The following is a 144,179-nucleotide window of genomic DNA, read 5'->3' on the forward strand; positions in this document are numbered from 1 at the left end:
GCCTCCTGGTGGTTGTCCATCAACAGTGGAGTTAGACAAGGCTGCGTCGCCGCACCCAATCTCTTTAACTGTGTCATCAACCACCTGATGACTTAGGTGTGTGAACATGTCCCAAGGGAGTCTTTTGGCAATTACACCCTCCCCGACCTGGAATACGCAGACGACACAACATTGTTCAGTGACCTTCGTAGAACAACCGAGGACTGCTCTGACCATTCACCAAGAGGAGGTGATCATAAGCTAAGCCTCATGGTTTGCTGGGTGAAGACCAAGCTCATGCAAATAGGTGACGGACCCGACCTACCTCCGCTGCTGATTGATGAGAAGCCAGTTGAATTTGTTGACTCCTTTTGCTATCTGGGATCAACCATCACAAACACTGGCAAGGTCAATAAGAGACACCGCCTGGCAGCTGGAGTGATGTTGGCCCTCTGGAGGGCCCCTATGGCGACACAGCTTCATCTCACAGAAGAGAAAGCTATGCACTATAATGCTGCAGTGTGACCTGCCGTATGGTGCAGAGTGGTGGCCCCTTACCAAGACCCTAGCAAGCAGGATTGATGGCTTTGACAGCAGAGCACTGAGGAAAAATGGGAACTGGTGTTGAACATGATGAACATATCCCCAACATGGCAGTTCGAGAGTGGACCCATCAACCACCGACCTCCAGCATGGCTTGGCCATGTCCTCCACTTGCCACTGCAACATCCCACCCATGCACTCCTGTATTTTGACCATAGAACTGCCGGTTGGAGGCGACCCTGCAGACCCCCCCCCCCCCACACTCGGCGGCTGGATGCTCTTTACCGCGATCTGCAGCCGATCGACTCCTCCCTGGTGGAGTCTGGTACAACTAATTGGCTCTACGCACCACACCAGTAGTGGTGCACTGCAAGAGACATACTGACAAAAATATACAGAGATGCCACAGGGTCTGCTTGAAAAAAAACCCGGAACTTTTGTGTGTGTGAAAAAGCCACTCCGAGTCCGACACAAAGTCCCTATTGTCATCTTTATCTTGTACCCAAGCCCACTTCCGTTAATTTTTTAATTTTGCTTCTATGGCTTTTAAGCTCTCGGTTTGTTCAATCACTTTGACTTTTTCATTATTCCTAATATTTATTCTGCCTACCCGAATTTCCAACGTAATATTCGACACGAAACATGCACGATTATGTCGGTGAATTCTGAAAGTGCTGTTTGAAAATTGACCACTCTACTCCTAGCATGCAACACTTATACTCCCACAGCAGAGAGCGCATCTTTCTGTGGAATCATCAACTGCAAGCGGGAAAGCGAAAGGACGCCCAAGCTGGAGTTATGCACAGAGCCCTGGCATGGTAGGCAAGATCTACTGGGGCCAATGAGAACGGTTGGAAGAGAGGGATTCCGTACTTTGCCGCAAATAGGAATCGCACGACGGGCGAGATGTGAAGTATCCAGTTGTTGTTGTTGTCGTATGCGTTCAGCACGCTCTCTCCGCCAGCCACTCCAGGGCAGCTTCCTCGCAGTTGTGTAGGGCTTTGATTCCTCCGTCTAGTCTTGTAATGGGACAGTCATTCACTATGTGATTCATTGTTTGAATCCAGTGATCTTACCGGAGGAGTATCGAGAGACTGTATTAGGCGAGCTGCATGGTGGAACCACTGGAGACCACTTTGGTGTTGTACGTACACTAGCCAAAGTGAGGACCCGGTACTACTGAGCAGGGGTAATAATGATGTAGCGCCTTGAGCACCAGTCCTGGTGGATACGTGCGCTTTATAAATATCCATTACTATTGTTATCATTATTATTTTCTTGAGGAGCTTGCACGTCTCAGAAAAGATGTCTGCCTCAAAGTTCCTACGAAAACTTTTGCTACAGTCTCTGCAGTGCTGTCTGGGAGGGCATACGCCCCCTGCAGACCACGAATCAGTGCCCTTAGCCACGAGGCCACAGATCAAGAAGACCCGCACAGTGGCATACAACCTGAAGTCAGATGGACTAGAAGAGCGATTCAACCGTACGCTCCTAGACACCGTATCCGTCATGATAGATAGAACAACCAGAAGGATGGGTTCAGCAACTTGCATTTGCCATATTTGCAAACAGATCCGTCCCACAGGGTTCAACTGGCGAGACACCAAACATGCTTATGCTTGGTCGGGAGGGGCGGTTGCCAGTTGATTTGGCTACCCAAGTGCTAGGCACAGAGGCCAAGAGTTACAGCACAGACTATGCTGAGGACCTCCGTCATCGGATGCAGTTCGTCCTTACTAGGGCAAGGGAGAGGCTTGAACACAGACTAGACATCAGAAGAAGACATATGACAGACGGACGGAGGGGAAGAGCTTCGTGGTAGGCCAATTTGTGTGGCTGTTCGTGCACGCCAAAAAGAGGGCAGTATCACCGAAGCTAACAGCCCGTTGGGAAGGCCCCTTCCTTATTCTCACGCGGCCATCCGACGTGACGTACAGGATCCAACAAAAACCACGAGGGAGGATGCAGGTTGTGCACCTCGACAGGTTGAAACCCTATCAAGGCCCTTCACCCAAAACATGGCAGCTATGCCCACGCAAGGATGCAAAGAACAACGAAGTGGATCTTAGCCAAACGAACACCCCAATGACCAACCAACCAGGTGAAACACAGGAAACTCAGAGACAGGGCCCAGATGATACAGGAGGCTTAGAAGGAAGCTTCCATGAAGCTTCCAACAATTCGGACTCTGAGCTATAGGAAGAGGGTGGCAGTAAGACAAAAGGCCACAAACTGTCACTGAGGCGCAACTCGGCACAGGCAAGATGACTACCGTCCCGTTACCGTTAGACTAATGGAAAGGATGCATAGGCACAATGTAAATAGCCAAGTTTACTAACAATCTGATGTTTATTTTGTTTATTGCAGTTCAACAATGGGAGGCAATAAATGGAGAAAGAAAAGGTCCTTCGGGTGTGACGAGTGCCGGGGAAATTTCAACCAGAGGCAGAGCCTCAGTAGGCACATGCAGACCGAGCACGGTCCGAGGTTGTACAGTTGGTGCTTGCAGTGCAGCCTTCAGTTCAACCGCAAGGACAACCTACGGCGTCACTATCAACAGGAGCACCCAGCACACTTGAATCAAGTAGATGAGATACCTCTGGAGACAGAGCAGGAGAGAGAGAGATTCGCACCAAAGAGGATGCGAGGAGCAGCGGTGCGACACTAGAGAGGGTAAACCGTGTGGAAACCGGGAAGGAGCTAGCGGATGCAGCTGACTGGAGAAATCCTAGCTGGCTGCAGAAATCCTGAGCCAGGAGAAGAAGGTGAGAGCCTCTGCAACTTGCAGCAGGTGCCCAGACGAGGGATACCCCGGAGATGTGAAGCGTAGATGAGGACCCATGTCCCGGCTGCAGCTCCTGCCATAGCGGAGGGAAAGAGGTGTGATGAGAAAGGACCCTTAAACCTGTCACATGACTACAAAGCAGAGACAGCCATTGATATCTCCTTGTCCCCAGCTTCTACGTCACTACTGAACGAGGATGTTGCTGCACCTCGGGCGCCAGATAAGTTTTGAGGTAAACCTTTTGCCATGCTAAAACAGATGCGCCAAGTGGAAGAGTCGACATCAAGCAGCGCTCCAGAGACTTCAGGAGCAAAATCGAGGATGGGTGATGACTCAGACCTGTCAAGCCCATGGATCTGCAGAAGGTGATCCAAGGCAATGTGACCCGAGTGACCGAGATAAGCACTGAGACCACCTTCCAGAATGGAGCGAAAGTCACCGAGACCCGAGTTGAGAGGATCTACGAGGTTGATTTCCACCACCAGTTTAAGAAGTAGATAAACCAACCCACCATGATCCCAATGAGAACTGAAATGATTCTAATCAAGATGGTTTTTTGTGTTCAAGAACTTTTCACTTGTTAAAAATGTTGCGGCCCTGAAGTTTTTATTTAAGGTCAAAGCCTCATTATGAAGTTTAAACAAATTATGAAGGAACAGTGTCCCAATTATGACACTGTCTAGGGCACTCAATGTTAGCCCACCTTAACTTCAATTCAATGGCGAGTTAGGCCATTTTGAGTAAGCTTTGTATTGAGCAATTTGCTAAGGTTTTGCTAGTTTTGATGTTTAATAAAGACTGTAATTTGCATGTAACGTTTGTGGTTTTATTAAGATGATTCTGGGCGTGGACTATAGGGACGGTGAGCAGCGCCGAACATAGTGGGAGACGCTTAGCTTAGCGGGAGGCACTTGGCTTAGCGTGACGTGCTTACAGCAGGAGGCGCTTAGCACATGCACAGCGTTAGGCGCTTAGCATTGTGGGAGGCGCTAGGCACAGTGGGAGGCGATAGGAGGCGGCATTAAGACATAGCACAAACACATTAAATTACATAGGAGACACACCAAAGTTCCATTTTCCATTTACATGAAACAGTATCATTGTCCTTTGCTCCATTCACTAAACCTGAGTCCATAAGTTGACTATCTGGAGTGACCTAGAGCGTGAGTACCCAGCCCAGGTTCTGCGTACACGGCAGTATATTTCTGTCAAATGGGCCTGCACTTGAACGCTAGGGAGGATCGCCTTACAAGCGAACAATTATTGCTAGGGAATTGTAAATAAGGGAGAGCAACCATAGTCTTCTCCTGATCCGCCACATGTAACACAATGTTACACATCACATTGTCACAACCTACTTCCGCACCTCCATACCGTCTTGCACCAGACCGTCTCAAGGTAGCAAAAGTCGACCTCTAACACGTGATGGACATAGGCATCATTCGTCTGTCGGACAGTAACTGGTTGCTCCACTTCACATGGTCCCCAATAAACAACCTGGCGACTGGGAATCATGAGGAGATTATCAGGGACTTAAATGGTCACAGTAAACACAGTCATCATCCAAAGAATTGTGTATCGACTTATCCATTCCCAACACATTCACACATCACTCCCATCCTCAAGCAGCTTCACAAGTGGTTTGTTAACAAGATCTGTCTCTTGGTCTTGAAGGCGTTAAGTAGTGCATCCCCCTCCTGCTTGTCTAACCTTGTGCAACCTTACAGCCCAGACTTGATATCTCTGCTCTTCTGACAAGTCCCTTCTTGTGGAACAAATGGAAAAAAACATCCTTAAACATCGATCCTTCCGAGCTGCATCTTCCAAAATCTGGAATGCTCTCCCTCCTGATCTGTGACAGCTTTCATCTGTAAGTGAATTTGAATTGGAGCTAAAACTCACTTGTTTCAAATGCATTTTGTGTAGACTGTAGACTGTTGCAACATTATGACACTGTGTGCATTTTGTCTTTTGAAACAGCAAGTTACGTTTTGAGCAACTGGCAATTGTGCTTTTGAGTGGTTATTGGTGATTTATATTTAAGACCCCATTATTATCATTACTATTATTGCAGTGTTGTAGTACTTTTTTGAGAGTACTTGTACTCGTACTCAAAATGACAGTACTCGTACTAGGGCAGCAAAGTACTCGTACTTGACATATCAAAATTGTACTTGACCATCAAGGTATTGTACTCAAATAGCAGAACTCGAAAAATAATGGTATTGCTTGACTTACTCCTGCCTTATTTTATCGATACTTTTAGTTTGAACAGACTGGCTTGCGGAGAAATCGAAGTTATCTTACATCTTAGCGCACGTCCAGACTAACACATTCAACAGCTAGCCGTGATTTGGTCTATATATCAGTCTGACTGGGCCTAGGTCAATTACACACAATGACCCATTTGCCATATGTGGGCACAATGGCCAATCATGAACGTGAAAGGCTGAGGTGTTCCTCAAATATCTTGTTCAATTAAATTGGTGATTGAAGCAGAGTCATTTTCCGAACCCAGGTTTTGGCTCCCTATACGGGTCCAGCCCCATTGCCAACGTGCAATGAATGGAGAAAGAGACGGAGTAAAAGTCGGGGTTTGGAAAATGGCCCCTAGTCTGGTTCCGGCATCAAGCCCACTGACATAAACTCAGGCCTAAGATCGAAATTGTCATGTCAGGGAAGTAGACTATATGCGTAGTACACATACATTACCACTAATTAACAATTAATTTCAAATAATTGAAAAATGCTTAAAAAGACAATACCTAGTTTGTATTACACATGATGACAGTACATGTACACATAATTGTTGGCTTCTTGCAGAATGTAGTGGTAGGCCTACTCGTGCTCATACTCTTGTACTCAGAATACAAGTACTCGTACCGACACTCCTACCGTACTCCGAAGTACTCATACTCATACTCGGAGGTACTCGTAGACCTATATCTGAAAGCGGCAGTACAATTACTCGTGCTCAACAACCTAAGTACTCCGCAGTACTCGGTACTCAGAAAAAAGTACTTGACTTCAACACTGTATTTAGGTGTTTGGCCTGAGCCCAACACCTATTGTTATTGTAAGAATTTAATATTATTATTTATTTTCTCCAAGACACATTCTTCTCCAGAACTGTTTGTCAACATCAAAAATTATATGAACTTCACTTGTTAATACATGAATGCACAACCCACTGAAGATGAATTTTGTTGTAATTACGTCATCATGACGTCATCATGGGTCATGTGACGTCACTTCAAAAAATAATAAATTTAATCTTTGAAATTCAATATAAAATCAACCGTCAGAGACCGCAACTTAAATTTTGCAAGAATCGACATGATTAGACATGACCTTCAATTTATCTTGTGCGCGTCAAATCACGTGACCCTTAATAATTTGAAAGTGAAAAAAGATATGAACTTGCTTTCAACGATTTTAATCTGTGGGTGGGTTGACTTTTCCAAGAAAATGATCGGTGACGCCCTGAAGTGTTTGAACGCCCTCTAGTGGCAGGTTACAAAATGTCCAAAACGCATTTTCAGTTGATGTCTGTGGTGAAATTTGCGGTAATCGCTTCAAAATTAATATAAATGATGAGAATGATGACCTTAATGCAGACAAGACCTGTGCGCGAAAAAAAATTGATTACGTCATCAGACCGGAAGTTACAATGAAAATACCTCTTTTCCTTTGAAAATTGCTAAAAAATCAACCGTCAGAGAAATAATCAAGTTTTGTGCTTTAAATGGCACTTTAATAATAGGTCTAAAAACTTCCTAAAGTTTCGTTTCAATAACTAAACTTGGAGATGCCCTGCAGCCCCCTTAAAATTTGAAGTTGAACACGCCTACGCCCTGAAACGCTCATTTAATGCAATGTACATTGTGTGTACAGCAAATGGGGATGATTGCGTACAAAGGGGAATTCCCGAAACAGTGTGCTATGATTGCGTACAAAAGGGAATTCCCTGTGCTGGCTTCTTGAGTGTCTGGTTTTATGACTGTTGTATGTTAACTATTGAGCTACATGTAACGGCTGTTTGATGGACCAATTTATTTTAAGTGTTTACCAGTGTTTTGTACACGTTTATATGGCAACTTCTTAACGCAAGCACATTTTTGACTTCTGATGACTCATTTGATACTCAAAATTGGGCTGGCAAAAGCGCCCCATTGGGCGTTTTTTTTTTTAATTGGATGCTTTTGTCTAAAAACTTGTGCATTGGGGTAAAGAGGGTATGGTGAGCAATATTTTGTATTGCGCCAATGGTGTGCGACCTTTACTTTAAGAGATATGAGTTATTTAATGGGTTTTTGTAACGATTGTTCTTGATATGTTTACACTACAGTAGCATACGCATGAAGATCCTCACCTGACTCTTTTTAACCATTCTCTGTATAATTTCTACACACGCTATTTTTCAGCCCTCAACCCTCAACATTGACATCAACATCAACAATCAACATCAACAATCAATTTTCAACAATCAACATCAACATCAACAATCAACAATCAACTATCAACAATCAACATCAACAATCAACATCAACAATCAACATCAACAATCAATTTTCAACAATCAACATCAACATCAACAATCAACAATCAACTATCAACAATCAACATCAACAAACATGACAATCAACATCCATAACCAACATCAATAATCAACATCAACAATCAACATCAACAATAAACATCAACAATCAACAACAAAAATCAACATCAACAATCAACATCAACAATCATCAACAATCAACATCAATAATTGTTAATCAACAACAATCGACTATCAATAATCGACATCAACATGAACAACCACCGTCAAATTAAATCAACAATCAACATCAACATCAACATCAACAACAATAATCAACAATGCGAAAAAGCCAAACCTCTAGCCCAACACCGTGTTTGTCCCTTCAAACTCTAGTTATTGTTGTTATTATTAAACACAAGAAGTTCATTGGGACTTTTGGGAAAGGAAAGGTCATGTGACTTGTATTCCAGTCAGCAAATATCAATTCTGAGTCCAAGTCGCCTCTCCCGAGTCCGAGTCATGCAGGTTGAGTCCGAGTCACAAGGTCAATCCGACTCCGAGTAACCTTAAAGGTCCTTTATAGTGGTGCTCCCTAACGTGGCGTAAGTAGACGTTTACCCCAACTTCCTCATGTAGTGTTGCCAAACTTCTTTGTTGACAAACTTCAGATTCAAGCAGTGAAATACTTTTACCTTATTCACCCTCCTACTATAAACCCTTAAAGGTACAGGCTATTTTGATTAGCTCTCAGCCGGGGGGGGGGGGGGCAAAATAAAGAAAAACATAAGCTTTCGCCGACGATTGAACCAAGGCTCTCGATCGGGTCCCACTGCGTGGCAGAATGAGGTCGCTGTTCGCGCTGTATTTTTTACATGCACTGCATAGCGCGCAAGGATATATGCCGCCGATTGATTACCACGTATGGACGAATAACGACGAGAGCCTTGATCAAGGCTAATTCCCTAACTGTTTTGTCCTAGGTCCACGATTGTCGGTGTTTACATACTCAGTTGTACATATTGGGTTAACAGGATAACCACTATTGTCCACCTTTACTTGCCTACTATTGTTCTCCGTTGCTTATATTGAAATCCCTAAGCTATGGCTTTTCTGCTGTGGGGTACCAAGATTTCTAAAGACAAATTTGCAGGGTACCATTGACCCTACTGTTGCTCTTTCTTCTCAGGGCCCTGCAAGTACCCGGACACACAGACACACAGAAGGAATACACTATCGCAACATCCCCCTTTCATGGCTTAAAAGCCAGGGGGATACAAAATATGTGATTTGTGGTTATTTTTTCAAGTCCAAGTCCAAGTCCGAATCATCTGTCATTATGACTTGAGTCTGAGTCCAAGTCACGGAAAATTGGACTTGATTTGTTTTATTTTGAGGGCAGGCATAAGAATGAATGTCAATGTAAAAAAAAACCCAGGAAACGCTGTTTACAGGAAGATGCTCATGCCTGTAATGAGTTTAGGGACTCCGCTCGCCCAGGTTGGACTCAGACGTTGTCCATCCCAGGGTTAGGGACTACGCCATTTTGAACCAATGGATAAAACATAGTTTGCGCACCAGTGTTATATGTCAAATTCCTGAGGATAATGCGCGGGAGTTACTCTTTAAGCTAGATTTCTACCTAAAGTTACATATTCGTTTTGTATGACTGAAACAGTGGATTTTGTTCTCAATATACTCGAAGCAAGGCAGCAACTATGCATAATTATTGCGGCATCTGCTACACAGTTTTGGCATGAAGAAAGAGTAAATACATTGGCGTACGGGTACGTTATAGAGCAGTTTGATACATTACTTTCTTTTAGATATCAACACCAGTCCAAGCGCACACCCCTGTAGTTACGCCACTGTCGTCATACAGAATTTAGGACTGGTTAGTGATTCCCAAAACTTTGTTAAGGCGAAACAACAATGAAATCAGATAACAAGATCTATTACAAATTGGCTTTCTTTTAATTCTGATAAACACTGATACAAATTGATATTTACATTACATTTTCAGTTTTTGATCTTATACATATTTACAGAATAATGTAGAACAAAACAAATCACAACTTACTGAAAGCAAAGTACCACACACACACAAAAATGACAAAATGAAATACAATCACACGACAGGTTGAAACAGAAATTGAAATAAAAAAGTCACCATAAACAGACATTCGCGTTTGTTGAGTTACAAACCCAGGGTGATTGGACTGGCGACTATATTCATGTCATATGTTTCAGTTAAGTTGTGAATATTTTAATATCAGAACAGAAAATAAGAATCACGAAATTTAGCCTTTCCCGTTGAACCATTTCTTTAAATTTGAAAATATAATGCAACTTATTTACGTTTGATAACATCATCAGTTACGACGTGCAAAGTAAATATTGATTTAGTTCAGAGCGGATATATGTAAATCATAAAGTCCTTCCAGTAGCCCCGGAACAAAAGGTCAGACGACTTTCAATTTGACTGAAGGTTTGGTATGTATGTAAGTATGAACATAATCGTTCATTTTGTTAATGAGTTATAAGTGACAGAAAATTGTCACATTTTAAAACAAAAATCGCTTGTACTTTAACACCTGACGACATCATCATGACGTCAGAGTAATTTGCACCACTCTGAATCAAGGTCGATACATGTCGATACAAGGTTGGATACAAGTTCCAAGTTAATACCACATATCATTGAGGAGAAAACCTGCAGAAAATTATAGGAAAAAAAACCAAACAACCAAAAAACACAGAAAGAAACTACAGGTTCCCCGTTTGTTGCGTTACAAACTCAGAGTGGTCGGGCAGACAGCTATTCATTAGACACTGCTCAGTTAAGTTATGAATATGTCAGAACAATGGATCACAAACTTTACCCTTTCCAGTACAACCAATTATTTTGTTTAAAAAATGCATCTTTTAAGGGTATGATAAATTTCAGTATACATTTTAGGAAAAGGTTGACATTAAGTGTAATAGATGTCATATTTTTGGCTAGGAACAAGGTCCTGAGACAGGGATCAAATGATGGATTAAATTAACAAAATGATCATTGTTAAATTCTCCCTATGTCTGATGACATCATGATTATGAAACTTTGCAAATTCATTAGTTGTTGCTCACAGAATATATAGGGGCGTTTGGTAAAATTTTGATGGAGGATTTTAACATTTGGAAAGGTTAAACACTTTTTGATGTGCCGCTTAAGGGTACCCTTGAGGGGATGACGTCAACATTTGTTTGTGTGTTTGGTATAATAATGTATTGTCTGTAGTAAAATGCTTCCTTTTTCGAGTTAGGTTGAATTTCTATTGTATTTCTGCTAACACCGGGAGTGAAGGTCATGCAGTTTTGTACCCAGGAATAAGAAATGTTGCTCAAGGCACCATCTACAACCTCGTCAAAAAGAAATGAACACGATACTCTGTTTAGTTCAAGAGACACAGCTCAAACTATTTGGTCAAATTGTGCCCTAAAATTGCTTGTTCTAGTACTTTGATACCTGATTATGTCATGATGACGTAACAAAAATGTATAGACATCTTTGTAACATACAGTCAGTGGCTGTGTCATCCACACAGCCCTGTTTGACCTCAGTTTCTTGTCCCGAGGTCAAGCAAAGCGAACGCGAGATTTTACGAGATTTATTTGAGACTACAGAAAAACACGAAAAGTGCCTGGATACATGCACTGTTTGGCCAAGATGGCTAAATGAATCAGTGAAAAGTTGAAATCTTGCGCTTTATTTTGATACCAAAAATATCTGCTTTTGACAAATATAAAGTGTTGTTACGGCCTGTCAAACAAAATCATATTTTTTATCAACAAAAGCGAGGGCCAATAGTTTTTAGGTGTACATTCGATTCTTAAAAAAGGTCGAAAGAAACGGCAAGACTCAATAGATAGAGGAAAGTATATGCTTCATTTTCATGTGAAACACGTGCACGAGACTTCTAATGTTTGGTCCAAATAGCCGGTTGAAAAATGAAGACTTTTGCGAGATTTCATAATTTGCTATCACATGTACGCTTGTAAACGAACGTAAGTACGCCGATGTTGGCCTGAAAACGTTTGTGAATAGCACGTGCTAACGTGCAATGAATGATTTATGAATATTAAGCAGGCCATACTCGAGCTGCTCGACCAATCAGTGCGCGTATGGGTCACAAGGTCACACCGTGTTTGGTTCCTCGCTCTATGCTTTACAATGGCGACAATCTTTTCGCGTTGTGAAAAATGGAAGTTGTTGAAATTCTTAAAATATTAACATGACATCACGTTCACGCAATTTTTTGTAGATGAAGGTTCACTCTTTCCTTTGATTACCTCCACATTTGGGAGACTTTCGGCGTTCGCAAAAAAAACTGGAAATTTCATGACCTAATTTTTAGTCGATTTGTCTGTGAAATAATATCGTCAAAATGCATCAAAATCCTTTTTTTGAGAAAAAAATACATTGATGGATGTATGAAGTAGGTCTTTAACTACCTAAAACAACTTTGCTTGTTTGGATCAGTTGTGGTTTGCCAAGAAAATTGTGAATTTTCTGAAGCCCTTTTTGTGGCCATCGTTCGCTGGCCTCGCGTTGCTGTCATTTGTGTGGACGAGAAAATAGAGCAGCTACGCGTGACACGGCAACTGACTGCATAGTACAAGTTCACACTAGGTTTTGTGATCATCCAGTAAACCGTTTGAAGAAATATTGCTTTGTTTTGATTTCAGGCTTCATTTTGAATTCACCTACATGTAACTTTGACCTTTTCGGTAGACTCGGAAGTAATGGTCCAGGGAGTTCACGTATGCGACAAAAAATGTTAATCAGTTAATGGTCTGTCTGATTACAAAGTTGGAACATACTGATCATTTTGTTCAAGAGTTCTAGGTGAAAGAAGATTGTCATTTATTTCAATGAAAATCGCTTGTTATTTGACACCTGATGACGTCATCATGACGTCAGAGTAATATGCACCACTAGTGATGAGGTCGATATATGTTAAAAGTTACAAGTTCATACCATATTGTTTAGGAGAAAACATGCGGATAATTATTGTAGGAAACAAAAACAGAAAGAAAGAAGATTGATCAGAACAATTCTAAACAGTGGTAAGGTTGTGCCTGACCACTCAACTAGAGGTTCGTGTTTGTTGAGTTGCAAACGCAGAGTGGTTGGACTGGCATCTATTTCATATGTCATAAACTTTGCCACAATGATCAACTGAAAATCATTTTAAACATTCAACATGCTGCTACAGGGCAAATCAATATTTAATGACATAGCTAGGACTAACATCATTGAAAGCAAGTTAACATCGATTTCCAATTTCAAATTACAAGGCACTTCTGCTTTAGCCTGGAAAGAAGGGTCACATGATAGATCGTAGTATTACTGTACATACATGTGTATATATAGACACAGTTGCTGGTTTTTAACTGAACAGTACTGACAAACTTGATATGAAATTCACATATAGATGAGGCTCTTGTTGAGTGGTCGGGCACAACCCGACCACTGTCTGGAATTGTTCCGATTAATCTTTGTTTTTTTTGTTTTTTATTTCTAGACAATAATTCTCCGAGGGTTTTCTCCTAAATGGTATATGGTAACTTTCAACATATATCGACCCTCATCCTGAGTGGTGCATATTACGTTGTCAGTTATCACATTACAAGCGATTTTTGGTCAAAATATGACAATTTTCTGTCAATATATAACTCATGAACAAAATCAACGATCACGCTCATACTTTGTGATCTGATGGACCGTACCTTGATGAACATTTTTGATTGGGAAGTCAAAGTCGTTTGACCTTTCCTTCTGGGGTTACTAGAAGGTTAAAGTTAGATGAATTCAAAATATAGAAATTAGCTTCAAATAAAAAGAAAACAGGATTTCTTTCAAGCGGTTGATGTGGTGACAATAAAACCTAGTGTAAACTTGGTACCCAGTATGAAGATGTTGTAAATTTTGTGACGTCATCTTGACATCAAATTACAAGTGATTTAAGGGCAAATCTTGACAAAATAGTTTGTGCTATATCTTTTGAACTAAATAGAGTATCGTGTTTGTTTTTTGGTGAGGTTGTAGACTATGCCGCGAGAAACTTTTCTTGTCCCCGGACACAAAACCGCTTGACCTTCACTTCTGGTGTTACCGGAAGTGCAATAAAAACCTGAATATAACTCAAAAGCGGAGGCATTTGGCTACTCGCATATAAATTATGAAAGTGTTAAGTGACGAATACCGGACACACACACACACACACACAAAACAGTGTGATGACGTCATCATCCGAAAGGGCACCCCCTAGCAGCACATAAAATAGAGTTTGTTTTCTTTAATTTTGAAACCATCCATCCAAAGTTTACCAAATCGCCCCTTGATATTCTCTGATTAACCACAGATCACTTGGCAAGGTTTCAAATTCATGACGTCATCTGACCGGAAGTTATTTTAAGGAGAATTTGAAAGGGATCGTATTTTTAATTTAATTCTATCATTTGATACCTGCTATTTCTTTGCAGTCCAAATAGTGATATCCATTACAATGTTCACCTTTGGATCTCTAATTGTTAAGTCTGAATTTTCCCGTTTTCTAAAAAAACAAACACCACGCACACAGTCACACACAACACACTTGAAGTTTCGCTCCAGATGTCACCACACGCAGTAAGCACGCACGAGTGGCATACAGAAAGTCGCGCAAAAATACATACACGTACATACATTATCAATGGCATACAACGGAATGCCATTCTGTGATGCATAATTCATGATGGACGGCTTGCCTGTGCACCAATCCAGGACCACTGTGCACGCGGTGAGAGCCGAGTAGGTCGTTTAGCAGTTGTGATATAATGCGAGCGATATGACATGAACTCAGCGGGTTCCCAAATACGAATCCCCGCAGTACTGCCGTGTTACCAGTGATGCTGATGTCGCAGTACGTTGTACATAATGTAACTACCCGGCCGTGCGTGCATTTGGCCTTGTGATTGCTTCAGTATTGCTATGATGTGCATATTTGGTAAGAAAGAATTGAAGACGACAATACGAAAACTGTTTATTAGGTTCCTTTTCAAGTTTTCATGTATCTTTTTGGCAGTTAATATAGAATTCCGTGAATTCCGTTTTGTCCTTGGTTTCCGTGAAATTCTGTCCATTTTCCGTATCACGGAGGACTTCGGACTTCACTCTAATGCTGTAACATCATTAAACCGGAAGTTAGGTGTTATTTATACGTCATCAAACTGGAAGTTAGGTGTTATTAATACAAACAATTATATTGCACATATTATGTATACGTTATTTTAACTTTTGTGATCCTTTGTTCTACATAAACATATATTCCTAACTTAACTGAGCAGTGTATAATGAAAAGGCTGTCCGCCCGACCACTCTGCATTTGTAACTCAACAAACGCAAACCTTTAGTTAGTTATTTGAAATCTTGTTCAGATGGAATCATCAGAAAGAGAGGCGAAACTAGTGATCGATTGCTTGTAAGTTTGCAGGGGACATATTAAATCATGTACCCCAAACCTGACGGGTGGCGTCAACCAATGTGATCTCCGGCCCTTAACTTGCAAAAGGAATCTAGGATAAATATTGAGATGCTTCGTGAGGTTTACAAAAGCAGAACGCTTTCTACTCACAGTGTTCAAGATGAAAATTAATTTTGTTAAAAGTTTTGTAACCAACATTTGAACAGCGGATATTATATCATTTCAAATATCTTTTTGTTAACAACCAAACATTCTGATAAACAATTCATATGACATTTATTGGTATTTTATGCACTGAAATCATGTTTATTCAAGTGCTTATGCATGTAAATTCATGAAAATTGTTGATGTACTCATCAGGCAAACATGTGAAGCAGACGGACGACTATGTGTTTGATAAACACGTGTCCTGAAACAGTTGAGACATGGTTGCGAGAAATAGAAAAAGCTGTGCTGATGTGTAATGACAGAGGGCATTAAAGTTGAGCTTCACCAAAATTAACTTTAACCCCGAGGTCTTATGGAAAATTCATGAGGACATCCGTAATTTTGGCAATCAATTAATTTTTGCCTGCTATGATCGGGGTACAGGTCTGTGTGTTTATTTCGAGTACCAAAATGACGACGCAGAGTGCACTAGTGCAGCCTGTCAATTCCATTGTAAATCTTGCACTACACTTTCACACTGTGCGTACCAATTCAGAATCTCAGGTTCTCGGCATGTAACAAGCTGTCAGATTTTAAAAAGCAGAAGATATAAAATGTGTCTTGCAGGTGACCAATGAGAAAGAATCTGCGTATGGAGCATCCATGTAGGAAGGAATAGACAACACATATTATCTTATTATTTCAATGACTTAACAGCTCTCCTCGAAAAGCGCAAGGTACACATAGTGCTACTAGTCCGGTCAATTTAGAACAAAACAGGGCCTGACCTAGAACAAATTGCAATAGAACTGATTTTAATGCTATCATGCAAACATATACATGTATACTGAAAATCCAATTTCATCAAAGGAGTGGAAAAGTGCTTTTATTCACTTTTTCGCTACTACTTTATCATCTGTAACCAGTCGTATGGAGGGCGTCATTTTTTATTTTGCATCTGTTCACCGTCAAAAAATGTGTTCACATCACGTATGAGACTTCGTGAGACACGACTGATTACAGCAGACGACTTTGTTATGTCCACAATTATTACAATTTACGGTAATTTAAACTGTCGCCAAATACTAAATGATATTTTCTTAATTTTTTTTAAAGAAATTTGAGATGTTTTCTGCCCGAATTATTTATTGCTTAAAATAAATCACTTTGTGAACAATAAACCATTTGTTTAACGGAAAATCTTTGCATAAACAGGTCTACTTGAAACAAGGCCGGGCCATGATGTACACAAAGAGATCCATTTAAAGTTAACATTTAAGTGTCTACGCCAGAGTCCAATTTTAAATATTAGGGAAAATATCCAAAATCCAAGATTCGTGTGTTCATTTTGTGATGAATTAAGGTCATTGGCATAACTTACAAGTAACCTAAATTGTCAAAAAAATTAATGTACATGTATACATGTATTAGAAAAAACCTTAATGAAGACAAATTAACTGGATTAAAATCTTGCAGTGAAAATTTAGCTGAATTCTGGGCTTTAGAGACAAGAAATTAGGCAGTGTGACAAGTGTATTACCTCTAAAATAATATACGTGGCCCCAGATTGAAGCCTCGTGGGTAGGTCATGGGGGGGGGGGGGGGGGGGTCGTGGACCATATGCCATTGAGATCATTATTTTTTTTTTAAAGTAATAGCGGAAGGTCTGTTCCATCCAAAGAATCGTTTCGTCGGGACTCCAGTATGCTTTTCTGGAGTAAGCCTAGTGCATTTCACTCTTGAAAGTACAAGCAGATGTCTCAATCAATACCTCGATCAAGATCTTCACCATTTAGCTGTTTAAATTACAAAATTTTATGAAAAATGCGTGACGTACATGCAAAGCTCATGTACAGAGCTACCGGTACATCTGTTTCTCATCAACCTCATAGACATATTTGTTTTAATGGTGATCAAAGTGTTTTAAGATGTTTTGTTTCATATACTGAAAAAATGTACTGTAAGCATCACAACCCCAGCCCAATACTTCCTAAATGTTCTTAACCAAATCCAATAAATCATTTTCATGTGCTCAATCAATAATCTTTAAATTAAGATTTTTCGCTTCACTTTCAAAATGGTTCATTCAATGGGCACTGACCAACTGTTTTCCATCTGTGTATGATCAAACATGATTTTTAGACATCCATTTTTGCAAATTATCATATATCGTCTGTGGACTTTAGGCGGAAAATCGTCCACTCTATCCGTAGTGCCCTGTATACAATTGTGACTTGAAACAGACATATCCCTGTCAAAAGTAGAATGTTGAGCTAATAACAAACGTGTACTGCCCTTAATATAAAACTCACTCAAAAAAAATTATGTTAAAAGCAAAACGAAATTGTATGTTACACGTAAAACCTTTTTAAAAAGTTTCCGTCGCAATGTCGTCTGCTAGCACTTGCATGTGGTCCTGAATCCTAAACATTAACCTAAATCGAAGCAAGTTACCAGACGAATTGTTGGAGGACGAAATGTCCCAAATTTTAATCTAAAAAAATGCTTGAAACCCCCCCCCCCCCCAAAAAACCCCCCCACCTTTCCACTCAATAGAAACAATTGGATTTTTCACATGTTGATTGTGTATTTATTTGAAGTCGTTTGACACTTTGAATGGTTTCTTTTGCAATTTGTTCTAGGTCTTAACTTAAATTGACTATACTATACCCAATATACCGGACTATACCCAATACCGCGGTATCTTTGTCACTGTATACCCTGGAATTAGTGCAGCAACTTAAAAAACAAAATATTAGGCACAGCCCTACCACCACTGATTGAACTTTCATTGTTGGTCAATCCAAATCACAGTACTGCATAAAGTAGGCACCATACTTTAACCCTAACTCCCTAGGCCTTTTTACTAGGATGTAGCCTCAATCCTGCAAAATCCTCCAATTGGCCTCATGGAAAAATATAGCCTCAATCCTGCAAATTCCTCCATTATTTCTTGAATATGGTCCATGGAGGGGTGATCACAGCCTGAATCCTGCAAAATCCTGCGGCAGTGACTGTCAATATGTTGAGGCTTGGCCAGTGACATTCTGGAGCAGTACGGAGGATTTCAAGCATAATCCAGGCTTATATTTATGCATGGCTGAGCAAAAACAACACAAGGTCCGGCCCCAAGACCTTGACAAAGTGCATCCTACAAAATCAGTAACGCACTTTTGCCATGTAACCTCAATCCTCCAAATTCCTCCACTTTGGCAAAGAGGATTTTGAAGGATTCAGGGCAGTTAGGGTTAAATAAAAATAGAACAACATTAAAGGGGCATTAATGACATCTAATCTATTTGACACAAAACTTAATTTGGTACAACAAAGAAATAAAAGTAAAGATGAACTTGAAAAAACTGTCGTGCAGCAGTAAATATTGATTTTGCATTTTAGTTTCACAGGCCCATTGTGAGTGTGTGTTCATTTAGAGGGCACAAAAGCACACACATTAGAGATATGAAGCACAATATGAAAGATCCACTTGGGTGAAGAAGAGCTGATGAGGCTACCGCTATTCTGTGACATTGCGATGAATAGGTCTCCCTAACGATAGCCATACAATGGTCATGTGATGAACATGTGATGCGCTTTGTGCACTTTTCATTTGTTTGGCTGCCAGGTGTATAGCTTGACTTGCTTTTCGGTCAAAGCAGCGAGGAAGCTCTGCCTATTAAACTGGAAAGGGCAGACATCAAGAATTGTTGCATTCACTGTCAGCTTCTGAATCTGGTTTCCGTTGGTTGTATCCCAGATTAAGGCCTTTAAGAGAAATGAATCAAAACAAAACACTCAAAAGTTAAAGGTACAGTACATGTATATCATTTGCAGCTATCCATAAAGCAACTGACAAAATTATTATTGAAAAGCATGCTTGATTTAAAGATGGTAATGGCACTGAACTCCCTTTGAAATTATTCTTTCGAACTTGCTGTCATTTTGAAGAAAACAATAAAAGGTCCTCTGAAGCATGTTTTCTGTTAGTAGTTCATTTTTAATTTTGGGTGACCGCTATTTTTGGACTTGAGACTTGACTTGACTTGACTTGAGAAAAAATTACTTGAGACTTGACTTGACTTGAAAAAATATGACTTGTGACTTGACTTGACTCAAATAAATTTGACTTGCTGACATTAACACGTTTCTTAAAGTTACAAAAAACACAAACCTTTGGGCGTTCGTGTGCAATAGCATAATCGGTTAAAAAGAATGTACAAAGCGAATTAGCAAACAGCACGCAATAGCTGGGCATGCTGAGCTGCCATCGCCACACGTCATGTACATGACTAGCACTATGTGCAGGCGTGTGTTTTGAACAACGTATAATACTCAACCTCCTGAATGGGAGGTGAAGTTTGTGCCGTGCATAGAGTACCAACTGAGTACTATCCGTTGTTGTAGAGCGGTCATTCCATTGACCATTGACCATAGGCTGCATGTACATATTGAGTAGTTTACCGTAAAACGGCTGCTACCCCCCAATCCGCCATTAAGCAAAAAGAATTCACATCATGAAAACAATTGGAAGGACTTTCTGTCAGACATCCTTCAACCATTCAACATGATGGAACAAGTTTGAAAATATATCAAATGCATTTTTAGCCTCTTTAGATACAAATGTGGTGTTTGAGAGAGGATGTTTGAAAAGAATACTATTTTTGATCTCCTTACATGATGCACGCTTTGATAAACCCCATTTCCATCTCTACTCCGGCTCCATCTTCAAACACATAATAAACTGGTTCTTGTACGTAGAATGACTCGAGACTTGACTTGACTTGAAAAAAAAATTGACTTGGCACTTGACTTGTGAAAAATTGACTTGAGACTTGACTTGCTAACATTTGACTTGGGACTTGACTTGACTTGAAAAAAAAAAAATGACTTGGTTACAACCCTGGTGACCACAAGCATTGACACGACGCACACGCTCGTGTGGGTGCTATAATTTGCTGTTATCGTATAATCGGTGAAATAACAATGTGTCCCAGATGCTGATTTTGGGTGCACTTCAAAACATGTCTTGGCAACATGTGAATTGAGATAGAGATCCTAGAAGCATTGTTTTCTCAAAATATACAGCATTCACTGAGCTAAAAACTTCATCAGGTCAGTTGTTAAGCACCTGTCTTTAGATTTTGAGCACTTTTGTTGCTTCAAACGAAAAAATGCACAATGACAAATAATGTAATCTACTTTTAATAAATGAGCTTGTTTCACTCATATAGTCAGGTTTGTTTTGCGACAAGGGAATGATAGGAATTTTTGTTCTAGAAACTATAAATAAATTAAATTAGGTTTTGCCCTTCACCGACGTTTAAACACTGCATACCCAGTGTGTTACCTCCCGAGTGAAAGCTGGAAAAAATCCCTCGGGTGGGACTCGAACCCACGACCTCCTGCTTTCTAGTGCAGATGTCTTACCACTCGACTACCGAGCTAACGGGATCGGTTGGCTGGTTCGAATCTGATGTACATAGCAGCGGGTACCGCATAAACTATTATAAGATGGAATTTTGCGTCGGGTGATATAAATCACACCCGAGGGATTTTTTCCAGCTTTCACTCGGGAGGTAACACACTGAGTATACAGTGTTTAAACGTCAGTGAAGGGCAAAACCTACTTTGATTTATATCACCCGACGCAAAATTCCATCTTATATAAATAAATTATACGCAAATTGGTGCTGGACACCATCTGACATGATAAAAACTTGTACTGGCATGTGGGAAAAAATGTTGCAACCTGACGCCACTTTTTCTTCATACACGTATATCGTCTTAATGAAAGTCATTCATTGCAAAAATGATGATGATGATGATAAGACATGAATCTGGGACTGAGAAACATTTCCAATTTTGTTAAAAAATACTTCAAAACAATTTCTTGACTCTCCATAGACTTTGTACATAGTCGCGGAAGTGGCATCAGGTTGTAACATTTTTTCCGGTATGTGTATTGATAAAGAATTGTTAAAGGTAGAGTACATGTAGATCATTTGTCATTTGTCATGTTTGTGTATTTTTTCGTTCGTTTGAAGCAACAAAAGTGCTCAAAATCTAAATATGGGTGCTGCATAGGTGCCACAAAGCAAGCTATGCATGGCATTTTTACTGAAGCTGAATCACAGTTCTTCAGAAACTCATTTGTCAACTCTTATCCAAAACAGGCTTTCCAGTTTATTAATGAGTTGATGGCAACACCCCGACAAAACCCAGCATTATTGTACACATCCTTTAAACTTGCTAACGATTTTAGCAACTTTCTCACTGAAAAGTCAAGAATAGTCGTGCCCTCATAGATAACCTTCATGTACGTACAGTCCACTGCAACTGAAGATGCATCTCTGCAGTCAAACTGCACCTTATCAGATTTTAAAAGTTATAAGTCAGGCAGCCACAAAGTCCTGCCAGTTACATGTAGATCCCATCCCAACCTGGCTCCTAAAACAAACACATCCACATCCTACTTCCAACACTGATTGAAATTATGAACGCATCACTGTCGTCCTGGGTTTGTCTTGAGGCACTTTTAGTTGGTATGATTACACCAATCTTAAGTTAAATTCTTGCACTCTTTTCAGTAGTATTCTAAATGTTTGGGTATTTCATATACCATCTGAAAGCTTGTACGCTAGGCAATAAAACGTGGAAATAAAAAATCCAAATATGACCCCCGTCTCAACGGAAGCAATTTGTTGGTTGTTTTAATCTTTTTTTGGGTTGATATTTGGCTTAAAAATGTATGAAAACAAACCACTAGGAGACTTTTGAATGCATTACTACAAAATACAACTCTCAGAACATGAGAAAAAACCTGAGAAAGCAATTGAATGCATATATGGTTGTCATATTAACCGACCAAAAATGACACATAGCACAGGTTTTGTGCAAGATTTAAGAAAATGAGGAACTTACTTGATATTTCATTTTCAAGCAATCCATGCAATCAGCTATTTACTATTCCAAGAGACCGAAAACAATTTTTTATAGAAATATAATATGCCTTCCACTGAGTCATTGCTAAATGTTCCTTGCACAAATGGTGACATAGCATTTGGAATATTATTCAAGTATCATTATGATCATTATGGCTTTTATGCCAACGAAAAATACTGGGAAAATATAACGTACATGGGTCATTCCACCGGGTTGGGAAACAGTGCATGTTACATCCATATATTGGGTTATATTATTAAAAGTATCAATGCATTCTAAACAATTGCTCAACATAATATTTGTCTCTTAAGGTGTTTCAATACCTGAGAAAGTTTGAAATCATTTGAAAGTACATTGACAAAAATATGAGCAAAAATGTATTAATTCGGATGTTACATTGACACCGTGTCATTGTTACATCCAAATATTCTTTTTTTGCCTTTTTTTTACACGTATGTAAAATATTACCCAAACTGACATTGCATATTTACAACTGGACACCTAACCACCAAGAAAAGCTTTTGTTTTGGTATAGTCAGGGTTCAAATATAGCAGAAACAATACCTCAAGTGTGGATGTAACTGTGTAAAAATCACTCAATGGAAGTGTGACATTGGGTTTTACACCGTGTCAATGTTACAACAAATGTACATCCACACAACCAAGCTATCATTTCTGCTCCATTTGACGCCTGACTACCGTAACAAAAGCTTTTCTTATTGTGTTGCATCTATAGTAAGAAGTACGCAAAGTGAATTTGGGCGATGTTTCGCAGAAATTTAAAAAAAAGGTACAAATGTCACATTTGGACGTAACACTGACACGGTCTCAATGTTACATCCAAAATGACATTTTTTGCTCATATATTTGGCAAAATACATTGAAATCATTTCAAACTTTCTGCAGTCGTGAAACACCCAACAACAAATATTATCTGGATCAACTGCTAGCATGGCATTCATCATCATCATCATTAGCCTAATTCAATCCACTGCTGGATGAAGGCCTCTCCACTAACTTTCCATGCTTTTCGATCCCTTGCCAGTTGTTTCCATTTCTTCCCTATGAAATCAGAGATTTCATCTCGCCATCTCTTAGGCTGTCTTCCTCTTCGCCTCTTCAATGATAATGGCGTCCAATCCGTTACTTTCAGGGTCCATCTGTGGTTGTCTCTTCTCATGACATGTCCTGCCCAACTCCACTTTTTCTTTTTGATCTCAACTATTATGTCTTGCACCCCTGTCTTTCTTCTAAGATCTTCGTTCCTTATTCTGTCTCTCTTTGTGACCCCAACCATTATTCTTTCCATTGCCCGTACGGTGACTCGCAATTTTGCTCTGATTTCTTTGAAGGTGCCCAAGTCTCAGCGCCATATGTTAAAACTGGAATGATGCACTGGTCGAAGAGTTGACGCTTCATCTTTTGCAGTATTTTTCTGTCCTTGAATATGTAACTCAACTTGCCAAATTTTGCCCATGCAAGTTGTATTCTCCTCTGAATCTCCTCTGAATTCCCAACCTTAAATGTGATCTTCTGTCCCAAATATATGTACTCATCTACTGTGTCCAGTGTTTCATTCCCCACTTTAAATTGTGTTATGCCTGTGTTGGAATTGGACATCACTTTCGTCTTCTTCATATTCATCTTAAGGCCAACTTTTCTACTTGCCGCATCGAGCTCTTGCATCATACCATTCAGTTCCTCTGGGTCGTGACTCAATAAAAGGATGTCGTCCGCAAACCTCAGATGGGTAAGTTGTTCTCCATCAACACGGACACCCTTGTTCTCCCAGTCCAAGCTTCTGAAGGCTTCCTCTAGTGTTGAAGTGAAAAGTCTAGGTGAGATCGGATCTCCCTGACGAACTCCTCGCTTAACTGGCAACACATTGGTGATGGAGGAGCCGATGTAGACTTTTGCCAAAGGATCTCTGTAGATCAACTTCACTATGTTTAAGTACTTGGCCTCGACGCTGAATTTCTTCAGTGTTTGTAGCATAGATTCCTGATCCAGACTGTCAAACGCTTTTTCGTAATCGATGAATCCAAGGTGCAGGCTGAATTGGTATTCTCTTGCTTTCTCTATTAGTTGATTTAATGTGTGAAGATGGTCCGCAGTTCCGTAACGCATGGCATTCATGCTTTTCTTAATATATGGTCATATGTCGCACATTGTTCCCCAACCCGGTGGAATGACCCACATATCAGTGTACAATGTTATGTTTGTGCATGTTCACGTCATTCAGAAGATCAGCATCGCTGTCTCGCTATCTCCTCTCTGGTCACTTTTGTCACCCAACTCGAGGAGATTTAAAACATCTTTGTCAACAAAGTTCCTCTTGAGTTGCTCTTTGTTATCTGTAGTTTTTAGTAGGAGTTTCCCCGGGACAGATTTCGGCAGGAATTAGGGCAAAAGAGGTGACAAAAAGTGTACCTGCACTCACAAACGGTCACAACACAAATCGCAAAGCACGCGTGGTAAACAACAGAGGTTTGGCGTCTTTCTCACTTTACTTATGAAAACATAACGTTCCGATAAATAATCAAACTACATCAATGGGTAGCCAGTCTATAAAGCTAAAAAATGGTATCAAACATGATTCAAAAGACGGCGGCAAACACAAGATACAATATTCTGAAAATTTCGATCACCGGCGATTGATTTTACTCAGGGCTGAGTTGAAAGGGTTAAAGAAGCCTTCTCTTGATAAAAATGAACTTTGGAATTACCGGTACCATCCAGTGTCTAACCTTCTCTACTTCTCTGTCCGACTACTCAATCTATGTTCCGACGCCCCTATGTTCCAACAACCTGCACATAAGATATGTAAGATTGTGTTTCTCCCGCTGAGGGTTAGGTTTAGGTTGAGGGTTAGGATTAGGATTAGGGATGTGCAGTCAGAACAAAGGGGTGTCGGAACTATGGATGTGACGTTTACACGTTTAAACGGAAAAAAATCAAATCCATTTAGGAATTTTCCCAAACGTTTAAACGAAACTCAAGTTTCAAAAATAGGACCTTGTATTTTGCGCAATCTACCCTCCAGTTTTATTTACAAACAATCTACGATGTTTGTTAGTTTATTTCATTTATAAAGAATTAGAACCGCCTTTTATAGTAGTTGATCACATTCCAAGAAGTTTTATTGATACATTGTTCAATGATCCACAACTGTTTTCAGGGCTCGAAATATCCACTGGACTGTGGACCGTGTCTAGTAACTTTAGCCTCGGTCTAGTGCTGTGTGTGACTGCACTAGTCCGGCTGTCTAGTGTTTTTTCTCTTGCACTATTTAAGCAAAATGACGCCCAAGTATACTAGCAGTTGAGGTCTGATTAGCGTGCTCTGAGTTCATTACTTGATTGATTAAAATTACCGACCTAAAAACTCCCTGTGCCGTGCCGAAACGCAACGAAGCTGCTTGGCCAACGCGGCAGTCATGCCAGTTGCAGACATGCGTATGTGTACACAGAGCTGCATCGATGTACAGTACATGTATATAAACATGTGGGCCCGTACGTGCTAGTGAAGCAGTGACTGGTTCCCGCTGCGCCGCGCACTAAGGGCCAAAAAAGGCATGATGGAAATGCGGTAACCAGTCAATGCAAAAGTCGCGCGCGGTGCATGCACACTGCAGTATAGTACAGTGTTTTGCATGCAGGCTGGACGGAATAGACATAGTAAAAATGCCAAGAAAACATCGATGACAAAGACGATCTTTGCAAGCTTATATTCACAGAACTTGATCTCTCTTGTCTGTGTATGTATTTCCCTTGTTCATGAATTTATTTCGAGGAAATACTACTGGTATTTGAAGTGAAACGATGCAGCGTGTTTCACCGAAATCTCCTACCGTAAAATGAAGCTATTGCCGGCCCATTGCCGGTCAACACAACAACACACAATGCATCATCGCACGCTCGTACCAAGCAAAGTTCAGACATTGCCAGTTTCTCATCGTGACTGGCATTGTGCACAAGGTATATTTGACCTGCATTTTAAGGAGAGCAAATCACTCTCCACAAAGATTTGAGGGGAGCGATTTATAGCTCTGCTGGATTTTCTTCAAATAAAGGACTGCTGTGCTCGCTGGCAAGAGAATAAGACTAATTTTCCATTGGAACTAGCCAAGTGTACACACGAAACGGGTGGCTCATAAATACCATTTTGTTGTATTCCTGTCGCATACATATAGTGCAAAATGTTGGTTTTTTTTCGTATTTATGACACAGGTCTTGTAAAAATAGTTCAGGTCCAGTAAGATTCTTCAGTTACTAGACCTGCTGTCTAGTGTTTTTTTTCATGAAATTCGAGCCCTGGTTTTGTGTCAAATTGATACACAGTGTATACAGTTGTTTGTGTTTGATGTTTTCAATACGCCGCTGGCCAAGATCGATGCCCGGCGCCTCTCCTAGGGTTATTCTGATTAAAATACCGAGTTTTAAAATAATTCCGAGTCTCGAGCATGAAAGTTCGTTTCCTGTCCCATTATTATATCAATTAAATAAAAGATACCTTTTTGAGACCACCCCATAGCTCCTGCCATGATACATAAAAAAATTCTGAGTCTATCTTTTTTCTGTATTTTTCTCTGAATGTGCTTGTATTTGCTGAAATCATCACTTGGTGTGTGCAGTAATCAAACCAATGGCTAGCACTTTCATAATGATTTTAAAACCGGCGAGGGAAAAAAAGTTTACCCTGCTCCCCGTTAGCTACTCAAGTGAAGGCGTTATTTAAAACGATGTATTTTGCAAGTGTTGTTAAGTCCACCGCTCCCTTAAAAAAGTCACTGCCGCTTCCGTAACAAGGAAATTGACGAACCAGAATTTGTTTGGTGTTGGCGGGGGAAAAATAAAAAAAAAAATTCTTTGGATCTCAGAGCGGAGCTGAGGGGCGGTGACATAATATAACGGGATCTATTGATTTCAAGTATTTAATTCCCACAGCCGAACTGCGACCATAATTGTTAAATTGTTCTGTAGGGGAAAGTGCACCCCTCCCCCTTGAAAAATATTGTGATACGTAAAAAAAATCTACCTCTTTAGGAACATTATTAAATGTTGCTGTCATTGGCAGAAAAGCCTTCCTGGATAGGAAAATTACATCGACATGTAAAATTGTGGGATAATTAATATTTTCTTGTTAACACTTAAATTTGGTTGCCTGACGCGTGATGACCATAGGATGCATGCATGTAGGACGTAAAATACAGGCCCATGAGTAAAGACACCCTTTTTAAAATTCTTGTCAGTTAACATTTTCCCAACGGCAATTAATGGTAACGTACCGGTAGTCGTCAAAAAAGGGGCCCCTGTCAAGTTGGTTTAGAATAAAATCTGGACTAGCAATACTGGTTAAAAAAAGACAAACACGTACATTCAATAAATTATTTGGAATTATCAAACTCCCCCCCCCCCCCAAGAAAACCCTAATCATTTATTCATGATGTACATGTAGACGATACAGGCCTTTTACAGGGGTGAAATTCAATGTTTATTTCAGTTTCCCTCACTTTTCGTTATAAACTTTTCCCCGGTCTTTGAATAAAAAAAAAATGCCAGAATTAAATCCAGCTCCGAAAAAGCCTTTCCAGAGAATGATTGACAGCTGCATTGTTCAAATTGATACAATGCCACTCTTGTTCGTTACAAAGTATATCATTTGGGTTCAGCTGTAGGCCACCTTTGATGAGGACCTGCCGCCAGTAATTGGAAAATTCTTAGATGATAAACAGTGATGATAGTATCTCAGCCAAATAAATATGCCATTGGTTGCATTACGGACCGTCTGCTTTCATGACATTCTTCCACACCCAACTGGAAAGATTGCCAATAATGTTGGAATTCCTAGCTATCTGAGCCACAGGTGCATGCTGCGTGTCCATTATCACATTCCAACCTGGTTGCCTAGAAATACTGTTGCTAGGAGGCTCCCCTGAGATGCCTGGATGGGAGCTGCCGGTTGCATAGCCAGAAATCTTGTATGTGATTATTTTTCTCGCAGCATGCAGAAAACTGGTAGCTCAAGAATGCTGCCGCTTTCGGGAAATTTGTGCAAGCAAAGTTTTTCACATTTTGGAATTTGGATGCAGTTTGCATTTTCGTTAAATAAAAGGTGTTTTTTAAAAAAGAAACTCGGAGCTAATAAAAAAATACAAATAAACGATCTTCCTCAGGCCTTGACATTTTTTTAAGTTTCTTCTTAATTTCAGGGGTGTGATTGGACAAAAATGAAAAATCCACAGTACAATAGTACATGTACATGTACTTGTATAGATGTACATATAAACATATACATGCACGTATGTCCATATATAGGCCTAGGGCATGTACATTTTATGTACTGTAATTTCTGTAATGTTTGCAAATTTTGTCGCTTCAGTAAAGAAAACAAATGAGGGAAAAATTAGGAAAAAATGTGTGGTCATTAAATAATATAATCCATACGTGATTGATTCAATAATGTCTTTTACTGTGTGTGATGTTATTACTTTTGCATGTTTGCAGAGAGAAAGAAACGATTCACACAAAAAAATATAAACGATGCTTAAAAAGTTTATAGTAATCTTACTTTAAACTCCAGTCCCAGGCTTCCAAAACATTTTTGAAATTTTGTGTTGGTGGTGGCTATTTTTCAAAGCACTACTGCAGCTCAAACTGATTTCTTTCCACAGTGACAGTATATGTTCTTCCAACCATACTCTTAAATTCCTTGACAAAATCGCGGCAATATTGACACCAATGTGTTTGCAAATTGCTAGCTCACGATCGTCACATACATGCACAATACACACACATCCACACGCGATATACAAACACGAGGAGCAAACCCATTGAAAATTATTTTTAGTCTGGTCCTCAAGTACTCCACTGCGCACACTGCATTGATGTCTATCAGGTTCTTGACCGCACTGCTTATTAGACTTGTGTCACCAGTCCATCCATTATCGTAAATTAGGGCCTATATTTCGCCAGAAGTTTTTGGGCGATATTACGGAAACAGAAAACGTTGGAAATCCGGAATCCGCATAAAATTCCGCAGACGTTAGACTTAAAATCCGGAAATCCCCTGTAATTTATTTAGCCTGCAGACTTAAAAAGAACATGGAAAAATGGTGGTTAAAATGTATACAAGTGTATACTAAGTAGGTATGTGACCGCAGTTACCGCACATTATACTGGGACACAGGCGGCATTCTTTTTGAAGTGTTGACTAAACGTTTAAATTTTGCTACACGTTTATCAAATTAAATGTAGATTCACATCCTTAGTCGGAACAGACTTTAATAGTGCTGTCATTTGGTTGTTCTCAATGTAGGGTACCAATTCCAAATCACTTGTTGACTGCATGTTTGGCAGTTTAGGTGATCGTTATGAACTTGCAAATGTTTTTCGCCTTATTGCGGCATATAGTATTGAAACACACAAAATATCCGGGCTTTCGGATTTTAATTTACACCAGACTATGTTCCTTTCTACATTTATTACAAGAATCTATCAATATTTTGTACAGGAATGCAACTGGGAAGTCACAAAAAAGAAGGAAATTCAAATCTTTCTGAGACTTTGTACAGTGTTTTTCCATTTTTTAAAGGCACACATGGGAAGTAAAAAAAACAGAGGAATAATTCTCGAGTCTTACTTAGTGCATGCATCATGAACATCACTTGGGAGGACCACATAACATACAATGAGATGCTCTCTCACGCCCAGTTACTCTACCAAGCACTGAAGTCACATTGCTGACGAAACAACTAAAGTGGGTGGGACACATGGATGATGTTTGCCGCCTTCCAAAAACTGTCTTTTAGGCGAACTGAAAGATTGGCCTGATTTCAAACATGAAATCTCACCTTCGACATGACAACCTGGTATCTGGAAATTACAGTCAACATCGAGGGACAGCCACATGTATTCCAAAGCTGGGTAAGAAACATCCAGACAATGATTGAGAGCCAGTGCAGCCACTGACAAAAGTAGTATGATCTCGTAGTTAAAGAGGGAACTCGCGGAAATTCTTTGAATAGGCCTATTACTTTGCAATTTAAAAAAGGCTGCAGAGGATTTCTTCATGACAAAAATTTAACAACAAAAGAAAATACGAAATTAGTTGTCGGAAGTTTATGATTGAGCTGCTTTTTTGGGGGGCGGGGGGGAGGAGAAGAAGGGGATGCCACTTGACCGTCTCATTGGAATACAGCCTTGGTCAAGGCGTTTGTCATTATCCGTCCGTACGTGGTAAATGATCGGCGGCATTTCCTCGCTTACGCTTTGCAATGCATTAAAAATCAGCTCAGTGCATTTCGTACTAGAGCTCAGAACAGTCGTTTACCCTTATGTGTAGAATCCATGCATATACACACGTTTGTGTCGATGTCTCACGTTACACATAGCCTTGATCAAGGCATTCGTCATTATGCGTCCGTATGCGTCAAACAATCAGTGCATAATCTCACTGTGCAGTGCATTGAAAATACAGCACAAACAGCGACCTCATGCGGCCACTACTTTATGCCAATCATTTGGATCCTGACGAACGCCTTGGTCCAATCGACCGTGGGAGGTTTTGGGGGTGGTGCTCATTATGCTGATAGCCTAAGCTGACCTTAAAAGTCATTTTCTTATTGGTTGATCGTTGCGTGGAAACTTGCATAAAGTTAGCGAGTGGTACCAGCGAGACATGTACTGTACATAATACATACACACACGTTGTGTGTCTATGTCGCAGCTTATATTATTCACACCACCATTGCACAAAAAATGTGGCTTCTGACACCTTCGCAAAGGGCGAATAGCTGCAAATGATTTGATGACGTTGAGATTTACCAACGTGTGATTGGACACTCAACATATTAGCCCTACCTACACTTATCTGTATTCACATGAGGTCGTGCACTGGAAATGTAGCACAAAATAAAGAAAACCATTTGCTTTCGTGGACGATTGGACCAGGGCGTTCGTTGGGATCCAAATGATTTGCATAAAATAGTGGCCGTATGAGGTCCCTGTTCGCACTGTATTTCTAATGCACTGCAAGGCCAGGATATGCTGCCGATCGTTTACTGCGTACGGATAAATAACGATGAACGCCTTGACCAAGGCTAATTGGAATATTAATCCCACGGAACTGCAGGTTTGGGAACTGGGTTAAGTCATAAATATCTGGGCGGGAACTATTGATCATTGGGGCAGTGCCCTCCACAATGATTGGGTAGTTTAGGTATTCAATACAGCTGGGACTTCACAAAATACTGTAACTTCACAGTGACAAAGGAGTCATCATGTTCCAAGCTGAAATGTATGGGAACTCTTCGCAAACGCAAGACCAATGTTGAGGTGTTGTGGGGGTGAGTGCTGTTGCATTCAGCGACCACACAGCAAATTGGGGGAGATACCAGTTTAATGAGTTGTCTCACAAGCAATATGTGCATTTTCCAAAAATAGGATTGGATGGCCACCAATATGCTAAAACTAAACAGTGACAAAACTGAGGCTTTGCAGCAGTCTCTCCATGAAGGAGGATCTGCAGCAAGAACATGTACATGTGCCTTAGTAAATACAGATTATATATCCCTTTTGCCGAAAGAAAAAAAGGACCTCAGATCATAACATTTACGGAACGCCCAAATACACGACGAACAAAAAAAGAAAGAGGTACCGATATGGGAATTGATTTATAGGAGTAAATGAGACAAAAATCATATCTTGTAATCGATTAGAGTATATTGGACAGTTGTCCAACTCCATAAGTTCCTAGCAGGGAAAATGAATATGAGCCCTATACTGGTACTAGTGTGAATTTACAATTTACAATGTAGAAAAACATATTGAGCATTAAGGTTACTGATTCCCTTTTTCCCATGGCGGTGTAGCGTGAATTTAGGTTTCTATGAAAATCGGACTCATTGGTAATACTGCGCATGCGTAAGTATGATAATTAGGAAAGTGACCGCCCACGTGAGAGGGATTAACCAATCAAAGGGAAAAGGGGTCTGATTTTCATAGGAGTCGGATTTTCATGTGACAGCGGCATCTAAACACACTGTGGGGCTGCTCTTGCTATGTTGGTGGTTGGCTGTTGGTGGGTTGGTGGACAGTTTACTACTCGGCCCTCTATCTGGGTGTATTATATTGTTTCCATGCCACTTGTCTATCACAGCTTTGCAAGTGACTTTCTTTGAAATAGCTACAAAGTGCCATGGATCTCACCACAGCTGACAGCAATTGGAATGGTCACAGCTGCCACTCAAGCTACAACGTGTCACCCAAACGTTCCTGGCCTTGGCCTTTTTGTTTTCATACATGTACTTTTTCCCCCTCTTCCTTTCTTAATATGTTCATGGTTATTTTATGGGCAAACAACAAACAACAATTGTCAAAGTGAAGAGCCTTTCCTGGTGTCCAGTGTAATTGATTAAAGGTACCGGTACAATCCATCATTTGCAGCTATCCAAAAAGTAACTGATGTAATTATAGTTGAAAAACATACTCGGATTAAAGATAGTAATGGGACTAAACTCACTGTGTAATTATTCCTTCTGGCATGCTGTCATTTTGAAGAAATCAATGAAAGAAGGCCTTTCCAACAATGCGTCTAAAGATGCATCTAAGATGCATCGTTGAAAATGTCCATTAGTACTTCGTTTTTTTAATCGGCGAAGCGCTTGCAAGCGTTGACACATCGCACACGCAGGCTCGGTTGCTACCATTCGTCGGTTCAGTGCGTGACACCGCGTAGCTGCAATCGGCTCAGTGAGAACGTGTCTCGGGCACTGAATTCAGCCCAATTCAAAACATGACTCGGCAACTTTTGATTTGAAATCGAGATCCTCAGGGTACCTGGTTGCCACTGCGACAGGATATAGTGGTGTTGACCGTACAATGCAGCAAAGTCTCAGGGACTTCAATTTTACAACTAATGCATCTGGCAGGGTTAGGGTAAATGCAATGTAATGGGTGTACTCACGGATGATGTGGCCTCATCACCTGAGCAGGCATAGAGCTGATCAGGCCGTTCTGGGCTTTGGTAGAGAGTAGACCGGGTCAGTACCTTCATAGTTGGCCCACCATAGAAAGTCTGAAGCGGGTAGCAGACAACTTCATTGGTCATTGTTGCAGCATTCTTCTCATTCTTCAGCTCACACATCTGTTTGGAGAACAATTGGCAAAGAACAAAAAGATTAATTCTTGCTTTCAGATAAGAAATTTACATTGATGTTTCGGTAACTCGTTTACATGGCTCTTTGAGGCCAGGAGTCACCCCGAATTGAAGTTGTTGAGATCATTAAACATACATGTCTTTCAGGCCTTCAAGATGCCTTCATAAATACCTAAGACAGTTTGCCCATTCCTATTGGTGGAGAGCCTGTCACGTGGCTGGTTTTAAATGGTTGATAAAGACATGGCTGGCTGGTCTTAAACACTTTTCCAGTGTTACAAGAAATTTTGACGACTATGAAATCCAGGGCCAGCACCATTTTATTGGTTGAACGTTCACAATCCTCACGTACTGGGCACAGTGTTCGATTTCCTTAAAATGTTTGTAGAGCAAACACTGCTATGCAATATTTTTTTTGTTTAGCAATTCACATAATTTGTGTAGCAGTTTTTTACACAATACAATTTGCATGAAATCCCTGAGTATTCATTAAGTTTAACATGAGTACATTTCCCTCCTGAATGCAAGGATGTGATTGGACCAGCAAGCATGTAGCTTGAAGCCGTTTACGGCATGGGTTCAGGGTCGCTAAGGGTATGGGAAAATTTTGGATTCTAGATGCTCGTGCTGCAATCTGAGGCAATTCCTGGCCACTTCCCTTTGACATTTTTGAGCAGAACTTTTTTGCAAATTTAATTATAATAAGTTTTATTTGATTTGTTTCAATTACTCTTGCTCTTATAAAGTTTCTTCTGTACTCAAAGTTGAGAACCATGCATTTTCATCTGCATTTTTTGTTTTGTACAATTTGTACATTGTTGCTAGGATGCTTTCTGGTGCTACTTATTAGTTACCTGTTTTGTCAAAAGCTAAGCTTTTTAGTTATCAAAATTCAAATGCCAGAACAAATCCCTTTGGCATTTCAACTTGTTTAACTATACATTGAATTCAAATTTGAACTCACTGTAACACTGTTATCAAAATCAAACTAAAACAGAGGAGTAATAAGACATATTTTTGAGTACATTGCACCCTAACACAAATTTGCTAGTAAGCCATCTCACGAGTCATGACTATGAAATTTAAATTATATGCTGTCCTCCTTATTATTGTGTTTTTTCCCTTTTCTTGCATGTAATTTGCAGTTTTTTGGCCCTTACATATTTTTCCAGAATTGTTCTTGGTTTTAATTCAGTCCAGTTTCAATTTCAAGAATAGGTAGTTCAGATTTTAAGTTTGTAAAACATCAGCAGTACAGATAGCTGGCAAGGCAAATGTAAAATAATCATAAGATTCATATCGTACATGGTTGCACAGATCTCTTACAGAAAAAAAACTCATCGGCGATTGCAATTTCCCGCATGCTACAACACGATTTGAAGAAGGAAGTTTTGTTAACAATATTTGTAAACAAGTCAGGTGTGTTTACAAACACAAATGCCCCGCAACCGTGACTGTTCCCATGACATAACACCACTCTTTTAACATCAACTTACACGTACCGTACCTTGGTCACATGGAACGTTCATTGACAACATTAGTGTCTTCTGCAGGTTTTATATGAATTAATCCCTAATCCCTATGATTTAAGAATAAATACAAGATTTGTATTGTTTTAGCCACTGTGACCTTGACCCTTGACCTTCCGACCCCCAATGCGATAGGCCTATTTGGATTACCAAGAACGATCCACAAACCAAATTTGAAGTTCACATGTGAAGAATTTCTCAAGTTATCGCGCTGACAAAATTTCTTTTGTTTTAGCCACTGTGACCTTGACCCTTGACCTTTTGGCCCCAAATGCAATAGGCTTCTTAGGATTGCCAAGGACAATCCACAAACCAAATTTGAAGTTCATATGTAAAGTGTTTCTCAAGTTATCGTGCTGACAAAATTTCTATTTTTTCAGCCACTGTGACCTTGACTCTTGACCTTTCGGCCCCAAATGCAATAGGCTTCTTAGGATTACCAAAAACAATACACAAACCAAATTTGAAGTTCATATGTAAAGTATTTCTCAAGTTATCGCGCTGACAAAATTTCTTTTGTTTTAGTCAATGTGACCTTGACCCTTGACCTTTCAGCCCCAAATGCAAAAGGGTTGTTAGGATTACCAAGAACAATACACAAACCAAATTTGAAGTTCATATGTTAAGTATTTCTCAAGTTATCGCGCTGACAAAATTTCTTTTGTTTTAGTCACTGTGACCTTGACCCTTGACCTTTCGGCCCCAAATGCAAAAGGGTTGTTAGGATTACCAAGAACAATACACAAACCAATTTGAAGTTCATATGTTAAGTATTTCTCAAGTTATCGCACTGACAAGATTTGTCCGGACACACACACACCCACCCACCCACGGAAGGGCAAGGCGGAAACAGTATGCCCCTTCGGCTTCGCCGCGGGGCATAAAAATACACCGTAAAAAATTGTACATGCTGGCCTAGATGATGACATTAATGATGAGAAATAAACATCGAGAATTGCTATCCATCCCTTCCTATCACTGGCGCGACGCGCGCCTGACCAGCCTGGCCCAGCACTCGGCCATCCCACGCTGCGCTTCTGGGCTGTGGCGGCCCGGCGAACTACCATCAAATTTTCCAGTATGCATTGTCGGAGCCACCTTAAAAAAAAACAGGAGCACGTTTTGGCGGCCCTTGAACTGGAACAAGTTTCTGACATCACAGCCGTGACCTGAAACATGTTTCCTGTGCACCGCGAAAACGACTGACCGGAAAATTGTTCATGACGTCATGTTACTGCCTACGTGACTGCACACAACCCCAAAAAATCACACAGCGACCGAACATGATTAAAAATAACATTCAAAGTAAAAGTGGGAGGTTTTTTTTATAGCGTTTCCCAAAAGTTCTGAAAAGAGTAGGGCTGATATTCTGTATCAACTTTCGTACCAATTGAAGGTAAAAACCCACTATTTAAACCCCATTTATGATAAAAAGTAACGACGTCTGCTAGGCTTGTTTACCTTTCCGCCATCTTGAAACATAAGTGAACCGACCGGAAACTTCGGTTCAACTTTGGTCGAAACAATGACGTCATTTCAGTGTAACCGAAGCGCCAAAACGGCCGCGTACCAGAAACATGTTTACGGTCACAGCGCCAAAACGTGCCCCTGGTCTCTTTTAAACTTGTAAAAAGATTAACTACCAAACTTATCAAATTGTCATTTACAGCAATGACCTTGTAATGTCAAAAATCCAACTTTCGATCGCAACTTTCTTCGGAAACATTTGACAACTTCTCCATGATATTTCGGATCATCCATTGATACCGTGAGGGGTGTTTTACCCCCTTTTTTGAGTTTTACACCGGTTCTCGAATAGACTCTTTAAAAAAAAATATATTGTGATGATGAAGAACTTAGTTTCGGACAAGGAAATGTTTTGGACCTTATAAAGAGTATTATCTTTAATTTTGAAACGTGGAAAATGCTGGTAAATTGTTCTTAAAAAAGAACATGGTACACCCCTAGACGGTAAATGGTGTGATTCACTTTCGTGACATTCTATCCCGTACGTACGTTGCATGTGTTGTGCTTGGACTACACACTGTACACAGCAGCTCAACACGTGCGTCAGGTGCTTGTTTTCATCAAAGAATATTTACGGGCGTTGGGACAGCAAAAAGTTGTCTGTTTTTGGAGGATAAAAGGTGGTGAGATTTTTTAGGCGAAGTGTACGCGAATTTGGGAGACTTTCAGTCACGCAACAGCCGGCCTTATTTTAGGTGGCGTAAGTTGTGGCGTAGCGACTGAAAATGACATATTTTACCAGCAAATTGGCACTGTGGTAGAGCCTGCTATTGCACAACTTAACAAGGTTGATACAAGACACTCACAACTTGATGTTTGAAGTAAATGAATTTCTATTTTACTCGTAACATAATTTTTAGAGTTGCCGAACGATTCCGAAGAGGGTCGGACAAAATAATTTTCAAAATGGTGGGCTGAGGTGATCCAACGCCTGTTTCGCTGAAGAACACATTCACACACAAACAGCCGTTGTAAATGCTGGTTTTTAACCTCGTCCAAGATGTTTAAATTATTTAAAACGTTGCACAGCTACGCCAAGTTTCATGAAATCGATCATAACTTTATTGCGCAGCTGCGCAACAAATTTGTTGCGTAAGTTTTGCGCATGGCGCAAGCTACGCACATCTTCGTGAAATCGGCTGCAGGATTTGTTATAGATAAAAATTAAAAAGCCGTCATGGCTATGTCGTCACATGTGACGGCACATTAAAGGGGCTTTTTCTGAGGCCTAAATCTTGTGAACTAAAGGTCTGATTCAGTTGTTACTTAGTGTTATAGTGTTATGTGTTATACATGTACATGAAAGTTAATGACATCAGGTTGATGTCATCTCAAGTCACAGAGTCATTTCAAACAGCTGAAACAGCTGTGTTTGTCCACATGACAAACACATTTCTAGTTGGCTTTTTTGCAAATTTGCGAAAAAGCCTTCGTTTTTGTTCTGATTTAAAAAAAAAAAAAAAAATACTTTCTTCTTTTCTGTTCCATGCAAAATCCCATAGACTTTGTACATGATTTTAGTACACGCCACTTTTGGCATTGATCTTTGTTGTACATCTTTCAAATTAAGCATATGCATTGTCGTTATAGCAAAGTTGTGTCCTGAAGGGTGACGTCATGATTACGTCATTATGGATCACGTGACGTCATCACAAACGTGCATATTTTGAAGTCCCATATCTACAGAACTGTAAGTCCGATTCGGTTAAAACTGGGTATGTGGGTAGACCGGGATGTGTTATAGGTAAAAAATGAGGTGACGTGATGATGATGTCATCATGGGATTTTATATGAATATTTGAATTTTTGGACATTTTAGCCATATCTCAGGAATGCAACAATGCAAAATTCAAAATTCTTTTTGTATTATGTTCGTTAGGTAATAGGTATTGCACAAAATTTTGAAAAGTGTGTGATGTCATCATGACGACATCAAAAATGCGATTTTTCAAAACACATATAAGAAAAGGTCCGATCGTCATGAAACGTAGTGGGTAGGTAGATAATGGTACTTGTATGCAAAGTCCCAAGTGACGTCACGATGACATCATCGGTCGATTTTTTAATGATTTCTTTAATATTTATAATTTTATTCTGCTTCCGAAATTGCACACTTTCTTTCATCGGATTGACTGCAAACTTGGTTCAAATCAAGACCACAATGACAAAATGTGCATTGAGAAGGGTTTTCAAGATGACGTCATCGCAGGGCATGTGACGTCATGTGATAAAGCTTTATTTTTGGAATTATTCTAAGCATTGTGAACAACCTTTAACTGTATTAAACACTCAACAAAGTGACTGCAAAGGACAAACATAGCATAAACATTTATAAAATGTGAAAAAGCCCTGTGTTCTGTTTTCAAACAGACATACAGCTCTAGTTTTTTAAATTTATTTTGCTTTTCTGCTTAAAAGGGGAAAAGTTTTGTTTTTGTTCTGATTTTTGTTCTTTTTTTCTCTTTTTGTATCCCAAATTCCATAGACTTTGTACATGTCTTATTCAGCGCGGCATTGTTCTTTTTAACCTAAAACAAACTCGTATTCTCTTAAAAGCGTCTGCAACAACAGATTGTTGAAATTTGGAATATACTTGCATGTAGCAGTCTTTCATTTAAAGAAAATCCAGGAGAGCTATAAATCACTCTCCTCAAATCTTTGAGGAGAGGAAATCACTCTCCTTAAAATCCACGGATAAACAGCGGTGAAACAACCGGTTAACATTGTTTTTTTTTTTTTTAATATCAGGATTTGTTCAAGAGGCTGAATTATTTTTAGATTTTGCATAATATGTTCAAGTGGCGTTACTTCGTTCGTTTTTGTAAGACAAGGTAAAATTTATCTAAAAAAAAACTAACTAAATGGAGATTAATAAAAGGTTTGACTTCTGCTTACGCTTTAATTTTTTAATACAATTGTCAGTAGGTTTATCACCTAATTATACTTGCAAAATGGAGTTAATAAACGGCACATAAAACAACAGAATATTTGTTTTCAGATTCGTTAAAATTATAATAATAATCTTATGTATATGAACATTTTCAGCCTGAACTATTTCCATTGCACTACGAAAGCTATACAAAAAAGGGCCACAAAAAGTGACAAAAACTTGCCTTAAGTATTATCGAAAATATTTGCCGTCGATAATGTTAAAAATAATGGAAAATGCAAGTCAAGTATACCATATGCATAACGCTATTCACGACGAGAAACTGTCTAACAATGTCCGAACTTCACTTGGTATGAGTGTGCATGATGCACTGTGTGTGTAGGGCGAAAGAACCTCGTTTACGGTAGGAGATTCGGGGAAACACGCGGTATCGTTTCACTTCATATACCAGTAGTACTTCCTCGAAATAAATTCATGAACACGGGAAATACATACACAGACAAGAGACATCAAGTTCTGTGAATTAGCTTGCAAAGATCGTCTTTCTCCATCGATGTTTTCTTGGCATTTTTACGATGTCTATTTCGTCCGGCCTGCATGCAAAGCACTGTACTGCAGTGCATTGCACTGCACGTGACCATTGCATTGACTGGTTACCGCATTTTCTTCATGCCTTCTCTGGCCCTTAGTGCGCGGCGGGAACCAGTCACTGCTGCACTAGCACGTACGGGCCTACGTGTTTTCATACATGATGCAGCTCTATGCGATATGCAGATATTGCACGTACAGTATACAGCCGGCCATCTGTACACGCATACGATCTTTGACGGTACGTAAGAGCTTGGTGTTCGTTCATATATAGCAAAATCCGGCGGAATAAACGTGAGTTTGGGCATTAATACAAACGTATAATACATGCAGCTAAAGACTTAAAATCTTGGGGTTTGTATCACTTCTTATTCTTAAACTGCCGTGTTTAATGAGCCCTTTTTTGGATTATTGAGGAGTGCTATTTTTGGCGCTCCTTCGAGACAGTCGGGGAGCCCAGTAGGAGCGTCTGCGCGATCGCGCTTCTTTAAAATTCCTAAAATCCAAAGGGATTTTCCATTCTAGTAAGAAAACACTCACCTCTGTTTACCTACCTGAAAAGAATAGCGCCCAAGCCTCACCCTCCGCGCCCACTACATGTCCCTTAAATAGCCCTGTTACACAAAGACTCTTCCTATTTTTCTTTTTTTTTTAATTGGGAGGGATGGTAAACAGAGGTGAGGGTTTCCTTACTAGAATGAACAAGTCAGGTGTGTTTACAAACACAAATGCCCCGCAACCGTGACTGTTTCCATGACATAACACCACTCTAACATCAAATTACATGTACCTTGGTCAAATGGAACGTTCATTGACAGCATTAGTGTCTTCTGTAGGTTTTATATGAATTAATCCCTAATCCCTATGATCTCAGAATAAATACAAGATTTCTAATGTTTTATCCACTGTGACCTTGACCCTTGACCTTTCGACCCCCAATGCGATAGGCTCCTTAGGATTGCCAAGGACAATCCACAAACCAAATTTGAAGTTCATATGTAAAGTATATCTCAAGTTATCGCGCTGACAAAATTTCTTTTGTTTTTGCCACTGTGACCTTGACCCTTGACCTTTTGGCCCCAAATGCAAAAGGCTTCTTAGGATTGCCAAGGACAATCCACAAACCAAATTTGAAGTTCATATGTAAAGTATATCTCAAGTTATCGCGCTGACAAAATTTCTATTGTTTCAGCCACTGTGACCTTGACCCTTGACCTTTCGGCCCCAAATGCAATAGGCTTCTTAGGATTACCAAGAACAATACACAAACCAAATTTGAAGTTCATATGTAAAGTATTTCTCAAGTTATCGCGCTGACAAAATTTCTTTTGTTTTAGTCACTGTGACCTTGACCCTTGACATTTTGGCCCGTAATGTAAAAGGCTTCTTAGAATTGCCAAGGACAATCCACAAGCCAAATTTGAAGTTCATATGTAAAGTATTTCTCAAGTTATCGCGCTGACAAAATTTCTATTGTTTCAGCCACTGTGACCTTGACCCTTGACCTTTCGGCCCCAAATGCAAAAGGCTTCTAAGGATTACCAAGGACAATCCACAAACCAAATTTGAAGTTCATATGTTAAGTATTTCTCAAGTTATCGCGCTGACAAAATTTCTATTGTTTCAGCCACTGTGACCTTGACCCTTGACCTTTCGGCCCCAAATGCAAAAGGGTTGTTAGGATTACCAAGGACAATCCACAAACCAAATTTGAAGTTCATATGTTAAGTATTTCTCAAGTTATCGCGCTGACAAGATTTGTCCGGACACACACACCCACACACACACCCACCCACCCACACACCCACCCACCCACGGAAGGACAAGGCGGAAACAGTATGCCCCTTCGGCTTCGCCGCGGGGCATAAAAATCCCTTTTGATTTTAGGAATTCCATTACAGAAAACATCTCACCTCTGTTTACCTACATTTGCAGAGTAGCACCGAAAGACTCTTGGGGGGGAGGGACATGTAGCAGCAACGGCAAAGTCTAAGCTAGGCCTACATGCAATTCTAAATGGCATGAAAAGGTTGCTTAGACATACCCGGGTGCTGCCTATCTATTCTAAAGGAGCTTTGCGGGCTTTGTGGGCTGCTGATTGTGCAGTTTCCTGGAAGATTTCTGCTAATGCAACCCTCTACTTGCATAACAGCTAAAGCAAGATGTGACAGTGTAAGGGTTCTTCCAGCAGTCCACTTTTCTGATATTTGAAAAAAGAGAGTCAAATTCCCTGTATCTGAAAAGGAAGCTCCAAGCAGTTGAGTTCAGGAAGTTGTCACGCTGAGTGTTTCCTGAGCTTGAGATTTTGATCCTCGATTTTGGGAGGGCACTCTATGGTGGCACCGACAATCGAGCGATCATGGTCACAGAGGCTTGAAGATGATGCTAGATGACTGTACGAGCATTTGCTTGATGATGAAGCCTCTTGAAGGCTCAGTGCGAGCATTGTAGTTCTGCAGAGCTCGCATGGGGCACCACCATATCCTCTGCTACTAATGAAGAGGATGTCAACTTGGCCGGAAATATCTGGTCTGGAAATAAGTTGATTTATTCCATGTGTTGAACTTCACCTATGGAATAAAGTAAATGCGGTCATGTGCCAATGGCTATGACCTGGTAAATTAGTGAAATTCCCTTCTTAAGGCAAGCTACTGAAGCAGCCAGTAAGAATATGGGTTTTGCAACCTGACAGAAAGGAGAGTTTCAATGTACCTGTTGGTTCAAAATGGGGCTTAGGCGAGTGACCCAAGGACGGTACTTGGATCGAAAGATGGTAGGCCTACAATGTATCTACCGGTACTTCACAGTAGGAGGTCAACTGATAAACCTGCCGTGCATCAGAGTGATTTTGAGGAAACTGTAGATCTATCATTGGAACCCTGATAGAGGACTACAATTATGGCTCATCGGTAACCCTGGACAGTAGTTATCTGAAACTGGAGTGAAAGCCTGTCAGCGAAATCCCAAATGAAGATGTACTATGCAGATCGGGGATTGGCAGCTACTATCATACCCCATGGGGAATCAACTTGCTTCTGACTGTAAAGACTGTAACTTTCAGATAATGATAGTATCCAGGCACAAAGATGGAGAGTACATGTAGCCGTGTCTGCGTGTAGAATTATTGTTGTGAGCCCAAGGTGGTCCAGGAGTAAAGGGATTATGGCTGCTGTGGCCAAAAAGGAGCTACATGTATGAGTGCTACAATTATTTACATAACTCTGTCTATCAAATGCATGAATTCCTGTTGCGTTGAAGCTGAAGGATTCTTCTAGACCAGAGGACCATAGGATGAGTATAAACTTGGCGAAAGGCTGGAATTGGAAGCTGGTAGCCTGGAAGGGATGCAAATACATGTAGATAGGTGCAAGTACCGGTAGAATTCTGAGAATGTTGAGGACCTTTATCTGAATACTGATGGGAGAAGTAATCGTTCTGTTGAAGTAAATTCAATACCTTCTTTCTGGCCAAGTGGAACGTTAGAAGGAACAGCCAACTGGGTGGCTCTAAAGTGGACAGGCAGGAAGAAAGAGTGAGTTCCCCGGACAAAGCATGTAGTACACTACATGTACATCTGAACTGTGGAATTGTCCGTCTGGACCAAGACAAGCTTGATTAGGACTTTGGATATGAGCAAATGCAAGGCCTTGAGCACTGTCAATAGCTCTGGTTGAAGGAATGCAACTGGCTCTCTTTAATTGGCCAAGTGCTTGGTACTAAATGACCATCCAGATGGAATCTCAAACCCTGTCCGAGGTACCCATTGCGATGGTAGAAGATGTAGTTAACCCGTACATTGTCCTGAAAAGTGCAGTAGGCCATAGCTAAGATGGGTAACTGGAATCCCTTTGGAGATGACTCTTAGCGTAGATGGAAGACAAAGAAAAGGCTGCACAGAGTGCCTGTGTGTCATGCACCAGGGAACTAGGTCTATCATCAAGATGACAGAAGGTTCTGATGCCATCACGTTGTGTCTAACGTTCCCCAGTAAGTTGGAAAATGTTTCAAGGTAGGTCAGCTGTCGTGAAGGAGCTTGATACTGAAGATGAAAAACAACATCAAGTGCGAGTTAGGCAGACTGTTAAAGGCTATACTGGAGATACATGTAAGGTCTGTTATAGCCTATCATCTAAGTACAAGAGCAAATTGATCTGTTTTGCTGTAAAAAGGAATGTTGCCACAACAACGGTGATTCTTATAAAGACCCAAAGGAGCTGTGAAAATCCAAAAGGTCTGTAGCAAAACCCTGTAGGTATGCAGAACTCCAACTTCTGATGATCCACGTATGGGTACTGTACAAGGGGTACTGTACAAGGACATTAGTAGGCCTATCCCAATGATTGATGGAAGCAGCAAACCAACCTGTCTCCAGAGACTGAGGGGAAGTAGAAGGCATTTCCATCTGAATTCCTTTGCTGCATGTCAAAGTTTGACATGTGTCAGACTGCCACTGACTGAGAAAAAGGGTGAAGTAAGCCGACACCCGATCCAGTTGGAAGTATCCTGATCTAGTTCATTCCCTAATGAAAGATATCCTTCTCAAAAGCAACAAACAAGTGTATGTTGAGGCAGAAGCTCGTGGTCAGGGAGAACCGAGGTAGATAAGAATTCCAGACAATGTTTCGAAGAAGTGTCTGTATGAAGTGTCCCTTATGTAATGAAGTTACATAAAACCACGTCTGGCCGGACTCTGTAGGACAAATACTTGTTCTAAAGACTCGAAGCAGTGAAGATATGTCAAGATTCTGCTGTAAGCTAAGTATGAAGAAGAAGACCGGTCTACAAAACTCCTGGCTGAAGAATTAATCTGAGTCAGTTGAATCATGCTGGTTTGAGACCCGGTTCAACGTAGAAGATGTACATGCATGCTAAGCACCGATGAGGATTAACTTATCTCAAAGTATGGAATCTTGCACCATAGTCTTGCCATAACTTGACATTATGCAAAGGAAACATTCATCCAAGACAAGAATGCTATATAGCCCGAATTAGCAACAATGCAATTCCAACAATCTAGACAATAAAGCAGAATGATAAAATCTCCAATAAAACCTGCATCAGTTAAGAGAGATATCATGACAACTTGCAAGGGTACCAGACAAAGAAGAATATTCTGTGAAGGCCCCGTGGCATAGATGGATTGAAGAGTAAGGCAGTAATCCTTGGTCTATTGTAATAATCAACAAACCATCCCAACAGGCTGATGAATATAACAGGCCAGCTGAGCAAGTTATTCAAGTGATAGAATATCAAGGAATCTGTAGAAGGAATCCTCATTCACGACATTCCCCAACACAAGCGTATCTATTGGGAAGAAGCAGGGAAAGAATGCAGCATCCAGACGCCAGTAACGTTTGAGTACAAGTCTATGGAGAGTCAAGACTATTTAAAAAAAATTTTTTTTTAACAATCTTGTAACTGATATCAAACTAAAAGTGGCATCAGGTTGCAACATACTATCCAAAGGTAGCTTGAGCGTAGTTACATGTGAGCCTGTATTATGAACATGCTCAAGAGGACCACCCCACTGTCATAGGATGGAAAAACTGAAAGCTTACCCTTAGCCGATCGAGTGCTGCTAATGGAAAGGCTGTCATCACATATGCACTGAATAAATGGAATTAGAAGAGAAAACCCAGAAGGCAATCTCGAGCATGGGAGACGACTCCAATGAGTAATGAAGTAATCACAATCAAATCGGCCCGAACGTCCGAAGTCAATCCTCCGTCCGAGTCCAATTGAAATCGCAAGTTGGAACCGCAAACAGGCTGGGCTCGGGAGGCGGTACCGGTCCGCGCCGGGTCGATCCCCCGGCGCCGTGGACAGTAGAGCAGCTGGTTAGATTAACCGGAGTGATGTTGAGAAAACATCACAACGGTGCGTACATTGGATGAAAAATCCACAGTAAAATGGAAGTTTGTCTCGGAGTTAAAAAGGAACCCCAAAATCCTTCAAAGAGTGTGGAGAAATCCCACGACGATCGACGAGTACCCATCGGTAACGTAAAGTGGCTTAACTGGTTAATAAAGTGCGCCCTCTGTTGGGTAAAAACCACGCACGTGTGGCGACTCCTTGGGATTATTTTTCCATTGTCCTTGGGAATTCTTGGGAATTTTCCATTTTGATGTGTGGCCACGCTGCACCATGTGTCGATATCGCGTGGCATGGCAGTGCAGTGCATGCAGTCCCTGTTAAGTTTCTCAAAATTTGAAATTTCAGTTCATTTAAATCTAGTGTTCACAATAAAAGTACATCAAACCTTATTACTTGTATTTTTAAAGTCAGAACATGATAAAATGTATAAAATATATAAAATACACGCAAAAGTCCACTTGGTACTGAAGGTAATGGAGATAATCTCGGGCTTGCCCGGAAAGCTTGATCATGGTGTGTACTTCCGTGTAGAGTAGATGAGGATGGCGGTGGTCGGGTGGTGCCCCGCCTCTGTGACCGGGCGGGCTGGTCGAATTACCGAGGGACCTATGGGTATCGAACGCAAAGCCTCGCCTACCCGCAAGCACATCTCTGATTCTGCTGCTTGCATGTGCTCTTGTAGACTGTCAAATGTGCAGGATTTTTCGGGAATCTTGCAGTGACTCTCGCTGGAGAGAAGTGCCTGATGTTCCCGGGGTATTTCCTACCGTCGAACCCGGGGATTAGACCCGGTCGTAGTGGCGGAAATATCACGCTTGGAGTGTTGGATGGAGGGTGATTTAATTTCCTTCGGAAGAACGACTTGAGCTAACAGTAACAGTTTTACTATTTTTGGCGGAGTCCGCCATGTTTTTACAGGCACAGTGAGTACGGTTAAATTGTACGTGTTGACGCTATGCGTCACTGAAAAAACTAGGAGGAGTCTTTGTGTAACAGGGCTAATTAAGGGACATGTAGTGGATGCTGAGGGTGAGGCTTGGGCACTATGCTTTTCAGCGAATGTTTGTGCGCATTTGCGCTGATATGCAAATGTAGGTAAACAGAGGTGAGATGTTTTCTGTAATGGAATTAAGGACTGCATTTCCAGAACGTTTCCAGGACAAAATAAGGGCTTTCCATGACCAATTCCTACACTGTTTTGGCATCTTTTCATAGGAGCCTACTTACAATACACTGGCCAGTCATCACAAGGAGGCAAGGGAGCCATCCATGTTTGACATGGAACATGCAACCAGTGTAAAGCATAAAGAGCAAGTACAGTAAACTAAAATGCAAACTGGGAGACTGCCATAGCCCAATATTACCCATCATCACGTATGGCTTGTGCAGAATTCCATGACTTTTCCATGACTTTTTCCTAAGAATATCAACTTTCCATGACTCCTTTTAAAATAAAATAATAAACATTCCACGATTTTTAATGACAACGTCAAATTCCAGGAATTTCTAGGATTTTGCCATGACTGTGGGAACCATGTCTAAGTCAAAGGAAAACATGTTGAAAGGCTATGATGAATTAAGAGAAAATAACAATCAGACAGAAAATATTACTTTTTGTAGCCAACAAGAATGACGGCAAACACAAATGTGCCAAACTTGTATCTTATTTCTTAGCTATGATTTGGGTATTGTACACACAAAATTCAATTCACAACATCCATTTTAGGTACTGCCTTTCACAAACACATAGATTTCTACTTACCACATGTCTAGTACTGTTATGATTCTGATTTGGACGGAAGGAGGCCAGACAGTGTCTGCTCTTATTATGGAAGCTCAGTGAGGTACACTTCCCATCCAATTGGAGGAGGTGAGGCTTGAACTCAGTGTCGGAAGTTTGCTCCCAGAAGGACATGCCCCCCAGGGATGCCATCAGAAGCCCCCCACATCTTTAAGAAAGAAAAATAACATCAAATGATATTTATAGGAACTTTCTCATTAACTGCTTCGCTGTTAATTTATTAAATCAAGCATGATTGGAATAAAAACGAATTTATTTCAAACAAGTCAGGTGTGTTTACAAACACAAATGCCCCGCAACCGTGACTGTTCCCATGACATAACACCACTCTTTTAACATCAACTTACACGTACCTTGGTCACATGGAACGTTCATTTACAGCATTAGTGTCTTCTGTAGGTTTTATATGAATTAATCCCCAATCCCTATGATCTCAGAATAAATACAAGATTTTTATTGTTTTTATGCCCCTTCGGCTTCGCCGCGGGGCATAAAAATGTGTGTGTTTTTGTTTGTGTTTTCCAAAAGGAATATGGAAGTTATCAGCAATGGACACAATATGTTCACTGCTACTTTGGATAACTGCTTCCATTGCTGACTTACGAAACTTAAGAAACAGATAAGGCACCGGATAGCTGGTATACGCATCGACATACACACATGAATAAACAACATCTCTATGGACCTTTTCTGTCTGTGAATCAAACAGTGAGCATTGACCAATAAGATCACTGCTTTTGGTTCGACGATGGCAGCTCAGACATAAGTACTTTATCACAAGCATCGTGGGCAGGTCTGATGGCCAAATCAGGGAAAAACAGTGCATTCTGTACTTACCCAAGAGACTGATCAGCAGCCCTCGGTACATAGTTCAGAGACACAATAGGACATCGAGAGTTATCTAGTGCCAAGCGGTGCACCTCACTATTCACTTGTCTGGTGTCGTAAACCAAGATAGCACCATTCTGCAGGCCGGCATAGACATAGTTGACATCAGTAGAGTTCCAAGCACAACTCCACACAGGTGCATCTGTCTTATACCTGGAAAGATATGAAACAATACCATTCACTATACATAACTGTACCCCCAAGACACAGAATCCGTTCAGATTCTTAATATTAATCATTTACCCCTTCCAGATGCAGAAATTCCATCATACAAGATTTTGTTGGGGTGCCCTGCTTACATCCAATTCAAACCTGTAAGCCAATACCAGCCAGCCAAGTGGATGGGTAGTTATTAGTGTCTGCACTAGTTAGAAGGAGTTAGGGTGAAGACTCACATAACGCAGGAAAGGCAGTTGCCCTGCAGCTAATATAGATTCTCTCAAATGATTTGTGGGATACCAAGGACCGTATTATTGAGTATTTTTTATTTTTAGGCTAAACTTGTAAACATTTGATTTCTGCAATGTTTATCACAAAGTTTGAATGCCAAACTGGCTTTAATCATGCTCACAAAAACATTTCAAACACCATCTCAAATCCTGGGGATTATGCAGCCCAATTGTTATCTAAGCACAAATGGATACCTGAAATACTGTTTCATCTCTGCCTTACAAGACAGTAACTATTAACTCCTGGGTTGGAGAAGCAATAAAACCACTTGCCCAGGTACACAGACACTGCAAACTCAACTGTGTGGACTTAACCCACCATCTTCAGACTCGTAATGTCATTTTTGTGTCATAGTGAACTTTATAGAATTGGAGCATTTCTACACACTTTTCAGAAAAGAAGTATTGGTGCTATGTGTATGGTAAACAAACCAGTGAGAGAAAATGTCTTTACAGAAACTTTTAAAAAGTACATACGTTTGTACCACTGCATTGCTGACAAGACTGGTCATCTTAATAGTCTTGTCTGTTGAGGCAGTCAACATAAGACCGTCGTTTCGTCCATTGAAGGTGAGTGCTCTGATCATAGCTGAGTGGACGGGTACATACTGAGTGCATCGCATATCAACTGCACTCACCTGTTAAGAATGAGAACTGATTCATACAAGATTCATTCACTAGTGAATAATACAATCCAGTTATAGAGTAAACGCTTGTTAAATCAAACTCGAAGCTCTGTTTATCTCAAAGTAATAACACCACTCCCATTAAGAAAATAGGATATTATGTACATGAATATCCCCGCAACTCGAAATGCCCGCACTTTCGTTTATCTCAAACTTTTGTTCGGCCAGTCCATAAGAAACTGCAGTCTAAACAGTCACAAAGAAGCGTAAAAAGATCGCAAAACTTTTTTCATGGGTCGTTACTGCCCAACGCACTTTGTCTTTTTACGTGGGGATGTAGCGTACACAATGCTATTGTGATCGGACTCCAGTGCTAACAAATCCTGGCTTTTGAGTTAGCTGGCCCAATTGCAGCCTGCACACTAGCAGTCTAATCGCTGGCTCTTTGAGGTGGCCATGTGACCACATTGGAACCTTTCAGGATGTGCAGCCTGATTGCTACCGCTGGCCAAGTTGCAGCTTACACAATTCATGTTTGTCTATAGAGCAGACACTTTTAGGTAAGAACAATATGAAATCTGAGTTAAATGATGATTTTTGATTAAAACAATACATCAATAGCAGTGTTTTCCACGGCCTTAAATTTTAGCAGGGTGGCAGACACAATATATTACATAATATACACACATATTTATACACTGGCATGCAAAAGTATTTACACACCAGCTGTCAGTGTTGTAGTCGAGACCTGAAAGCTCGAGACCGAGACTGAGACTGAGACCTGAGGACCGAGACCCCAGGGTGCAAAGCCGAGACCGAGACAGAGACCTTATGGGCGAGACCGAGACCTTAGACTAATTAGCATAGGGTAATGAGAAATATATATTTATTACAAAAAACATGATGCTCAAAGTTTTTTCTGAATGCTGAATGAATTCAAATGTTGTAACAGTGTTACCCCCTTTAAATCTCAACCATTTGTCAGACTGATTGAAAAGAAAACTAGCAGACGTTATTTTGTTTTCTTTGCTGGTCAGTTTTATCTGGAAGACTGGAACATTAGCTTTACAGATGTACTTCCTTGATCAAACGTCTTCAGTTGAACCTTGTTATACACTTTTTATACACTTTTAAGCAGGTTTCCCCCCCTCCCCCCACAGAAGTGTGGGACGAGTCTACGTGACCTGGAATTCCCATTTCAGCAGGACAATACACCGCCACATATTGCTTTGACTATGCAGGAATATCGGGCCGACCCAACCCCAGATTTCATTCAAGAAGTGGGGGGCAGTTTAGTTGGGAGTTTGCAGGTGGGCCTAATAGAATAGCCAGCTCCGCCACAGACACAGATTTGATTTTTATTGAAATATTTTATGGGTTTTAATATTAAACTTCTTCGTATAGTACTTAGATAAACATCAGAGTCTGTGGTCACCGAATGCAGCAGGATACAACTGTGGCATTGTTCAATGAGTTTAGCTCTCACTGTCTCAGAAGCTGTCGTTTACGCACTGGTGTTGGTAGCTGAGTGCATCAAAGTGCCCCAGACTTTTCCACCTGATGCAATGTATTGTGACTGGCTCAATGAGGGTTAATACCATAAGTAAACAATCCAAATACACATGTACCTGAAACAGAGAATTCTCATACATATTAATCATGGGTTTGCAAGATGTTTGAATGTTTTTTCCTCTTATTTATAATTGTTGAAAAATTAAACACAAGCAAATCTCACCTTTTTAACCCCAAAGCCAGGGAAAAGCTGATTGGGAGATGGCATGGATACTACTAGAGCACTGTGAAACTGGTCAAATCCTATCACACGACAACTGCCAGTCTTTATGAAACAAAACAAAACAGAACATCAAACAAAAATTAAAAAAATTCTGCATTTCTCTTTGAAAAAGTCCCCAAGATTTCTCACTTGTGGTGCCCACATCTTCACATTTTTAAGATGCACTCCCCATACCATTGGGAATTTCACCTGAAAAATATTTGTTTTCCAAATGAATGACTCATCAACCAAAAAACCCAACCATGTGGTTATTGATTTATTACTGAAATACAACATGCAAATTATTAGTGTCCCGACAATATTTCTGACTCGAAGGGCGGTGGGGCAGGGGGGGGGGGGGGGGTCCCAGGCTCAGCTTTTGCACTACATACATGTGATTGGGATCCCAGCACATTACAGAGGTTGAATACGTACTCGGAAACCAACTGGCCCAAATTGTGGTTTATTTATTTACATTGTCATGTGAATTTCTCCCCATTTTTAAGAAGATGAGATAAGGGATGAGAGTTAGTGTTGGAGATGAAACATTTATAAATTAATCTATTTTTGCACATTTTATTTGAATTCAAAATAGGTTGCCTGGGCAGCATTATACTTGTTCAGGAATATCCACTTCAACACTTTTTTCTTTGGACAAACACTATGCGAAGGCTGCTTTGTGTTTAATGCCAGACAACAATGGTTCTTTACAAGTTCTTTATTTACCATTTCAGCTTGTCAGTCAGATATTTGTGGTAATTCAACAACATGACATGGTTCAGGCGCTTCTGTGTCGTAGTACTTTAAAGGTATTTTTTTTAGGGTTGCAGAGCCCAAAAATTGGGGGGAAACTTGTTGCTTGTTTACAACAAACCAAATTGGTTGGTTAGCATCCTTTTGATCTCAATTTTCTGGGTTGGTCGGGGATTTTTGTTATATCGCGGGTTCTGCTGCTATGTTATCATCGCGGGATTGTGGTATCAATCGCAAAACGTCGACCTCCTCTCTCTGTTTTAGCAGAATTTTAACTTTGGGTCGGACGGGGATGCTAACTAACTAATTGTTTTTAACAAGGCCTTATTGAAATTTTGTAACCCCCAAAAATCTATTTTTTTGCTTAAGAGCATGGGATACGTGACTTGAATACTAAGGAATTTACAACTGATAATTTGTTTATGTTATGTCACCTGTGATATCTGTATAGTCTTGTCCAGGATGTACTGCCCATGTGGTCCACTGGCAATCTCAGTCGCTTTGTTGAGAGATGTCACTGACTGGCCAGAACTTGAAGATGATTGCTGTGAACTACTGAAAAGTGAAAGGATATCTTAACAGTAACACTACGTTAGTGGTTCTACAAAAAGTTATGTGGCTCTACTACACACCAGCCTAATTATTACAACATAGCAATAATTTTGAAGAGGGAAATAACTCCTAGTCTTACATCATCAATCATTTTACTAGTGTCTCTGCCAATCTGCCAAAATGAAATGGCCGTGCAAGAAACCTATAACAAATTCTCTGTAACAAACAAAATAGGGATTTCAAGCATTGGCCGTACAGTCTTGAATCCATTTCACTAAACCAGATACAGAATTGTTTGGCAGATTTGGGGTAGTTAAGAGTCAAATATGTAAAGCACACTGACTGAACATATTATACTTGAATTGACAGATTTTGTTAATACAAGACACCTTGAAATGTAATGTCTTAAAAAAGACAAATTATCAGATTAACTGATTACCTTTTCAACTGTAGAACTTCATATCCATCTATTTTTTACTGAAGTAAAAAAAAAAAACTAGACCTAAGGTATTTGTAGAGTTACAAAGGCTGTGTGATCGGGCAGTTCACTATTTCATTACAAGTACACATTACTTCCGGGTTTGATGTCGTCATCTGTTAAAAATGTGCAAACTGAATATTGATTAAGTTCAGACAGGATATACATCATGAAGTCTAAAGCCCTGTTCATACTCGGCATGTAAGTGAAAGCAAACGCGAATTTGTGACGTCATGGCAAGTATTCGCACTGCTAATTCGTAAAAGTTGAACACATTTCAACTCGGGCAAAATTCGCAGCGAATGTTTCATGACGTCAAATTCGCTTCGCATTCGCATGAAGTATGAACCAGGCTTAAAGAAGTTCTGAAAATATAAAGATTGCAGTGAATGTTTACCAGTAAGTGCATGTATTGATAATACCTAACTTCCGGTTGGACGACATCATAACTTTAGGAGGCCCAAGGTCAAGATTGTGGCTGATATCATCATTTGTGCTATGAACATCTTTGTTAGATGTGACTTGTTAGGATTTGCATGTGGCAAATGGTTCATCGTGTGTAATTGGCCCAGGCCCAGTCAGACAGATATACGGACCACCTCTCGGCTAGCTGTTAAGTGTGTTTGTCTGGACGTGCACAGAGGAAAATCAGGAAACTGCGATTTCTCCGCAAGCCAATCAACCATTTCAAACTGAAAGTATCGATAAAATAAGGCTGTGGTAGGTCAAGCTATGCCTTCCCCCCCCCCCCTGAGTACTGCTATTCGAGTACAAGTACTTTGCTGCCCGAGTATGAATACCGTCATTTCGAGTACCAGTACTTTGACATTCGAGTACGAGTACGATAAAAAAAAGGGACTCGAGTAGTACTCCAGTACGAGTGATTGCACACTGCCTTATGAATCGCCCGAATTGATGGATTTGGATTTAAAAAAGAAAAAAGAAAATTGACCATTTTCAAATTTGCCACCACAATGACGTCATGATCCTGAAACCTCGTAAAGTCATTTGCGATTGTCCGAAGAATATTTATGGGCAATTAGGTATAATTTGTCAAATGTTTTTTAAATTCAGAAAAAAATCAACTGTCTATGACATGGTGCTAGAGGGGGCCCTTTTGGGTGATGACATCATTGTGCCAATTTTTGTGTTTGGCTATTTAAATTTAGCGTTACAAAGACCAAAGTCCTTATGCATATTTAAATTTATGCAAGTCATGGATGTACCCAGCAGTATGCAGCAGACAAACAGCGAACATGTGCTTGAATCAGTACCGTTGAGACATAGCTAGAAAAATCTGCACATACATGAAATGACGGAGTACATTTAATTTGAACGTCACCCATATTAAATTTACCCCCGAAGTCTTTTGGAAAGTTCTTGGGGACATCCGTAATTCCAGCAATCAATTTCAATTTGTCTGCTATGACCGGGGTACAGGTCTGTGTGTTTATTCAAAGTACAAAAATGACGACGCAGAGAGCACTGGTCCTGTCGATTAAATCTTTCGGTTGTGACTGCCACACGTGGCATCGCTGGTTGACGGTGATCATTGACGTGTACTACACTTACACAATGTGGGTACCAATTCCAAATCACACGTTCTCTTGCATATGTACATTGTAACAAGACGTCAGGGGCTGATCGTTACGGAACGGATCTTTTCATCTTACGTTACAAGGATATTTAGAGTGTAGGAAATCAAAGTAAGGTTTTCTTTCCTTTTACCTTTTATAGGTAAATAGAAATGCAAATACACTGATGTGATGTAAAAAACCAGAAGATAAAAAATGTGTCTTGCAATTGACCAATAAAAAAATAACAGCGTTGCTGTTGAAACCCCTCAGCCAGAGTCAAGTTATCATCTGGAAACCATTAACCTTTAACTCAACGTGACCTTGACCTTTGGCCTTTGACCCCAGAACCAGTCCCAACATGCCTGTACCAATGGGAAACCCCCTACCGAAGTTAGACACCAACATTTCATTTCTAACTCAAGTTATCATTCGGAACCATTTACATTGAACTCACCACGGTGACCTTGACCCTTGACCTTTTGACCCCAAAACCAATCCCAACTTGCCTGTACCCAAGGGCAAACCCCTACCTCAGTCAGACACCAAAAATCTCATTTCTAACTCAAGTTATCATCCGGAAACCATTTACCTTTAACTCACCATGCTGACCTTGACCTTTGACCTTTTGACCCCAAAACCAATCCCAACTTGCCTTCTCCCAAGGGGAACCCTCTTCCAAAGTTAGACACCAAAATCGCATTTCTAACTCAAGTTATCATCCTGAAACCATTTACCTTTAACTCACAATGGTGACCTTGACCTTTGACCTTTTGACCCCAAAACCAATCCCAACTTGCCTACTCCCAAGGGCAACCCTCTACCAAAGTTAGACACCAAAATCTCATTTCTAACTCAAGTTATCATCCTGAAACCATTTACATTTAACTCACCACGGTGACCTTGACCTTTGACCTTTTGACCCCAAAACCAATCCCAACTTGCCTACTCCCAAGGGCAACCCCCTATCAAAGTTAGACACCAAAATCTCATTTCTAACTCAAGTTATCATCCGGAAACCATTTACCTTTATCTCACCATGCTGACCTTGACCTTTGACCTTTTGACCCCAAAACCAATCCCAACTTGCCTACTCCCAAGGGCAACCCTCTACCAAAGTTAGACACCAAAATCTCATTTCTAACTCAAGTTATCATCCGGAAACCATTTACATTTAACTCACCACGGTGACCTTGACCTTTGACCTTTTGACCTCAAAACCAATCCCAACTTGCCTACTCCCAAGGGCAACCCCCTACCGAAGTTACAACCCCAAACAACATTTCTAACTCAAGTTATCATCCGGAAACTAAGCTGCCCGGACGGGCGGACGGACGGACAGACACACACACATCCGGACGGACGGACGCCCTAGGCGATGACAATACCCCTCGAGCCTCTCGGCTGAGGGGTAAAAAACATTGGGCTTCTTACCATGCAAAGAGTGCCTTTTAAGGCGGATTTTGGCACTACAATGTATATAAATATCCATCGTTATTATTATTATTATCTTATCATTTTAGTGATAAATTAAAATAGCTCTCCTCTTAAAGCACCAGGCACATGTAGTACCCGATACCGCAGTATCTTTGTCACTAAATACTCAGGAATTAGCACGGCTACTTTAAAAATTAATAGAACTGTAGACATTTTATCTTTTTACGAATATTCGAACCATGTGCATATGACACTCAATGGGAAGTTAGTAAGGGTGTAGCTATAAACCAGAACATATCAACCTCCAGGGGAGCATACTGGATGGAATGATACCCAAGATAACATCAGTGTATTCAAATTGGTTACAATTCTTTAAAAGCTCTTACCCTCGAGCGTATCATGTGATTGTTTACACATGTACTTTTACATGACTTTTCATGTTTTTGAATTTAACTGAATGATGTAAATACAATGATTTAAATAAAAAAACCTGACTTCTGGTGATACCAGAAATAAAGGTCAAATGGATTTGTGCCACTGCCAGAGAATCCCCCAAAAAAGGCAACGTCTATCAGATTAGAAAATATTAGAACGGTACTCCATTCGTTTGAAAAGTTCACATTTCTTCTTCAAATTTTGACCTTACATGTAAATTGCTTGTACAGGGTGTCAAAAAAAAGAACCCTCAAAGCGTCCTCTTTTTTACAGAACATTAAAAAAATACATCGCAAACATCTATACATGTACATATTTAGAGAGTATAGTCCATTAGCTTCCAACAACTAAAAACTGTTTCCAATCAGTTACATAGTTATTGAGTTATGGTCAATTCAAAATAAGTGCCGATTTTTCAATCTGTCCACGGTCTCAATGGACCGATCCAGTAAGCACCGCCCCATGGTGTACTGACCAATCACAGCCGTGATTTATGTCCGACGTGCGTGCACAGAAGTCCGACATGCGTGCACGCGCGTATGATGCGCGCGGCAGGAAAATACAGCGTGGCATTGGAGAGGAGCACGTGGTAATTTGCCCACGTGCGCAGTGGGCGGGGCATACTGGATCGGTCCATTGTCATTTGTTAGGAATGTAATGGATTTGGGGTAGGCTTGCTTTCCTTAATAATTTAATCTTTCTTTATTTATTGTTTTCAATAATAGTTGCGGAAAAGTCTTTCAATAATAGTTGCGGAAAAGTCTTTCTTTTTGTTCTCATTTTTTTTCTTTCTTCTTCTTTTTGTCGCCTAAATCCCATAGACTTTGTACATGTTTTTTCTCAGTGCCACTTTTGGCATTAATCTTTGTCATACATCATTCAAAGTTACCAAAGGCATCTATCCCTATGGCAGAGTTGTATGCTGAAGAGTGACGTCATCATGACGTTACCATGGGTCACGTGACATCATCACAAATTTGCATATTTTAAAGTCCCATATCTACAACACTGCAACTCCGATTAGGTTGAAACTCGGTATGTAGGTAGGCCGGGATTTGTTATAGGTAAAAATTGAGGTGACGTTTTCATGACGTGATCATGTGATTTTATATAGATTTTTAAAGTTTTGAAGATTAGCGCTATATCTCTCGAACCCAACATGCTAAATTCAAAATTCTGTTAGTATTACGTGTATGTTAGGTAATAGGTATATGTACACCATTTTGGAAAATGTGTCACGTCATCATGACGTCATCAAAAATGTGATTTTTTAAAACACATATCAGGGAAAGTCCGATCGTCATGAAACTTGGTGAATAGCTAGATAATGGTACTAGTATGCAAAATCCAAAATGACGTCATGGTGACGTCATCGCATGATTTTTTATGATTTTTGTAATATTTACAATTTCATTCTGCTTCCAAAATTTATCACTTCCTTTCATTGGATTGACTTCAAGCTTGGAACATACCAAGACCACAATGCAATATGTGCATTGACAAGTGTTATCAAGATGACGTCATCCTAAGGCATGTGACGTCATCATAAAGGTGCATTAGTATATATATTGAGAAAACTATCAGTCTGAATGGGTCAAAATTGCGTATGAAGGTAGTCCGATACGTCTGATTTAATATGGATTTATTTCTTTTTGACGATTATATATCTCACAGACGCTACATAATACATGTAAATGAAAAAATTCTTGTACCGTATACATTGAAACGTTGTACATGCATAGTCTGGGATGTGTTATTGATAAAAAAAAAAACCAGCATAATGCGGAAAAGCCCTATGTTCTGTTGCAGACAGACATAGATCTCTAGTTTTTTTGTTTTTTTTGCAACAATTGTCATTTATCCTTTTGGAAGTAAAGGTAGTCCTGAAAAGAACTGTTTGGTTCACTTCTTAGATGTTTACTTTGCTGCTCTGTCTCTGCCCTCTACTTGGCAGCCTTTTTTCACAAATGTAAGTTTCGGTCCGTGTTGCGGCAGTCAATTATCAGTAGCCATGGACAAAATGAAAAAGCGGTACTTGTTTTCAATTGGCCATAACTCAACAAATATTAACCAAATTGGAAATATGTTTTCGTTGTTGAAAAGCTAATGGACTTATACTCTCTATATATGTATCTACATTTGCAATGTATTTTTTAAAAGTTGTGAAAAAGAGGACGCTTTGAGGGTTTGTGTTTTTTTTAGACACTTTGTAAATTGATACCTGATGTGTCACATGATGAAGTCACAGAATTTTTCACTTCTTCGGATCAGGATTCAAGTTCATACCAGCTTTTAGCATCAACCATTTGAAAGAAATTTGATCTAAAAATTAATGTGGCCTGACGTTGCGAACTTAGCAAGTTCTTCTTCAGAGGCTAAAACAGAAATGACAGAGGTTTGAAAGAAATTTTTGAAAGAAATTTGGTTTGTTTTGATGAGAGGCAAATGTCTTTATTTTGAATTCACCTAACTTTGACCTTCTGTTAGCCCCGAAAGTAAAGGTCAAACGACTTCATGTACCCCAAAAAAATGTTTATCAATTAATGATCTATCTGATTACCGTAATTTTCGGAATATAAGCCGCGGCTTATACGTTGAATTTGCCCATGAAAATGTTTACTGCGGCTTATACACAGGGCGGCTTATACGCCGAGCCTTGAAGAATAAAAATAAGATTCACATGTGTATTTAATGTACTGGTACAAGAAGAGATGTGTTGCTGAAATGAATTATAAATTAAGAAAGTCATTAACAAACCGAAACCACGTCTCACGTAAAGGTACCGAGCGGTAAAAAGTACGGTGATGAAAGCTGTCTTCGACACTTGCGACCAGCCGTACGTGATACTGGTACAGTGCAGCAGCGAATGCAGCATGCTTTCCCCCAGTGGACCACACCATTTGGGGTAATTAAGGGGTGTTCTTTCTTGGGAACAATAATTACCAATATTTCCGCTGTAAAAAGAAAAAGAAAAAAAAGACGACTAACATTTTTATGGCGTTCGAAACATTTTTTTATTACATAATCAGTTGTTCAACGTCACAATATATATTTTGTTTTCTTGAAATGTATTCAAGAAACGATGTAAAACTCAAAAGAGGGACTAAATCACCCCTTACAAAATTAATGGATTCGTCTATTAAAATGTCCGCTTCGTTTTGACTATTTCCGAAGAAAGTTACGATCGAAACTTGAATTTTTATCGCAACTACTCGTTAGTAATCGCAACAATTTGATAAGTTTTGAGGTAAAAACGGACCTGTTTATTCTTAGGACAAAACAAATCAGCATCTGTTGCCACAAAGCAAGATTTGTAGCGCTCCAGTCAGACAACACACGGAGGGTTTCATACTCTCTCACGTGCTGTGGGAAAATGTTGTCTTTCACCGGCGTGCGTGGCACAGGCTGCCGGGCTATGACGGGGCAGCCGGCAGCAGTTCCCGGTGTTTATTTCTCATCAATTCCCATATTTGTTTGTAAAAGTATCGATTGTAAATGATTTGATATAACTTTTGTGGCCCTTTTAATAGCTTCTGTAGTGTAAATGGAACTGGTTCAGAGCATTTTGACTAGAATTTGGAGGCCTTACAAAATTGAAACCGCAGCGGTCGGTGTGGCTTATACGCCGGTGCGGCTTATACGCCGACTTCAAAATAAAATTTGCAGATTTTTGCGTGCTGCGGCTTATACGCCGCGCGGCTTATATTCCGAAAATTACGGTACAAAGTATGAACATGATTGATCATTTTATTCAAGAGTTATGAAAGAAGTTGGTCACTTTTTCAACTAAAATCGCCTTTAATTTGAAACCTAATGATGTCATCATGATGTCAGAGTAATATGCACAGCTCACCAGGGGTGATATATGTTCAAAGTTCTAAGTTTATACCATTAACCATTAAGAAGAAAATTCGTGAAGTACTGTCGGGGGGGGGGGGGGGGGAAATTCCCCCCCCCCCAAAGAAATAAGATATTTCATGACTATAGCAGGGGTGTAATTGGACAAAAATGAAAAATCCACGAACTTCAGTTGACATGTATACATGTACATGTACATGTATTATTGTACATGTACATGTATTATTGTACATGTACATGTATTATTGTACATTTAGATGTACATGTATACATGTACATGCACGTATGTCCGTATATAGGGTATGTACATTTTACGTACCATAATTTCTGTAATGTTTGCAAATTTTGTCACTTCAGTAAAGAAATCAAATGGGGGAAAAAATGAGGAAAAAATGTCTGGTCATTAAATAATATAATCCATACGGGATTGATTCAATAATGTCTTTTACTGTGTGTGATGTTAATACTTTTGCATGTTTGCAGAGACAAGGAAACGATTCACAAAAAAAAATATAAACGGTGCTTAAAAAGTTTATAGTAATCTTACTTTAAACTCCAGTCCCAGGCTTCCAAAACATTTTTGATATTTTGTGTTGGTGGTGGCTATTTTTCAAAGCACTACTGCAGCTCAAACTGATTTCCATCCACAGTGACACTTTATTACCAGTTCTTTCAACCATACTCTTAAATTCCTTGACAAAATCTCACACTGCTGATGGGTCTCATCCCGGCAATATTGACACCAATGTGTTTGCGAATTGCTAGCTACGATCGTCACTATGCACAGTACATGCACAATACACACATCCACACGCAATATACAAACACGAGGTGCAAACCCATTGAAAATTATTTTTAGTCTGGTCCTCAAGTACTCCACTGCTCACACTGCATTGATGTCTATCAGGTTCTTGACCGCACTGCTTATTAGACTTGTGTCACCAGTCCATCCATTATCGTAAATTAGGGCCTATATTTCGCCAGAAGTTTTTGGGCGATATTACGGAAACAGAAAACGTTGGAAATCCGGAATCCACATTAAATTCCACAGACGTTAGACTAAAATCCGGAAATCCGGAAAAATCCGGACAAATCACACCCCTGCTATATAGGTCAAAGGGTTTTGGAATTATGGCAAATTAATTATTCATATGTACGAATGGTAATTCTGCTCTGTGTACACGATGTATATGGCAAAATTCAGATTTCATAGTGTGTAGTGTCGGAAAATGTTTCACTGCGCGACAACCCGTGGTCCGATTTTTATATTTTTGGTATCAAAAGATGCGCGAGGCTCGAGGCTAAAAAGTCATAACAGCTCGGGTCTCAACAAAATTTTGTTTCAAAGCTATCGCGGAAAAAGTCGGAGGGAGGTGGATTCCGCCCCCCCCCCCCCCCCCGGCCCTTTTAGGGTTAAGGGACCCACACAGTCAGAAAATCTGATTTACCTTGCGTTTCTAAGCTGGTCTTGTTGAGCATTGATCTGTGCTTTTAAGCGGTTCATCTCCTGCATGGCCATCCGCAGCTGCAAGTTGGCCTGCGCCATGTCAATCTCTACTTTCCTTCTTACCTCCTGTAAAACAGAGAAAAGGGAGAAATCAGAAGACATTTGGCATACTTGCAGGAGCAACAGATGGGTGTATTTGTTCAAGGCAGTTCATGCACGTCAAAGTGAAACCCTATGTGGAAATGGCATTCAGTCATTCAGTGCATTTACATGCCACTAAAACACATCTCAATTACACACAAAAAATGTATAAGACAATGGACCATTTGCAGCTATCCAAAAGGTAACCGACCAACTTGTTAGAAATCTTACTTGGTTTAAAGATAGTAATGACAAAAACTCCCTGTGTAATATTTTTTATGGCATGCTGTCATTTTGAAGAAAACAAAAGAATGCAATTTGCACAGATGTGTCAAGTGACACAGTTTTGTTTGCAGTTGGTTTGTAATTGGGCAAAACCGTGAATGGGTGCAAGAGTTGACACGACATACATGTACACGCGGCTGCTATTATGTGTCGGTTCAGTGTGTGACGTACCGGAAGCAACAATTGGCTGAAGCGAATCACGTCCCGAATGCTGATTTCAGGATTGTGTCATGAGAGGGCGCAATTCAAAATATGACATAGAAACTTTTCAACTGAAATCGAGATTCAGAATATTGGGTTTTCTTGACATATGTACAGCATTCACAAAACTAAAACTTCATCAGGTTAGTTACTAGGCCAAACAAAAAAGTCTCCGATTTCCGGTATTGAGCTTGCCCCAAAAGTGGTGCGGCGACATGGTTCCCCCCCCCCCACTTTTTTTTTCTTCAAATGTCGGCTGATATTGCAGATGACGCTTCGATCCCCTTAAAACTCTCAAAAATATCCTTCAGGGTGAAGCTTGAGGTGACCTCAGTAAGGCCATAAGGCTTGAGAATTCTGCACCCAATTACGATCTCGACCGACACTAACATTCTTCGGGAAATTTGGATAGTCAAGAGAAAAATCAGAGAAAACGTCAGACAATACAGGGACATCGACATCGTGCATGTGCTGCCAGGCTGGTCATTAGTCTGCGCGCTAATTCAAAAGCGTTTACAGGTTCCAGATACACAACCATCGCTCCTTCAGTCTAGCTTCCAGACGCACAATTACAAAATTACAACACCGTCTGCAAATGGTGCTCGACTAAATTTAGTGCAAAATATATGGGAGCCCGAAGAGGCCACATAAAGCTTATACTCGATCGTAACCCCATCTAAAAACACATTAAAATTGTGCAGCAGCAGGATTCCAGTCAAACCAGTGAGTTTGGCAGTTTTGAGACATCATTGAAATTTTTTTCTTATTTTGCTGAAGCGCATGGCTACGGCGATGCATACGCAGACCAGAAACCGGAGACTTTTTTTTTGGCCTTAAGCATCTGTATTTGGCCTTGATCATTTTTGTTGCTTAATGGTGTAAATTCAATACTGGACACACCTCTCTCAAGGGTCATTAGGTCCGTCTTACTATTCAGAGATGCATTGTTTATAATGATATTTGAACAAATGTCAGGATGTACAGGAACTGATGAGCAACGTTCCAAAGCATGGATATTCAACGGAAAAGGGTTGGTTATTATGTATAATATGCAAACTACTTGCCTTTTCTTTTTTAAGTTGATCCAGAGCCCTGTCCCTCTCTGATGTATCCAAGGTTCGCAGTGCCTTTGCGTAGATGATACGTATGTCCGTTTTCTTAGCTTTTGCATTGCACTGTGGGCACTTCTGGTTTGACAAACCCTTCAGCCATTTCAGTATGCAGCTTTGGACAGGAGGGGGGGGGGGGAACAAAAGAATGAAATCAAAACGCAATCCAACACCACCAACAAAGAAGGACAAATGAGAGTACTGTTTTGTGTGCCGTATTAAAGTATATTCAAGGATCATTTGCTTTTTGTGCATTTTGTCTAGCTAGCACTTCTCATTCAAAAGTTGCTGTATCATATTTTCCATTTGCACCCTCCCATTTAAATCCCTTAATAACATGATTCTAATTCAGTTTGTTCGTACATGACACTGAGGTATGGTCCCAGTAGTCCCAGTATCACCCATTGTCCAACGGAGCCCTCTCTGTCTCCGGTCCAACGTCTGATATACATCTAAGCATGCAAATTTATGCGACCCCACACGCCAGCCAATCGGAGTCGACTTAACGAAATTGAGATGTCACTCCGATCAGAAATGTGGACTAAGCTGATGATTGGTTAACCCCATGAGCTCGGGAAGCGGTCATGGTCATGGCCGCTAATCCTCATTGGAATGCAGTTGCCAGCTGTGGTATGCCGTGGCACACAGCTAGTGGGTAGTTCCACAGCTGCTGCTTTTGTGCAGTCCCGCTACCACACAAAGGCTGTGCAGTCATGCGGGCCACTTGCTCTATGTGTGGAGGAATGTCCCCATTATAACCCGTGCTTAAGGGGTTAATTTGGATGCCATGTTTTTGTAATACAAACAACGGGCATAGAGACAGAATAAAACCTAGACACCACATTGGCTCTCAAAACTGTTAGCAAACTGCTTCGCGCATACTTAGGTGCTGCAACTGATCCTCAAAGTTCGGTTCGGTTCGATTTTTTTCTCTCCAAACTTCGGTTCGGTTCGGCTTCAGAAGTGCATACATAATGTACATGTACATGTCCATTTGGGCTACAAAAAACAATGAAAAGCACATAGGCCGTTCCCCTTTTCGAACAAACACGTGTGCACCGCGCACGTGTGACAGAAAAAGGCACCGCAATTTCCACATGCTATAGGGGCCTACAACACAAGTTGAAGGATGAATCTTATTTTAGTTGTGTAAACAAAATACTGTTATAATTTGACTTGAGAAGTGAACATTGTAAATTGCTACCATGTTACTGATCGCAGCCCTATCCGGCCCGGCAACTGTGATAAAATTTTCCCACACGTGCTGACTGTTTCCTGACGAGTTCCCTCCTGTCCTAGCATGCCCTGGTGAGCACTAAAAACTTGCTTCCTGACAATAATTGCTGATTAGTTTTGTTCTAAGAACAAACAGGTCCTTTTACTGTGCCAAACTTATGAAATCATAATTATTTCATCAACAAGCTGACAAGTAGCTACCGTAAAAAATTAATAACTTTTCGATTCGTGACTGCCATGAATATTCATTCTGTGGACGGATCCATTAATTTTGAAAAGGGGTGTTTCACCCTCTTTTGGGAGATTACATTGATTTTTGTATACATTCTTTTACAAAAAAAAATATATTGCGAAAATTACGAACTTATTCTGAACGGGGGAAAGGTTTTTGACTCCATAAAAAGCATTACTTGTAATTTTGACACGGTGAAAAAAATGAAAATGCTGGTAAATTGTGCAGAGGAAAGCGCAACCTTCACCGCAAATGGTTTGGTCCAAACGAACTACGTCATGGAACATGTTGGTAACCACAATGCGGGATTAGTGAACATAGATTGTACCACAGTGTCGGCAAGATTAAACCTTTATGACCGTAATTATGCTGCTTTCAGATTAGGTCTGAAAGAAAAAAAAAAGCTGTGAAGTAATAAATGGGTCGCTAACAATGCTTTTTTACGCAATGGTGTTGCCAAAACCTTTTGTTGTAACAGAAATTTTGTACTGTCCGATTTCGTCTTAAGCAAATTTCTCCCCATAGAAATTTCATGGGATATTGGAAAAGTGTTTAAGACCAGCTAGCCATGTCTTTATCATCCGTTTAAGACCGGCAATGTGATGGGCTCTTGACCAATGGGAATTGGTAAACTGTCTTAGGTATTTATGAATGGATTTTATAAAAAACCTCGAATTTTTGGGAGCTGCATGCCGTTTCCAATCGCTGTGAAAATTCCTAGATAGGAAAGCTGATTCGCATAGACAAATCAAATGTTATGTCAATCAAAAAATGTTTTCGTGGAAACTTGCATAGCGGCATGCAGGCCACGTAGACAAGAATGCCTGCGTAGCAGTGTTTTGAATTCTTTTAAAATCGAGCAAAAAAACTATCAAAATCACTGTAAATATGTTAATTCTCTTGTTTAGTATGTATGTTTCACTTTTGTGTCTTTGAACAGTGTAAAAACCAACAGATTTCGGAAATTTGAAAAAGAATGGCAACCATCTTGAAAATAAAAATATAAAGCACCGCCTCTTTTTTCAAAAACCCGGACGCTGAACATTTGTTTTTACTTGGCCTAAGTTGGACCAGATCGCAAATACGTAATGCAATCAGACGTACGTAAGCTGTCATTGGATATCGCGACATGGCTGGGCGGGGATCGCTACGCAATCGCCGCAAGCCCTTTCAAGGGTATGCAAAGATAAGTGTCGATGGAGGGACGTACGGTAAGGGTGAATTCAGCCGCAGGTCATGGGAACGTGTGGAGAAAGAATTACGCGATCAATAAACTATACAGGATGTGGTTGGTCTGTGACCAAAAAAACCTTAAAATTGTATGCCTGAAATCAGAGGCGTGGTGCAATCTGAGGCAATTACTGGGCACTTTCCTCTGAAATTTTGAAGCAGAATTTGTTTTAATTTTAAGAAGAATTTTCCTTCATTTGTTAAAATGTACTCTTGTTCTAATAAAGTTTCTTCTGTACTCAAAGTTGAGAACCATGCATTTTCATGTTACCTCGCCGTATTTGCCATGCTTTGATGTGCTTTGGGTGTTTTCACATGGGATACGAGTGATTTCTTTCCACTCGACGCGTAGTTGATAATGTCGTTGCAAACATTGCACAAAACCTTGCCAGCGGGTTGCTATTAATATCGAAACACTCTTGAAATTCATGCTGATGCCCGTCAATAATAACAAAATCCCGTAACCATTCCCACCGGAACTTATTTTTCACCTCTTTATCAAGCTCTCGCACTGATAAATCTCCTTGCGACAGTATCGACTTGTTGGGCGCAGCCATGTTGGAAGCATACGTACACAAACACTCTGAGCCGACGCAATAAAGTAAATTTCGGATATTTCGGCAAGCAAAACTCATTATGAATAATTAATTAGCACATTCCACCCTCCTACCGGTATTTTCTCAACGGATTCACATGATTCACGTTGGTGGACTTTTGAGGCCCAAAAAACATATTTCCAGAAAAAAAAAGGATAAATCACATCCCTGTAAAAATGGCTTCCGTGGAAATTGAAAACGTAATCAGAATTGTCTGTGCTATTTTTTATAAGGTTTACGTGGGGAAAAAAGCAAATGATCTGTTTCAGCAAGTTCCTGGTCAGCCCAACTTCTTACCTTTCCGTCTGTCAAGCCTGTTCGGTATGACGATATTTCACGATATTTCGATTTAATTTTCATATCGGAAATCGTATCGATCTCATAAAAAAAAATCGGCACATCGTGGAATTCGATTTGCCGAAAAATATCGCGATATACTTTTGTAGTATCGCTTTTGTAACCATATACAGTCGGCTCCCGTTATAACGAGGTCCGATGGACTTTCACAAGACTGTCGTTATAGCCGGAACCTTGCTAAAACCGGAGCGCAGTTTTCCCCATTCGTTGTGCACAAGGTACGGTACATGTGCGTGCGTGTTTTAATCGTGTAACGCACGTCCGAAGACATAAAAAGATGGTCATTTGTTGGTATGTACGTCTGTTATTAATGTATATTAAATATTTAACTGATGGTGATGAATAAATGAAATAAATAAAATACCTTTAAGGGAACATTGTTCAATATTTGAGGACCTGAATCCGGAGGAAAAGGCATCATCGCTGAGAAGAATCAGGCAAGTAGGTCACTCGCACAAATTGTGCCGAGTGACATTTTGCTTTCATTTTGCATTTGCTGGAATCGGGCAAGAGAGGGCGCCAATACATGCATTACTTCCGGGTTTTAATGACTCCTGATCCTTAGATGCCTTTTGGTTGTTGACTTTTTGTTGTTGACTTTTTTGGAACAGTTGGGTATTATTGTTTCTGAGGGGATTCTTTGAAATTGTAATTATTTCAGTTAACTACAGCGCACATTCGTGCCAAGTAACATTTTGCTTTCGTTTTGCATTTGCTGGAATCGGGCAAGAGAGGGCGCTAATATTACTTCCGGGTTTAAGTGTCTCATGATGTGTAATTTCGCAGCAATTGGTGATTATTGTTTGTCGGGAGGGATTCTTTTAAGTTAATAATAATAAATAAACAAAAGTCATAATTTTGGATTAAAATTTGTACAATGTATATGTGGTGGGGCGTTTGAAGATCTTGGAAACCTGTTTTCATTGGGATTGTTTTTTCGGCGGGGCCGGAGGGGTTCTTAAGTTTGTTTAAGATTTTTATTTTTTTATTCTTCAGATTAACCTTTTTTGGGGGTGGGAACCACGGTATGTTATAAACTTTATTTTTTGAAGACAGACTGAATTATCTCTTTTTGGAAGTTGTGGTGGCTCTGAAAAGAGCCGTTTGTTTTGTGATGCTGTGTTCTTTACTACGTTTTTTTTTTTATAGCCACAAGCCAACAATAGGGAGCAATTACGCACCCGATGTTCGGGCGGTAGTACTAAAGGCTATTCCTTACAATGTTAACACTTAACTCCTGAGCGCCCCCTATTGTTAGTTTGTAATAATATAGAAACGTGGTACCGCAGTCGTAAGCAAACTTCAAACCTGGTCACGCTAAGGGAAACCGCAGCGGGGGATTAGCGACTAGACCAGCGGTCCACTGTGCCGATTATCACAGTCCCATTGAATTTATTTAGATCGGCGAGATGAAATAACGTTGGGTTGAAGTCTTTACAAAGGTACATTGATGGGTGAAGCTTAAGTGTGTTGCTTGAATTGGAAGACGGGAGCATGATACCCGTTTCGGGACAAAAGGTCTGTCGTTGACAAGCTGCAATGCCCGTAGTTTTGAAAAGATGTCGTTGTAAATGGGTTGAGAACAATGCTTTTCCTCGCATTGGGTCAGCCAAAATCGTCGTAATAGCCGAAGTCTCGTTATGTCCGTGCACGTAATAACCAAATATTTCCCCATAGTAATGTACACAAATTGATCGGGACTGGGAGAATGTGCTCGTTACATCCGGGTTATCGTTATGACCGAGCTCGTTATAACGGGAGTCGACTGTAGTCAACCCCTTGAGTTGTAAAACTGTCGCTAAAGCGCTCCCATGAAAAACCGCAAACATCAAATTCACTGTTACCGCATTGTACCGCGAGGTCTTACCTATTCAGGGGCGGAACCAACTGACTAACATCACGTGTATTGAATTTTGCGTCTTCAAAGTGGCAGTACAAACAACACAATCCAGACCATCTTTTTAACCGATTGTTCTCAATTTTGCCCCACATACCAAGTGCCGAAATCGTAATCACGTGCATCTAGGTTAACCGAAGGGAAACAAAGTCTCTGACATTTTGCAAATAAAATACGGTGCCTGTTTTGTTTTACGGAAATGTGAAGTTGTACAGACAAAACACCGCAAATACTTGAATTGTACTTTGTAGATTATGACGTTGAGAAGTGAATGTTTCGTTTCGGTGCGCGGCCAGAGGAGACCACGGCGGGGCCGCAAATTTTCTTTTTCCAGCCCAAACGACATCCGCATACGTTAAGCGCCCTCTACGATACTTTTATGACACGTACGCACTATATATAAGTTTCCCATATTGTGGCGAGCAGTGCGACAGCTTAGTCAAGAAAAATTTGTGTTTTACACCGCGAGGTTGCGGGTTCGATTCACGGTATTGCACATGCATATTTTTTTTTTCTAACCCGAGGCTTGGGAGGATTTTTTTTAAGGGAAAGAAAGTCCGAATTTATATATTCATATTTTTGATTTTCTTCTCATGTTTTTAGAAAAGTCTAGTCCAAAACGCCATAGCGTATTGCGGATGTTGTTTGGGAGAAAAAAAATTCGCCGCTGGGCCGACTCCGCGCCGGTGAACTAGATCAAATTTTCCTGCACGTATTTTCCTGACTCGTTCCGTCTCTTCCGTGGTTGTGCCTGGGCACTTACACTTGCTTAGTGCTAAAACTGTGCCAAACTTGTGAAATTTGTTCATATTTTCAGCAACAAAAAACGTCGAAAACCAACTGTTCAATTGTGCCTTTTATTTCGTTCACAGAACAGAAAATTCATCACAAGAAATTGGATTAATCAATTAATTTTTGTAAAGGGGTGCTTCACCCTCATTTTGGAGTTAACATCGTTTTTCGAAAAAAAGCGTTAGAAAAAAAATATTTTGTTAGTTTGTAACGATGAAGAACTTTTTCTGAACCAGGAAATATTTCGGACTCCATTAAAAAAACATTATTTTTAATTCTGAAAAGGTGGAAATACTGGTAAATGGTTTCAATGATGCACACCCTTGACCGCAAATGGTGAGGGCTGTACTATGAGTGCACGTGGGGATCAATGCGGCGTACATTGCGTGCTAGTCGTTCTTTCCTCGAGATAGGATTTCAATTTGCACATTTTTATCCAACATTTCAAGGTAATTATTTTCGATATTTGAATGTGGAATTGGTTTCCTACCTAAATCGGCAAAGTAAATGAGACTGTAGTCAAATAAAATTGACGATTTTGTTAAGGACATTTTGGGGTTTTTTTCGCGGCAGTGGATCGTGACTACGGTCGTGTGGTTTTTTTTTGTTATTCCATTGATCCATGAATAAAAAAAATGACGTCATCAGGATAATATCGCTATATCCGATATTTTTTTCACGATATGCCAATTTAAAAATAAATGGATATCGAACAGGCTTACCGTCTGTGCGTTTATATTTGGAGTATTGTGAAGAAAGCTATTTCAATCTCGGACATTTTGATCATGTTATCGCCATATCGCCGATATTGTGGAAAAAAAATATCGACTACAAAAAAATCAGTATCGTCAGCTCTAGGGGCCATGCCACGTTAGGGGACATCAACAATGTACATGTGTACATTTCTAGTTCATTAACTCTAACTCCTGGGGCTCTTTTACTAGAAAGTATCCTGAATCCGCCGAAATCCCCCAATTTTGTCACAAAAAAATGTTGGTATCCCGAGTCCATCAGAATCCCCCAGTGTGGATACTGGAGGTATCCTGAATCCGCCAAAGTCCACCAGCAAAAGTCTCGATGGATTATTCTGGCGGATTCAGGATACCTTGGTGGCATAAAAAAAAATACATGTTTTTTCATAGAGTCTTCAAAATCCATCACCTAAATTTCTGGTGGATTTTGACGGATTCAGGATACCATGCTCGCATGAAAATTGTGATGTGTGTTGTTGCATAGGATCCATAAAAATACACCAATGCATGGCGACCCCAGCACTGCATTGCCAGGATAGGTTATTTACATAATCCATTGTGTATATGCTGAGGCCTATAGCCCCAGTCACAAGCTCCCATCCACCCAGTAGGCCTACATGTACATGTATGTACATGTTTGTACAGTAGGTGACACTGACAGACTTGGCAGGGCTAGTGCAAGCAGTATTACTTGACCACAAACATTGCAAAAGAGTTAAACTGTTGAGATCCTGAATCCATCAAAGTCCCCCAACAGCTCAAAATAGAGGTATCCTGAATCCATCAAAATCCGCCAGTTCCGCTAGGCTTCCAATCCTGAATCCATCAAAATCCCCCAGTTTGTTCAATATGGAGGTATCCTGAATCCGCCGAAATCCCCCAAATCAGGGGGGTGGATTTTGATGGATTCAGGTACGTTAGTGTTAAATTATAGAAAAGCTGTGAAAAATGGAAACATTTACACTGTGATGTTTTAGCAGTACCTCAAAATGTGTTTCCAATATATAGGGCCAATGGTTTTCCGCGATCGCGGAAAACGGACGGAATTCACGGAATCTGTTCCTCGAAACGGAAAACGGAATTTGAATCTGAAGAAAATAACTTCTGCAATTTTATTGATGAAAAAATCATAATTTCGTTAAATTTATTGAGTCCACAACAAATTATTGATGATTGATTGAACAGACGAGTCATATAACAAAGGAGCGGTGTTTAGGGTAAACTGGGGTAAAAACGCCCACTTGACTTGTTTCCACTGCTAGTAAAAAATGACAAGATGAATTGTTCAATGGAATATATTTTTAATAAGTACACTGTAGATAAAAACTAATAATAACAAGAATTAAATTCATTAACATATCTGAAGGGTACATAGGTGCTGTTGAAAAAAATATTTAAAAAAAAGTTTGAAAAAATGGCCGTCGAAGGTTTAGCCTATATCGCTTAAAATTATTTTATAAAAAAAAGTATTTTATATTTGTATTATTCTTTAGTTGATATATATTAAGAAGGGTTAATTACATAATTATAAATGATTAAAATATTAAAATCTATTTTAATATTTGCTTAATAATGTTTATTTGAGTGGGCGTTTTTACCCCGGGCAAAATCAGGGGTCTCGGGGTAAAAACGCCCAGTACTTTCCTTGACCTCAAACTCTAATGAAGCCTCATTTATCTTCAAAAACCTCGCTGTTAGAACTTTCTACAGCATTATGTTTGTTGTATGAGTAAGTATTAGCTATTAGAGTCCTACCACATAAATATTAAACAGTGTATTGTGTGAAGTTGGGAGGTACAATGTACATGTAGGCCGTATAACTAACTGACGTTACGTATAGTGGCAAGGAATCTGGCATTTGTTTAGTCTATGTAATAGACCCATGGCAAATGCCATGGGTCTATGATATGTGAGCAGATTCGCTGATTAATTAGGCAAGACCCCGCCTCTTGACCTCCTAGATTTTGACCAATCATTGGGCGCTTTCTATATTGGGTTTTCCTTCATTCACCCATTGCACGTCATAGACAATGGATTAAAAAGCCCTGCGTCACGCACTCTGTTATCATGTTACGCGATAACGCGCCTGGCTGTTGTTGCATTACAAAACACTGCATTCGAATTGACCAATCAAACTTTTACCGGTAGTCCTGATTTGGGAATGCAATGACGTTTAGTAAAGTCGACTCCAATTGGCTGAGGCGTGAGATCGCATAAATCTGCACGCTTTGATATATCAGACGTTAGACAGGAGTCTGGGCTCCGTGGATAACGTACTCAGACTAGCATTTGTTAGGGAATGCCCGAGAAATCATGAGCTCATGGCATTTTCTCAAGAAAAAAATAATAACACCTCTATGGTGATTTCAGTGTACTTTTAATAAGTAAAAATGACTAGAAATGGTTCTAAGACCCAACTAGACTGGTTTCTGCTCTCATGCTCTAATAGCAGAGCTTCATCAGTAGTACGCCAAAACCAGTATTTTATATTCGGCTAAATTAGTCGTGTCAAATGTTAGAGTGCATAGATACACATAAGTGCATCTAATAACATTTTTGTGAACCTTGTAATGAGTCCAATTCCTGGTTATTGATAAATCTTGATTTGACAAGTACACCTTCAAGATTTTTGGCCTTATATAGGCAGTAATTGGTTCGCTGGGAAATGGATTGCATGATTTCAGGTGTTCTGGAATTAAATGCCAGTCTTTCAGCAATACTTTTGTTAGCCGCTGGGTTTTGATGAGTGGTGTGTAGGTGATCTTGAAGACTAGAGGTGGTTCTTTTGGTCGTGTTTCATTCATGATGTATTGCTCACAGATTTCAAATTGTACGTCTTTTATGATCAGTTGGTTACAGAGTAGAAGTTTCTCCATCATGTCCACGAACACATTTCTTTTCTCTAAGAACTCTGTCTCGTTGTTACAGAAATGTGCGTATCCTAGTACCGTAGTTCTCCTTTGATAAAGCCTTAGGTTATCAGCAGAAGGCTAGAAACATACATACATGCCTAATAACGTGGAACTATGATTTGGCTAAACAAGATTGAAATAGATTTTTCAATACAAGTTTGTTATGGGCGAATTATGTACGCTAATGTTCCGCTTCCTTCCACATAAAAATACCTGTTTCAAATGATCAAGTTTGTAGATATAATTAACCAGTTGTGTTTGAAAAGTTATTTGTATTTGATGAAGTATCCCTCAATATTAAATTAATTAGAAAAATATGACTATACTACAGGGAAGCCTGTGGTATAGCCATTTTTTTTTTATAAATGTGGGCGGGCGTTTTTACCCCGAGGCCCGGGTAAAAACGCCCGCCAAACTTCCTCCCGAAAAGGGGGGAAAATTTCCCCCTATCAATATTATGACCATGATATTATATTTGCACCTGATAGAGGAGACATGTATTGCATAAAACCACACATTTATTTCCTGGTGTCTCCAAGTAGTACTGAGATATTTAACAAAAACTTAAAAATCGGGCGTTTTTACCCCAGTTTACCCTATATCACGATTTTTGTGGATGAAAAAACGTTCAAGACCAGAGCAATATTTGTTGTGAGATCATTACCGTAGTAGGCGTAGTCATGGGAGTGACAGACCCGATGTACACCGAAGGTGTCGGTCTGCGCACGGCCGTGCACGGGTGAAAATCATCACACTCACGGTACGCTCTCGCGGGTCTCTTTTGCTCCATCGGCAGGTTTATTTTTCTCCGATCAATCAATCAACCATTCGTATAACATCTAACTTTGGCTCTATTCAAATGCACGGTGTGCTTAGGTCTAAAAATCTACTGCAAACTATCCTATTTTGTCGCTAACGTTAGGGCGAAAACAAAATGGCGGACATGAATTTCGCTTCGGCCAGCTGATGTGTGTGACGTCATGGGATTGGCGTATACGGCTACTGCATGTTTCTTACGTGTGTGGTGGTGGCGGTGCAGTACACATCTTCACTGTGGTGAAGTTAAATACTACGTCTGTACATTGATCAGCAGTTGATAAAATAGCAATTATTGGGGGGGGGGGGCAATTTTCCCGCGTTCCAGCCAAACGACTATTTCATTATTGTCTTGGAATTATTTTCTGTGTACATGGTAAATGTTTAAATGCCTTTTTATGTATTGAATAAATGTGAAACGGAATTTTTCAGCCTGAAACGGAATTTAGGATTCTTGAAAACGGAATTTGCACTTTTCTGAAACGGAAAAACATTGGCCCTAAATATATATTAAATGTGACTCGTGATTTGGACTCGTGATTTGGACTCAACCTTTGTGACTCGTGACTCGACCTTTGTGACTCGGACTCGACCTGTATGACTCGGGGCTAGTACTCGGATTTGGGAGAGGTGACTCGGACTCGATGTTTGGTAATACAAATACAAGTCTGCTGGATACCCTTAAGCAGTGCTTGCATTGGACTTTTTTTATGAAACCAATAAATAAGTCCAGTGCGAACAGCTTGGGAAAGTGTCCCTTGGTTACTTCTCATGGGGTAGGTTACTCTCTCACAGGTTACTTTTACCAGCCAACTTTGCTCAGTAAAACCGACCAGGTATTTCATATTTGTGAACAATGTTCCATAATGTCTTACATACATGTATGTTACGATAAACAAGGATACGGTAGTATGGCTGATCCAAATGCCTGTTTTTTTTGTGAGTGTAAAGTCCGATGCCAACACTAGTAAGACTTCACCATTGGAATTTTACCATCACCTCAGTAAAACCCCACCAACAAGTCTAGTGGAAAGCATGGCTTCAGTTTCTATTGACTAGGCATTTGAAATGATGTACTCACCAATGACCAAACAAATGTCCACACTTCAAAGAAGCAAGCCGATGTTCACCATAGTTGGTCCACGGCTCATAACAAATGATACATGATTGCTGTGGGATAAACAGTTGCGAAATTCAGCACATGTGTAAATTAATCAAATGTTAATCATAAATGAGAGCAATCTAAAAACTGCGTTGCTGCAGCCAACTCTAGCATGTCTTTTCTCAAGTTGTGGATGACAAATTTATGAAAATGTGCTTAAAGGATTGCTGTGCATGTAAGACCAAGTTTACTGCAGACCAAAGCGGATTCATGCATAGCTTACAAGAACATCATTAAAAATTTTACAAACTCACTGAATCTTCATCACTTTCAACAGCTGCAGCACTTTTTGAGGCTGGAGTGGTTTTCTTTGGTGATTTGAAGTCAATCGCACAATCATGTGTGGGGGCTGCACTGGACAATGATGCCCGTGATTCATTTGCCACCTGTGTAGGTCCAGCTGCAGGTGCCACGTGTGCAGATTCCACATGTGCAGAGCTAGCTGCAGGCACCACCTGTGCAGACCCAGCTGCAGGTGTCATCTGCACAGATCCAGCTGTATGTGCCATCGGTGCAGAGCCAGCTACAGTTGCCACATGTGCAGTTCCAGCTGCAGGTGCCATCTGTACAGGCCCAACTGTGGGTGCAGACCCACTTGCAGAAACAGATGTGTGTTCTGTATGTGGCACAGGGGCAGACCTTTCGAGTGTTTGTGTAGGAGCACTTTCAGAAGTCACAAGATCTGGTACTGCATTTACTGGTTCGATGATATGGGTGGCTTGTATTTGAGCTGCAGCAAGTGCAGGAGTAGGCTGCGAGGCTTCAGGTGCAAAGATCGCAGATACACCATCGACAGCATGAACTTCCATAGGCTCATCGTCTGTGTCACTCTCTTCAATGACAACTGTGTCACTATCATTGTCACTCTCTGTGTCTTCGTCATACTCTGGCGGAACAATTACTCTTCTCCTTTGATGATCTACCCGTGGTTCCAGCTGGCCTGTCATGACAATTGATGCACTTGCTTGTCCAGGCAACAAGTTAGTCAGATCTATCGTTATTGGATGTCGAGCTTCTTCCTCCTCATCAAGTGAGTCTAGAACCATACGACGGCGGTGGTGAGGAGCATGGATCACATCTGAGGCCTCTTCATCCTCCTGAGATGCTGGATGGGTTGTGCGGGGCTCCATATGGATAGCCTCAGATACTGTGTCTGGCTTTAACACTAAATGGTTAGGTGTCCTGACTATATGTGTGTATCTTGGAGTAGATACATTAGTTGGTACACACTAGCCGATTGGCTGGAAGGTTTTGTATTCTTGACAATGCAACTGTTTAATCAATCAAGACGACAAAGCTTTTCATGATACATGTACAGGTAGGTATCTGTGGTCTCACTGCTGCAACACCGTTCACGATGACAGTTTAAAGGTTACTGTCCAGTGTATACCATTGTCACATTCACAGTTAGTGTATTCACTCCTCATATACATCTGGGGAGCCTAAAATAGAAAGAGAAAATGATGTGTTAATCATATAATATACGCAAGTTGCCTGCATGCATGGCTGGACCACACAACATACTGTACATGCAACCTGTAGACTCTACGCATAGTATTCAGAGTATACAGACATATTCTTGGCTTGGTAAAGAACCTTTTTTAACCCTAGTCCTGCCAGACGCAACACAGTGCATCCGGTGGAAAAGAACTGGTGCACTTTGATGCATTCAGCTAACAACACCAGTGCGTGAATGGCCAGCGCTGAAACAATGAGAGCTAAGTCCCATTGAGCAATGCCACAGTTGTATCCTGCTGTATGTGGCAGTGTGACCTCGAGACTTTTTCCCTGATGAATCTTGCTACATGTACATTTTTCTTGGGTTTTTCTCCATAACCATATCGTAAATAGCGCCCTCTTTTGGCTTATGGAGCGAATATTGAATGATAGCACAGTGGTACTGTATTAAGTTAACTTTTTCAAAATATTGCGCGGCGCAACCGCGATCTCAGACTTGAAATCAAGTCTAGAGTGAGGCTGGTTTCTGGCAATCGAGTCTAACGCGGATGTGTACATACATGTACATGTGCGAATTCGCAGCGCGTGGCGACTATTTGTCAACCACTGGTCGATTTTGCCTGGTACCCAATATGTATTTCGTGCATGGGTTACCATGGAAAATCGACTAGTGGTTGTCAAATAGTCAGTCGCGGCTCGCCGCTCGAACGTGGTGTAAGAAACACCTCCACGATCGCAATGCTTTTGACGGCGGTCTTCATAATCTTCTTTTAATTAAATAAAAGGTTTTTATTTATATTTTATTTCATTTATCATTTCTATATCCATTAACATGTAATACTTCATAAACTGTTCACTTGTAGATGTAACAATTACATAAATACAATTTGTCAATTATATTTATAAAAATCGTATTTCAATGAAGTATAAGCGTAGAGTCGTATTCACGGCTCAAATTCGTACATGCTACGCCCAAATCGTGTATGTTGGCATCTCTGTATTAGTGCGTTAGAATTTTACAACACACCGGCACAGCTGCGTTCTGTGCCACTCACACAGTACGCGCGCGTCAAATAAGGAGTTGTTTACCACTACTCCCGAGACTTGACATACCATGATATGTCCCGAAAAACATGAAGTAGGGTAAGAGGGGGTATTTTCGACCGTAGGGAGAATCCGACCACTTGCTATTAATCATAAAACCTTGAGTCTGACTAGGGCTGATGCTATGCTGCAAACATAGCAAGTACATGATCATGTCATGATGAGTGATTATGGTTGAGATTTCACGCTCTCATCTGAGTACTCTAGGCAGTGCCAGTTTTCCTTATCTGGTCAAATAAGGTGTTTCACAGTAATAGGTGCCATCTTCTTCACGGGGCAAAAAGAAAACGCATTGCTAGACGCGGGCGCATTTTGGAATGACCGCATGATGACTTGGAAGCGCCAAAGTTTTCTATTGACGATGCGTACACAGCAACGCATGTAAAATTGCCCCGTCGGCAAGATTGTGCATATTACCGTGAAACACCTTATTCTCCCCCTTCACAATCTGTTTTCCAGTAAGTGCGGCCGACCGATAGTTACTGAGCAAAAACCTTGAGTCTGACTTGAGTTGATTGCTATGCTGCAAACATTGCAAGCAAATGATCATTTCATGATCATATCGCATGAATTCACAGAAAGCCTAACAAGTAAGTGATTAACCTGTAGGACAAAATTATACATGGTTATATGTCGCGGATCAAAAATAAATGACATCGAGTCTTTAGTAATGAGTGATTATGGTTTAAGATTTCACTCACTAATTTACTCTAGGCAGTGCCAGTTTTCCTTAAGTGGTCAAATACTCCCCCTTTTACCCTATACTTGTTGAACAAAATCGTTGGAAATTCATAATCTTTGACTTGTTTTGATTTTTGGACAGAAATTTTTTAGTTTTTTTAAAAGAAAAGGTAGGCCTATTTATGAATGGGGATCATATGAAATATGTGCTTGGCCGGTATACACTGGCCTAGGCCTAAGGGACAAAGGCCTAGTGGAGAAAATGATGATCAGAATTTGTCTACTTTACAGAAATTCTTAAATGCTCACTTGGGGAGATTTTCCGAGATTTGTTCAAGTGCGCCATGATCGATGATAGGCATGATAGGGTAGGGAGCACCCGTCGATTTTGCTCGCATTGCCAGTGCCACTGTATGTTTACGGATCCAGCATTCCGAGTCGAGTTGGCAAACGGTCAGAAAAATCGGCGATTGTGTACTTCCCCTGTTTAGTTTCGATATAATTAGTGTCAAGGGTGTTTTTTATTACTAAAAAATGACCTTTTCAACCTAAAGCAGACTTCTCTCAATATACACATGATATAATGACACTTTTTTGTAATTTTTGAACAGTTTCTTGGGGTAGAAATTCAGCTTTTTCAGCGTGCCTTGCGCGCTGATGGTACATTGCGCAGTGATCGCCATCTTTAATTTTGTGTCGCGTTTTGTCGTTGTCATCGTAATTTTACTCCCAAATTTCCCTCAAAAATTTAAAACCCTGCCCTTTATCTATGACATACACATTCTTAATGTCGCCAACTAGTTTGGTAGGTCAAATAATTTAAAAGTGGATCTTGTTCCCTTATAGGAACTGGACATTTTATTTTGGTAATTTTTAAACAGTTTCTTGGGGTAGAAATTACAATTTTCCTACGCGGTTTACGATTGGTGCCGTGTGAATGTTATCGCATTCACGGTTAATCACTGATCACGTGGTAATCACCATCTTTAAAGCTATAGTCCATCATTTGCACCCATCCGAAAAGTAACTGGCGTAATTATTGTTGAAAAACATACTTGGTTGAAAGATAGTAAGTGGACTAAACTCCCTGTGAAATAATTCTTTCTGGCAAGCTGTCATTTTGAAGTAATCAACGAAAGAAGGCATTTCCAACAGTGCATCTTAAGACGCACCGTAGGGAATTTAAATTAGTAGTTCGTTTTGTTATTCGGCGAAGCGCGCGCAAGCATTGGCACAACGCACACGCACTTGCAACATCACGTACAGCTGCAATTCAAAACATGATTCAGCAACTTTTTGATTTGAAATTGAGATCATAGAATGCTGTTTTTCTCGAAATATACAGCTGAAGCTGAGCTGAAACTTCATCAGGTTAGTTGTTCAGTATCCTCTATTAGATTTTGAACCACTTTTGTTGCTTCAAACGAACAAAATGCACAAATTACAAATGATGGACTATATCATTAATTTTCGTGTTGCGTTTTGTCATTGTCATCGACGTCATTTTACCCCCAAATTTCCCTCAAGAATTTAAAACCCTGCCCTTTATCTATGAAAAACATGCATGTTCTTAAAGCCAGAGTCCATCATTTGCAGCTATCCCAAAAGTAGTCCTAGTAACTTGGACCCAACTTATCGCCTTTTTAACACTCGGACATGGTCTGGCGATAGTAGGGTCCAAGCTAATCCGTATATGCTGAGCAACACAAGAAATTGTCATTGACCCAAAAACCCAACATTGCCCAACAAAAACATTAGATTTCACCCTCAAAACGGCCTCCAAATTACTAGATACGCTACCTGAGGGACAAGTAGACATCGATAATTAGGATGGTTGTACTGAAGTTTACTTACGATCCTGATGAAAAGTTAAATTTCCCGTTCAATTCCGAGAGCTCCCCTCGCGATCGTGAACACGTTAGGGGAGTCAGGTTGGCGTAGGGGTACTTTCCTCGCCTTCCACCGCTGCGACCCGGGTTCGAGTCCCGCCTGGGCCAATACGTGGATTGGGTTTTCAGTCCCTGCCTGATTCCGTGGGTTTTCCCCAGAATATTCTTCTGGGCTTTTCCTCCCACCTCTAAAACTGTAAATTCTTCTCATTGTCTTCTCTCCACAGGTTTCTTCAGGCTTGCGAGCTACAGTGCCTAGGGCGCTTTTGAGGAATCCTTGGTTTCATTATCAGAAATGATTAATAATAATAATAATAATAAATTTCCGATTCGTGTTTGAATATCGAATTGAGATGTGGTCTTCATGCCCAGCGTTCACGTTACTTGATGGTCCCCGTATTCCGAGTGCGATTCCGTTACCGAGCGCGCGATGCATCGATTATGATAATGAGTAGACTGGATCACGTTTGTAAACACCAGTACATTTTAAACGATAATAGGGAGTCGGGAACTAGGGCAGATTTAATGGACGGAAACCAGTTCAAGCTAGTTCCCGACTCCCTATTATCGTTCGAAATGCACTTGTGTTTACAAACGTGATCCAGTCTACTCATTATCATAATCAATGCATCGCGCGCGCTCGGTAACGGAATCGCACTCAGAATACAGGGACCATCGAGTGAACCCTGGGCATGAAGACCACATCGTGTCGTTCAAACATTAACACAAGTCGGAAATTGAACGTGTGCACAATCGCAAGGGGAGCTCTCGGAATTGAACGGGAAATTTCACTTTTCATCTGGATCGTAAGTAAACTTCAGTACTAGGCCTACCATCTGAATTATCGATGTCTACTTGTCCCTCAGGTAGCGTATCTAGTAATTTGGAGGCCGTTTTGAGGGTGAAATCTAATGTTTTTGTTGGGCAATGTTGGGTTTTTGGGTCAAGGACAAAATTGTGTTGCTCGGCATATATACGGATTAGCTTGGACCCTATTAACCCTTACTCTCTGAGGGTAGTTTACTGCATGTCAGTTGGTTATGCCAATGCCCTCCAGCTGCAGTTTATTGGAGGATAAACTATCTTGACTGTGAAGGCTCCAATTGGCAGGAGTTGGAGGCCCTGGAGGGTGCCTGATACTGACCAGCTGGGGGCACTCACTTTGTTATCAGAGGACTCTCATTGTTCTCTGTGGCATGTATTGGAGTGCCTGTCCAGTTACCCTTGAAATGACATGGCAGATATTGGAGGGCCATGCAAAAAACATAGGAGATTTTCTTGAGGCACATATTGGCATGCGTTGGAGGGTCTAGTAGGGTAAGGGTTAAAGGGAAAATACAACATTTGCAAACATCAAAAAAAAAAACTACCAAATCATTTTGAAATACCTTGCTGGACTGTTAGTGAATGACAGTGTAAAGCATCCTGTAAAATCATGGCACCTGGTATACCGTCATTTTCAAGAAAAGTGGTATTTTTGTATCAATTTCCAACGCTGATCGGCCGACCAGCGTTGGAAAAAACTGGCTTTTTTTCAAATACTGGCCCCAGTTGACCATCGCACTTGTTTGCAATCGATTACACACCTATGAACGGGTACAAGCCAGCTAGACTCGTTCCCTGACCTTACAATTCCCCAATGTATGTAAACTGCTCTGTTTCTTCTTAAATGGAGTCAGGGAACCAGACTACAGGAAAATGATTGTTTTTCTTGGTTTTTATAGCATTTTCGAACCCAAAACCTCAAAAAAGTCAGTGTAACTATATTTGCTATATGTTTCCAACCCCCCAATTCCATCCATTTCTGAAAATTACAGCAAAAGCAAATGATGTATATTCCCTTTAATTATCGCCAGACCATGTCCAAATGTTACAAAGGCATGTCCAAGTTACTTGGACTATCCCAAAAGTAACTGGCGTAATTATTGTTGAAAAACATACTTGGTTGAAAGAAAGTAAGGGGACTAAACTCCCTGTGAAATTATTCTTTCTGGCAAGCTGTTATTTTGAAGAAGTCAAAGAATGAAGGCCTTTCCAACGGTGCGTCTTAAGAAGCACTGTCATGACCGTTGGAAATTTCCGTTAGTAGTTGGGTTTTTTTATTCGGCAAAGCGCGCGCAAGTGTTGACACAATGCACACGCTCGCGCAGTTGCTATAATTCGTCGGATCGGTGCGCGACATCGCGTAGCTGCAATCTGCTCAGTGAGAATGTGTCTCGGACGCTGAATTCAGGCCCAATTCAAAACATGATTCAGCAACTTTTAATTTGAAATCGAGATCCTAGAATGTTGTTTTTCTCAAAATATACAGCTGAAGCTGGGCTGAAAATTCATCAGGTTAGTTGTTCAGCACCCTTCTTTAAATTTTCAGCACTTTTGACTTTTGTTGCTTCAAACGAACAAAATGCACAAATAACAAATGATGGACTACCTTTAAAGGGAAAATACAACATTTGCAAACATCAAAAACTAAAACTACCAAATCATTTTGAAATACCTTGCTGGACTGTTAGTGAATGACAGTGTAAAGCATCCTGTAAAATCATGGCACCTGGTATACTGTCATTTTCAAGAAAAGTGGTATTTTTGTATCAATTTCCAACGCTGGTCGGCCGACCAGCGTTGGAAAACACTGGCTTTTTTTTCAAATACTGGCCCCAATTGACCATCGCACTTGTTTGCAATCGATTACACACCTATGAACGGGTACAAGCCAGCTAGACTGGTTCCCTGACCTTACAATTCCCCAATGTATGTAAACTGCTCCGTTTCTTCTTATATGGAGTCAGGGAACCAGACTACAGGAAAATGATTGTTTTTCTTGGTTTTTATAGCATTTTCGAACCCAAAACCTAAAAAAAGTCAGTGTAACTATATTTGCTATATATTTCCAACCCCCCAATTCCATCCATTTCTGAAAATTACAGCAAAAGCAAATGATGTATATTCCCTTTAAATATCGCCAACTAGTTTGGTACTCATGGTAGGTCAAATAATTTAAAAAGTGGATTTTGTCTCCTTATAAAATATTACTGGAACCGGGCCCGTAGACGTGTTCCTGCATCGCCGAAAAATCGGCCTACGGCCGGCGGCCCGCCCTACAGTATCCTCGACCCTCCATTATCTGCGCAGGTATTAAACGATTGCATACGCGTGCGCGTTGACACACTCAAATTGAAGGTAGGCCTACATGTAGGATGGAACGCCGTATTATCGCGGTACTTATCACGTTTCTCGTTCGGAAAAGAGATTGCCCAATAACCTTCCAGAATTGTCCTGTCTTATGTGTAGTATAACTCTTCCTTTTTAAATTAATATAAAAAAATCTGACGGGTGGTGTGGTTTATTCCGTGTACGATGCCTGTGAAAATAGACATGCGCGGCGTGTGCGAACGGAGGTGGACTCCCTATTATCGCGGTATGCGGGAAGTGGTTTTTATAATGATCCCAACTTTTTTGTTCATAGTTTATGTTTGACCAAAACACCCCCTGAATAAAGTCTGATATTTTTCCTGTAACGTTCAAGTTGATTAAAGACAAAATGTCTGCAGGATGATTTCTTAAGACCCTGCCCTTCCCCCGAAAGGAGAACACAAATCCCTGAGGCAAGTCTACTGATCGGCGATTGAGGGCGCCATTCACTTTACACGGTGTGCCGTTTTATTTTCGCTAACGCGCGATGCTTATTTTGATCCCGTAAAAGTTGTTACAATTTCGCGCTGCAAATATCGTCGTTCGACTTCATTTTACATTTGCAGCTGAAGAATGGGAACCAGACAATGGAACTTTCATTGACAGAGCGCAATTAAAGATTTATGTTAAAATATAAACGGTACCTTTTAGCAGACACGGTGAGGGAAAATTTTGCAAGTTTTGGAAAACGTTAATATTTATTAAAATCGTTAAAAGTCCCGAAAGACACAACATTTTTTAATCGTCCTTTTTATACAACTCGGTAGAAAATCCTTGATGACTGGTGAACTGGATAAAAATCGCCACTTGAACATGTTGAAACTGTAAAAAGAGAAATTTCCCATGCCGCGATAATAGGGATGCCGCGATAATAGGGAGTCCGACTATACATGTACTACTCACTAGCATGACTAGTGACTAGGTAGGCCTAGGCCTAGGGCCTAGGCCTAAATGCGTAGAAAAAGGACCGCGTAGCTTAGGAGGTCTGACAAATGGAAAGATTTCCATATACGAAGTTCACTCAACACTCTGTGTACAAATGAGAGTGGACTGAAAAATTCTAAGTGTTTTCTAAGAAAATGCTTGTATTTTCTCACTGCTCAAAATCAAATTGACTTTGATGACATCTACATCTACATCTACGCGGGTACTCAGCAAAGTCCACTTCTGGATGTTAACGCTGAGGTGAAGTTTAAGGTGCATGCGAAGCAGGGGGAAGCTTGTGCAGAAGAAAAATTTAAGTGCGAGTAAAAAAAGCTCCAATCTTGGAGCTACTTGGCAGAGATGTGTGCCCTGAAGACGTCCACTGGTGGAACTGTGATGACGTCTGCAGGAAGGGCATTCCAGAGCCGGACTGCTGTAGGCATGAAATTGCTATCTTGGGGCTTGTTAGTCACCACAGAGGTAATCCTTATCTTTAGGACACCTCTATTTTTTACCAGTTCTGTTCAAAACTGACTTTTGCAGATGACTGTCCAGTACCAAAGTGACTTTTGCAGGCTAAAGCAGTCTTTTTTCTTCAGATAAATTCATGTTAGTTGTAATTTTGAAAGCACTTTCAAAGAAAATGTGACTTTCCTACCCTTTTTTGCAGTTTGCCATCTTGGTTTTTGAGTCAGTTTCTGTTCGTCATCGTCGTCTTTCTCCCTTAATTTCCCTCTAAAATCAAAGCCCCGCAAGCCTTTTTCCACAAAATTAAACCTGCTGACATTCAAGAAGGTGTCATACTGTTCAGATATATGACAAGAAATATTAGAAATTAATAATAGAATGTCACTTTTGAGTGTCATTTAGTCAGCTCTTTTGGTGAGTCTGTTAACCTTAAGTTAAGTTATATAGGAATGTAGCTGGAGTTACCCAGCCCTGAGTTTTATCATTGGGTTGTCATCTAGGGCTGGAGCGCATTTTTCTCAAAACTTGTAGTATTTGCAAAAAAAATTTGGAAAATGTTCAATTTTGTCCCCGTTACACACTAATTGCAACTGCAACTCACCCCAAACTTGCCTGGAATAACCATTACACAGGTCCTTGAAGTAAAACACGATCCACGATGAAGATTCAGCCTACAATTGCAGTGAAAACAGGAGGAATAACCGCTAACTTGACAACCTTGCTGGATTGGCCAGGACCGCTATTGGTTTGTGCACAAAAAAAATTGTGTACAATGAATGGCGGTCGATTAACAGGCACAGAGAGCGATCGCTGTCAACTACTCGTTTTTGCCGGCTGCGCTGGCTGTTGGCGCATGACGTCACGCGGAAGCGTATGACCCGATGACTGTTTCATGCACTAGTATAAGGTTTACCACTCGCATCACAGCTTTGGTACTGGAACCGCAACCAATAGTGCATGAAACAGTCATCGGGTGTTACGCTTCCGCGTGACGTCATGCGCCAACAGCCAGCGCAGCCGGCAATGGCAAAACCGAGTAGTTGACAGCGATCGCTCTCTGTGCCTGTTAATCGACCGCCATTCATTGTACACAATTTTATTTGTGCACAAACCAATAGCGGTCCTGGCCAATCCAGCAAGGTTGTCAAGTTAGCGGTTATTCCTCCTGTTTTCACTGCAATTGTAGGCTGAATCTTCATCGTGGATCGTTTTTTACTTCAAGGACCTGTGTAATGGTTATTCCAGGCAAGTTTGGGGTGAGTTGCAGTTGCAATTAGTGTGTAACGGGGACAAAATTGAACATTTTCCAAATTTTTTTTGCAAATACTACAAGTTTTGAGAAAAATGCGCTCCAGCCCTAGATGACAACCCAATGATAAAACTCAGGGCTGGGTAACTCCAGCTAATAGGAATGGGGTCCTAAAAGTAAGGATTACCAATACAGAGGAAAGTAAGTGAACTTCGCATATGGTAATCTTGCCATCATGAATCATAAGCGTACACTGCTAAAAATATTGAAACCAAACTCCAAAGACTTCAATTCAAGTAAAATACAAACCGAAATTCCCTCCCGCCAAATGCTAGTTGATGTCGCCGGCCGGTGTCAATTAAAAATCCGACTCCTAAGAAAATCGGACTCCTTTTCCCTATTGGTGACAAGCCACGCTCTGTAGGTATTATTGATATGCTATTATCATATTTACGCATGCGCAATACTACCAATGAGTCCATATTTCATGGAGTCGGATATTCACGCTACACCGGCGGCCAGCCAGATTGGAGGTTTTTTTCAAACCTCGGCCCCGGTTCAGTTGCCTTCTCACAGGCTCCATAATCCTTTTAATGCTGTTGAAGTCTAATAAAACCATTTGAAAATATAAACATTGACTGCATGATATTATATGCTAGTTACTCATTATTGTTTTAGTAGAAGTGGAAAAAGGACCCGTGTACTAACCCGAAGTCTAGTCACGGACGTGCAAATCTCCTAGAGCCAAAGCTGCTTGGGAATGGCGCGGGGATGGTGAAGACAGAATTAGGCTGTACAGTCATTATAAAAGTAGGAAATTTAAAATTCTGAAAAAATACACATTATAGCGTAATAATAATAACGACAATCAAACGAAAGCTTTTTATTTATTTTCTCCGAAGTTTCTTTTTATAAATGTCAATAAAAAAAATTCCCGATCCCAGCTTGTCAATAAAAAAATGTCATGCTTGTGGATGAGGCTAAAACTAGTTCCAACATGGCGACCTCTACGTGGTATCCTTCTCAAAGTGCCAAGGACATGAAGGAGGTGAGAAAATTTGCTTTTCCATCCAATCTCTGCCTTTGATATTAGATGCAATTTTGTATGGTATAGTCGGACTCCCTATTATCGCGGCATCCCTATTATCGCGGCATGGGAAATTTCTCTTTTTACAGTGTCAAAACTCCTTCAACATGTTCAAGTGGCGATTTTTATCCAGTTCACCAGTCATCAAGGATTTTCTACCGAGTCGTATAAAAAGGACGATTAAAAAATGTTGTGTCTTTCGGGACTTTTAACGATTTTAATAAATATTAACGTTTTTCAAAACTTGCAAAATTTTCCCTCACCGTGTCTGCTAAAAAGGTACCGTTTATATTTTAACATAAATCTTTAATTGCGCTCTGTCCATGAAAGTTCCATTGTAATGAAGTCGAACGACGATATTTGATGCGCGAAATCGTAACAACTTTTACGGGATCAAAATAAGCACCGCGCGTTAGCGAAAATAAAACGGCACACCGTGTAAAGTGAATGGCGCCCTCAATCGCCGATCAGTAGACTTGCCTCAGGGATTTGTGTTCTCCTTTCGGGGGAAGGGCAGGGTCTTAAGAAATCATCCTGCAGACATTTTGTCTTTAACCCTTACTCTCTGAGGGTAGTTTACTGCATGTCAGTTGGTTATGCCAATGCCCTCCAGCTGCAGTTATTTGGCAGATAACAAGTCTTAACAGTGAAGGCTCCAATTGGCAGGAGTTGGAGGCCCTGGAGGGTGCCTGATACTGACCAGCTGGGGGCACTCACTTTGTTATCAGAGGACTCTCATTGTTCTCTGTGGCATGTATTGGAGTGCCTGTCCAGTTACCCTTGAAATGACATGGCAGATATTGGAGGGCCATGCAAAAAACATAGGAGATTTTCTTGAGGCACAATTGGCATGCATTGGAGGGTCAAGTAGGGTAAGGGTTAATCAACTTGAACGTTACAGGAAAAATATCAGACTTTATTCAGGGGGTGTTTTGGTCAAACATAAACTATGAACATAAAAGTTGGGATCATTATAAAAACCACTTCCCGCATACCGCGATAATAGGGAGTCCACCTCCGTTCGCACACGCCGCGCATGTCTATTGTCACAGGCATCGTACACGGAATAAACCACACCACCCGTCAGATTTTTTTATATTAATTTAAAAAGGAAGAGTTATACTACACATAAGACAGGACAATTCTGGAAGGTTAGTGGGCAATCTCTATTCCGAACGAGAAACGTGATAAGTACCGCGATAATACGGCGTTCCATCCTTCAACTATAGAATGCAGGGCCACTTCACTCTACATCCGCGCCTCCGTACGGCTGCGTGGAGGCGTGGAGCTGCAGTCGACCTACCTCTGAGAAATAAATGTGGCCTATTTACTGGACTGCCTCCGTAAACATAGGCCACACATCCACATGTACAAAAACGTGTCACTTTTTGCCAAATTTTGATTTTCACATTTAGGCTTAGTTTGAAGGTTTTTTTTGCTTTAAAAGCATACTCACCCTCTTTATAGGCTAATCAGAAAGTGCTGCCTTTTTCAGATGTCTAATTTTTGTGAAATTTCATGTTGAAATTTTGATACGCAAACGTGTAAAAATGAATCTGGAAATTTCACGACAAATATACATCTGAAAAAGGCAGCACTTTCTGATTAGCCTATAAAGAGGGTGAGTATGCTTCTAAAGCCCAAAAAACCTTCAAACTAAGCCTAAATGTCAAAATCAAAATTTGGCAAAAGCGACACGTTTTTGTACATGTGGATGTGTGGCCTATGTTTACGGAGGCAGTCCAGTAAATAGGCCACATTTATGGGGCTAAGAAATACCGTGCTGCCACTGGTGGAATCTACCTCCGAGAATTGTACCGTGCTGCATGGAGGCGTGGAGCCGCAGTCGACCTACCTCCGAGAATTGCGCCCTCAATCGGCGGCGCGCGTCTATGAAACTCCGTGCCTCCGCGTCTCCCTGACTCCGCGACTCAGCGCCTCCGCGACTCCAGTGCCCCGTCGCCCTCCTAGTCCTACCTTCCTTTGCGAGGAAATTAACAATGGATATGGATGCTTCGTTCTCTAAAAAATACCGCCTAGAATTGCGCCCTCTATCGGCGGCGCGCGTCTCTGCGACTCCGCGCCTCTGCGTCTCCTTGACTCCGCGACTCCCTGACTCCGCGCCTCCGCGTCTCCCTGACTCCGCGTCTCCCTGACTCCGCGCCTCCGCGTCTCCCTGACTCCGCGACTCCACGACTCCAGTGCCCCGTCGCCCTCCTACCTTCCTTTGCGAGGAAATTAACAATGGATATGGATGCTTCGTTCTCTAAAAAAATACCGCCGAGAATTGCGCCCTCTATCGGCGGCGCGCGTCTCTGCGACTCCGCGTCTCCCTGACTCCGCGACTCCCTGACTCCGCGTCTCCGCGACTCCAGTGCCCCGTCGCCCTCCTACCTTCCTTTGCGAGGAAATTAACAATGGATATGGATGCTTCGTTCTCTAAAAAAATACCGCCGAGAATTGCGCCCTCTATCGGCGGCGCGCGTCTCTGCGACTCCGCGCCTCCACGTCTCCAGCATGTCCAGTGCCCCGCGACTCGTCTCTGCGACTCCGCGGCTCCGCGACTCCGTGCCCCAACGTACAAGCGCCATCCCTTCCCATTCTGATCAAGTGCATTCGCTGTACTTAGCACTTTTTGCAGGTTTGCATATTCTTATATTGTAGCCTATTACTCCTATCCTCACATCGCCGGCCTCCATCCACGCCTCCAAGCAAAATAAAAAACCCTTGCTCCGGCGAGGCCCTGCATTCTATAGTTGCTCCTTTTGTATATTAATTACGGTAATCCTTACTTTTAGGACACCTCTTATTTCTACAAGTTCTGTTCAAAACTGACTTTTGTAGATAACTGTCCAGTAGGTCTAAGGTAGTCCGAGTAACTTGGACCCAACTTATCGCCTTTTTTAACATTTGGACATGGTCTGGCGATAGTAGGGTTCAAGCTAATACCGCGAGCTGGACAACACCGTACCAAAAAACCAACATTTTCCAACAAAAAACATCAGATTTCACCTTCAAAACGGCCTCCAAATTACTAGATATGCCACCTGAGGTACAAGTAGACATCGATGATTAAGATGGTTGTACTGAAGTTTGCTTACAATCCGGAAAAAAAGTGAAATTTTCCGTTCATTTCGGAGAGCTCCCCTCGCGATCTTGAACACGTTAAATTTCCGATCGTGTTTAATGTTTGAACGTCGCAATTTTTTCTTCATGCCCAGCGTACATTCGATGGTCCCCGTATCCCGAGTGCGATTCCGTTACCGAGCGCGCGCGACACATACAAACTTATCGCGGAAATTCACCTATGCAAATTGGGGTCAACACGCCCTGCTCCTAGAACTATGAGCCGCGGGGGGTACGGTACATGCACTTGTACGCATGAGCATACTATCATTTCGCTTGTACCGTACCCCCTCGCGGCGCGCTCCGAGCGAACCGCAAAATCATCGCTCGATCTTATGCGTGCACGTTTCAAGTGTCAGGTTGGCTCAGTGCGGAAAGGGCATATTTTTCATCATTTTGGCCTAAAAACCGACAGAATCCACCTATGTTAGTTCTGCGCATGATACGTGAGTATGTCAAGAGATAAAGTACGGAGTATAGGGGCAAACTGTGCAGTGGTTCTGTGTGAAATGTCTCCATTTTGATGGACGTTTTTGTACTTTATTAGTGTTTTGTGCTGCAGGCAATTTTGCGGGCTTCTTGATCTATGAGGCTCCGCTCACGCGGAGCCTCATAGTTCTAGGAGTAAACACGCCCCTCATTATGACGTCAACGTTGAGTTCGTGCTTGCGCTCATGCCATCAATTTCGGCCCGACTCGCTTCAGTTTTATGAATGAAATCATTATGCATCGGAGAGTGCACATGCCAAAAATTTACAGTAAAAAAGCTCATGATATCTGCTTTCTTTTGCCGAAGAAAGCGTCAAAATTGATGAACTATTGCTTGAGTTTTGACAGTTTAAACATTTTTTAGCGTTTTTTTTTTTATGAACCAAAACTTCTTATTTTTCGAGGGAGTCCATCTTTTTAATCCTGAATTTCTTCCTTCTCGAATTTGGTTTGGGAAAAACTGAATTAGTTCCATATAGAGCAGGTTTTCAGCTGTCCAATGGTGTGGCACATGTGGGTGGTCGGTCTGATACGGCGATGGTCGCGAGCAATATGCATACAAATTGCTCGCTAGAACTGCCCAAAATTGCGAATGATAGTGAAGTAAACACGTGATATAAACACGTGCAACGTGCAGGAGATATATATAGCTCAATGGAAGACGCATTACAAAGATTAAAGGGATCCCGTTTGTTTAAAGGGATCCCGTTTGATGAAATGTGTGTGTGTGTCTTTTTTTCTGTCCCTTTTACCCTGTATCCCAATGCGACGGGGTTGGGCGGTGGGTTGGGGTGGGGATGGCCCGCGGGTGGGGTGGGGGAGGGGGAGGGGGAGGGGATGGGGGGGGGGATGGGCCGGGGGAACAAAGACACGGCAGTGTTCTCCAACTTTGAAAATTAAAGGTTGGCGCTGGGGTCGGCGGGGACTCCTGCGAGCGCGGAGCGCGAAGCCCTTACGGCGTGGGGTCCGGGGCCCGCTTAAGGGCCCCGGGAAAATTTTGGATTCTAGATGCTCTGTGGTGCAATCTGAGGCGATTCTCCAGGCCAGTTCCCCCGATTTTTTTTAGCATTCAAAAATTTCCTTTTCAACCTAAAGCAGACTTCTCTCAGATCAAATGACACCTTTTTGTAATTTTGAAAAACAAAATGGGATACAAATTACGTTTTTTTCAACGCGATTTTATGGGTGGTGCCGGTGCCGTGCGATCGTCATCTTTATTTTCATGTTGCGTTTTGTCGTTGTCATCGTCATTTTCCCCCCAAATTTCCCTCTATTTATGACCTACCTGTATGTTCTCAAATGTCGCCAACTAGTTTGGTAAGTCAAATAAATTAAAAGTGGATTTTGTTCTCTTAGGGAACCGGGCCCATACACGATCGCCATTTATAACTTTTGACAATCGGCATGATCGGAACACCATGTGTACGCGTGTTTTGGCCTCGAGCTCGTTTGCCTCGTACAAAAACATCAATGCGTATTATATTGTGTACCGCGCGTGCAAGCACTGAGAAAAAGAAAGTCGGTTGGCTGCACGTAAGATCTGCCGTACGTACTCCTGCTGGTGTGTGTGTGTACTAATACAGATATATATTTTTGCGGCGGGGTTGTCGCTACTTGAAGTATCGGCACACTCCGGAACTGGGGATTCAGTTGTCAGTACAGTACAGTGCAGTGTGTGTACATCGCGCGTACCTAGAGTATAGTACGTACGTACGTACAGTGCATGGGGAATCGCTGGTGTTTGCACGGCCGGCTGTGCGTGTGATTGATTCAGCGAGATTTTAAGACAACCCCGATCGGGCTGGGAGACATCGAAATACATTGTTAATGTGTGGAAAAACAACTGAAATTAATTAGTTTAGTTGTAAATGTACACTGTAGAGTCAAAAAAATTAAACCTGGCGGCAGGATTTTAAAGCTTGGCGGGGACTTCTTAAACATGGCGGGCGCCGCAGAAAGCATGGCGGGGCGCCAGGTTTGTTCTACATGTTGGAGAACACTGCACGGTGGGTGGAAAATTCACATTCTTTGGTTGAATGGCCATTGCACATATCCCAACACCTTGAGGGGCGGGGTGGGGTCCCCTGGGTGGGGGGAAAGGAATGGGAGGGGGGTACTGAGAACCAGGATGGTGGAATATTTCCTGTCTTTAGTTTCTTAAACCTGCACCATATCAGGACCCCATGGAAGGGGAGTGGACATAAGGGGTTGCCGGTGGAGGGGGGGGGGGCGTGGGGGAGGATGCCTCGTGAGTGTAGAGGGGGGCCAGGGGGAAGAGTACTCAAAACCAGGAGGCTGAAAATCCCGGGGGGGGGGGGGGGGGCCTCAAAAGGAGGAGGGTGGAATTTCACATTTTCTTTTCTTTTTTCGGTCCTTGCAACATATCCCGACCCTTTGGGCGATGGGTGGTGGGGGCCCCCACCAACACAGAAATCTTGATATGCAAATTAGGTAAACAGCGCCGCTCATTATAGCATCATCATGAAATTCTTGCTTACGCGCATGCCATATACTTCGGCCAATTTTCGGCCAGACTCCTTCAGTTTTATGAATAATATCATTGTAGGCCTACATCGGAGGATGCACATGCCAGAAATTTACATGCTGAAAGCAACAGAATGATTAATGATGTCCGCTTCCTTTTGCTGAAGAAAGCGTCAAAATTGATAAAATGAAAGGGTGAGTTTTGACAGTTAAAATATTGTTTTAGCGTTTTCCTTTTTGGAACTCAAACTTCGTATTGTCCAAGGGAGTCCATCTTGTCAATCCTGTTTTTCTTCCTTCCAACATTTGGTTTGAGATCAAATGAATTAATTCCGAGTAGTTGAGGTTTTTAGCTGGGGAATGGTGTGGCCCAAGTGGGTGGTCGGTTTAATAGTGCGATGGTCGCGAGCAAAATGCATGGAAATTTATCACTGGAACTGCCAAAAATTGCGAATGATTTTCAATTGATCACGCCGGCTATATCCGGCCCGCCGGCACCGCGCGCGTTCTAATAAAAACCCAAGATTAATAAAATAATCAAGATGCTTTGTTTTCTGATGAATGATGTGACTTTATTATTGGGAATACCCCTTTCTTTTTTCCTTTTCCCTGCCCTGGATACCATATTCCGACCCTGGGGTGGGGCGTGGTGTTCAAACCACGCCAAGAGGGCTGAAATTTGTTTTCCCACAAGTGAAGTTTGTCTTTTAATTGGTGCAATTACGTTCCCGACTTTCTTTGACTGCGATATCATGGACCAGGTGGGGGGTTGAGGCCGGGTTGGGGGGGGGGGGGGCAGGGGATTTCCCAAAAACAAAGAGGGTGAATGTCCTTCATGTTCTTTTAGTTAACAATCTTAACTCTTTCGCTACGGCGAGCCGCTGACAGCGGCACATACAAATTGTACAGGTCGTACGGAGAGCCGCTAGCAGCGGCTCAGTTGCGTCGCTATGAATAAACAGGGTATCCCCATGACGTGGGCCTTATCTACATAATTTATATCGTATAACCTCTGACCCTAGTTCGGGCCGCTGCCAGCGGCTCTCCGTCTGGCCGGGGTGCGCTTTTTGTTATTGTGAGCAGTTTGTTTATGGAGATACATTCAAAGATGGCGGCGCCCACATCGACGCTCGGCAGAATTTTCAGCTTTTAATTACGTCCAGTTGGGACGAAAAAGGTAAATTTAATTCCATAGCGAAAGAGTTAAGACTTGCTGCTCTTAGGGGGGAGAGAGGTGGAGGGGGCCGCATGAGTCGGGGAGGGGGTAGAGTATACTCCAAACAAGGAGGGTTGAATATCCCGGGGAGCCTCAGAAGGGGAGGGCCTGGAATTTCCCAATATTCTTTTGTTTTCATCATCATCATCATCATCATCAGACGTCGATGCCCGTTGACGCAACAACCGTCCACTTTTTCTGGGTTTTGTGACTGGTGAAGGGGTGATTTTCCTTCACTAGGGTCGCTGCAGTTAGTTCAGCCACGCTGAGGCCGCTCCATCTGGTGAGGCCGTCGATCCAGCGGAGTTTGGTCATTGCATTATATTCCGACCCTTGGGGCAGAGGGTGGGGGCCCCGTCAAACTATTCACAGAAACCTTCGTATGCAAATTAGGTGAACAGCGCCCCTCATGATGACGCCATCGTCAAGTTCTTGCTTTATTACGCGCATGACATCGTCTTCGGCCAAGTTCGGCCCAAGTCACTGGGAGTCCATCTCTTCAATCCTATTTTTCTTCTTTCCAACATTTGGTTCGAATTCAATTGAATTTATTTCGAATAGTTGAGGTTTTTAGCTGTCACACATGTGGGTGGTCGGTTTGATAGTGCGATGGTCGCGAGCAATATGCATTGGCATTTTTCGATGGAACTGCCAAAAAATGCGAATGATTTTCAATTGATAACGCCATCACCGCTTGCGTTCTAATAAAAAAAACTAAAAAGCAAGATGTTTTGTTTTCTGATAATTGATGCGCCTTTATTATATTATTGGGAATACCCCTTTCATTGTGTGCATGTACGTACGGCCCCGCCGCACGCACGTCCAAAAACACGAGGTCATACGTCACAGACTGTTTATGCATATTCATGAGTTACAGCGCGGCCGCCATTTTGAAATCGCATGGGGGAGCATTTTCGGGACGATATTTGTGGAAGATGATGACTGAAAGTCGTCTTTTGGCCAGATGGATGAAAATATTGAGACCAAAGAACATTTTTTCGAAAAGGTATGAGTTGCTCTACGACTAAGAACCTTAACTGTGGAAATTTTTGTCCTGGATGAAAAGATAATCTCGATCAAAAGATGTAGCAAAATCGCTACATCAGCGGCCAAAAAAATTCAGCATTCAGCGTCTGGCCGTACTACAGAGCTTGCGATAGTACTGTACGGCCAGACGCAGTCGGGCTAATCCCGACCCTTGGGGCAGAGGGTGGGGGCCACGACAAACTTATCGCAGAAACCTTCGTATGCAAATTAGGTGAACAGCGCCGCATTTTTTTGAGGTGATCGTCAAATTCTTGCTTTAATACGCGCATGACATCGTCTTCGGCCAATTTTGGCCACACTCGCTGGGAGTCCATCTCTCCAATCCCGTTTTTCTTCTTTCCAATATTTGGGTCGAATTCAAATGAATTTATTTCGAATAGTTGAGGTTTTTAGCTGTCCAATGGTGTGGCACTTGTGGGTGGTCGGTTTGATAGTGCGATGGTCGCGAGCAATATGCATGAACATTTTTCGAAGGAACTGCCAAAAATTGCGGGGGGGGGGGGGGGGGGTAGAGTACTCCAAATCAGGAGGTTGGAATATCCAATGTTCTTTTTTATTCACCCCTTGCACCGTATTATTCTGTCCCCTGGGGTGGGATGGAATATACCATGGGGTGAAAAATATCCTATTTTTTTTATACAATGATGTTTTGGGGGTTTGTTGGGGGGGGGGCTTTATACGAAAACTTTAAAACTGTAATCATGAAAAAATATAAATTTAAAAAAAAATGCAAATTGCAGAAACGAATATCTCATATCTCTTTTGTGAAAATGTGGTGGCTCTGAAAAGAGCCGTTTTGGTTTTAGTTTGTTGATTCGATGATTTCTTTGAAGGCTTGGCCGACACTTTCTTCTGCTTGCTCGATGTGTTCTTGCTGGCTGGCTTCTTGGCTGGCTTCTTGGCTGGCTTGGTTGGCTTGGCTGGCATGGCTTTGGTGGAGGATTTCTTGACAGATGTATATTTGACTTGGAGGGCGTTTTCTTGGCAGCTTTCTTGGGTGACTTCTTCGGCGCAGGTTTCTTGACTTTCTTCACCATTGTGGCTTTCTTGGCTTTCTCTGCAATCTTGGCTTTCTTGGCTTTCATTTCCCGTTCCTTCTTGGCCTTGATTCTCTCCTTCTCCTCAGCTGCCTTAGCCTTGGCCGGCAGCCTTCTCTTTCTCCTTGGTGGTGTCAAGCTTGAACGTAGTAGCGGCTCCCTTACTTGTCATCCGAGTGTGCCTCCAACTTCATTGATTCATGTTTTATTATTTAAAAGTTCACTCTAGTATGGCTTACACAACAATTCTTAGGGTGGATTATCTGGATCCGCACGTCCGTACCCCCGTGGGCGTACCATATACCTCCCTTATACTTTCTATAGGCATGCAAAAAAAAGATGATTTTTTTTTTCGCCTCTTTGGTCGACGTTCTGACTTTGTGGGTCCTTTTCCCACAAGTTCAGAATATTTTCTCTAAGTATTGGAGCAAACTACATGTATTTGAAATGCCTTCCATTGTCAGAAACCAACAAAATTGAAACTGCATTCTCATGTTTAGACGATACACAATAACATCAGAGGAGAATAACAATCAGTACTGATGAACTGTTCGCTCACAAGATGCCTTTGATCATTAGTTCTCCATATTTGGAGTATTTTCTATTCGGAGTATTCATCATTTTCCACCGTTTCCAATGACCTTTCAATAACATTGAACTTAAAGTGAAATCTTGAGGGCTCCGCTAAGCCTCATAGATCAGACGCATTATAGGCGCTAAGTCCGGCAAAATCTAATCCCCAACCAAATATAAGGCCCATAATTCCGACGCCTCATAATAGGGCCGACGTCTGATGTTTTTTGTTGGAAAATGTTGGTTTTTGGGACGGTGTTGTCCAGCTCGCAGTATTAGCTTGGACCCTACTATCGCCAGACCATGTCCAAATGTTAAAAAAGGCGATAAGTTGGGTCCAAGTTACTCGGACAAGGTTTAAGGATGGGTTGCCATTATTATCGCGGTACTTTATCACGTTCCTCGTTCGGAATAGAGATTGCCCCCTAACTTTCCCGAATTGTCCTGTCTTTTGTGTAGTATAACTCTTCCTTTTCAAATTGATATAAAAAATTCCGACGGTGGTGTGGTTTATTCCGTGTACGACGCCTGCGAAAATAGACATGCTCGGAGTTAGACCCGTGAACGTGGCTTGTAAACTTGTAAACTACGCCACGCTGTTGTGTACTTTTGAAACTGGCGAAATTGTCTCTCTGACTCCCTCCGTTACACACACTGGACGTTATTTTGCCCATATAATAAGTACTCACATATGAAGCTGTCTTGAAATCTGTTTGTACGTCAAAACTTGCATTTGACGAAAATTGAGGAAAATTCTGGCCCCGGTTCACGAAGTCCTGCTACTGCTAGCTGCCATTTTCTCCCAACTGAAGCATGCGCATTGCGTTTTATTTTTGTATGATTCGACGGCTGTTTACTGTCGCAGCTAAAACAGACATCGTTTTAGACAAGTTTCAAGTCCTTTCCTCTCTCACCGCACCGCACGTGGTCGCACGTGCGCCCGCGTGTGTGTGCGCACACGTACTGTATACGAGATGAGCCGAGCAGCCAATCGTTGGTTTTTTCAGGGTTGCGACATGAAACAGCCGTCAATCTGTCCAAGCGACTCGTCCGGGGTTATTTGTCAGTGTCAGTTAAAAATCTAATTTCTACACGTTCGTATGGGTCTTTACTGATGGGCAAATTTCGTCGAAATTACACAGCCTAAACAATCGGACAGGCAAATTTAGATTTCTAGGTGAGTACTCAACACCCATACGGAATTATGTATGTTGGATCGATTTCGCTAGGGCCAAAAAAAAGAATAGTTCTGCTTCCGGTTACCCGACCGACCCTATTTTTAGGCTGCGACCCTAAAAATTTTATCGGCGATTCCAAAAAAAATTTAAAAAAATAAAAAAAAATTGAATAAATACAAATAAAATCTGTCTTTTCTGTCTTCACAAATTACCTCTCAACAACCCTTTTGCATCCAAAAATGCTTGTATTTATTTGTTTTCTTACTTACATTCGCTTTTTTTTCAAAGAAACCTCCGTTATTACAAATTCGCTTCGCGATATAACTACTTCGCAATTCGATGTCACGCACGGTTACTATAATCACGTGGCGACGACTGGTTCCCGCCGCACCGCGCAGGGGCCAATTTAGAAGACATAATGGAAATGCGGTAACCAGTCCATAGCTAGCTATGTGACCGATAACGCGCTATCAGTACAGTGCAGGCCACTGTCAACTGGTCGGATTCGACATCGTAAAAATGCCAAGAAAACACCGATGGAGAAAGAACATTTTTTGCAAGTTAATTTACAGAATTGATCTACCTTGTCCGTGTATGTATTTTCTGTGTTCAGGAGTTCATTTTGAGATCGCACTACTCGTATTTGGAGTGATACATGCCGCGTGTTTCCCGAAATTGTTGACGGTAAAAACAGCTCTGACGGCCCATGGTGGGCCGCTCGCCACACACGCACGCATTACACACCTCGGAGTTTTGGCCAGCTCCCCGCGTCTTGACTAGCGTTGTGCATATGGTGCGAACGGCCTTAATTTTCCATTATTTTTTGAAATTATCGAACGTAAATATATTGACAATAATTAAAGGTAGGTTTTACTCACTTTTTGTTGCCATTTCGTGTATAGCTTTCGTAGTACAATAGAAATAGTTCAGGCTAAAACTTCGCATATAATTGAATACCCCATTCAATCTGCATAAAAAAAATTGGCAAAAAAAAAAAAATTCCGACCGACCGACCCTATTTTTGAAAGGCATGTAATCGGAAGCAGAACTATTTTTTTTTTTTGCCTAGGTTTTAAAATACACAACAACGTGGCGTTGTATACAACGCCACGTTCACGGGTCTAGCTCGGAGTGTGCGAACGGAGGCGGACTCCCTATTATCGCGGTATGCGGGAAGTGGTTTTTATAATGATCTCAACTTTTTTATTTATAGTTAATGTTTGACCAAAACATCCCCTGAATAAAGTCTGATATTTTCCCTGTAAATTCAAGTTGATTAAAGACTATTATATCTGCAGGATGGTTTCTAAGACCCTGCCCTTCCCCCGAAAGGAGAACATAACTCACTGAGGCAAGTCTACTGTTTGGCGATTGGGGGCGCCATTCACTTTACACGGTGTGCCGTTTTATTTGTTAACGCGCTGTGCTTATTTTGATCCCGTAAAAGTTTTTACGATTTCGCGGTGCAAATATCGTCCTTCGACTTCATTTACATTTGCAGCTGAAGAATGGGAACCAGGCAATGGAACTTTCATGGACAGAGCACCATTAAAGATTTATGTTAAAATATAGACGGTACCTTTTAGCAGACACGGTGAGGGAAAATTTGCAAGTTTTGGAAAACGTTATTATTTATTAAAAATCGTTAAAAGTCCCGAAAGACACAACATTTTTTAATCGTCCTTTTTATACAACTTGGCAAAAATTCCTTAATGACTGGTGAACCGGTCCTACTAAAGCGCATCAACAAGCGTCAACAAGCCTCAACAAGCCTCAACGGTCGTCAACGAGCGGCAACAAATTTTGTATAGGCTTTTGAACATTAAAAACAGCTTTATATGGTAGAAAAAGCAGCATAGGCAGGTCCCAAAAAAAATTGCAAAATATTTGTAAAATGTTCAATTTTGTCCCCGTTACACACTAATTGCAACTGCAACTCACCCCAAACTTGCCTGGAATAACCATTACACAGGTCCTTGAAGTAAAAAACGATCCACGATGAAGATTCAGCCTACAATTGCAGTGAAAAAAGGAGGAATAACCGCTAACCTGACAACCTTGCAGGCATGGCCAGGACCGCAATTGGTTTGTGCACAAAAAAAATTGTGTACAATGAATGGCGGTCGGTTACCAGGCACAGCGCGCTGTCAACTAGTCGTTTTTGCCGGCTGCGCTGGCTGTTGGCGCATGACGTCACGTCAACGTCAACAACATGTAGAAAACCCAATATTTGGACCGCATGTTTTGCGACTTTCTTCCCAAAACTAGTACTATGGCTCTATACATTTTATGGACATAATGGGTCTTTTTTTTTCGAACTTTTACATCGTTTTTCCAATAAATACTTTACAAAAAAAATATGATGATGTTTAAGAACTAATTTTCGAACAGTGAAATGTTTCTGACTCCATGAAAAGTATTCTTTGTCATTTTGAAGCGGTGAAAACACAGGTGAATTGGTCTTACGAGAGCACACCCCTTGACTAAAAATGATTTGGTTCAAACCTGGCACTAGCAGAGCATGAAAACTCCACTTGTCGTAGAGAATGCGTATGGGGAGGCCCACTTGCACATAATGTTCGGATCGTGGTTTATTTCAGCTTCTCGATTGCGGTAATCGTACTTTGTGCGCAGTGTTCGAAGTCACTGCGCTAGCATTAAAAAATGAACCAAATGGAAGGAGATTTTTTTTAGCAAGTAAAATTTCTAACATACCAACGCAAAAATACCAGTAGTAAGCATAGTTGATAGTTTTCATTTCCCACAGTACTAGCTGGTGCTAGTGCTTTAGACCGTTGTCATGTTGCGGCCATCTTGATTTTTCCCCATTCAAATCAATGTAACCAAAGCGAGGCTGGAAGGAAAAATAGTCGGGTTCCTTTTTGCACAAAACACAAAAACATTATCATTCAGTACTGTTATTGAATACAGAAAACATGACTGATTTGGTGACAGCATGATAAAGGTCCATTGTTTGAATACCTGGCTGCATTTCTTTACTACCCCACCCTGCCACCAGGCAAGTTGAAGAGCATGTTTTACTAGCCTGCAGCAGGTTTTACTAGACATGGTTCGTTGGTCTAGGGTTAAGGTCGAGGCCTGCATGTACATTGTTATGTTATGTTTTTAACTCTTTCTAAATCACACTATACAATGTGCAGTGTACCGGTATTGTGTGATCAATCCTTTTTACAAATTGATTGAGGGTAATTCCATGTATTGTTGTTTTTTGGACTGCAGAACAATTCAGCTGTCATTAGCCTAACAGACAGCATGCTTGAAACGGATGACTTTGATAGTGTAGCGACAGAGCCCAGCAAGCAAGCAGATACCAGTACATCAATAAAGGGACAAGATATGATGAGAGAGGAGAGGAAGAATGATGATCCTCAGGGAGCATTCATGGATGCAGTCAAGACTCAGATGGCTGAAACGGTAAAAAACATGGTGACATGGTCTACATGTGTAAATCTCAAAAGCAAAGCAGAAAAAGACACAGACTACGTATATGTACAATGTAACTTCACTGTGCATATTTCTAGACCTTACAAAACTACAGTTTCAGCTTCTGGTGCATTGTTATGTACATGTATGCATCAGACCAGTTTAGCTAAATTCAGGCAAAGTATATTGTTTTTCCTGGTATTCATTTTGGCAGGTTTGGCAGACAGGAAAGCAGCAGGCTCGCAAGGTCTTTGACCTGTACGGCAATATCGACCTGCTGAGACCCTACTTTGATGTGGAGCCCAAGACAGTTGTTCACAGGTGAGAAACGGGAGCTAAAAACAAACAAACAAACAAACACCAAGCTTGCTAATAGCATGCTCTGCCTCTGACATAGAAAGGACTTTGTCTTCTTTGTGAAGTCCTTGTCCTCAAGCTGTCATGTCTTGATGTCAGATAATTTCTGGTGAGAGGAGGTGGTGGTCACCTTTTTGTTGCATGCTTCAAGGTTCAGGCTTTAGACTGCATGTTTTAGGCCTGTGGCCTTAGGCTGTAGGATGCAGGTGCAGATCCCTAGTTCATGCCGTTAGGATTCAAAGTGTACCAAGGGTATTATGATGGTTTATTTTCTGTCATAGGCAGTTTTAAGTCAGAGGACAGTATCTTGGCCCATCACTTCCAGCAAAAACCCCAAGAATTCATCATTGTCCTATTTGGAATTAGAAGATGAATGTTGTTTTAAGTTGCACTTGCTATCTACAAAACTTCTTCTAATTAGACCGTCATTTTGCCCCTCCAGATTGGTGTTGTCATTACTGCCATTGAGACCCTCAGGCACTGCACAGAAGGCTGTTGGGGAGCTGTATGGACCACTCATGATTGTATTCACGCTTGTAGCTATCCTGTTGATGGGCATGAAGGATGCAGGACACACAGTGGTATGAAACCAACTCATACTTTACCCATTCTAGCTTTCTTTAATAAATAAAATCAAGGGCTTTATGATAAGTATTATTATTATAATCAGCGTTGAAGTTGAGTCCATCACATGACCTCAAAAGACCATCGTCCAGTTTCAAGCCAAGTCACGATCTGTTCAAATGACAAAGACATTTCTTTGTTATTGTTCATCTAGACCTGTGTATTATGTGTTTTACATGCACTTGTGATGGATTCTAATCTACAGGTCTGATAATAATGGCAAATAGCATGCATGAATGCAAGGAGAGAGTGCCACGACCCAGAACTTTGGAGTACCTCTTGTACAATCCTTGGGTCCTAATTAGACTAAGTACAAATGAGCAAGAAAGCTCAAATTTGAGTCTAGAGTCATCCCAGTTATTAATAGTTTACCCAAAAGGCTGATTGCATTTCACTATTAGTACATGCACATGTAGGTGTTGCTTGGTGACCACTAGTGAGATAGTGCCAGTTGTACGTGTATGTTTAGCAATTACTCTTTCTGTCTGATCCTTGAGGGAGTATGATTGCACAGAGTTCACAGCAGTATTTCTACATCCAACACCTATAATACATGTTTGGTGGTCTATGGAATTGCAGAGAGAGGGAACCCTAATGGGCAGTGCCATTGGCATTGGTTTTGGCTACTGGCTGCTGGCATCAGGGCTGTATTATGGCGTCTCCTTCATCTGCAACACACACATCACATTCCTGCAAGTATTATCACTGACAGTAAGTCAAAACGTTATATTTTCCCTTTAATCTTTGGTTTTAATGTATTTGGCTATGTTTTTAAAATGCAAATTATGTTCAATTCAGAAAGTCAGTCGGTCCATTAATTTGTGTACATTCCTATGGAAATTATATACTGTTACTGTAGGCACGATTTGGGCATACCATAGCACGCATGACTTTGAGCCGTGAATGGCAAAAAGTGTCGGTTGGAGGATGGAATGGGTCGAGGTCGTAGGCTGTACCCAGCAGTCCTTATGCTCAGCCATGCATAATGGCACCCTGCATTATGCTGGATATCATCCGCACTGCTTCTAAATGTCATCGGTACTGACTCGACCCATAGCAGTGAATGGAGGAAAATTTTGGAGGATTGAGGCAATGGTCACCACACCACTGAATAAATTCAAGAATTAACGGATGATTTTGGAGGATTGAGGCTGAATCCAATGTTAACAAGGTGGCAATTGGAGGATTTTGCAGGATTGAGGATGGTTCCTAGCCAAAAGGGCCTGGGGGTTAGGGTTAACCGGCATCACTCTGCATTTAGTCATTGGTTTCTGTGAACCAGATTTGACAATAGCCGTGATTAGCAGTCAGATTGGGAACCATTCAAAAGGGTTGTACAGACCGAATGCATGATACATACCGGTTTGTCTTAGGGTGGCTTGCGCAACCTTTAGTTGTGACCTACAGTAGGTGTATCAGAATTGTCGGCAATTGAACACAGAAAACCAGCTATGATATCTGGCTGCATGGGAGGGAAATCCAATTTCCTGTTGTGGCAAAAACAGTGGAGATTCCGAATCGACCTGTTGTAAGCAGCGAGAGTTGTCGGGGCTAGACATAGAGGAAGTTGTAGAGTGGCTGGTTTTGACCACCCTTGTGCCCTTAGTGATTGCCTCCACATACACGCCAGGCATACACTGTCCACTGTTTGTTCTTCCATGGTTCTGGTTGTCTGCAATTTGGAATGAATACGTTCCACTTTGGAAGTTTTAGCGCAGGGCAAACAAACATACTTATTAGGCGTTGAAACCACGGCTGTGCTGGCCAGTGCGGTGCAATAATTGTTGCCCACGCTTGAGTTGCTTCGATGACATTTAGTACCAGGGGTGTGAAATATCTGCCTTTTAGCGGATTTCCGCTTTTTTGTTCAGTGTGCCACATTTTGTTTTTCTACCAATGGTCCAGATTTTCCCCCGCTTTTTCCCCTGCGCGTAAGCATTGATTTTATTTCCGGTTATTTTATTTTCCGCCGCTGCCAAACGCATGCGAAAAACACAGTCGATTCGCTCTACACGTAGCTCTGTGGTGCATGCAAGCGAGTATTCAATGTACAATCACTCACGTACTTGTACTGTACATGTGCCGTATACGATGCGATGTGCATGCATTTTACAGGTCGAAGCCATATGCGTGTGTACTGAGCATCCGGGGAACCAACAGTCATTGCACTGTGATTGGCTGCAGATAAATATCAATATTCACACGTGCGTGATGATGTGCATTGGGACTCTTCGCAGCCGTTCCTGTTCGCTCGTTACCCCCGCCCTGCAAACAGGATGCTGGGATACGCTGATGAGCTTCACAGAATATTGTGAAGGAAGTGGGGATGGCATCCTGGGTAATTTATCATGACCTCTGTATAAAGCATCTGGCTACAGCTGTTCAAGACCGCAGTTACTCAATGCGCGCAAATGCTATCCGAAAACTTTCTCATAGAAATGCACACATTCCATACCGGATGTGATTTCTTTTTTATTGCGGATCATGTGGACAAATTTTGAACGTCGCATAATGCAAACATTGACCGTTCGTGAATTCGAAACGGAGCCTGAGCAAGTGAAGGGAATTGCAAATTTACAACACAGATAAGTTTTACAGATTTTCCTACGTTATTACGCTTTTCAATGAAAAAAAAAGCATCTATAAATAGGAATAAAAGAGTAATGAAACAGTCTTAACGGCCGTTTAAATATTGCAGAGTCATGGCCATGATGACTTGCACGTCACAGGTCACGCAAAAACCAACCAATCAGAGCGTGAATTCATCAGAGTATCCCAGCTCCTGTTTGCAGGTTGGGGGGGGGGGGGGTAACGAGTGAACCGTTCCTGGTAGTGACACACAGTGATTTCATAACTCGCTGTAAACATCGAAAAGATCACTTTGCACCATAGAGCTATGCTTTGCACACGTCTTGTTGCAAATATAGCCTTGAAATAAGACTTGTCAATTGTCGCCGCGCCGATAGAGGGCTTCATGCGTGTTAATGCGTGCATTGCATCTGCATCCTGCATTCCGCTGCACATAGTGTGTCGTTTCGTACGTATTTTCCGACAACTTTTGACATTATTATTAATTCCGCAAGATGTCAGTGCAACACAAATGCATAATTGTCCAAAGAGGTTCGGAGTTTGATACCGACATTGACAAGACCGATCCTCAAGTTACAAATCCGTGGAAAAGTATTTGGATGGAACACACCGTTCGTCATTCATGGGCAGAAATTAGGCGACACGATAAGAAAAATCCAAAAGCCTGGATGCTGATGTGCATTCTTAAGTAAGAGCTAGATTTAAACTTTAAAGGAAGTTTATTTTTTTGCGGGCCGGGGCTTTGGCAGACTCGCACTAGTACAAACCTCAATTTCAACACAGTTTTCATATACAAGTTGGCCATTTAGGCAGTTTCAAGCCAATATGAAGGAAAAGTTAACTTAAAAACATGCATAAATTGCAAAACATTTTCGGCCAATAGTTGGCCCAGGAGGCTGTTAAATGCACACCACAGAGCATCTACATGTCAAAATTTTTCAGGGCCATTGGGCTGGCCCGGACCCCACGCCGTAAGGGCTTCGCGCTTGCAGGTTCGGCTATTTATGGGTTTAGGTATTTTCAGCTATTTTTTTTGGAGCTCCACTCACACCCCTGTAGTACCTGCAGCAGCAAGTGAAATGGTGGCTTGCAAAAGTTGTTGTTTGTGGACCAGTCTTTCTGAGCGAGCATGTCCACACCTGCGGAATACAGTTTGGTGAACTTGCTGTTCAATACTGCCAACTGGGTAATCTGTCCACTGTGTGGCCCCATAATCATCCAAATATGCAAACAAGTTTGGGTGAAGTTACCATTCATATTTGTGCAGTAGTTGTGACAGTTTGTCTGCTGTGACATTTTGCGACCCCGGAAGATATCTGGCTTGGAGCATTATGAGCGTCGAACCAAATGGCGTTCGCTACTGTGCACAATTGCTCGCTCAGTCCGCCTAGATGGTGGACATGTGCTGCCCCTGTGATATTGTCTGTAAGCACCTGAATTTTTGTGTTGGCCAAATGCTTGAAGGTCTTGAGTGCGAGCAAGATTGCCATGAGCTCCCTGTAGTTTGAGGGCATCATTGACATTCTGTAGTTCCAAAATCCTGCTGCTTCCTGACCATTGCATACCGCACCCCATCCCGTGTGGGAGGTGTCGGTCTCGATCTGAACGTCTACTGGGCACAGCATGATGGGACGTCCATTCCATGACTTCACTGCATGGGCCCGCCATTCTAAGTTGATGCGCGTGGCAGCGTCGATGACAAGTTTCTGGTCCCAGGAGGTTTTTGTCGCTAACAGTAGGGCTTGTGCACTCGCTGGTTGCTGCCGGTGATCACTTTGTGTACAAAACGAATGTGCGCAGTGGTCTTTTCGGGGTCCACATAGTGTATCAACACAAAATCGTTAAGTGATCCAAATTTGTTGAAAACATGTTCTAGAAAATGGAAGTTTTATTACTTTTATTGCTTTTTGGGTTTGTCACTTTTCAACCTTGCTGTCAGTCATTTTTTAGTGTAAAAGTACATTTTTAACATCAGTTTTGTTGCATGTTATGATTTTTAACAACTCAAAACCAACTGAAACCAATAGTATTTCTGATAAAAAAAAACAATTTTAAGTTTACCCAAGTGTTTATTTACACTTTAACAGATGTTCAAATATGCCTTTTTATTCAATACCACAAAAAATTACCATTTTCGTACACATTTCCTATACAAATAACGTCATTTGATGGACATATATTTAGCCATAACTCCGGATTGCAATGGTCAATTATGACCATTTTACCATCATTTGTTTTCTTTTTGGGTGGGCTTTACAGTAAAAGCAATCTCTTAAACAAATAAAACCATTTAAAAAAAGGCCCATTAACAGACGGTTTTCAAAACTCTGCGTATTGATTTGATCAGCTCGGTTATGCAGGGGATCTTGAGTATTAGGGCTCCCTGTGTGCATATTTTGTAGCTGATGATCTCCTTCGATGGAAGAAGTTGTCCATATGAGCAAAGTTCTTTAAGTTTAGTGGCAGAAGATGTTGAACCACTTTACAAATTCTTTCCAAAATACACGAGTACATGCTTATTTTGAGCCCTTATGGTAGGACTTTCCATTTGTAAATTGTTTCCATGAACTGAAACCCTAAGTATTGGCCTGGGCAATTGGAAGTGTTGGAACCCATTTGTATCCCCCTGGCGTTCAAGCCAGACAGGGGGATATGACGATGGCGCATTCCTTCTGTGTGTCGGTGTATGTGGTATCCGCATTCAATAGGGACTTTCAACAATAAAGGACAAAAGGGTCACCAATTTCTGAAGGTCCCCAATTTGGCAATCGTGTATAAAATATATAAGAAGGTCTTCCTAAAACTTCAAAAAAAAAGAGGAACAATAGAGGGTCCCAGTTGCAGGCATACACACTTGTGTGCATTTGTTTATGGTGTAAATAGAGGACACACGTGCAACATCATCGGTGAATCGAGGACAGAAAACCAAATCAAGGACTCCTCGGTTGGAAAACGTGTACAAAACCAATGAGAGCTGTTGCAAAAAAGTTATTAAAAAGGAAAAGAATAAAGGAAAAGGAAGAGGAACACAAAAAAATCCTTGATTTACCCCATAAACAAATGTGTATGGGTGTGAGTTCCATTTCACTGTAAGGTTCAGTCATCAACCAACCTTGAAAGGTGGTGTGTGGAGAGAAGACCTATGTCAAAAAAACCCTTTCCAATATGGATATTACGTGTTCTCTGGAGAGATACTAATGACTCTAACACTGCGTCCTTTTTTCTTTTCTTTTTTTGGAACCAAAAAAAACCTTAAAAATGATAAATTTAAAACAGTGACATCATTTTGGCCCCTTTGTCCGTTGCATCTAGCCCATATAAAGCTGATACCGGTATGTCATTTCCTGAGGGCCTCCTTTTCCTTTTTTCAAAAAGGCAGGACGTTAAACATTTGTTTTTTCTTGGCTTAACGTCTGTTAGTCTGGTGTCTCACCGACACTCTCCATTTAACTCCCCATTCAACTGGAAACTGGTACCTGTCGGGTGGGCAATCAAGGCCATCACTGAAAACTGTCCTTGCCATCTGCCTGTACAAATGTACGGAGAATAATGGAGACTCCTAACAAAAAATGAGATTTTCTAAAGTAGAAATACCTCCACTCAGTTTATAACTGAGTGGCCTGTTATTGACAGTTTCCATGCATTCTGCATTCTTTGTAAGTGCAACTTCAGTGTCAGGCATACAGGCAGGAACGACATCATGGTCACCAAGCATATAAAGACTGCCACAAAAAAAAATCCTACCAGACGGCTGTCCAGTCAACAAAATCCATTGCTGGGATGTTTGAACTATTTCAGCTATCGGCATGATTACATATGCAATAGCTGACATGGCTGAATGTTTGGTATAGTGGGGTCATTCCATGCCAACTCAACAAATGTTGCACACCATCACCTCTTGGATTTTTTTCTTTTTTGGTGTACTGAAAGATACTTAGGAGAAATGCAAATTCTGAAAATTTGGGGTCTCTACGACTTTTTGTTCTTGCGCAACAGCATTTTGAAATTTGAGGTGGGCGGGGCCAAAAGTGCGTCGCGTCACGAAATTCAATGTTTAAAGGGCCATATATTTAAAACTATACCCCCCAGACATTTCAAACTTGGTAATCTGGGCTATTTTTTGCTGTAGATTTCAAATATTTAAACAGAAAGAAAGTAGCTTGTTTCATTTTTAAGTTAGAGGGGCCCCAAAATGGCCCAAAACCCATCTGGACCAATGTTTGGGGGGGTGTAAGTCAAAAATTGAAAATATTTTTGTCACCAATTTTTTTGCCTGTAATAGCCCCCAATTGAAAGTACTTTCATGTAAAATCTTACACTTATATTAACTTCATTGAATGAGATATAGCCCTTGCAAAAAGCAAATTTCTTATTTTTACGATAACTTGACCCCCCCAAAAACCAACGTCAGACATTCCGCACCAAATTTTGCTTCACATATGTTTGAGGTTGGTCCTTAGTGAAGTCCTCTGAAAAGTTTCATGTTGGTGTCTAAATGTCTTCAGTGGATAGCTGGGCTTTATAAAGAGTCTATATCTTACGATGCTGCAGGTTCAGTAACATACAAGTACATGTACTTGTATTTTACGGAACCAGCACAACAAAATCCCTGTTGATAGACTGTTGATAGACTTGGGTCAAGACTACCCATTTCCTGCTCAATAAACAGTTGCTTGTAGACCTATGTGTGCATTATAGGCAAATTAGGTTAAATGACTTGAGAGTCTTATTCTTTCCATGTGCTCATCACACAGCATGCATGTCATGTACATGTATACATTAACCAGTTCTCACTTGCACAGCATAGTATAGCACTAACCTGAACCAAAGAGAAATGATTCAGTTTGAGTAAAGGGTCTATGGTTTTAACCTGATTGATCTTAGTTTTCATTATGGATAAGGGGAACCTAGTTCATGCAGGAAACTCATCATGCACCAATTGTAGCAGCTGACCTCAACCCAGGAAAATATGTTTGTGTGGTCTATGATGATGTTTGGTACATTGCTATTGTAGAAGATGTATCACAACTTCATGAGGATGTGTATGTCCGCTTCATGTACAGGACGGAATCAACAAATACTCTCTATTGGCCACAAAGAGAGGATAAATGTAACATTCCATTTGTTGATGTGTTGTGTTGCGTACCAACACCAGAACTTCTACATAGCGGTGGAAGGCAATACAAACTTAGTGAGCCAACCATCATGCAACTCATTCAACTTCATCAAAACTACATCACAAGGAATGCATAATTTCACCTGTGAAACTGTAAACAATAATATCAACTGATCAAAAGTCTACATGTACAAATGAAAGCTAAGTTTCATACCCAACTTATTCTTTATGTACCGACTGCTGTTATTCTTGGTACAATGTACGTGTACATACTTAGTTGTATGTTACGGAACCAGCATCGTAAGATATAGACTCATTATAAAGCCCAGCTATCCACTGAAGACATTTAGACACCAACATGAAACTTTTCAGAGGACTTCACTAAGGACCAACCTCAAACATATGTGAAGCAAACTTTGGGGCGGAATGTCTGACGTTGGTTTTTGGGGGGGTCAAGTTATCGTAAAAATAAGAAATTTGCTTTTTGCAAGGGCTATATCTCATTCAATGAAGTTAATATAAGTGTAAGATTTTACATGAAAGTAGTTTCACTTGGGGGCTATTACAGGCAAAAAAATTGGTGACAAAAATATTTTCAATTTTTGACTTACACCCCCCCGAACATTGGTCCAGATGAGTTTTGGGCCATTTTGGGGCCCCTTTAACTTAAAAATGAAACAAGCTACTTTCTTTCTGTTAAAATATTTGAAATCTACAGCAAAAAATAGCCCAGATTACCAAGTTTGAAATGTCTGGGGGGTATAGTTTTAAATATATGGCCCTTTAAACATTGAATTTCGTGACGCGTCGCACTTTTGGCCCCGCCCACCTCAAATTTCAAAATGCTGTTGCGCAAGAACGAAAAGTCGTAGAGACCCCAAATTTTCAGAATTTGCATTTCTCCTAAGTATCTTTCAGTACACCAAAAAAGAAAAAATCCAAGAGGTGATGGTGTGCAACATTTGTTGAGTTGGCATGGAATGACCCAGTGGTGTTTGTTAAATAGCAACATCAGTACTGTTTTTGTACAATTGTCACATATCAAATCTTGCTGTCATTATGGACTCACTACACAAGTATCCCCTCAACGGTCACAAAGCTAGAATGAAGCAGGACAACACAGGTCTATGCATCTTCAGAATTGGCACTGAAACCGAGGCCTCAGTGCTGGCCTTTGTTGTGAAGATTAAAACACAAAAAGATCCTCAGTTCATACAGTGGCATAGCACTGTGAGCCTCGGCTTGAATACTTATTTGAAAGCCGTGTATAAATTTTACCACACACCCAAGAACCAGTGAAAGCCGTGTATATATTTTACCACACACCCAAGAACCAGTGAGGGCAAATGCATGTAATGTGTCCTGCCCAAGGACCTCTCATGTGTTCTCCCAAAGCACGGTCTACTGTGACTGCACAGATTGAGGATGAGAGGGATCCTTTTGGCTTGAATTGTGGATAAGTCCTCATTTGATGCAAACATTCAGAAAGATATTTGTATTTAGAAATGTCAGTTTTTATGAGTGTAGCGTTTTGTTTTTATGCTTGTTATTTTTCCCTGCTAAATGAAGCTACGTGTATTTCTGTTATCCAGGGATATGGGATGTTCTCATTCTGTGTTGTCCTCTTCCTGGGTACAACGCTTCACAGCACAATGTCTCATACATTATTCTACACATCCTGGGCTATCCTTGGAGGCCTGTCAAGTTTGAGAATGGTAAGAGTATATCATTCTTGTAGTTGAAGTACCTAATCATATATCTTTGCTCGTCAATTCATCCAATTCCAACAGTGGCGCAACCAGGATTTGGCTTGGGGGCCTCACAATTTTTTTTTGTTAAAAAATTTGAATTTTTTCAAAAATTTGCTCCGCAGAAATGATTTTTTTTCTTGGGGTGGGGGGGGGGGGGGGAGACGTTCGTGGTGCCACTTTTCCCCCCTATTATACCACTTGAAAATAGGCCACATACATATCAGCATGGTCAAATCGTGGGACTAAAAAAACATTGACAAAAAATTTGAACCTCCCAACAAAACAAATACAATAAAAAAAATTGACAACCTCTTGTGCTGTTAATGGTGTGGGCCAGGGTTTCATGATGACCACCCAAGCTATGATTCTAATTTGAATGATATGAGGTGAAGAGAATGCAGGAGGAAAATGGAATTAAAGAATGTCCAAAATGCCTGTTGGAAAATAATTAAGGCAGAACAAAGAACACAAAATGGGTCACGGTAAGTATAACCACATCTTAGTTACTTTTTGATGTTCTCTTTCCATTCTTGATTTCATAATGAGCCACCTTTCCCCTTGTCTTTCTCTTCATCATGGTATTTCAGGTAGGTGTCTATTTATCCAGAACCAAAGGCCGAAGTCACAAATTGACAATCGCTGTGACAGTTGCTGCTCTTCATCTGCTGTTCCTTCTGTACTTGCACTTTGCCTATCATAAAATTGTTGAAGGTAAATTTTCCAGATATTTCTATTCAAGCTTGTTAATTATCTAACACCCATGGCTTGTGCACAAATTACCACCGATGGCTTGTGCACAAACTACACAGTCCCACTGTCTTTGATACAATCATGTACATGTACATGAACTTGGTCTCAGCCTCGGTCTCGGCGCAAAAGTCTTGAGATCTTGTGGTGTCTCGAGCATACGAGACCTTATTGTTCAGTCGGGGAAAAAACTACAAACAAAATCAAATAAATTTACATGATCTGACCATATCGGACCTACTTTCGAAAGCTTCGATAGACAGTGCTATCCATTCCGAGGAACGTAATCAAATATTCTGGTACCCACATACCACTGCATTTCTAGTAACGCAAACTCCCTTGCGGTACTTGGGTACAATGCACTGTACCGCATGCGCTTTAGTGTGCATACCACATGGAGTTGATCAAGCACAACCATGTCGGCACACTCTGCAGTGATAACGTTTGGTTTCAAATACCAGATTTTGCAGAGTTTGCAAGAGTATTAAGCTCACAGAGAGAGTTGGCACAAGTTTAGCTCAGCCGAGTTCATAGGCAAAGTAAGTCCGAGTCGCTACGGTTTGGCCACTGCCATGTCGCATCCAGCTGCACGAATGTGGAATATCATTCTCCGTTAATAAGAGCCTGGGGCCGGGCACACATTTGCGACACCGATTTTGATTTGAGAAAATTTGTACCGTATTTTTTTTTACTGTTGACTTGAACTACTACTAGTTCAGATAAGTTTAAATAAACACTCTGAAATGATATCTGCTTTGGTAAAAATGCAGGTGTTCTCTGTACTAGCAGGTGTTTTAAGTAATTAACCTTTTTAAAATACTTCCCCCAGACAGCATATCTTTGGACCAGAGCATAATTTGTACCAGTGCATTGTGAATACTCATCCCAATTTTATTGTAAGATGGAACTTGAAACACACAAAAGACACGTTTGTTTAGATGTTTTGCACAGGTGATTCAGATTTTTACAGTGCAATGACTTGGGAAGTTTAGATTTTGAATTTTGGGTCAAGTTACTACCACTACCAAATGGATTTGTTGTGTTCAAAACTACATAAACCTCAACCGTGTTTAACAGTGTATAACTAGGTTCAACTGAGGACGTTCGATGGATGAAGTACATGTGTAAAGCTAATGTTCCAGTCTTCCAGATACAATAAAAACTGACCACTTTAATAAAACCTGTGACAACATTTGAATTCATTCAGCATTCAGAAAAAAACCTTTGAACACCATGTTTTTGTAAGAAATATATATTTCTCATAACCCTATGCTAATTAGTCTATGGTCTCGGTCTTGGTCTCACCCATAATGTCTCGGTCTCGGCTTTGGACCCTAAGGTCTCGATTTTGGTCTCGGTCCTGAGGTCTCGGTCTCGGTCTCGGTCTCGTGTTTTCAGGTCTCAACTACAACACTGACCTTGGGTTACATTCCAGGGTCACACATCATGGAGCTCCATTGTCTTGAAATTTTGGTGCAAAAATGCAGTTGGTTCACTTTTGAACCCATGTCATTCTGGCCTTCAAACAGTGTGTAAACCTCAGGTTGTCACAATGGTTCAGCTAACTGCAGAACAGAGAATCTTTGTGGTCAAAAAATTGCATGGAAGCAGAATTTGCAGGCTACTCAGGATGCCTTTGGAGAAGCATTTCTATGTCTGTTAGCAACAGAACAAAGGGCTTTTCCGCATTATGTTTTTCTTTATCAATAACACGTTCCAGACTATGCATGAACAACGTTTCCAAGAATACGGTACAATAATTTTTAAATTTAGCATGTTGTCTTTGAGATATATTATCTTCCAAAAGAAATAAATCCATATTAAATCAGACGTGTTGGACTACCTTCGTACGTAATTTTGACCCATTCGGACTGATAGTTTTCTCAATATGAGACTTTAAAAAAATGCATCTTTATGAAAGCGCCACATGCCCTACGATGACATCATCTTGATTACACTTGTCAATGCTCATTTTTGCATTGTGGTCTTGGTTTGTACTAAGGTTGAAGTCAATCCAATGAAGGAAATGTTAAATTTTGGAAGCAGAATGAAATTGTAAATATGAAAAAAATCATAAAAAAATCAACCAATGACGTCATGGTGACGTCTTTTCGGAATTTGCATACTAGTACCATTATCTAGCTATCCACCAAGTTTCATGGCGATTGGACTTTCCCTTTTTGTGTTTTTAAAAATTGCATTTTTGATGACGTCATGATGACGTCACACATTTTTTAAATTGTGTGCATATACCTATTACCTAGCAAACATAATACGAAAAGAATTTTGAATTTTGCATGTTGCGTTCGTGAGATATGGCTTAAAGGTCCAAAAACCCAAAAATTTATTTAAAATCACACGATGACGTCATGATGACGTCACCTCAATTTTCACCTGTAACACATCCCGGTCTACCTACATACCAGTTCTCTAGATATAGGACTTTACAATAGGCACTTTAAATTGTAAATATGAAAAAAAATTAATAAAAAATCAACCGATGACTTCATGGTAACGTCTTTTCAGAATTTGCATACTAGTACCATTATCTAGCTATCCACTAAGATTCATGGTGATCAGACTTTCCCTTATATGTGTTTTCAAAAATCGCATTTTTGATGATGTCATGATGACATCACACATTTTTCAAATGTTTGTGCATATACCTGTTACCTAACAAACATAATACGAAAAGAATTTTGAATTTTGCATGTTGCATTCGTGAGATATTGCTTAAATGTACATAAATCCAAAAATTCATTTTAAAATCACACGATGACGTCATGATGATGTCACCTCAATTTTTACCTATAACACATCCTGGTCTACCTACATACCAAGTTTCAACCCAATCGGACTTACAGTTCTCTAGATATAGGACTTTACAATAGGCACTTTTAGGATGACGTCACGTAACCCATGATGATGTCATCATGACGTCACCTCAATTTTCATCAATAACACATCCCGGCCTACCTACATACCAAGTTTCAACCCAATCGGACTTACAGTTCTGTAGTTATAGCACTTTACAATATGCACATTTAAAATGACGTCACGTGACCCATGATGACATCACCATGACGTCACTCTTCGGGACACAACTTTGCTATAGGAGCTATGCCTGTGGTAACTTTGAATGATATATGACAAAGATTAATGCCAAAAGTGGCGATGAGAAAAAACGTGTACAAAGTCTATGGGGTTTAGGCGACAAAAAGAAGAAGAAAGAAAAGCCAGCACAAAAAGAAAGGCTTTTCCGCAACTATGTGGAAAAGCCAACAATCTTGGCCATTGAGAAAGTATGAATAAAAAAACATGAATCAGTGTCGATATTTCAGTGAACCAACTGCATTTTTGCACCACAACTTTAAGACAATGGTACTCCATGATGCGTGACCCTGGAATGTAAACCAAGATATCAGCTTCAGCTTAAAAATGATACCATGCTGTTTGCTGGTAAAAATAATATAGTCTGGCCATAATAGCCCTTTAAAGTACAATGACCTTTTTGTTTTTGACACCCTGTACATGTAATCTTTAAAATTAGTCAATGGTTGCCCCATGAACCGCCCAGCCTTATTCACTGTAGTGTACAAAACTGCCTGAGTACTCCGTTTACAAAAAAAAAAAATTCAGTGAATAAATACAGTGTCATAAGGTTGTCCGGATACTTAGTAACTGTTTAAGTGGGGACTTCTGGTATTGACACCCAGATGGCTTCCATCTTGCTTGTTGAGATCCATCACCTTGGTCATATATTTGGTTCGGGATTTTCCTTGTGATTTGTAGTTTATTTGAATTGACCCTGACTTCAGAACTGTGATACTTTAAAACAGTACATGAGCATACACTTTTCAGACAATATGCCTCCCAATCCAAACCAACCCCCAAAATACTTCCATTTCTTTCGTGTTTTTTTTGGCAGACGTTGCCCCGATGCACCACGCACAGGTGCCTACTCACAACCTCATTCCCAAAGCCCCTCTGAATCAGGCAGTTTTAGCCCCAGTCCAATTTGATCTACTTGATCATGGAGAGTCACACAGAGACAAGGTTCCGGTTGTTGGGAACGAAGCTGTGAAAGCTTCCCCCACTGAAATATTACCACAACGCAAAGAGGCTGCAGTTATCCTTGAAGATAATATGACTGGGAACAAGAAGATTCAACCTGGACTAGTTACTCCAGCAGTAGGAAAATATAAGGATGGCTAAGGCTGACGGGGATGCTACTCTAAGCATCGATTATTACAGTACTTCAGTTATCTTGGGATGGCTTTTTTGAAGAAAGTTAGTGAGGGGAGGTGTCTGCACTTCTTGGAATTTGTTGTTTAACCCTACGTCAATACTGAGTGCAATGAACTTGATCATTTATCTCTTCTTTACCTTGAGCATTTGTGTATGAACTTATTCAACCTTAATAGACAATGTTCAACATTGTTTTCCTCTTTTTTGTTCCTGTACTTGCAGGGTAGATAACATGTAAGACATTGTCATGACCATTTATTCTGTAGCTCTAAAGAAGAAAATGCATGTCTGTTATTATTATTTATAATACTGAACATTTAGTTTCAACGTTGTTATGACACTACAAACATTAATACATTATGTTTACATTTAAGCATACAAAATATAATAAGGGAATAAATGTGTGTTCGGGAGGTATTATAACACTCTGTTTAAGACCGGTGTGAGTCTGGATGGGTAATTATCACCCATCCAGACTCCCACCGGTCTTAAACAGAGTGTTTAATACCGACCGAACACATATTTATTCCCATTCATAAATACCTTTTCGGTCAAAAAACCAAATCTTTTCGGTCCAAAAATCAAAGCAAGTCAAAAACTAGACGTTGCCAACCATTTTTTTATTTTGTTCTTCATGTTTTACGAAACACCCCTCTGACTATAATATGGAATGCCCCTCCACAACTCGTTACCTTATAAGGACATTGGCGTGCGCGTTGCGCGTACTGCGCAATGTCTTGCAAAACGCAGCTGGGCTGGTGAAGTGTGAATTTCGGACCTTGAAATACTGATTCACTGGTAGTATTGCGCATGCATACGTGAGGAATGTGAACGTTCAACCAATGAAACGTCAAAAGGCACCGATTTCATGGGAGTCCAAATTTCATGTGACACTGGAAAAGTGTTAAAGACCAGCTAGCCATGTCTTTATCATCCGTTTAAGACCGGCCATGTGACGGGCTCTTGACCAATAGGAATGCGTAAGCTGTCTTAGGTATTTATGAATACGAAGTAAGTTTATACAATACCATTATTAACATAATGAAAATATACAAATGTATACATCATCCACATAAGGATATCAACAGCCTTACATGTAATTATGCAGTGCTTACTACATGTAGTTACGTACAGCCATTAGATGAAATCATTTTTATCTTACAGTTATGTACAGTATGTTGCACCCTTACAAGGTATGACAGTACCAGTACGTGTGCAGTGTATGCTTCCAATAAACACCTTTGAAAAGACATCATCTTTACTTACGAATTTAATGGGAAAAAGGATAAAGCCCCCCCCCCCAACACACAATTTGCCTGCAATTGGGGGCCCCCTATTGCCCCTCTTTTGTTTGTACTAACTTTTTGGAAGACCTCACATATGTTTTGTACACAAATCCACATTGGGGACCTCTCAGGAATTGGGGACCCTATTTTCCTCTATTGTTGAACGGCCCTTATCAAAGCAGAAACAAAGTCACAACCCCCACACATGTAAACACCGGCAATCATGGACCCCCTATTGTTCTTAATCCTCATTCCTTTGTTTGTGCTAACTTTTTAGCAACAGCTCTCATTGGTTTTGTACATGAATTTTGTCCTAGTCCACGATTGTCGGTGTTTACATACAAATACACACATGTTGGTTTTACATGCTCAATGTGGACATTCCCTTGTTTTCGTGTAGAAAATTGGTACAAAAAATATTTTTACTTAAATTGTGAAAACTCTTTCAAACCTCAGATTTGTTTTTGGATTTCCTTGAATATTTCTCTTCAATCTGCCATAAAAAACCCTAACCCGAAAATGCCTCTAGACCTGTTTTAGAGGGCGAAACGTTACGTGGACACGGATTCGTCCACATTACGTCAACACAACCTGCACTATGTGGACATCTTTTGTTCGCATGTCCACATAGTCATGATAGTGACTGTAAGACAAAGACACCCCATCAGATTTGTTTATGGTGTAAGTCAAGGATTTCTGTTGTTCCTCATCATCTCTCTTTTGTTCATACAACTCTCTTTGGTTTTGTATATGTTTTCTAATCGAGGTCGTCCTCTAATTGACTCCTGTTTCAGTTACTCGATGATGCTTCACATGTGTGTCCTTGATTTACACCATAAACATGCTTTTTAACCCTAACTCCTGGGGCTCTTTTACCAGAAAGTATCCTGAATCCGCTGAAATCCACCAATTTTGACAGGCAAAAATGCTGGTATCCTGAGTCCATCAGAATCCCCCAGTGTAGATACTGGAGGTATCCTGAATCCGCCAAAGTCAGCTGTTAAGCAGCGCTATGAAATTGGGCCCTGGCAGGGCTACAAGCAGTACTTACTTGACCACAGATCCTGAATCTGCCAAAATCCCCCAACAGCTCAATATGGAGGTATCCTGAATCCATCAAAATCCTGCAGTTCCACTAGGCTTACAATCCTGAATCCATCAAAATCCCCCAGTTTGTGCAATATGGAGGTATCCTGAATCCCCCGAAACAGGGGGGGGGGGGGATTTTGATGGATTCAGGTACGTTAGGGTTAATGTTAGTGTCTTCTTGGTGTGTATTTGTTTATTTCAGTTTCTTTTTGTTTTGTTTTCTAGTTAACTTGACGAACAAAACTTAGGAGATTTGACTGTGATGTAGATTTTATCAATTTTAAGTAGTGGTAGGTCTAAATACTAAACACCTTAAGGTTCTTAAAACTGTATGTAGGGGATTATTCGGCTGACGTTTACCTACCGCTTCATCATGTAAACAGGCTTCCATTGCTGTCATGGTTGTGTGCTGTTACATGTCCTTCGTGCTCTGTTTGATGTCATATGTTTCCGTATTCAATAAGTGGTGAAAAATGATGGGGTATGATGAAAAATATTGGGTTTGGTGGTATTGTTGATTTTGTTTTTCCCTATTCAACAGTTTTACAAAGAAATGTCACTATTGTTTGAAAAGATAGGATTTACTAAGATACATGTACATGTACTTGCTTTTCTTGTTTTTCAATCTGTTTTTTTTTTTTCAATGAGGCTTTAAAGGGTCTTGTAAAGTGGAAAGAGTAAACATGCATAAATATTTGAGGAAATGTCCTACAGTTGCCGATGATTTACAAATGTATTTAATGCTATTTCTGTTTATGACAAAAATAGCATATACATGTATATGTCTCAGCACTAGTCATTTGCAGGGTACATGTACATGCAGGACTTACACTGGATCATTATGTAATTTATGTAATAGGCCTCTACAAGGATTCATTCTCAAACATTCCATTTACTGGATGTGCCATGCATTGTTTAGTATGTGCAGGCTATTAGAAACCCACACTGCACATATAATTTCTTAATATGATATTGCAATACACTAGGGTTCATGTAACACTTCTCATGGATGCACAGTGACGATTACATACCTTCATGATACATAATGATCCAGTGTTAGTCCTGCATGTGCATGTACATGTACATGTATGTACCCTGCAAATGACTGGTGCTGAGACAGGAGGAGGCCCGAGCAACATTGGTAAAAATAAGCCACGATTCACACTTGAAATTTTCTGACAGTAGGTGGCGCTCTTCAAGGTGGCACAATTACAGACTTGTGAAAAAAGAGGGTTCCTGTGAAACATGGCACTCATGAAAAAGGGAAGTTGTGAAAGAGGGCATTCATTAGAAAATGCTGTGTTGCAAAATAGAATTCTCGTCCTGTTACCCATTTTTACCATCCTGATTTGGCTTCTATCACCATCCCAATGGTGTTGTTTTTTAATCTCCATTCTGTTGCAATCTGCTACTCTGCGCATCCCCTTACCCACAACCCCACCCCCACTGGTTACACCACTGAATCCGAATCACGTGTGTGTGATATGGGTGTACATGGACATATACATGTATACCTATGAAAATAGGGCAATGTAGGGAGGGTTGCTTTTAATAACAAACATTAATATTATTGGCAACACCTCCTGGAGAGTGTTGTGAGCATGTGATTAATGTTCTTTAGCAAAGCTTTAAGTTACTTTTAGGAAATAAATAAAGGAATTATAAAAAGGTAATTTGGGGTTTCAAAAGATACGTCACTTGTGAGTCATGAGTCATTAGTGTCAAGCAAGAGTCATCATGATGATATTCTACAATTAGGCCCCCCCCCAAAAAAAAATAAGTCGGTCGATTTCAATCATGCGCGTCAATCTTTTTTTTTTCCAAAATGTTCCGTGGTAGCTCCAACAGCGCCCTCTATTGCTGCACCTCCTCAATTTTTTTTTACCAAAGAGCACCAAGGAATGGGAAATTGCACCAAGGCAAATGATCGAGAGCACCAAGGCAAATTATGGAGGACACCAATGTACATGAGGACACCAAAAAAGCAAAATAGTACCCCACCTTGTCTGTACAATCCAAGCTTGAAGAAAAAAAAAAAAAGCCGCGTCCCCACATCAATTCCGAAACTTTGGTCTGACCAGAGACCGAATATTTTTTTTTTTTGGCCTTATGTTGACGGAGAAGAGCATGCAGATGATGTAATACCAGTGCCCTTCACAAGCCACCAAGAGAAGGGGGTTTGATGGGTTTGAGGAAGCCTACACCGAATTCGAATACTATATAAAACTGATTCTAATGGATTCTTACCACCATAGAAAATCCCTGACATCGAGTAAAATGTACATGGTAGTGCAAAACTCATCAGAAGTTTGTCAACTTTTCAACTTTTTTACTTCTTTTTTTTTACCAAACTGCTATTAATGATTGGGGATAATAGTGTGATGGAGTAGTTATAAAAGTGATGTTTAGAACCAGTTAGGGGCCTGGGTCGCTGATAATTCCTCACCATTATCAGCAGCCGGGCCTCCCAGCGGTTTCAAACCACAGGTTTATACATGTCAACTGCGCTATCACATCATTATCCCCTTACTAAGGGTATCATTTTCTTTCCTTTATGCCATCTATTTTTTTCCTGGTGTATTTGCACCAGCCAAAACATTGCATCAGCTGTATGTGCCTCTATTGGAAAATTGGAATGATTTAATTGAGGAGGCCTATCAGAGAGCTGCTCATGAGGATATGGACAACCCTTAAACTGCATAATGTAAGACCAATTACAACTTTGGGTATCATGGTTGAGCTACATCATCCCACTTTGCACAGGCATTGCTGGAATCAATCTTGACTTCCCTCTGTGCTCTTATTGCTGTATACTGTATACAACATTTAAGTTCACTTTACTGCAAATAGTTTCTTTTCATGGCATATCATTTCATTGGTTGCTTTGGTTGTACCGGTAATGGGTGCCATTATGTATCATTTTTTTGTTGACTTTGCATGTATTAATTTCTGCAGTTTTATTTGTGCACCAGTTTAGCCCTCTTCTTGGTGTTTCCAACAAGTGAATGAATCATTTGCCTTGAGGTTAGAATCAGGATTTGTCCGGGTGACACAATTATATACATATATTTCCACAACAGACAAGTTAACTTGATTTGTCGATTGCTGGTTATAATATGGACTAATATGTGACAGTACAGTAGTCTTGAAGAGAATGCATTATTTGCGGAAAATAACATTCTCAAAGTTAACCTATATCTGTTCGATGAACAGAACATAGGGCTTTTCCGCATTATGACTTTCTAATGAGTTGATTCTATTGTGTCCTGGTGCAGTCATTTCAATGTTTAATTCCTGGCCTGTAGGAACAAAGTTCCAGGACTTGGTTTGTTTAAATGTGTACAAAAAATTTTTATGATGTGATTGCCATGCCATTCAGATTATGTCTACTACCGGTACTGGTAGTACCATTTATATCCTTTCTAACCACTTTTTACGACAATCAGACTCATCCTTACTTGTGATTTCAAAGGTTGCATTTTTGATGATGTCACCATGAAGCTTTTGTGCAGTTATGTTTGTGCTGACAAAGCTGTTACCAATAGAATTTAGGATGTTCTGGTTGTGAGATATGAATTACATGTAAAGGTTTAAAAGCCATAAAGACGTCACTATGTGATTCCAATTTTACCCATTGCACATCCCTGTCTACATCAATATGAAGTTAAGCCAATCAGATATTTAGTTCTTTAGATATTAAATCCGAATAAATTACCTAACAAATGATGATGTCACTTGTCTAGGACCAACTTTACTCTGGAGTCTTTGTCTGTGCATATTTTAAAATAAATCTGATATAATTTTATGTTAATTTTTAGAGTAGAATAAAATATAAAAAAGTTTTAAAATCGCTAAAACAAATTAAGGAGTGAGGTCATCATGACATCACTTCCAAATTTGCATACTAGTAACAATATCAAGTTTCGTGACGATCGGACTTACTCTATTATGAGATTTAGAAAATCGCATTGCTGATGATGTCATAATGACATCACACACTTGTCAATTTTTTTGGCAAATGAACCTGTCACACAAAGAATGTTGAATTAAGTATGTTCTGTTCGGGAAATATGGCTCAATCATTCATAAATAAACACACGATGATCATGATGATGGTATCACTCAAATTTGGCATAACACATCCTGGTCTACCTTCACACCAAGTTTCAGTTAGACTGGATAACTTTAGGCGTCATTAACATTGGATGTAACTTTTTCTCCCAAAAGTCATTACATGTAGCTAACCCGCCCCATCCCCCACCCCCCCCCCCAAAAAAAAATGAACAGAAAATGAAAAATGATAAAATGAGCTTTAGTTTTTGTGTGCATGAAACATGTACACACGTGGAGAGTGCAGAGTACAACTGACTCTCGTTAATACAAACTCTGTTAATACCAATTCTTGTTACAGTGAGCAACACGGTGGGTCCCAGCTGTGCATGAGTGTGCTCAATGAATGGGACGTGATGCTCCTGTTCACTAACCTTGACCAGGTCCGGCTGAGTTTGCATTAATGGGAATCCACTGTATTTGCCCAACTTTTTTTTTTTAATTCTCGGATTGGTGATGGCGATTCTTTTTTCTTTTAACCAAATTTTTAAAGTGGGATCTTGTGGGTTTTTCTTTTGATTCCTGGCTCCAAAGTATTTGTCTTTATTTGGGCAATTCCATCTATATTCGGGTGTACAGTACATTCCATATATATTCAGATGTACACGTTTTTTATTCCACTAATATCTGACATCAAATGAGTAGAAAACAATTACAGACAAAAATAAGGTCCCACCACCTTTAACGTTGTATTAATTGAAAAACACCATGTGGTCGAACTGACGCAGAGAATTGGATTTTTCAGACACATGGTTTAACAACTGGAAATCTCTGTGAAGTATATTGCTTTTTTTTTTCTGGATCACCCATAACCATTTGAACTACCTGTAGATGCTAAATGATGTGAAATAAGAATAATCCATTGTTTTGATTTCAAGTAGAGAACATTTTGTTGTGTTGTTGTGTTGGGCGTACAATGTCGGATGTACAGGACTGTTTTGCCGGACATGTTTACATGTCTATTGATCTATTGCAGACATTATGACCGTAATAAGCACTTACCATTACAGCAGTAACTAATTACTGGTACCTTTGTCCTATATGCAAGGGCAATTCCTGAAATCCAGCATCCGACAGCATGATGTACATGTAGGCTTACATGTACAAGGTTGTTGAAGGTGGTGGTACCTTACCGGTAGTTTGGCCTGTAATTAATTTCTACCCATTGGATGTTCTATAAATTGGAGGTTTGCAGTAGCACCATGTGAATGATAGCTCTTAGTGAGTTGTGTTGGTTTAACTTGCCGTTTCGAACAGTATGCTCTGCTCAGTGTTGTTGACTCGAATCGCTGACTTGGACTCAAGTTGCTATTTTTTTTACTCGAGACTTGACTTGGGGAAAAATGACTTGAGACTTGACTTGACTTGAAAAAATATGATTTGAGACTTGGCTTGACTCGAATAAATTTGATTTACTGACATTAACACGTTTCTTAAAGTAAAAAAACCCACAAACCTCAGGGCATTCGTGCGCACTAGCATAATTGGTTGAAAAGAGTGCAGATAATACAAGTTATCGACGCCATATCATACTCAACCTCATGCGAAGTGAAGTTTGTGCCGTGCGTAGTCCGAGCACCATAGTAACAGTATGCGTATGCTACATGTACACATTGAGAGGTTTACCGGTAAGCATGCTTTAAGCTGTAAGCTGCTACCCCCAATCCGCCATAATGCAACATACAAGAATTCACATCATGTATTAAACAAAAACGTTCGGAATGACATTTTGTCAGACGTCCTTCAAACATTCAACATGATGGAACAAGTTTGGAAATATTATTTCAAAATGCGTTTTTAGGCTCTTTAGATGCAAATAAGGTGTTTGAGAGAGGATGTTTGAAAAGTATGATTTTTTTTATCTCCTTACATTCCCTATACTCTGGCGCGGCTCCACCGTCTAACACATAAACTGGTCCCTGTTAATAGTATGTGCATCTAATTTTTTTTTTTAAATGACTCGAGACTTGACTTGGAAAAAAAATTGACTTGAGACTTGACTACAACTCTGGCTCTGCTCGTCATCAGGAGACTGCCGGACTCTTGGTGGTGTAGTGGAAAAAAAACGTGTCTACATTTTTGCACGGATGTGCAAGTGTCCTTTTCAAGAAACTTATTGATCCCCAGGTTCGAAAGGCCGAATGCGCACATTTCTTATAAGCGGGGGTTCATTAGTCCGAAATGAAATAAAGTTTCTTTAATCTGAGGATTTGAAGCGATAGTCCGAAGGTTCCTAATTCTGAAGGCTTGATAATATGAAGGTTCATTTTAAATGTCCGAATGTGACTGTGAGAAAAAAATCACTTGCTTAGAACCACACTGAGTGAACAATGTTAATACAAATATGTCGATGAATGGGAAAACCCAATATTGAATTTACATCTCCCAGACACAAAAATCCATATTAGGAATAGCTGTATTATATAAAAAAAAGGGGGGGGGGTGGCATCTTACTACAAGTGCCATCCTCCCTCATATCAACCCTTTATGTGAAGTGGGGTTGAAGCTCTTTCTTGACATTGAATGTGTACACACTTCATTCTGCCTTTTTCTGTTCACAAACTTAATCTTTCTTTGCGTTTTTTTATTTGTTTAACTACAGCTGTCTCCAAGATTGGATGAAATGAAGAACTAAGTGTTATTCAAAGAACAAGGTATTTTGATTAAAAGAAAATGTCTGTTGTACATGTATATTGGACACCAGTGTCAATTTTCAGGATGGCAGTAAGTCTTCATGTTTTACATGCAGTGGACATGTATTAAGCACAGGGGATCCCCGATGTCATTGAGTTAGTAAGATAAAAAATAGATTTATGTGCTAAACAGAAATCAGCTGATAAGTAAATGTTTTCGTTTCCATGCTGAGCAGCTTCATAAAATATGCTGCAGAATTGAGCAAATGCTGTGTAGATAAGGCACTTGCACATCCGCACTTTTTCGACAGAAATGAAAGGGTGTTCACTTCTGTTACTGAGAATAAAGGTTTAGGGCTGCTGGATGTGTTGTTTTGATGATGTAACGTCAAAGATTCCAGGGTGTGTCAATTGAGGTCATAACTCCTAATGGAAAAGATCTGGAAATACTATTGTTTCATAGAAACAGATACTAGTACATACCAGGAGCCATTCATTTCTTCAACTGATGAATAGCTTCTACAAGAATGATATAGGGATCGGCTGTAGAAAAAAAAGTCAACACGTCTGGACCGATTAATCTCAAACATAGTTGCTACAATGTAATTACAGGGAAGTTTTACCGATGAAAATTGTTGTGACGTCATCATGATGTCATCAGGTTACATAATAGAAACTTAAAATATGTAGGCCTACACCTATATCTTTTGAAGTCTGTCCGTGTGTTTGGCCTCAAACATTACATCTTAAGACAGTCTAAAGTAACATTTATTTTTAAAGAAAATATTTACAACATTTGCATCGAAAAACAAAACTACCAAATTTGTACGAAATACCTTACTAGGAAGAAAAAAGAAAATGGTCACAAATTGGATTGTCTCAATTATAGTACGGCATATAGGTGATGGCCTTGTGCCTTTGGTGATAAAAGCATGGAAATTTGGCACACAGTCAGAGTATGTCATGAGAAAGATATTTGGCTTATTATTCTACCTATATATTTGTCAAAGGACAAATCTGCGATATTTCGCAGATTTGTCCTTTGACAAATATATAGGTAGAATAATAAGCAATGGCAGCCAATTGAAAATTTTGAAATTTGCGTGTTATTCTACCTATATATCTCCAAAGGACAAACTCTGCAATGGCCCTACAGCCAATTATCTTTCTCATGACATAGGCCTACTCTGACTGTGTGCCAAATGCCGTGCTTCAGCTTGTATCATCAAAGGCACAATTCCCCCAACTATTCCGCTATACATGTAGTTGCCCCACAATTAAGGAAACTATAATGAATAAAGTTTTACGAAAACATCTTAAAACAAAATCATGCAAAGGTGTATACAGAATCTGATTTCTGTCAGATAAGTAACATTTTTTTTTTCAATTATAATTCCAGAAAATAGAAGTGACATCAAAATTGTTTTCTAAATGTTATAACAAGTAATTTTATGTGATAAAATATTTGTAGAAAGTGATAATACTAGACAATTATTTAAAAAAAATGTAAATTGACAAGCCTTTCATAACATTAGAATTACTTAATTATAGATACAAAAATGTCCAGACACATTTTGAAGTTCGCAATGTTCATGTATTTCGAAGGGTGAATAGCGTATGACTAGTTTGTCCAAGTCCTCTCATAAGTGTTGTATGTATAACACTTCACTGTATTTATGTTTAGTATAAGGAAAGTAGTGTTAATATCAATGTCAGTCTATAATTGAAATTGAAATCACTCCCCAAGTCTGTCAAGAGAAATGTACTGTCAGCTCTTCATTGTATTGAAAGGGCCCATCCTGGAACACACACCTTTTGCATTCCATTTATATTTTTTTCTTCACTTTTTGTTTTGCCACTTTATAGGCTATTTTGGTGCCCTTCTTTTAATGCTAATGACCATATTCATGAGCAAACCTGTGATGTCATTCCAGGCAGAAACCTCAGTGTTACATTTATTACAGCAAAAAAAGTTGCTAGAGTTTGGGATAATTTGCTGCCGTAAATTTTCTTTTGTTAGGTGATGCGTTGTTGTCTCACGTACATGGTGTTAAAGCCGATGAACAACCCTTTCTCACTAATGCTTTTAATGAGCAAATTTGGTGTTCACAATTTGAACAGAAACCCCTAAGGCCAAAAAAAAAAGTCTCCGGTTTCTGGTATGGAGCTTGCCCCAAAAGTGGTGCGGCGACACGGCTTTTTTTTTTTTTTACCTGTTATTTTTTTTTTTTGGCTTCAAATGTCGGCTGATGACTGCAAATGGTGCCCGACTAAACTTAGTGCAAATATATGGGAGTCCAGAGAGGCCACATAAATCTTATTCTCGATCATAACCCCATCTAAAAACACGTTAAAATTGTGCAGCAGCAGAATTCCAGTCGAACCAGTGAGTTTGGCGGTTTTGAGACATCATCTTGTATTGAAAAAAAAACCTTTTTCATTTTGCCGACGCGCATGGCTACGGCGACGCGCGCGCATACCAGAAACTGGAGACTTTTTTTTTTTGGCCTTAAATGTTCAGCACCCTTCTTTAGATCTTGGGCACTTTTGTTGCTTCAAACGAACAAAATGCACAAACTACAAATGATGGACTATACCTTTAAAGAAGTGCACCTTTCAATAAAATTAACCTTTTCGAATATTTTTCATGCACATGTAGAACACTGCACAACATGTGTTCCAAAGAAACATTCATCACATGGACCCTGTAAACTATATATATAATTATAGGCATTCAATTCTGACGTTGCTGTAGGCCACACATCATGCAGGCAATTCAAAATTATACTTCCCACATTGCATGTGCTTAATCGGTAACACCCCAAGTTTTTATTCAAATGTGCAGTTTATACAATTTCTTGTTGTGTTGGAATGAAATCTTTGTGAAAGAATAAAGATCAAAATTTGACTCTATATTTTGTTATAAACCAACTTGTTATTTTGTTGTGTTTTCACTTTTTCCATGTCATTTGAAATACTATCTAGTATTAATTGAAATAATGGTATTAGATATGGAAGTGCAATAACTCCAAAAACTATTTACTTTATTTCAAAGTATTTAATCTCACTCTATTCCATGCCCAAAAAAAACACAAGGTTGAATTTTACGGTTGATGGTTTGCCAAAGTAATACATTGAAATAAAGATGTCTTCAGTAAAATCAAATAAGGCTAGGGCACCGTAAAAAAAACCACGTTTAAGCATCTCCGTCCACTACCTTTCTGACGCTTCCTGGGTGGTTGGGTTTTTTTGGAAAAAAAAAAAATGTTGGCTGATTCTAAATCTAGACTCTATCGGTCACTTCCCACATCATGCAGTCGACCCTGCGATCTCCAAACCAGCCTCGACGTGGACAAGAATGCCCGCACAGCAGTGTTTTTTTTCTTCTTCACTTTTGTAAAACCGTGCTAGGAAAGTATTAAAAACACTGTAAAATATGTTTAATTCTCTTGTCCAGCATGTGGCTTCATTTTTTTGTATCTTTGAACAGTGTAAAAACAACCGTCAGCTATCTTGAAAATAATTTTTAAAAAGACCCGTCTCCTTTTTTCCCCAAAAACCTGGACATTAAACTTTTTCACTTCATCTTATGAAGTGTGCATTTACAATCTTGCAGAGACTTAAGTCACTGTTTTTGTGACTCGAGTTGAGTCGAGTCATTTTAAAGAAGTGACTCGAGTCGACTTGAGTCATTAATAGGTCAAGAAGGTCGAGTCGAGTCGAGTCGATTCACAGTGTGTAGTTGAGTCAAGACGAGACGAATCGAGTCAAATATTTAGCTCGAGTCAATTTGAGTCACGATCATTTGAACACTAAATACCAAAATTTATAAAAGGAGCGCATCAATTAAGCTAGCATTCGAATCCAAGAGCTTTAAAAACAAATCTCCCAAAGCCAATGATGAAACAACGAATTGGAAAATGTGTTTAAAATCCGGTTCCTGGATAGTATGTTGTGCATTCCAGAACAGCGAGGTGGGAGTCGTGACACGTTGTATGTCATGACAAGCAGCTGCTGTACCGTACTGTATTCGCAAAGTGACGTGAACATAAATTTTGCACCATAAGTCATTGCAAATACTTGTCGCAAAGTTGCGCTTTTATTTTTGGGACTCGAGTCCTATTGGTCTTCACTCGAGTCGAGTCGAGTCATCTGGTGAGGGGCTCGAGTAGAGTTGAGTCATTTGCTTGCCGTGACTTGAGTCGAGTCGAGTCATTTACCATTAGGGACTCAAGTCGAATCACCAAAAAATGTGTCTTAGTGACTCGAGTTGAGTCATTGACTTGAGTCATAACAACTGTGGTTTCTTGGATAGGACTCAAACTCGCATAGCGGTACACTGCAGTAAATAGCTTGAGTAACTTCCCCTGTGTTCGGCAGTAAAAATTGCACGGGCCTACTTTGCAACTTAATCTAGATTCCTTTTTATTTAGATTCCTTTTTATTCGTTAAGAGACTCAGTAAATAAAATTGTAAACTTAAAGTGTGAAACAAAATGTAGTAAACGTGATGTTTAGTCATTATTATACAAATATTGAGTGGCTCAGAGTGAAATAAATGGGAGGAATATTATCGCAAGGTCAAATCTGGACTCTTCCATTTCAAGGGGCGGAGCTGAGTGAACTGAAAAAGTCCAGATTTTACCAAGCAATAATATTCCTCCCATTTCTCAATTTAAAGCCACTCAATATTTTTTTATATAACTGACTTGTCATTTGTTATATTTGAACTTTTATTTCAATATAAAAGTGGTGGAAAATGTACTTCCCTCTTCCAAACCACCCCTCCACAAAAATGTTTTAACCCAACTCTGTAGCGCTGGCTCTTTGACACAATATGCGCAACACGCAATGCTGAACGCACGCACACCAGCATGTATTTGCATACATTTTAATAAAATGGAGTCAGGCGGTTACCCCAGCAGTCAGTTTATGGATACCCGGGTACCCGTCAAGACCTTAGAAAGTGTATGATTGGTCGTCATATCTTGGCCATAACTTCAACAAAGTGACGAGTCACTGATTTTTGTGACTCAAGCTGAGTTGAGTCATTTTGAAGTAGCTGGAGTCAAGTCGAGTTATCAGGGCAAGAAGGTCAAGTCAAGTTGAGTCACGTTGGGAGTTGAGTCGAGTCAAGTCAAATATTTAGCTCCAGTTAATTCAAGTCACGAATATTTGAACACTTAAATAACAAACAAAGACAAGAGAGAAAGTCATTTGAATCACTAACAGGTACCACGAAGTTAAACTTCGGTTTCATGGCTATCTGGTGTGGCTTTGGATCTAGAGTTTCGCTGATTGCTGACATCAACAGCAAATTGCATTTTACAAAACTGTTTCTGATTATTAAAAAGTGGGCATGTATCTATTTTATTTGTAAAAAGAAGGCATAGCCGGCGTTCAAATCCAAGATAAGAAATTGCCCAAAGCCCATGATGAAACCATAAATTGGAATAAAGTTCAGTTCCTGGCTAATATTTAGTGCGTTCCAGAACAGCAGCAGCTGCTGTACCATACTGTATTTGCAAAATGAAGCCAAACATACACAAGTTAAATAAGTTTGCTTTTATTTTTTGGGACTCGAGTATTATTAGCTGGCTATTATTAGCCGTTACTCAGAACTTTAAACATTTTAAAGCCTGATTTTCTCTAAATGAGGTCAGCTGGACAGGTTAGTTACAGACCACCTAGAACCTGAATTAAACAGTTCTAAAAAAAGCACAGTGTCCTCATTAATTTGACATGAGTTTATACTCATGTCAAAGTAATGAGGACACTGCGATGTTTTTAGAACCAAAATGACAAATTTCACCATGTGAAGGGTTTTCCCAGATCACATCACAGATGAATAGAATTGTTAGGGCATCCCTTTTTAATTCTATAATTCTCATTTCTGACTGACCCTTTCTTTGGCTCCCGAGTGAAAAAAAAAAAAAAAATTCTTTCAAATTTAATGGTCAGTAACTTAGTTGTCATCGGAGTAGACCTAAAGTTTACACAACCTAGATATACCTCACGGTATAAGGTACCAAACGTTAAATCTGACACCGTGGAAGCAAGGAGATTTCAACCTTTCAAAGAATATGCCTTTGAATGAATAATCATACTCGTCAATAGGGATATAGTCAGCAGAGATGTAATGACTCGAGTCAATGACTCGACTCGAGTCCGACTCGAGTCACAATTTTTGATGACTCGACTTGACTCGAGTCCCTAAGGGCAAATGACTCAACTCGACTCGATTCACTGCGAGCAAATGACTCGACTCGACTCGAGTCCCTCATCAGAATGACTCGACTCTAGGAAGGCTAATAAGACTCGAGTCCCAAAAATAGAAGCAAAACTTTGCGAAAAATATTTGCAATGACTTACGCCGGTGCCGCTTTTTGTTCACACCAAGTTAGAATGGTCGCGAATAATATGTTCCCATTAGTTGAATGGGCCTTATTCATGAGTCTGCCATATTGAATTGAAAGTTAGGTAAAATCTTAATTTTTGGAACTTGCGAAGAGAAATGAAAGCAAGTTAATGTATAATCAATTTCAGTCTGCTTCAATGAAGAATTTCACATTTGTAATTAAACATTCCCTAATGATTAAAGCCATATTAAAAGACAAATAACAGTAAAATAAGGCTGCATTGTGCCTGTATAAAAAAGTCAAATGTGGTGTCACCACATGTAGTAGCCCGAACGAAAATAAAAAAACATAAAATTGACTTTCTCTTTTGTGGTTATTTATTGTGAACTGACTCGAGCTACATACATGACTCGACTCAACCACACACTGTGACTAGACTCGACTCGACCTTCTTGACCTAATGACTCGACTCGACTCAGTCACTTCTTTAAAATGACTCGACTCGACTCGAGTCACAAAAATCAGTGACTTGTTACAACTCTGATGGTCAGTGGAAAGAACTATGTATGATTAGTAAATATCCAGGTGTGTACAAAGCAGTGCAAACAAAATAGAGTCAACAGATCATGGCTGAACGTGTTCAATATGCCTGAAATAGCCATCAATTTAGCTTAAGGTCATCAACTTAAATGGGTCAAAATTTTTGGAAATATTGTAAAAATGGATACTCAAAGACATCCAGACATAAACAGATGCAATGTGATAAGTGGTGGTGTTATAGGATGTATTAGCAAATGAAAAAGTGAATTTATGAAAAATGGTTCAATATTGGGTAAGGTTTGGCTGTATTTTATTTTTCCTTTAAAAACAAGTCTGCTGGATTAATTGTTCTTTTCAGCAGGAAGACAGTGTCTATTGTTGACAGATGGGTTTTGAAACATGCAGCATTCCCCCAGTCGCCCCCCCCCCCAGTCGCACAGCTGTATGAGTTACCATGATAGCTTGAGGACCATAAAGTTCCTTTTTTCAGCGATTTTGTGCGTATTTTTCATCAAAACCCTTTGTTTTTGCGAGTCGCTTGTTTATTTTACCCTCCGTGGAAAGCGAAGAGTGGTATTGTCCAACACCAACCACGATATACATTTTGAACAGCGCCCCCATGGGAAGATGGTGTTTGGAGGCTGTTTATTTGGGGGATTACTGATGGTGGAGAAGGAACAAAGAAATCATAACACGAACATTAGTTATTTCTGGAGCAAAGTATTTTATTTTAAAGAATAATCAGGACTGAACTTTTTGTTACATAATTTACTGATACATATCTACAATAGAAATGGGGAGGTGCATTACATTCTATATAATATTCATAAATACCTAAGACAGTTTACCCATTCCTATTGGAAGAAAGCCTGTCATGTGGCCGGTCTTAAACAGATGATAAAGACATGGCTGGCTGGTCTTAAACACTTTTCCAGTGTCACATGAAATTTGGATTCCTAAAAATCCAGTGCCTCTTACCATTTAATTGGTTAAACGTTTCACAATCCTCACGTAGGCATGCACAATACTACCAGCGAGTATTAAGTCCTAAATTCAAAACGCAACGCCCCAGGTGCATTCTGTGTGACATCGGGCAGTACACGCGAGCCAATCTCCATAAAAGGAGTTGTTTACATCTTACTTGCCAGCTGGACACGCCACCCTTGCCTTCGGCTCGTCTAATTATCAGCACCCTGCTCCAAGTGGTCTTAAACAGAGTGATTAAAACCTCCCGATTGCACATTTATTCCCTTAATAATAAAAAAATAACAATAATAATGAAACTTATATAGCGCTTTACACAAAATGTCTCAAAGCACATCACAAATTTTTAAACTCTTTTAAAGAAAGAGATAATTTTACAAAAGGACCTTAAATTCCTATCTAAAAACATAACATTTCCATGAAAAGTACAACAACGTTACAAGCTAGACTTAAAACAGTCCAAACAGCTGGATAATTTAAGAATGGAGGAAACTGTAAAAACCATGTAGCAAAAAAAATTACAGATGAAGATGTGACATAAAACTTCAAAAACAAGTAAGAGGGCTTGGGCGGACGGTTATGATATAATGATGGTACTGAGTTATTGAGATTATTGAGATCAAGATACTAAAGTTTAAATTCAGAAAAACATGTGTTTATAGGAACGTAAAATAATATAACTGCGTAATCGGATTTATATATTTAAGGAGTTTTCAATGGAATTGGTGAAGGGTTATTTTCTGTGTGTGACAAATATCTACAAGGCAAGTACACCATATGTGTCCACAAAGTTCTTTTTAAGGAAAGATACAGCATTTGCCAACATCAAAAAAAGGAAATGATCAAACTATCACAAAATACCTTACTGGACTGTTAGGGACTGAGAGTCTAAAGCATCCTGTAAAATTGTGGCTGCTGGTGTCCTAACATTTTTAAGAAAAGCTGTATTTTTCCAACGCTGGTTAGCTGACCAGCATTGGAGAAAACTGGCTTCTTCTTCTTTTTTTTTACAAAACTTGTGCTTATTTTTTTATATTTAATTATTCTGACTTGTCTTTGCAAATGATATCGCACCTGTGAAGGGGTACAAGCCTGCTAGACTAATTCTCTGACCTTACAATTCCCCAAAATGTATTAATTGCTCCGCTTCATCTTAAGTGGAGTCTGGGAACCAGCCTACGAGAACATGATACAATTTCTTTGTTTTTCCAGCATCTACAAGCCCCAAACGTGAAATAAGTCAGTTTAACAATATCATCTGTATCATACTAATCCTCCAAACCCATTTATTTCTGAAAATTGCAGCAAAAGCAAATGTTGTACATCCTCTTTAAAATAAAAGTTGATCATTCTGATGGGGAAGGTTTTTTTTAATCTGTATCAGTATGTGATGCCATTTCAGGGAGACACAGTTCTAAATAACTGTTAGTGTGTAAAAAAAAAATGTGGACCTAAATCCATCAAAGCAAAGTTTGTGAGAAGATTGGTTAATTGGTTAATATTGCTATGTCAATACATGACAGTTTACCAATTAACCAACCTTCTCACAAACATTTCTTTGATATGATTTAATACCAAGATATGATGAAATACTAACTCTGATATGATGAAATACTGAGAAACAAATGTGATGCAATCAAGCTACATGAGTCGTTTGTCGACCCTGGTCAAAAAACAATTTATTACATATTTCAAAAGAGCACAATCTCAGCATTACTGCTGTGAAAACCGCATGCTGATACCATATCTTTAGTTCAAAAATTATGGAAGTTGGAACACCAAGAGATGTGATGCAGTGATGTGATGAAGTGGCCCTATTTTGGCCTGTATCTCCAAATAAAAATTCCCAAAAAATGACTCATTTAGCTTGATCATATCCGCAAATTTCCACAAGGGTAATGTGGTTTCAACTGTGGTTTGGGTCTGATTTGACATCACATTTTTGTTCTTAATATGGACATTTATACTTAAAATATGCACATTTGTATTAGCAAAACAACAAAAACAAAACATACATTTGAAAACGGTTTGATTAAAGTTGAAATAGGGTTAAATGGTTTGCAGGTACATTTACTGTGATTGCATTAATAAACTGTTATGGCTCAGCAATCTTAATTTTAACTATATGTGTGAAATATATTGAAATTGGAGGATATATTACAGTTACTGTTATATTAGCTTTCCACTCATGAATGTATAAATAGCATATTGAAAATTTGAAGGGTCCAGGATTGTTCATGTTTATAATAATTGATTTATACAAAAGTGTTATGATAATTCAACATTGAAATTTGAATTTGATGTTTGTTTTATTATATTATGTTACAGGTTATTGCCTATGGGGCGGTTTTATTGCAGAGGATTCTTAAGCGAACATTTTTAAGGAAATGGATTCTTAAGGAAGAAAGTGATTGGTGATGCTGTAAGTAAGTCTGAATGTGCATCTTGGATTAGTTTGTTGACATATTGCTTGGGTTGAATGTTTGTGTGAGTGTATGTGTTGCTGTTGATTTGTCTGTATTCTTCTAAGTACATGTAAGTGTGATTGATGCAAATTCCCGTGTTTTTGTCTATGATTATGACAATTATATCTTTGTCTGATATAGATTTTTACCTTTCTAGGAATATGTCTTCAAATGAGCATGTCGATTAGTTATAAAAGATCCAGATATATATCATACTCAGCAATAGGGATTGCACACTGGTGGAGAGGAGCACTGCATGCCGCATCGAGGGCAAAGTGTATTCAAACTGTTCAATTGGCGGCTGTGAAAACATTCAAAAGCTGCATGGTGCAGATAAAGTCACGTGGTAGTGTTACAATCCAGCCAACCTGGGTTCAAGATGTGAACCTGAAGAAACAGACTTTACGGCATTACCAGAGATACCTGGGGTCTACGCAGGGAGCCGCCCCATGGACGTCAAACTGGGCTTCACATCACCAACACAAGTTTCAAAGATTGTACAAAATGTAAGATAGCTTTATGGCCGCTAACACCTGCCATCATCATTGCCTGGAAAGTTTGCAGCAGTTGTAGACCATCTTAATGTCGAATACTAGAATCATAGCTGACACAATGCCGTAAAAAGTGTTCCTCTCATCGTTCTACACAAAACCCAAAAGGCCAGGGGTTTGTGCACAAACCTGATCAGACGGCCTATTACGCTCAATTGACTCAATTGAAAAAACGCAAGCCTCATCGTAAAGAATAAGTTAAGAGAAGTACCGAACCAACTTTTACGAGAATGTGTTCGTAATGTGGTAAGATGCCTGCTAAGATTCCATCAAGACTACCGGAAGATGGAGGAACAAACACAACACTTCAAAATAGCAAAGGACAAGACAATACTGTGCTTAACAAATGCCCCAAATGGCTTGAAAAGAAACACAGAAGAGAGGATGTGCACAAAAAACAGTTAACTGTGAGAAGTACATGCATGGTGTAACATCAAGTGCCATCAGTAAGACTATGGGAATTCGCCCAGCTTAATTACTGGTCTTAAACTGTGCTTCAAAGAAAAACACAAATGAAAGACAGGTCATATGTCGGCCTTCTGACCTTCACAAGCAAAACTGGCATGCAGTCGGTATAGCGATGTTCCATTAAGACATCACACGAGTTAACGTCAGCTGTTCATAACTTTTCCGTGTGGAATGACATATCTACCCAATTCCCAAACAAGCATGATGTTAGCAGAACAAGCTCGAAATGATCTTGAGTTTTTACATGTGTACCTTTGGCCAAGTCAACATGAGAAAGATGGCGCTGTTGCAGGATTTACCATTTTGCACACGGCAAACTTTTGGAAGTCTGTCCATAGCACCCTCCCTGATGGAGACCCATTAAACTGACAAACGGCCTCAAGCAGGAGCTGGCCAAGGTAATTTATGGGCACAGGTGCGCATTCCAACATCTGTTATCATAACTAATGAACCAACCAACTAACTCACCAATGATCCAACTAATGGAGAGACAGGATGATTTGAGCTGCTTTCTGCAGCTAAAAACACTACTTGCCAAACATGTATTTATCATGCAACATACAGACTGTGGACTGAGGAAAAAAGTGGCTGATGAAACTTTCGTTCTCAAAGTTTGCTGCCATGCGACTGAAATTTGTTGTTAGTTTGTTGCGCATACTAAAGGGCTTTGCGAGCAGTGCTTTCTTTCCTAGTACTGCACAAATGTACAGTTAATGATAGATCAGATCAACATCACTGCCAACAAATATTGTCATTTAATGATCGTTAACTTGGTTGTCGTTAAAATCGGAGTAAACCTAAAGTTTACACAACCTAGATATACCTCACGGTATACCAAACGTTAAATCTGACACCGTGGCAGCAAGGAGATTTCGACCTCTCAAAGGATTTGCCTTTGAATGAGCATGACGACTATTTATAAAAGATATAGACATATATCAAGGGAAATATTGAGGTGACTAATCATCTTGGCTAGGAGGATATTTTTTTGAAGGGAATATGGAGGTGACTAACCATCTTGGCTAGGAGGATATTTTTCCGAAGGGAAATATGGAGGTGACTAATCATCTTGGCTAGGAGGATTTTTTTAGAAGGGAAATATGGAGGTGACTAACCATCTTGGCTGGGAGGATATTTTTTAGAAGGGAAATATTGAGGTGACTAACCATCTTGGCTAGGAGGATATTTTTTAGAAGGGAATATGGAGGTGACCAACCATCTTGGTTAGGAGGATATTTTTCCGAAGGGAAATATGGAGGTGACTAATCATCTTGGCTAGGAGGATATTTTTTAGAAGGGAAATATGGAGGTGACTAACCATCTTGGCTGTGAGGATATTTTTTAGAAGGGAAATATGGAGGTGACTAACCATCTTGGCTAGGAGGATATTTTTTAGAAGGGAAATATGGAGGTGACTTACCATCTTGGCTAGCAGGATATTTTTTAGAAGGGAAATATAAAGGTGACTTACCATCTTGGCTAGCAGGATATTTTTTAGAAGGGAATTACGGAGGAGACTAACCATCTTGGCTAGGAGGATATTTTTTAGAAGGGAATTACGGAGGAGACTTACCATCTTGGCTAGGAGGATATTTTTTAGAAGGGAAATATAAAGGTGACTAACCATCTTGGCTAGGAGGATATTTTTTTAGAAGGGAATTACGGAGGAGACTAACCATCTTGGCTAGGAGGATATTTTTTAGAAGGGAATTACGGAGGAGACTAACCATCTTGGCTAGGAGGATATTTTCAGAAAGGAAGTTTGAAAGTGACTTGCTATTGTGGCTATCAGGATGTGGGTTTTTTTTTTTTTTTTTTTTTTTTAATTCATACATTTATATATATATATTATAACGGGATGATGTGGGGAGTAACTATTTGATTTTTGATAATTTTCAGGTGAATGATGGAGTATGTCAAGGATCTTCGAGAAGGGATTTAGTAGATGTGAAGTTGGCTGAGAACAGAAAGGAAAACAAATTCCTTAGGTAGGTGTGTTTCATGTATTTTTACATTAAGGCATAGTTATAAGTTAATAAAACCACACGTCCAAGGATAAACCTGGCGTAAACTGATGGTGAAACATGAACATAAGAATTACGACACAATATTAGTTATTTTTGGAGTAAAACAAAACCATTTAATTAAAACAATGAGGAGGATTGAATGTTTGTTATTTGCATAATTTATTTCATATACAAATTTCCGATATATACAATTAAAATTGGTGAGATGCAAATTTCCGATATATACAATTAAAATTGGTGAAATGCAAATTTCTGATATATACAATTGAAATTGGTGAGATGTAACACGTATAATGGGAGGTAAAGCTGGCATAATGATATTAATAATTCTGTATAACCATGCAATCTAAACCATGTTGTTGTTATTCTAAGCCATGTTATGTTAGTCAACATCCTATTTGTGTGTGTTAAAAGTAAATTAGGAGAAGTTGAGGGAAACTTTGACTGTTTGTGACTTTTTACATAGTAGGAGTGTTAATGAGTTATTTAAGATCAAGATACAAAAAATAAAGTTAAGAAAAGGATGAGCGTGTGATGGTGAGTGTATTTTAAGGGACACTTAAATGTGCATTTATACAGAAGTGTAATAATAACAAATTATTGGGTTTATATATTACAGGAGCATACAATGGAAATGGTGAGGGATCATATTCTGTGTGTGATGATCACCTACAACTTCGAGGCAAGTATATACAAAATGTAAACAATAACATTAAAAAAAGAACATTTTAATGAGGATGGTCTATTGAAGTTATACATTATGCGATGTCATTTCAGGAAAACACGGTTTAAAAAACCGTCAATCTGTGAAAATTAGTGAACTAAAATGTTTCTATTGAATTGTCTCATAATTGAATTGTCTCACTGAAAATGTTTAACTAACAAGTGTCGACAAAGCTATTAATATTAATGCCAAGACAATTAAAGAAGGAAGGTGTGGTTTCTGTCTGACATGAGATATTTTTGTTTTCACCAATACATATTCTTAGCGATACAAACAAAATAAAAATTACATTAAAATATGGTGGAAATAAAGTTGAAATACAATGTGTGACTAAATGGGTTATAAAAGTGCATACTAAGGGATTGTGTTAACAACAAATTTGGCTGTTAACTTAATTTAAACTAATGTGTGAAGGGTATTGAAACTAGGACGATTTAACAAAGTTACTGTTATATTAGCTAAATTCTACCTCTTTATGTTCATATGTAAATTAAAGCTAACGATTGAAAGGATTCAGGATTGTTCAGATAGATATTATTGATTTTATTACAATTATAGTGATAAATCACCATTACAACTAAAGTTATATGTTTGGTTTATTTAATTGTGTTACAGGTTGTTGCTTACAGGGTGCTACTTGAAGTATCTTAAAGGAAAGGGTTTCTAAAAGAGGAAGGTAAATCGCGAGGTAAACAGAATTATTGTTTTGCATTTAACTTTTTACTATATTAAGTGTTATACTGAAAATCTAATTACAAAAAAAACACTTGGCATCACAAAATGCAGAACAATCAAGTAGCCTTGCCATTCTGGCTTCATTTACAGTGCTGCATGAAGTAACATACCTCATCAATCTACTTCTCTCGGTTCTTTCGAGCTTATAATCAATGTTGATGTCAAAAATCGCCTTTAGTATTGTGTCGCAAAGATACATTCTATGGAAAAAATGGGATGTTTATACTTAATTAATTGTATCTATTATCTAGTATTAATAATAATTGAAGATTGTATTTATAAGGCTGGAGAATTTGGTGAATATTTGGTGTTTATTGGTTTGATTATTTTATTCGAAAATTACTTGTGAACCTGCTCTGTATGAATATAATATTGTAGAACAAGGGAACTTGATAATACTTTGTTCGTCTAACAGGTGAAGAGTGAAAAAAAATTAAGGATTAAGTTTGTTGCTGGGGCTGGAATCATTGATATTGAAGACGTATATTTTCATGGTTTGAAGGAATTGTGGATTTTTTGGTGTAGTTTGTTGCTTGTGCATAATATTTGTTTAAGTTTGATGTCATATTTGAAAGTGAGGGAGAATGCATAATTATCGTTAAGCAGGTGTTTATATTTTCTGAGGAGTTTTTTTTTGTGTGGCGCATGTTGTTGGTTGTTTTATTGTATTTGATTGTGCAATGTAAGATTTGTTTCTGAATGTGTTGGTGTTGTTTGGGTGTGTTGATGTGTTGGAAAGGAAGCAAGAATTTAGAAATGTGTTGTTTTGTGAACCCGCATTTTAATAACCTAATTGTGAAGAGTTTGATGATGTGTTTGTATTCTTGTATATCAGCGCTGTGTGTGTTGTATCTGTGGCATTCGCCTTTAATTATGCTTGAAAAAATGTTAGGGTTGTGATTTGAGGTAAAGTGTACGTATGTGAATTTTTGGAATGATTTCTGGTAGATGTGGTAATGTAATTTATTGTGTTGTAATGTATGTTGGTTGATGGAAATGCATATGTCTAAGAAATTGACTGTTTTTTTGTTGATGTTGAATGTGATAGGTATTGATTTTGGATAGATGTGTCCGAGTATTTTGATGAGATGTGTATGATTTAATTCCTTAGTGTTTCGCATGATAATTAGACCGTCGTCGATGTATCTTTGAAAAATTTAAATGTTTGGGTGTTTGTGATGGTTGTGGAAGTTGTATTCTCTGTGTGCTAATATGAGGTTTGCGAGTTGTGCTGATTGTAATTTGGAGGAGTGTGTCATCGATATCTTGTGGTGCAAAGTTAGTGTATAAGCTTTCAAAGTCAAATATGATCAAAGAGATGTCGTCGTGGTAGTGTATGTCTACGGTTTTAAGGGATTTGATTAATTGTGATGAATTTGCGATGATTGGCCAGGGGAAATTGTTTTCAAAAAATTTGTCCTTGAATCTACTGATTAAAATGTTAAGATAATGTCCGAGTGTTTTTGAAATGGGTGATGTAATCCAGCTATGTGCAGTAATTATTGGTCGTCCTTTTAGTAATGATTCATTGGATGTGCTTGGCGTATTTTTGAGTCTGTGAACTTTAGGGAGGAGATCCATGGAGGGGAGTTTGATTGGTTTGGATTTTAGGTATTTCTTTATGTCTATGTAATTTGATTTGGCTGCTAATGGTAGGGACTTGTTGCTAAAGATTGTAAGTAGGTCTGAATGTGCATTTTGGATTAGTTTGTTGACATTTTCTGTGCTGAATACGTTTGTGTGAGTGTACGTTTTGCTGTTGATTTGTCTTTTGTATTCTTGTATGTACCAGTATGTATGATTGATGCAAATGCCCATATTTTTATCTGCGATTCTAATGATTATGTCTTTGTCTGATGCAATTTGTTTCAGTTGTTTTATGCTTTGTATTGTTGTGATGTGTAGGGTGTTTGAATTTTTATGAAGTGTATTGTGTGTGAGTTTTGTTAATTCTTCTAATGTAGATTGTACGTATTTGAATGTGTTCTTGTAGACGTTAGGGTTGCTTAACATGTAGTTGAGTTTTTTTGGCTTGTATTGTTTTTTCAGAACTACATTATCTTTGTAGTTTGTGTTGCGCTTGTATGTGTTTGATGTGTTGTTGATATCTTTTTGAATCAGTGTTTTAAGAGTGGTGATTACTGTTTTGTGGAGTTGATGTTTGTTGCTAGCTTCGTTTTCTTGAGGGTTGGTGGGAATGAATGAGGGTCCTTTGTTGAGAAGTTGTTCAATGCTTGGTGAAACTTGATTTTTGGTGAAGTTGTGGAAGTTGATGCTGTCCTTGTTCATTTCTTGGATGTAGGTTTTATACATTGTTTTGTGCCTATGTGCAGTTAAC

The 144,179-nt window shown here is 40.2% G+C and overlaps 2 protein-coding genes across 4 annotated transcripts; one reads left to right on the top strand and one right to left on the bottom strand.

Annotated features, from left to right (window-relative positions):
* Window positions 1-18,655: 18,655 nt before the first annotated feature.
* LOC119725919 (E3 ubiquitin-protein ligase RFWD3-like) lies at window positions 18,656-87,535 on the bottom strand. Of its 3 annotated transcripts, none has more exons than XM_038197530.1 (12): window positions 87,467-87,535; window positions 76,048-77,235; window positions 75,713-75,801; window positions 63,767-63,926; window positions 62,077-62,201; window positions 52,729-52,849; window positions 51,503-51,604; window positions 49,619-49,779; window positions 48,642-48,845; window positions 47,766-47,952; window positions 33,404-33,583; window positions 18,656-19,261 (listed from the first exon to the last, which is right to left on the bottom strand). In XM_038197530.1, the coding sequence occupies exons 2-12, from the start codon at window positions 76,921-76,923 to the stop codon at window positions 19,103-19,105; spliced, it is 2,364 nt and encodes a 787-aa protein (XP_038053458.1). In that variant the 5' UTR covers window positions 76,924-77,235; window positions 87,467-87,535; the 3' UTR covers window positions 18,656-19,102. The 3 variants fall into 3 exon arrangements, with proteins under 3 accessions (XP_038053458.1, XP_038053459.1, XP_038053457.1); XM_038197531.1 differs by lacking the exon at window positions 87,467-87,535 and adding an exon at window positions 87,068-87,174 and having other exon boundaries at window positions 52,729-52,846; XM_038197529.1 differs by lacking the exon at window positions 87,467-87,535 and adding an exon at window positions 87,068-87,174.
* A 193-nt stretch (window positions 87,536-87,728) lies between these two features.
* Window positions 87,729-118,171, top strand: LOC119725920 (protein YIPF3-like). The gene is made up of 8 exons (XM_038197532.1): window positions 87,729-87,806; window positions 102,236-102,430; window positions 102,654-102,760; window positions 103,239-103,377; window positions 104,000-104,131; window positions 112,718-112,840; window positions 113,464-113,587; window positions 117,552-118,171. Exons 1-8 carry the CDS (start codon window positions 87,756-87,758, stop codon window positions 117,836-117,838), a joined length of 1,158 nt encoding a protein of 385 aa, XP_038053460.1. The 5' UTR covers window positions 87,729-87,755; the 3' UTR covers window positions 117,839-118,171.
* The last annotated feature ends 26,008 nt before the right edge of the window (window positions 118,172-144,179 follow it).

Source organism: Patiria miniata, unplaced genomic scaffold (assembly GCF_015706575.1).
Source record: "Patiria miniata isolate m_02_andy unplaced genomic scaffold, ASM1570657v1 HiC_scaffold_19, whole genome shotgun sequence".
NCBI classification, from domain to species: domain Eukaryota; kingdom Metazoa; phylum Echinodermata; class Asteroidea; order Valvatida; family Asterinidae; genus Patiria; species Patiria miniata.

Excerpts from the sequence above, each read along its gene's own strand:
- LOC119725919 (XM_038197530.1), bottom strand. The coding sequence starts at position 76,923 with ATGGAGCCCCGCACAACCCATCCAGCATCTCAGGAGGATGAAGAGGCC. Across the intron at positions 48,846-49,618 it reads AGCAATGCAGTGGTACAAAC|GTATAAGACAGATGCACCTG; the intron begins GTATGTACTTTT and ends ATATCTTTCCAG. Across the intron at positions 47,953-48,641 it reads GCTGCTGATCAGTCTCTTGG|ATGTGGGGGGCTTCTGATGG; the intron begins GTAAGTACAGAA and ends TCTTTCTTAAAG.
- LOC119725920 (XM_038197532.1), top strand. The coding sequence starts at position 87,756 with ATGGCGACCTCTACGTGGTATCCTTCTCAAAGTGCCAAGGACATGAAG. Across the intron at positions 87,807-102,235 it reads GTGCCAAGGACATGAAGGAG|AACAATTCAGCTGTCATTAG; the intron begins GTGAGAAAATTT and ends TTTGGACTGCAG. Across the intron at positions 112,841-113,463 it reads GCCTGTCAAGTTTGAGAATG|GTAGGTGTCTATTTATCCAG; the intron begins GTAAGAGTATAT and ends ATGGTATTTCAG.